Raw genomic sequence first — 114,737 nt, forward strand, 5'->3', positions numbered from 1 at the left:
ACTTGTTCAGCCTTCTGAAGGCCTGAGGCTGCCTGAGAAAAATTTTATGGACGCGAGATAAAGATGGAAGGAAGCCGGAAAGGCATGAGAGTCCATTTTCACAAAACTTACGCTAAAGCTTGTTGAAAGAGGAAATCCTAGGTTAATTAAAAACTTACAAGTGACTCCAAAACACACGATACAATTTTAAGGTAGGGCTTTATCCTAGATTTGGGATTCAGTGCAGAACACCAGGGAATTTCTGAAATAGATCTCCAATGTACATACAGAATTAGTACCATGGGGTAGAAATAAAAAATAAAAGGCTATGACAAATGCAAAGGTGTGTGACAGATTCAAGTCCAACTGGTACATGTACATTATACTGGTTCATATGTGAACAATGTTAATACATCAACAACATTGTTTTATCATGACTCTTGGATTACATTGAAGTACATACGGCCTTGAACTTTAATGTACAGCATGAGTTATCTGCATATGTACAAGTAAATCGATAATTAGAAATTATTTTATAATTAATTCAAACAAAGTTTACCTTTCTCCAGTAGTACTGTAGAGATAACTGCAGTTTACTGATAAATCAAAGCTGGCTGGAGAAAACCTCTCACTTGGGAACAAGAATCAATGGTAACTTGTTGAACTATCCATTATTACATTGCACATCCAGTTCCCTATCTGAGGCTTTCCATACTGCGGGAAAATCTTGAATTACTTCAATTCGCGGTTCAATTCCTCACAAATGGTGTCCAATGAACCAAAGCTGAGTTTAAAACAAATGTACAAAGAAACTTACTTCATCACATGTGCATGTATGGGGGAATAACTCTTGCTACCATAAACATACAAGGGATTCAGCATGTAACCTTACAGGGCCTGCATCTATTGTTAACTTTACCAATGCTTTACATGGTGCAAGGCCAAAATTTCAATAAACGGATCATGTACACTGTCCCCCTATGGCTATAAATGAATATGACCCCTAGTAGTAAACGCACTAATGATACTGGGAATATTCATACAACTTTCAAGCCACAGCAGTCTAAATATATGTACATAGCATAAAATGTGATGGTCCAAATATCGTATACTTGAGTCTGCAGAATATGTGTTTACATAATTAAGCCATTGGCCATGTCCAGTCTGATGTACATACAATATATCTAGTTATGTTATCTGGTAGAGATTTTAACACAAACAGTGTTTACTGAAGATATAAGATCAACCATATCAAAAGTTTCACACCCTGTAAACTGAACCTCAGGTTGAAATATATATCATTCTCTCAAGCATCCACACCAATGCTGCCTGATGGTTAAAATTTTTGAGGTATTTCCAGATCTCCAGACTATAACAGATAGTACAGAACCCAGGACGCTAAAACATTCAATCCAGGAAAGGAAATAACATTTCTACATTGTATCTCCTCATTGATATATACACAACCTTTATAGTTAAGGGGAGACAACTGCTTGGGGCAAACTCATAACCTTACTGAAGGAATGTACAGCTGGATTTACCCTATAACATGGTCATTGCCAGTGTTGTATGGCGCATCAGTATTATGTTATTTGTTTTCTGGAACTTTAGTCAGTTGCCCTGTGACATAAACACCTTGAAACACTGTCTCAGCCAACCTGGCACTGGCGATAATGTATTAAGTCATTTCTTAGAGAAAAGTTCTGGGTTTTCAAACTGGCAAAACAAAGTCATCATTATGCCAAAGTTCAGCCGCTATAGAACAAGATACAATCATAGCATTTCCTTGGGTTCTTCCATGGGCCGTACAGCCAGAGCATTGCTTGATTAACAGAGCAGCAGTCTGAGGATAAGAGAGATAATGATTTCACACTGCACACACTCCACCCCCTAAAAATGAGCAAGGAAAAAACACTGAGGTGGGACAGCAGCTGGGTAAAAAAGTCACGTCATATCAAGGTGAAATGTCCCACAAGTCACGACTGGAACTGCAGCTTGTCCCACCTCACACTCACAATGACACACACAAGAGTGCACATCTCACAAAGCTTTGAGACGTTCTAACAGTTTCTCAGCTTCGGACTCCGCATTGTCACCCGACGATGATGTCGAGGATGTGTTGTTTCTGCTTTTGTTTGGACCTCGCTCTCTTCTAGGGGGAGGAACTGGTGTATCTGCTGTGGAATCATTGAAATCTATCTCACGAACAGTGGAGGAATCTAGTAGATTCTGCCGCGACCGCGTCCGGGCGAGTTGAGCCCTCCGTTCAGCTGCAAAACAAAAAAGAAAAAAATATACAACCCTGTCGTATCTGCCACAATGAATCATATCTGTATGTACTAAAAAACGTGGTAGATTTCTGAGATGAAAGTGCTGTGAAGAGAGGATTTAAAATAAACATTTCCAGTGGATACAGTTAAAATAATCAAATTAGACAATGTACATTCTGAAGCTTGGAAAGCAACCAAAAACTGAACAGTGAAAGACAGAATACTCTGATATTTAATATATTACAAATGATCTGCATATGAAAAGAAACCATGAAATGTTTGATTTAAAGCAACATATATGTTACTGAGTATTCAAGGTTAAATCCAAAATTGCAGTGATGCATACATGCCTGCAAACTATAGTACATATATCTAGGGCATGCTGTTTTATGAGCATAAAGTACAAACTATCTAACAAATATATGCAGAAAAAGGTATGAAATGTCATGTCACCAAGACAAAGTACTGGTCAGGAATATTTATAACAATGAAATGGAAATGGGAACATCCATGCCAAATAAACTTTAAAAATACATGTATAGGAAAACAAGAAAAAAACAGAAAATAAATAAATAAAATTACTGACTGTGGAGTGTAACCAACCCACCAATAAAGACAAATAATTTCGCTGCTTTTGTGTCAATGTTGTAGGAAATAAAAGCAGTCATATAAAGATATTCCTTACATTTACATCATCTCAACAGAGTACAGTTCACAAATGTTAAACACCAAAAATAAATCTTGAGTGATTAGGAAAATGAGTTCATTACACTCAGATCAGGACAGCATACATGCTGGCCCAGTAATATAGCTAACATTTTATGGGTCTAATACCTTAATTCATATTTTTTGTATCTTTTCACATTTTTCATTTATTTCACATTCCAAACTGTAGGTCATTCGTCCTAAGGCAGGGACAGTAAGGTATATGGATGTATATTGTCCGTGTAGGCAATAAACTTTCAGTGAGGCCACGATTGAACCAGTGAGAGATCCATTCAAACACACCTCAAAGACCTTTTTTCAGGATGACCAAATGTACAACTTATAGGCATGTTATAACCACTAATTTGGACTACACAAGATTCAAGTGTTACACATGAATGGTCACCAGGTATTATACCCCAGCAGATCCTAAGATTTTTATAATTCCTCACTTTTAACATCACAGTTATGTCCCTTTACAGTAGGATGCTTATTTATTTGAGTTTTTACAGTCAGACGTGTGCGAGCGGTGTAAACGAAAAGTCCTCTGCTAGGCTTCTGACCATCTCCTGATTTCATGCCACAACCTATGCAGTGAGAACTGTTTGAACAAGCAGTCACAACGTGCTAGTGCTTTGACTATTTAAGCCAGTCATGGCCTGGTGAGACCTGAAATGACATTTTTATCTTTTGAGGTTTTAAATGTGGACTAGATGTAAATCTCACATTAAACATTACTATAATTAATGTTAACACTAATATTTCTACAAGTCTTCAGCAAACTATTTGTAAAACTTACTACACATATTAAAACATCCACAAATACAAATAAACTAGTAACAGAGGGGAAAAAAAGACTCCAAAGAAACGTAAAAATATTTCCAAATACCTCATCAATATGGAAAAAAAACTGTCCTTATTATATTATGTTTATTCCATCATGCAAATTTACACTGGCAAAACTGTAACAATATACCTAAATACCCCATAAAATGTAAATAAAAGACAAGACAAAAAGCGGGAAAAAAAGACAGTAATACTAAATAAATAAGGAATGATAGCACAATGGACAACATCTAACGAATAGTTGACCACGTACAAGTTTCCCACGACGTAAAGCTGTAAACAGAACAGTGAAGAGGGAGAATGCAGGGCGATAAAGAAAACATGTCAGGTGAGGAAGTCCACAAAACAAGCTTCAGGCTTCAGACAAATGTTAGACCCAAAAAATGATCACTACTGTAGGAGATTTTAAAGATTTAGAAATATTCTCCTTTCAAACTGTCAAACATGAGCATAGTCAGTAGTCAACCTTTCACGTTGGTAAATTGGTGCATGGATTGGCTTATTCTGAGAAATAACAGATTTCTGCACATCCACAAATTGTTTTAAACAATTTACAGCATTTTTATATGCAAAATGGTCAAGGAATTAACAATTCCTTAACAATGGTCAAGCTAACCACTGTCTGAAAACTAAAGCCAAGAAAAGCATATATTTTTAATGGCACATGTCTGACATAATCTGAGAGCAATCGTGTTGTGTGGACTAGCGTTGGCTGGGAAGGGTTTGGAGGTTATGTTGAGCCCAGTTTCTGTGTACAGGTATGAGAGTCACCCATGCCAGAGGTATTGGGAGGCCCTAACCACCATGAGAGCAGATCAAACCAGAATTTCTGGTTGTTACCTGATTTACCCTTACACAATCACTGTCTCTCTATGTCTGTAAGCTGGTGTGAAAACAGTCAAGGCAAAGGTTTTAGTCTGACATTGCTTTGAAGCTTAAAATAGGGGTCAAGACCTTGCGTTTTAATTGCACTAATGGCATAGCTTGCTGGATTAGTAACTGGGTGCAAACACACAGAGAAAGTACATGCCAGGCAATGTTGAAACCATAATGTTCTATAGAACAACTGGAAGAAACTGGAATAAATCTAGTTACTGAAAGAGTAAATGTGAACTGACCATAAATGTATGACAAACCATCCTAAAACTTCTTCCAAAATTGCCATAAACCAATCAGATATCATGATCCATCTACTTGAGAGGTGAATACAATATGTGCATCTGTACATGTGTTAAAATTTCAAAATCTCAACAACATTAAAGGAAAGTGGCTAGTGTACACTAAAAGATGACTTTCAATGTTGATAAGAGTTCTACTCAATACAATTCCAAACGTGGAAGATAGTGTTTTTCCAGGACCTAATAACCCTAGGTTTTCCAGCACTTTTAACGATAATTTAGTTCAAGTATCAATCTTTATGTGGAGGTTAATGCATGCTATTTAGGAGGTTCATTTTTCTGTCCATTTTTGAGCACAATGTAATGTGACCTGTAACATTAAAAACGACAAAATTGGACACTGATATCCCAAAATAAACTCTTTTTCAGGGCTGTCAAGGTCCAGACAGTGTAGAACCATTCCACTGGTTGCAGTTACATGTTCATATGAACCATGTTACCCTATTTCCTCAACCTTTTTTCAAACGAAAATGCAACTTTCACTGCAATTTATACACATTTTTAAATCGATTTTCGAGACAAAACTACATTGGTTGGATTGGCCCATTTCAGGGTTTCGCAAAAAGTACAATTTTATCAGTCAACACAGAATAATGCCCCCTAATATGCCTAAATTGATGGACAGCAGTGAAACTAATGTGTGTTTTATTGCTGTTCTTGTTGGCCCTATTGAAAGGTCAGTTTTTATTGTTGATGCATCTTGTCAATAATAATGATCTGATGCACAACTGTATACTGGTGAAGCGTGTTTCACGTCAGTTGACACTGCGGTTCAGGCGGTTAGAAAACGGCACTGATTTTATTTACTTATTTCTGATCACATCACAGATTTGCGACAATTTATGTAGAAATCATGCGTATTACTGAAATCTTCCACTTTCAAATCAAATGCATCGCATTGAGTAGAACAAAGTTCAAAATGACTGACATATGAAAAATTATGTAGATATCATGCGTGTTACTGAATCCTCCCACTTTTCAAACACAACAGTAGGACAACTCATAATAGTTCGAATCTAATCAACCATGCAATTGTATGCAACGATCTAACTCTAAATGTAGGATGACATCCACATGAGGGTGCATTCAATGCATATTAGAATACAATGCAAGGCTAAATCTAAGTGCACTCATTCTCTGGTAATGGAAGATTAAATTGCAAATGCATTGAACTGACAATGCAAAAATAAATTCTGAGATCAACAAAAGTGCAAACTGTAGGTAACCTACACTTGGTATACACAGAATACATTTCAGACTCCATGCATAAATCAAATATAAATCATCATACACAGAAAAGAAAAAAACTTTCAATTACTTCACAAAATGACTGACGGGCTATGAGTGTAATATCGACTTTATATTGATACCGCTGATCATTCATATATATTAGAACCGTTGTAAAAATATCAATAATTTGTGTGATGGCACATAGCTATTTTCAGAAAGAAAAAAAAAAATCACTGCAATATAACAGAATAAATTAGGTAATTGCTTATCAGTTGATGAGCATCAGCCTTTCATAGATGACGGAAAGTCGTTATATTTGAATTATGATTGTAGGCACTCTATCCTTCACACAGTTAATTGCTCACTAATTCACTAATCACACTAAATCACATTTAATGAGGCTACTCAGACAATTGTCTTAGCAACAGCTATCTATCTCCTGCAATAAATTCCCTGCAGATATTCTCCTTTTAAGAACATAACATTAATAGCCACTGCTATAAAGACAAAAATGGGGAAATGCACATTATACTTATTTTTATGCGAACTCCACATAAAATGATTATATTCAAGATTCAAATGACAAGGCCACATCTGTTAAAAGATGTTACACGAATTTGACCAGTGATTCAATGTAATACAAATTACATAATGTTATGTCTTTCAAGTATGCTGCACCTTGTATTTGTATGTTTAAATGCCATTAGTATTTATTTATTTATTTATTTTACTGGTGTGTTACGACATGTTCAAAAATATTTCACTTTTACGATGGAGGCCAGCATTATGGTGTAAGGAAACCAGGCAGAGGCCAGGGGAAAACCACAACCATCCGTGGGTTGCTGGAAGACATCCCTATGTACAGCTGGAGAGGAAGCCAGCATGAGCTGGAGCACATTGGTGAGGGTCACCTAGGTCAATGTGCCAACACCCTCGGTCATGGAGGCCTACTAGTATTTTCATCTATATTTACATCACCATGAATTTATTCCTATAGATGGCCTCTAGGAAGAATAATGATGACTTTGTCACTGAGACTTTAGACTTTCCATCAAAACAGTCTTTAACACCATGCAGGTCAATTCCTATGCACTATATCACAGAAAAAAATACAATACTACCATGACGGGATTTTTCAGCTGGTCATCAACATTATAACATGAAATCAACATGCCACCCCATGCCAATACCTATCATAAAAATAATCTTCGTATCACATTAATAATTAGAGTATTTGATACGTTTCTTACAGGTAACTCAAGCTTGTTATTTAAAATTGTTATTTGCTATCATTATCAGGTAATAAATAAATCTGAAATGTTTATGAATACTGAAATACAAGTAAGCCAAGACCAATGAAACTGCTGGGCTAAACTGAAACAAGCTCACAAACTATGGCTTAATGACTCATATGTGCAGCCACAGCCACATGTGCCTAACACCTATCAAGTGATACATATGGGCATGTAACATTTTATTTATTTGTTTGTTTATTTGATAGGTGTTTTACACCGTACTCAAGAATATTTCACTTATACGATGCCAGAGGAAACTCACAACAATCCGCAGGTTGCTGTCAGACCTTCCCACATACGGCTGGAGAGGAAGCCAGCATGAGCTGGACTTAAACTCACAGCGACACCATTGGTGAGACAATCTTGGGTGATGATGCTGTGCTAGCGCGCTTACCAACTGAGCCACAGAGTGTAAGATTATAGGTTAGAACCTGAGGTAGTGAGTTCCAGTCTCAAAGAAGCCAGCTCTTTCGTAAGTCATGATTTACTTTAGTTTTAAGAGGTATGTTTTTTTCATAACATTTTATAAAACATTTAAAATTATTGGGGGGGGGGGGGGGCCGCATATTTACCTGTAAGTGACATTTTCTAGTAAAAGACAACTCGAAACAACTATAACTGTTTCACGATCAGTTACAATACATTCCATCAGGCAGGTGCTAATTCTATGACAAATGCCAAAATACATCTTCAGTAAAGTTCAATCCTTAACTCTTGGGCTATCATGCACACCACTTGGTCAAGACAATCAAAGAGGTCTTTAAAAACCATTCCAAGGCAAACCTTTGATTCAGAGTCGGGAGACGGTACGAATGGCTTGACTCTATAAACACGTGAACGCCTCAAGGTGGATCGATGTTCAAACTCTGACTCTTCTAGAACAATATCACACATAATAAACTATACAGTCCCCCTTAACTACAATATCAACACTGAGCTTGGTGTAACAACCACATGGATTTACATATGAAACACTATAGCTACTGACTGGTTTATTGATTACATCCCCCATTTTCTCAAAAAACTGTGGGTGCCAGTGTTTGCTGCTGCTTCATGGAAAAGATATCCATTAAAAAAAAGAAGACGAACACAAATATTGACATGAAAGAAAGGCAGCAGCAAGTTCATCCCATCTAATTTCAAACCGGTCTCAGATACACAATCCCGTATTTCCATATGTAGTACTGAGGGAGTTGTGCTAAAACACTGATTCGTGTTACACAAACCTACAGATGTTTACAATCCAGTGTTCATGTGCAGCTGCTAATAACTACATGTACGCGTGCGTTGTACACAGCTTTCATTATCAAGCTACTTCAACATTAACATATATTACATATTAAGATTAGGTGTCAGAAACTTTATGTATTGATATACATGTAGATGTATAGTAAAAACAAACCATAGACACTTAACATCCCTGACTGCGCATAATGGGGATGCTGCTGGTGTCACACTTACCGCCCGCAGCTCTTGGAGTTCGTCTTTTCCCTTCTCTCTTCTCACGGTTCACACTGAAGGCCTGGCCTGTCTTCAAAGCTTCCAAGAGGTTGTCCATTACACCTTCCTGATCATCGTCTGTTAGAGAGAAAACCACACAAGTTTCTCATCAGTAAATGTCAATTCAAGAACAAATACCACGGCTAATCAGGGTTTAATACCACAGCTAATCAGAGTTTAACGCCACATTGGTTGTATTCCAACTGTACCATGGAAAAATAATTAAGAGTAGACAATATACTGAAAACTGGCTGAAACACTACTCCTGTCTCACTTAGGCAATTTCGATATATACGGTATTTCATGTGAAATTTGGTATGTAAAAATGCACTTTCAGAAGCACAAAAAGCCCTTAAAATGAAAGGTTTCATGCCAAGGCTTTTTCTGATGAAAAATTAACCAAACTTCACGAAAAGATCCAGCACTAAAAGGTGGATGAATTAGTCAGAATTCTGTAAGATACACAACTTCTGAAGCATTAAACTTTAGGCAAAATACAAGCTTTTCTATTATTAATCAAAGAGCATTGCTGTATTGCAGCAAGTACATTTTCACAGTACAGCCAAGTTTGAGATCAGATCAATACAATAATTGCAAATTTCATTGCAATTAAATGAACTTGCATCTAATATTGCTGACTTTGTTTAATAATAAACTTTAACCATATTTCAGAATAGACGTGTTTACTCCGCCAGAACACATCCTGTTAAAACTTCTATCTCAATGTTCACTTTTCACTCCTTTAGGTTATGCAATTTTACAAAAATTGTCGTAAAAAGTGTCTTTAATAAATCGTTGCTGTTATATTACACTTACAGGTGAATGAGGAACTCTCGCATGTACAGTTTTATCATTATGCGTAAGTGTTTCCACCTCACATGCTACAACAGTTATATACTGTCAACATCAAACTTAAGTTGTATAGCGTTACAGTGTCAACTCTCACACAAGTACACCCTACATGACTTAGCAATCAAAAAATCCATACTGCGTATTGCCGGTAAATAAGCCAGCCAGGAACAGGAAATGAGGCCATCAGACTGAATTTTATCACCCAGGACATTGACCCAATGGGTTTGGGCTTTCCTCACTACACTTCCTCTATTTCTCACTACAATGCCTATGTACCCTTTCTAAGGGAAAGGGGCAGGATATTCCGGTTCTAATCAAATGATAATGAACAGCCTTGATGTTTACCTGTAAATTGGGGCCAAGATGTGTACTATACTGTCCTTCAGCACACGTGTGGGAGTAACTACATGTACATTGCACATTTGCATGTATTTTCTTCTGGTTAACCAATGAAAGTTTGGCATGTATGGGATATGGTAAATGCCCTTATATGCTGCACATTACATATAAGTTTCACATTACATATAAGTTTCACATTACATATAAGTTTCACATTACATGTAAGTTTCACATTATATATAAGTTTCACTTTATGCCTAATTCTGACATTCTACTGATCTTAGGAAGGTCTTTCGCAGTTTGTATGGAAGCTAGGATGATACCCTACTGTTTCAACACCAAAAGTAATATTTCATAACATTTATTTGCCTCTAAAACTGCACTTTTGGGAGGGGGGGGGAGCCAAAATTTATGTCATGTCCAATTTACAAATCCAATTAAGCTTCATGTTAAACATATACACCCAAGGCTATATCACAGAAATACATGTGGCAGTCCACATTAACCCAAGATGACCTATGGTAACCTACATGTACACTGAAAATGAGTTTTTTTCTAGTTGATACACGATGTTTCACAACAATTCCCTCAAATTGATTTAGTGTTCATCATCATCAGGTCAGATTAGCGGTCACAGAGTGTGCGGGTTTGCTGGTCAGGTGTTCTGGTTGTGCAGTTGTCAAGTCGCTTGAAGTCCCAGTGGGCTAATGACTGCCGTCAAGCTTTCTTCCCTGTATGGAGTGCCACAATTATCCACCTATAATAACACTACACTCGGGTTTCTATCAACATACCGATTGTCATGTCCACCAGGGCTTTCTTCCTTTGCATTCGGTCTTTCTTTTCTCGTTCTGCCTTCTCCTTGGCTTCCTTCGCTCTTCGGATCTTTTCTTCTGTCTCACGTAATTTGGCATTCTCTTTGACGGCTTGCTGTGGAAACAGGAAACATATTTTGTTTCTCTGATATATGACTTGATCAATGGTGCTGGGGTATACTTACTGTAGATGTGACAACAACCCTAAAATATAATAACAAGGGGTTTTAAAGCTGGTGGGCAAGATAGGGCTGTTGGTGGGGAAGTCAGAACAGTTGTATGTTAGACACAGCCCAATTTAAAAGATCCTGTTTGTGGAAAGAAATAAAAGGAATAAAAGAAAAAAAAAAAGAGTTAACCAAAGGATCTGAATTGATGATAAAACATCTCACCTGGATCACTTGTGGTGTCACATGACCCAATAAAGTTGTACTAATGACATGAGTGATGTAATACGTATCAGCCAAAGCAAATCGTGCAGTATTATGTAGTAAGTTTTCTTTCCCCACAGAGTAATGATTACCAGTCACACATTTGTGTGCACAAATCTCATGTACAGCTAAAGCCTGTTAAAACCCATACCTTAGCTCAACAATGCCATTAATCTAACTGTCATGAAAAAGAAAACTGACAGGGCTAAGCCGGGCAATAGATCATGAAAACTTGCATCCAACTGACAGATTTTTAATTTCGAGTACTACTGATTACTGAATGGTTTTAGGCACCTTCTACAATCTCAGTTGCGTAGACCACTCTACATGACGAAATGGTGATGGATAGTAGTGTATATAGAGCGGAAAATAAGGCATTCGATGAAGGCAATCAATTTACCATGGTCTATGGAGCGATGTAGAAGAGTCATTTCTACAACACAACACAGCTGCTAAAGAACTTTAAGTTCAGGGTATACACAACTCGGCACCGCATAAAATTAGCCCCTGGCAACCGACAATCATGACCACTCCTTTAAAACTGACCCAATGCGCTTAATTACAATGTCACCCCGAGGTCATTCTGAGCACAAAGCCAGACTTTTTGCGTGTAGAGGACGGGCATGATGGCACATTCAATGGCACCTGCACTGTTTCAACATTTTCAGGTGAGTCTTCACGTTGGCACTATTCCACCACTGACTTTCATCCATTGCGCCTTTGTTATCTCAAGATTTATGATGCTGGAACCATGCCTATGTTTCATTTGCATCAGTAACTCCACAGAAAGGTACGGTATCACTGTGAAATTAATGGCTAGCCTTCGTGAGCATCCATAATACATATTAGCGGAAAGTTTCAAATATCATACTCAGTCAAGGAGACGCCCATGATAGATGGCATATACTGTCAGTAACTGTTAGCTTACATGAATCGTTGTAGTCCCCTCAGTTTAAACTAACCACAATTTATTTTTTTCAATCAAGGAAACACATCTATGCTACAATCAGAACAAACATAAGTTATGTTTTGGCTAAAAAATTAATGGACATAGATATGTAGGATCTTGATGAAGCAAATATTTTTCCTTCTGATTGCACCTACGTCAAAATGAGAGGAACAGACTTGAGTGTAAATCATAAACAAATTCCTGTATCTCACATAAAAAAGTTAGTGACAGGGTTACCTAACATCTTGTCATCTGCATATAACAAGGCTCGGACTATTAACATGATATCACAAGATGGACTCTCTAAATCCTCCTAATTACTCTAGAGCCATCATTCACAGGGATGACGGGAAGATGTATTGTATATACATGTATATAAGGATCCTTCATTTCTCAGGTTTTCCTGATCTTTTGATCTACGTCCACCTAGAGACAGTTTCGGCTGAACAAGGAATCAGACAAGACTAACATCAAAACAGATTCAGGTAAGGTCTTTTTTTTTCTATTGTTTGTTTGGCCACCAAAATGTGAAAGTTTTTTAAAGCACATCGACTTAAAGCAAAAGGCAACAAAAGGATTAACCTCAGCAGTATTCAAAACCCACATTCTGTTTGCTGCTTGTTGTTCCGGTTTTGCATTGCCCTGCAGCATTTAAGTTCTAAACCAGTCTGTAATAACTCACTGACATAATGCTTAATCCCAAATCTGAAATTTGGTAGTGTTTTGCTCACCTTCATTCATATTTTTTTGGAACTGAAAGCTAAAGTTTTGATTCAGGTAGACAATGTAGTTGGAACAACTATTAGCACTCCTACTTCCAAGTAAGTTTTGTGACCTGTGTTTTAGGTTGCTGTTAAATACAGAATCAATTCTGATTGGCTGGTGTGGGAGATAGTCAAGTCCAGGCTATGCCTAGCCTTAGCTGAATTTTAGGTGTGGCAGATTTATTCAAGCATGACCACGGCTGCAGGAAACATTATCTCCATGGTCAATCAGTTAGCGTCGATTCTGTATCTCGTTAAGATTACCAGAGATGTACTGCAGCTATAAGACAAATGAGTGTGTAAATCCATAAAAACTATTCCCAACACAAAACTGGAAACTCAGCCGCTAAGTTTTGGATTTGATAGATGAGCAGGATGGTACATAGCAGCTAATGACCCTCAAGAAATTCAAACTGGTAACTTCATTCATTTGTCCAACCTATCAGTTGTTCAAACAACAAACATGTAGTTCATCTCCAAATTTTTGTTATCACAAACACATACCCTTCACTCGACTTATAAATCATACAAGTGAATATCACACCAGCTAACTGGTAAGAGAAAAACTAAATTAAAGCTTGACTGTATGAGATAGATACACATGTATATACTTCATCTTAATGGTTCCTTTGCCTTTAATGTTACCTACACTGATTATGCACAGCGAATCAGTGATGGAACAACCCCATCGTGTTATTGTGCTCTACATGTGAGCAAAACCTGACCTCAATAAATGAAGTACTTTTTAAGATACCCCACCTAACATTTTGTTTCCAGTACACAAAAGTGATGAATTTTGTAATTTACACTATTCAATAGGCTCACATCGAATCAAAGCTGGAACATCCCCATCACATTATTGTGCTCAAATATGATGCGTGCAAAACCTGAGCGCAATACATGCACTACTTTTTTAAGATACCACCCCTAACATTTCCTTTAACATGGCTTTCGTTGTTATCAGACACCAACACTCTGGGTATAACATACCGTACTTAGTTCAGGTGAGATAATAACAAGTCAGGTTTTGATCAATTTTTAACTACAAGGTTAGTTTGAAGCACAGTTCTTGAGATCTGTTGCTTATCGGGTAAAGTACAAGTATTCTGTAACCATTCCATATCACCACAATCACACACAATCACATGAATAATAGATAAGACAAACAGGCACTTGCTCAACACGAAACAGGCGTGTTCTCGGCCTGAAACAAAGCGAGAGATCACAGCAGAAGAATCCAATACAATAGCACGGAAGACACGCTTCACATGTATAAACAAGAACGTGAACTGACTGAGAGTCAAGTTATCGAGATGTGATTCTGTAGAGCCAGTATATGCATATGTACAGTTCTGGCACCATGCCCTTTACCATGTTAACCAGCTTTTATAGTTCACTATGAGACATCGCCATGAGACAGGAGTATTAAAAGCACCGGTTGATACAACTGTCATGTGAAAAGAAATCTGGAGTTTGTCAAGTCTACAGGACATAATAGACAGGTCTGTGGTGTCAGTGATTTATTTTGTTTAATTACAGGAAAATCTACTAAAATTTCATAGAATTTTACACCCTGACGTAAGAGTAATTGGTTGGTCCAAAAATTATGTGAAGTAATGTTTAATCTACTGCAAATCATAATATATCACTTGAATTATCACTTAACATCATGAGAATACTTTACTAATAAGAGCGAATTTGATCTCAACCCAGAGTTGTACAAAACCGGAACCTTCACGTGTATCTACATGAACATGTAAGCTTACAAAGGCCCTCGCATTTCTCATAAATGTATAATAGTCTAAACAGAGCTGTGGACAAGTGAGCTACAATTCATGTCTTCAGGGGAATAGTATTTAGGAGTTTACCACATTAGCATTGTCAACTGTTTAAAGGAGAAGAAAACTTTAAAAAATCACACTATTGGCTGAAAAGAGCACATTTTTTTCTATCTGGTGGTGCCTGCTGCATAATTTCGCGATTTTTTCTCGCCATACATGTAAAGCCTGAAAACGGCAAAGATGGCATAAATCGCTGAGTCCATCGCATCCTCCATCTTTAACACCCTGTATTTTAAGCTGGGGTTGTGTTGATTCTCAGCCAATGAGAGTCGTTAAAACTGCAGGCTTGTTTGTGTAAACCCAGAACCTATGTCCAACATTCCGGTTTCCCGATGGTCAAGCGGAAAACGAACTGTACTGTTTGCTACCTCCTGGGAAGAAGAGTTCTACCGGAAATGTACGAACTGCACTTTGGCCGTTTCCAACGGCAATTCTCCTCCTAACACAGAAGACTTCAGGACTAGTTTTTAGGCAAAATGGAGTCGCCCACAGCAGGTTTTGGCGCTGACCTTATTTATAATTTATCAACTTGAGGTACATATTAGAATTTTTTCATGGCATACACCTGCGAGGAAATGCATACTCTTTTCAATGGTATTTGATTGGTATTTAAATTTTCTTCTCCTTTAAAAGTAATAAGTCCCTGAACCAAGTTTGACTATCTAAACAAGACCGTGTGTTAAATGCCTCTTGCTGAGAGGTATAAACATCATTAACATATTAAGAAGTTTATATTGCATTTCTGTTTTATGTCGACTTTAAACTATTTTTGTACACCTACATGTCCTCTGAAGACCTGAAATCATGTTTTAAATACATACACGTGTAGATGTATCTACATACACAGATACATCTTCTTAAAGTTTGAAGGTATAACAGACATGAATTTATATACTATTTCAGACTTCTATTCATACATTGGTTCAAGTCTAGCTCACGCTGGCTCCCTCTCCATCTGCACATAAGAAGGTCTGACAGCAAACCTGCATATGGTCACGGGTTTTCCCCAGGCTCTGCCTGATTTCCCCCCACCATAACGCTGGCCGAAATCGTAAAAGTGAAATGTTCTTGAGCACAGCATAAAACACCCATCAAATAAATAAATAAATAAAATGAACAGATTGAGGTGTAATTGATATGAAATCATATACTACTTTAGACTCGTACTGTGCAAGAGTTCAATAAAAACAATAAATGCGCGTTCTTTTAACTGTTTAAACATATAACTTTATGTGGAGACTTTTTCAATATAAAATAGACTTCATTTAAAAGAAATCATTTAATTCAAATTCTGTTTTGTTTCCAGTAACATTCAAATGGCTTCTTCACGCTTTGGGCAGATACTCATCATTTACCTTGCAAATCAACAAATGACCACTGCCATGTCCGTTAACATATCAACCAATGAAACAGGGCGTTGTAACTGCTCCACCAGTGAGACAGAAGATGACATGGAGGAGGGGAGTGATGAGCTCTCATTGGCTAGTAAGATCATCTATGGAATAATTATACCCATCATGGCTGTGGTCTGTATCATTGGGAACATCCTCACCATGGTATCGTATGCTCAAGACCGTAAACTACGCACAGTGCACAACACTTATCTTATAAGCCTGGCTGCCTCTGACCTGCTCGTTGGCTGTGTCAGTATGCCCTTTTATGCTGTCTACACACTCATGAGCTACAGCTGGCCGTTTGGGGTGACTTTCTGCAAAGTTTTCATGTCCATAGACTTTCTGGCGTGTTTGGAGTCTGTGTTTGTCATAATGCTAGTGAGTTACGATCGCTGTATGCTGCTAGTGCAAGGAGCTGCGTACTCTGCCAAACAGACAATACGGGCTGCGAAAATCCGCATCTTTATCTCGTGGATGATAGCCTTCCTGGTCTATGTGCCAGCTATTTGTTTGTGGGACGTGATACGAGGGTACAGTGCTGTGGAAGAAGGGGATTGTGATGTGGAATTCTACAACGAATTTGGTTTTACGATGGCAACGTCCATTCTCGAGTTCCTGCTACCACTCATAATCATCTCATCTCTGAACATATACCTCTACAGCCTCATTCTAAAGCGCTCCAGGGAAGCCCCCGGCAAGAAGAATTTCCACAACAAAATCAACCCAGACAACAAGAATAACAGTGTTAAGGACAAAACTGAAGGTTCTCAGGGGGCTGACGACAAATACCAAGCAATGGTCAAGCGGGAGAGGAAGGCAGCTCGTTCCCTGGCTATCCTGGTCAGTGTGTTTACTGTGTGCTGGATGCCATACACCGTCTGTACCGTCATCATAGCATTCTGTGACCGCTGTGTCCCCGATAACCTCTACGAGGCTTTCGCCTGGATCCTCTGGGGCAATTCTACTCTGAATTCATTCCTTTATGCCTTTACAAACAAGCAGTTTCGCATGAACTATATTCGCCTGCTGCGACTCGAGAAACTCTGCTACAGAAACACCAAAGTATCTCCTCATATGAGCATGTCAGCTGAGAATCAAACAATAACCTGACATTTTCTGTTCATCAATTACTGTCCAACTTGAAGAAATTTGTCAATGAGTTTGTCAATTTATCTGACTGAGGAATATCTCACAAACATAGCCTTAGCTATCCTTCCAAGTGACCAAGTCGTAAACTTGAAAATTAGTGCTATTTGGACTATTTTCAGCCCTATTAACACTGGAGTATTAGAAAAAAGCCATAATTCAAACTGAATGCCCTCAAAAAGAGCTGTTCAGACACACTCTTTCACATTTCTACCCACCCCCCACTTATATGACAGTGATCAGGCTTACAACACAGACCTATAATTTCATGGCATTTCTCACCAACTAATCACCATTCTGTACTACAGTGCCTATAAATTCATGGTATTTCTCACCAACTAATCACCTTTCAGTACTACAGCGCCTATAAATTCATGGTATTTCTCACCAACTAATCACCATTCAGTACTACAGCGCCTATAAATTCATGGTATTTCTCACCAACTAATCACCATTCAGTACTACAGCGCCTATAAATTCATGGTATTTCTCACCAACTAATCACCATTCAGTACTACAGTGCGTATAAATTCATGGTATTTCTCACCAACTAATCACGCTTCTGTACTACAGTTCCTATAATTTTATGGTCATTTCTCACCAGCTATTTAACCTTCCATATTGAAGTATGTACAGCAGGGCAATGAATTTGAGAAAAATCCCATCAAACTGTAGGTTACTTAGGAGATAAATGGGTGAAAAATGCATAATCCAGAATATTCTGCAATTTAACATTCCTCACATAGTTCATGCATTTGAAAAGTATCAAAATTAACAATTCCTTGATTTTGCTTTGTACTGTCAACTTACCACAAAGTTATCTTTGAACATCTTGATATCCCCAAACAACTCTTCAATACTGTATCTCTTTGGGTCAAAACAATAGAACTTGGCAAGATCTTTGAAAAGCCCTTCCATCTTCTTGTACATGCTGTTCAGTACATCATATTGCTCTGTGGCAGAAGTTATGAATTCGTGGAGTGGCGTCAAGGAAAACTTCAGATCAACAAAAATTTTCAAATAATTTCATAATCAAGCCTCTGAGGTGCGCTATCACAACCCCACAACATCGCACTTCTGAAATCAAATCTACACCTGCTATTATCATGTACACTTGACAGCATCATCAAGTTTTAATAATTAACTGAATCTGACAGTTACATCACATTCCTTTTTTTCAGCAAGGGATCTGATATGCATGTTTTTGCTCAAAAACAAAGGCATGATTAATTCATCATTTAATAAAGCAATTCCCCAAATTATATAATACTACATGTAGCTGATTCAAATGGACAAGAGTTGCTTTGGCCACAGCCCTGGAACAGGGGAGGTTTTAAAATGAACAAGTTTGTCAGGTACAGGTTTCCTCCTGCTGAAAACCTGACTGTCACTATTTCTGTGAAATATTCTTCAGGTGCTTAACCAACAATTAAAACAATACATAAGTTATAAGCAGCATACATATCTACAAATTCATTGCATTCTGAGTTTTTCTAAGTTTTTTAACTTGATTGGTGTTTTAAACAGAACAAAAGACTATTTCCCTTTCTAAATGATGGTCAAATCTATGGGTAGAATAGACAGAAATCTTAAAATAGATGGCTAGTTTTTTTGTTGAAGAATATGTGGCTTTTACACACTTTGAAATAAATATTATAATGATAAAAACCAGATTTTAATGACCTTAAAGACTAGTTAATTCCATATTTATGCCAGTGAAGCTCAGAATGAGCTGGCCTGAACAGATTGATTATTGAGAAAAACAAAGATTTTAGGGATCTCTCCACGTGAGACAGATGATTCAAGTGTTCATATGACGTACATTTCTAACTTCTTCCATGCTGACCAGCGGTGGACTACAGGCACTACAGGGGACTGCTGGCTCGATGAGAACCAGGCTTAGGACAACACCTACAATATGCAGTTAAATGCCCTTTTATATAACAGACAATGTTATCCTCAGCTGTAACCAAACATGTACTCAGTGCTTCTAGTGATGACTGCAATGCTGTGATGTCACCGTCTTTCCAGGTATATGTGACTTTAGCAAAAGGTAAATAAACCGCAAAAGTAGACTGCTGAAGTTATATGATTTTTACTCCAGCGGTTTACAAATCAAATGATTTTAATTATGTGGCTGAGACATATTTAACAATTGTTTGCTATGCATACAACTTATTGTAATGGTGAAAAAGGATATATTCATCACATCTCCAAAGCGGTCATTTGCATCAGAAGACTTCCCAATATTTTTCAAATCAAGCTCTAGTTGACTTATAGACTTCTCCATGTGTTTTAAGTTCTTCTGGATAATTTCATCTGACACTGGAAAAGAAAAAATGACACAATGTGGATTTAATAACCCTTAAATGTTTGTGCGTTTTTTTATCAATGCAAAACATTTTATATTGTCCTTTTCTCCTGTAATCTAAATTTAATGGCCAGAGGAACAGCCTTATCTGACCATAATAAACTGATTTTTTTTGGCCTGCTTCTACATTTGGGGCCATCACATCATAGTGTAATAAAGACACCCTCATACAGATAACTGCTCATTTTAAGTTGCTACAATACAGAGTTTAAGAGAAAATGTCTCTCTTAACATTGGTTGAAGTAGCAGGGTACACCAGCTATCAAGGGTGTAAGGCAGCAGAATCAGGGCCATCTCATGCAGGCCAGTGCATTAGTGTAGCAGACTCTGCAGTGCTTTTGACGGACACACAATATCGGAACAGGATTTACAGATATTGAGAATTCTTGATTAAATGTTAATTTGGAATCTCATACTTTTCTGTGTATGAACTAATACCACTTATTGAGAATACTTCCAATGACTAGTGGTATACTGACACAAGTGAGTATACACTTGATCATTTACCGAAAACAAGAGCTATCACTAGTGGTATACTGACACAAGAGAGTATATACTTGATCACTTACTGAAAACAAGAGCTATCACTAGTGGTATACTGACACAAGAGAGTATATACTTGATCAATTACCGAAAACAAGAGCTATCACTAGTGGTATACTGACACAAGTGAGTATATACTTGATCACTTACTGAAAACAAGAGATATGACTAGTGGTATACTGACACAAGTGAGTACACACTTGATCATTTACTGAAAACAAGAGCTATCACTAGTGGTATACTGACACAAGAGAGTATACACTTGATCACTTACTGAAAACAAGAGTAATGACTAGTGGTATACTGACACAAGAGAGTATACACTTGATCATTTACTGAAAACAAGAGCTATAACTAGTGGTATACTGACACAAGAGAGTATACACTTGATCACTTACTGAAAACAAGAGTAATGACTAGTGGCATACTGACAGAAATGAGTAGTAGATCAATGGGTGTAGAGACTTACCCCTGGCTGCCTTATCTACATGTATTAACTCATCAGGGAATGATAACAGGGATGGGTGCTTCTCCTCAACCATCTGAGCCAGGAAATGGGTCAGTGTCGATTTGTTGTCATTGGTTTTTGTATTTGATAACTACAACAAAACATAAATTTAGATTCTTTAGGAGGAGATCGCAGTTGAGTTTTAGGAGAGGCTATGCCAGAGATGTTTTGCAGAAGAAATCCATATTCACTAATCATTTCAAATTTTGTCTATTTCTGAAAAGCTCAACAGCCTTTTCTGTAACTCAGATTTGCACCAGTACTATTTATGATGTAAATATGATTCTTCAGTTGGAAGTTGGAATTTGATCCTTTATATAAATGTTTGGAACTTTACAGCCCATCTTGAGCAGTAATGATATAATCTTCTCTGAAAAAGGCAATTACCTGGGCTATTCCAAAATAATAGCAAAAATTCAATTATATCTGTGCCGCTTGATTTTTGCCAAAAAATTGTGGTATAGCCTCTTTTAAGACGTTAACTGTCAACTGTGTTTTGGTTCAATCCCAGTCTTGGACAGGGAATCACTGACTTTCTTGGGAACAGTAAAGAGCCAGTTTACATTTGCAGGTGGGGCCTCTGTGGCTAAGGGGTTAGCATGCCAGCGTGGCGCTATGACCCAAGAGCCTCTCACCAATGTGGTCGCTGTGAGTTCAGCTCACGCTGGCTTCCTCTTCATTTATACGTGGGAAGGTCTGCCAGCAACCTGCAGATGGTCGTGGGTTTCCCTGGGTTCTGCCCTGTTTCCTTTGATAATATGACATCCTAATATACGTATGTATGTCACATGTGGGAGGGCTTGTCAGTTACATGTCGGTGGTTTACCTTGGTTTCCTCCATCCATAAAACTTACCAACAAATAAACATTAAAATACAGTATTTAAGGATATCAAGTTACAGTATTAAGTATTTATTCACCATGCATTTTCATGTGCTTCGTTCATGAGTTCATGCAACAAGTAGGCCTCATCGAGCCAAGACTTACCTTAGAGAGGTAACTGATTTGAAAACCTATTGATTGAGCATTTCGAGAGCCTGCATTCATGTAGTTGCCCACAAGCAGGATAAGTTGTAGCAGCTTTGCAAACTTCTCACTTTTCTTCACTTCTTCACAGGCTTCTGTAGCTGCCACCAGATCCTAGGGAAAAACACAGACAGAAACAATTTCAAAGGTTTGATATATGACAGTAAAAACCGTAACACCTGTCACATTCACAGGCTGAATTTGAGACAACATGAAACATTAACCCTTTCATGTTAGATAATTCAGGAGTGATGTACACACAGCATTCCATAGCCAAAACATATAATAAGCTTACCTATAACAAAGGTAGCCATCATGAGGGAAATACATGCATTTCTAATATGCCCTTTCTCAAAAATTTAAAAAAAAATTTCATTAATATGTTAACAAGGGTTCCTAAAACTCATCAATACACCATCTTGCAGTTATGCATGTTTCCACTAGATTTTGTCAGTCATGCTTACAATTCAAAGTTTGCCTAAATTTAAGCAGATCTTTCTTAATCTGCATTTGAACTTAACCTAAAGTCAGCCCCTATATCTGAATTAATTAATACAGTAGCATTCCAGAACTGTTCTAAAAATATTTTTAAAATTCTACACTGCTTATCAACAAAATAAATAGCAAACAATCATCAATACCTAGCCACTCATTTGGTGACGCCATTTTTGGCAAGATATGGCTATTTAGAGTGATGTCTAAAAACTTAGGAGCTCTCCTGTACCATCAGTAGTAAACAATGTGACAATGAGAAAATACAAACAAAACAAAAATGTTTCTTTTAGTTTGGAGCTCGGTGAAGGCGTTTTTTGTGGACACAAGTGTCATGTTTTAGCAATCCTACTCATCCTTGCCCTGCATGGGTGTAAGCATTTGGTCTAGCTGGCTGTACCGGCCGACATCAGGGAATTAACCAAACATAGCAGGACCTCCGATTAATAACAGACTCTTTCATTCAGATTTTGGGAAGATATTTTCATAATAAATCTGACAAAAATAATTCAAATTTACTGTTTTCTTGCCAGCCCAACCTGACAAGTTACTGTAGTCTCCTGCCCAACATGCATGCATTGTGACACAGGGAGCAGTTCTCTGCTCATAAATGTGTGGTTCAAAATGCAGCAGTTTAACAATTAAACCAACAGCAAAATCCAATTTATTGCATCGATATCTGTTTATCCCCTATAAGAACCCACATTGACAATGGAGAGCAAAAAGGTTTTTTGACATAACAGCCAATTATCACGTGACGCTTTCAGTGCTACTGATTGGGCAAACTTCACCTTCTCAGCTTTCAAAACATTATAGAATTTTTTCACATATTTTTCTAAGATAACTGTGTCCTATATCATTTTTTTCTATGTATATATAGTGTCAGACTTTATGTTCACTTTAAACCTATTCAAAGATAACCTACTTAAGTCTTCAGTGAAGTAAAGGATTACTCAATACCCTGTTTTGTTCGCAGAAAACCACAATTTTGCCTTCTACACAACTACAATATCTTTCAGCATACTCTACACACATAGATAAACAATATTTTCACTTACTGGTTTAATATCACTGACCAACTCCGGGAAACTTCTTTTAAATAACATGGATTTTAATCTGGGAATAAGTCTTTTTATACTGGACATCTGGAGAGTAAAAGGCATCATCATTCAGATACAGTATGACCATGCACATATATGAGGAAGTAATACCATACACTACAGCTACATGAAATGTGTAATTCTCACACAAACTTATTCCAAACAATCAAATTACACACTTATGTGTTTTCTGCCATTCTATAAAACAAAATCAAAAAAACTATTGATGATTATATGGACATGACAAAATTCAAGCAGCAAAACATCAAAATGAACATTCAACATTCAATGCTGATAACTTTATATATCATGAGACGAATATTTCCTGCACACTCCACTCACCTCAATAGTGAACTGCTCTGGCTCTGCCATTTCATTATACTCATCTTTCATGGCTGCTAACTGGTTCATCTGCTCTGGCTCAGGCATGAGCTTGATTAGCTGTTCTAACAGAGCCCCTGATAGGTTCTCCTCGTCCATCTCAACTATCCTACGCTTTATCTCCTTGTAAGGAACTTTGACAGATCCTAGTAAAATGGCTGAACAACAAAATATCAAATCAGCCTTAATAAATTCTGTAAGATTATTTAATACAAATACATTTATATATTGCCTTTAATGAATTTATCTATACAATCAATAATGTTGACATGAAAACTAGTTTCATACTGAATTACAAAAACTTGGCCTTTGAAAAAATGAACAGAAATATTGCACTACTGAAATGACTGATGCTTCAAACTCACTGCACTTTACACTTACATAAATTCTGCCCAACCTTGGCATCAAGCACTTTGAATGCCTTAACTTTTTTCCCAGCCTTCTTCTCTGTAGGTTCACCTGTGTTTTCTGGTTTTGCTGGAATAAAAAAAATAAATCCAAATATGTAACCGCCACACCAGACAGTGTCATATGTTTCTAAATGCACTAAAAACTAACTAAGTAAAATGATCGGTTTTTACTGTATTATCGTAAACATTTTTCTCACAGCACTGATATGAACTGACTCAGTAATTATTACCATACAAAAAGAAGCCACTAATCCAAACCAAGAATATGATCTTGTGTAAAATGTGGTTACTGACTTTATCTCAGTCAGTCAAGTTCTTGCTTTCATTACTACTCAATGTCAAGATGAAAGCTTTTGGAAATGGTTGCTTTGGAAGCTACTCCGTTAGAAATTGTTCTTTTGGGAAAAACTCAAATCACTCACCTTTCACCTGCATTGAAAAACGCTCCTGGAGTTCCTTGAAGAGGTCCTCACTTTCGAACTGCTGCTCATTAACTTTGACCCAAAAAGATTCCTTATCAAGCACTTTAGCATTAACCTATAAGACATAAAAAAAATCAGTCCTCAGAACTTTTTACACTGAAATAATCATTAACTTGCTGTGCATTACATGTTGATGTTGAACAAACCACACAGAGAGCTGTGTAGACTGCTTTTACTTTGACATTGCTGTTGTTTCACTTTTACTTAGTTGCTAAGAATATATCATATGTATGACAGCAGTCATGTTTACATGTATGTATCTAGAGAAAACTGTTCCAAACCAAGGAGAAACTAAACATCTTCTTTGGTATTAGATGGAAATCTGCAGCCTCTTCCACGATGCACTGGATGTGAACGTGTGATTACAATGGTCACAGACCGAGATCCCTATCACACTGCCGGATGAGTGAAGGTCCAGATCAAGTGAGATTGCTGAGCCAACGCAGTGTTTACTTTCACACATTCTATTTATTTATTTATTTATTTATTTATTTGATTGATGTTTTACGCTGTACTCAAGAATATTTCACTTATACGACGGCGGCCAGCATTACGGCGGGTGGAAACCGGGCACAGCTCGGGGGAAACCCACGACCATCCGCAGGTTGCTGCCAGACCTTCCCACTTACTTCACACATTCCAAGTACAGGACACTGATACATGCACATCTTTTGAAACATGATAGCCAGCCTAGATAATGCTCCTTTCAAGTTTACAATCAAAATTTTTATGGTGAATGCAAAATTTCCTTTAAATATTCCAAAATTCTGTGGAAATAGGAAGTCAAACTTTTTTTTTTTTGGCTACCGGATAGTATCGCTTTAGCATTCTCCAAAGATGAAAGTATGACTCTAATCAACTAAATTCTCAAAAGATTTCCCATTTGCTTACCTTATCCCAATTGGCCCTCTTCATTTGAGCACTAACAGTGTATTTCTTCTTGGGCTTCATTCCAAATGGAAGCTGATCACCCATAAAAGCTGGGGGTGGGGGTGCTCCCGGGGGTGGAGGTGCTCCTGGTGGCCCAGGGGGTGGGGGAGGGCCTCCAGGGAAAGGAGGGGGAGGGGGTGGCGCCATGCCTGGTATGGGAGGAGGAGGTGGGGGTGGGGGGCCTCCTCCAGGGATAGGTGGAGGTGGAGGGGGCGGAGGGGGTGGTGGTCCACCCCCTGGTATGGGTGGAGGTGGGGGTGGGGGAGGACCGCCTGCACCACCACCTCTTTGAGCCAGCGACTCGCTGATAACACTGCCTATACCATCTTTGATCTGTAAATGCAAAAATTGGAATGATCACACATGATTTACTTAACTACAGGTATACAAACTTGTATTACACTGTACATCCCAGCACTATAAATTTGAAAAGCAAGTCCTTCTGGCTTTTACCACAATTAACAAATCATTACTGCTTACATATTATTGAAATTAATTTCGACATTGGCTTGTCTCGTGTATGGATGCTACTATCAAGAGCAGCAGATATACCGGAACACCCCAGGGAGGTTACCTCTGATGTACCTTTCAAGATCAACAGAAAAGTTGTTCTCCATGGCTTTCCAGTTTTCCACCAAACCCAAAACAATTATTTTTTTTGTATTATGGCATTTATTGCATAAATTAATTTATAATCCACAACATCAAAGTGTTATGTGTTCAACAGCTTTTCACAAGTGACGGAGAAACATCAAAGGGAGACTACTGTACATCAAGCACAACATTCAAAGGCAGCTATTTACCAACATATTCATCTACTCTGCTGATTGTGTCATGTAAGTAAGGAGACAAGACAAGAGACTACTGCTTACATTTCCTTTCAACTGAGCAATTTCTGCCTCATACAGCTTGACTTTCTCCTCCAGGCTCAGTAGTTTGGCCTCGGACTCCTGCTTGGCAGTCAAAGCAGTTTCCAGTTTCTGGTTAATCTCCACCACACTATGCTCAGCATCCTCGAACTTTGACTTCTCTGATAAATTACCTGTCAAAAACCAAATAAACACAATGTATTGGTCAAAACCCTTCCAGAATGCATCAGTTGAATATCACTATATTTGAAAACATTAAAGACTTTCAATTACTTCATCAGTTACTGTCACTGTTTACAGTCTTCTTTGATAGCCAACCACACACTGTTGTAATCAAGAGAAATGCACGTAAAGATGTAAGGCATTTTCCTACACAGGAATGCTATTCTTCGTCCATTCTATCAGCAGATTCTCATCAAACCCTAACAAATTTCAAGCCATGGCAATATCAGTCCAATGAGTCTGATGTGTATTTGATTGGTCATATTCAAGACCATTTCACGTGTTTATGTGTGGAGGCAAACAGAGTAACTATTGCCAATCACTGCCCTTCACAAAGTACATGACACGCCTTCTGATTTAAAATTCTTACCTAAAAGCTATATTTTTCATTATCCATGCTAAAATCTTATTCAAGGCTAATCTCGCCTGGGTTAAATTCGGGTTTGTTTTCACCTCCAGTACTCTAGACATGAAACTAGACATGAGTGTGTTGATGATTGGCTCAAGAGCATCTAAGACATAACTTCAAAACTATGAATATGTCAAGGTGTAAAACAAGCGTGAGTGTCAGCACTTACTTAACAAGGGATCCACATCGATTTCAAACCTCTGGGTGAGTCTGAAGTCAGGATCTACTCCACTTCTGTGTAACACTATCTGAGTGACACACTCTTCTATTAACTTGTAATACTGAGGCCTGCACAAAAGACAATGCACCTTATACCATGACACAACTGATGAAGAACAAAATGTTATAAAGACAACTACATGACATTCGGTTTGGATTATGTTATAAGATGTGAAGGTTAGTGTCACACCCAGATAGGTTTATTCCAATATTTTTTGATTTGATTGACAAAATTATTTCACTTAACTAATGTGAGGTTTACATACTGTGGACAAAGCTTGAGTCTTGATGTACACAAAATCACCGCCTGACAACTCCACACTTCAACCTTAGTAGGTGGAGATGGATTGATTTTCACATTTTCTGTTGGCCACTTTTGTGCACTTGGCCAGAAGCTGTACTTATATGTATGACTTACCTGGCAAACAAGTCATCTCTGATGGACAGGAGGTGTTGTAGTATGGATATAAAGTAAGGCTCAGCCACAGTGTTTACTACAGTCTGATATAACAACTCAAAACATTCCTTGGGATCTGTGACAACTGTTAAGGGTATGTTGACGAACAAGAATGATTGAAGGCCATCAATAATCAACATGAATTTCACACCTCTTTCATCGAGCTTTTATCGTAAGAACAGTATGGAACACATAAAAAACTAAACTTTTCAAGACTAAAATAAATTAAGCTTTCTTACCCTTAAAGTTGCAATATAACTAGAACTTTGAAAATAGGGTTTAACTGAAATACACACTATAACTTTGAGGTACCATATGTAAGTGTAAAACTTAATGGCAGAATGGACAAATTTAATTAGCCTTAATGTTTGGAAATGGCATTCATAACTGACTTACATACTGTTTGTGTATGTATACATTGTTATATATAATGGTTTTGCCATGAAGGGGCTCAGCATAAGAAGCTTTAGACTAAGCCCAGAATCAAACTGTGGCATGAATTTTTCTGATAGAATATTATCTTGTCCAGATCACCCAATCTAAAACTCACTTGACGTCATAATCATAGAATTTTCTGCTTATTTTGTGTAAATACTAAAATTACACACAAAAAGGATATTCTAATTCCATGCGAATGTTGTCATAGCGATGCGAGAACTCCTCAAAGTCCTCTTCTTTGTGTTCATGGAAAACATTTAACTGAGTTTTCAGCTCCTCGGAATCTTGTGCATCTAAACTCTGAAAAAATACAACAAAAAACAGCAATGTTTCCTTTCCCTTAGGTCTGTGTTAAAATGAAAATTGAAAACACTGAGAAGTTTCACAAAATCAACAAAAAAGTCTAAATGATGTGATCCCAAGTTTTAATCAGTAAGATTAGCAAACCAGAGCCAGAGCAACTTCTCAAACTATTTAATGTATCAAATGACCACAATTATATTGTATAAGCTAGTTTCTATCAGATGTGCTTGACTGCAACTGTCCGCTGTGACATCTTGACACATTACTTTTTAGCAGTTTAAAGAACTGTTTGCATGAGACAAAACTCATCCAGGACTACAAATGTCCACATGACAGCATGCTGTCATTGCAGTTCTTTGTGAGGCAATTTGTGTCTACCCCTCCCTACCTTCTCCAGAGGAGAATATTCAGCACTTATTGACACATATTTGCACTTTTAAATTTTCATAGATATGGGAATATTTGGAGTAGAGAAAGTGCCATCATACTCACAGGTAACAAGTCAATTAACCCTGTTCTCATGAACTCATTCCTCAAGTGTAACCTGAAGTCCAGGTCCTCAGGTGTGGAAATGAGGGAATTTATCAACTGTATACAGGCCACCTGAAGCAAACATGTTAATTATCAGTACAGGGTTAGGTCCACAACTGAAAAACTGACTCGGTTTAAACGAAGTTAAAAACTATTCTTAATGTCTTCATTACACAATACTTGGGGGTCAAACAAAAGACAAAAAAAACCCATAAAATATAAAAATAGGAGAATCTGAATGTGCACACACACTTACTCAGATTGATCTGCACTGATAGAAAGCATGAGAAAGAAGAAAGGTCCTGTTATAACACTTTCCATCGGAACAAACGATAATTAACTTCCAAGAAATTCCCACGATAGCCACACTGTTTTGTGAGAAGAGGTAACACAGATAGGAAAGGCCTGTCACTTTACATGGATAAAACTTGCTCCGTCCATCTTATTTATTTTAATGCATATTTATCTGCGTATATCAATATAATAATGTACCAGGTGCTCGGGAGACAGAGTATTCATCTCCCAATGTAAGTACTTAACTGAAACCTTGCATCAAATTGAAAAAATCCAAAGTGATAGGCCTTTTGTTGTCGCAAGATTTCTGCGCAAGTTAAATACTGCCTATAAAATAAACCACAGGGCAAGGTGTTGTTGTGAGCTACACTGGTGTGCCCTACCTGCATCAACTGGTTATCTCTCATCCCCAGTCCCATGATAATTGGGTCAAACCTATTCTGGCTGCGGATTTCACCACAAACAGTGATGCCCTCCAAAATCTTCTCATGACTGCAACAAACAAGCACTGGAATGAATCATAACTGTTAGTACAGCTTCTAATATTAATACTGCCTAAAAAGCATTTCACGGACCAAAAAAAAAAATGTCCAAGTATTAGTATGAGTATGGACAGTGAAGCTGATTTACAAATAATGAATTACTTAAAGATAAAGCCCATTATGCACTAACAAATCATCATTTTTAATGGTTTTTTCTTCTTCTCACTAGTTTCATTGATTTATAACTTTCTCTTCATGCTATACCTTTAAACTCAAAAGAAGACGGAATACAACACATGTGAGATCTAACTTTAATTGCATGTAATTCTTTCCTTCAGTAATTTGAAGTAATTAGTTGTTCTGCCCAGTGAGGCATAAAGAATACCATTATAGAATATTTTATCTCATAGGGAACAATTTGAGGTATAGGAATCCCGTGCCCCTGTAGTGTTTACCCATCTACAGGGACTGGACTATGTTAACTATCACCTACCTAGGTAAGATGTAGGATTTATCATGTATCCTATATGCCAGGAGTGCATGCTTACCCATCTGGAGGGACGAGGCAAATGGCTGCCAGCAGCCGCACCGCTTCCAGCATGGTATTTGGGTCAGATGGGTCCACCGTCCGGGCCAGGATCGTGAGAGCCTCCTCATGGTCAATGATCTGCCGCAGGCCAAACTGGAAGAAAAGGTGAGATGACAACAGTTGTCTCCAGTCACGTCTCAAGAAAGGTGGGGTATTCAGAGCTAGTTCTTGGATATAAAACCAGAGCAGGTAAATTCAGAGTTTTATATGCAGAACAATCTTGCTAATCCAGAGACATGTGCAAAATGAGGCAAAAACATGAAAATATGAAACTCTGACAAACAATACATGGAGCCTTTGTCCAACATTGTTGTTAACAGAATTTTGAGCATCAGATATTAGAGATAAAGGTAGGCCATTACTTGTTGTTGACCTGTTTCTGTTCATTAGGAACAGCAGATTCTCAACAAACTGACATCGTATCCTCAACCAGGTAACCAAAGTAGCCACTGTAAACTTTACAACTCTGCAGATCTGCACTTCCAGGTTAAAAGTACAACCAGTTGTTAAACAGTGCATGAGCTCATTACTAATTTTGGTCCAGATTAAAACGCCATTTATTTTATCCTTGAACAAGATTGGTATTAAGATTGAAGTAGTGCTTAACTTTTCATACACGTTTAAATAACTGACCCCAGGACTGTACCCTGAACAGAAAAGGTAGAAAGGTAAGCCTGACACCAGAGACAAGTCTGCAGAAAACAATTCTCAAACAACATACCTTATTGTTCATATAAGCCTTCAGACATCGCACACACTCGTTTGTGCTCCTTCGTTCAACTTTACTGCAACACACAAAAACAGGTATACAAGATGTAGGCAAGGACACAATATTTGCACAAAGACATAAGATGTGGGCAAGGACAACAGATCAACCCATGGACACAACATATAAGCAAGAACATAAGTAAACAAGGATGATCAATCAAGCCATGGACACAACATACAAGCAAGGACATAAGAAGTAAGCAAGGACACAAGAAGTAAGCAAGGATGATCAATCAAGCCATGGACACAACATATAAGCAAGGAAATAAGAAGTAAGCAAGGATATAAGAAGTAAGCAAGGACACAAGAAGTAAGCAAGGATGATCGATCAAGCCACGGACACAACATATAAGCAAGAACATAAGTAAACAAGGATGATCAATCAAGCCATGGACACAACATATAAGCAAGGACACAAGAAGTAAGCAAGGACACAAGAAGTAAGCAAGGACACAAGAAGTAAGCAAGGATGATCGATCAAGCCACGGACACAACCTATAAACAAGGACACAAGAAGTAAGCAAGGACACAAGAAGTAAGCAAGGATGATCGATCAAGCCACGAACACAACATATAAACAAGGACACAAGAAGTAAACAAGGACATAAGAAGTAAGCAAGGATGATCGATCAAGCCATGGACAGAACATATAAGCAAAGACATAAAAAGTAAGGAAGGATGGTCGATCAAGCCATGTACACAACATGTAAACAAGGACATTAGAAGTATGCAAGGATGATCGATCAAGCCATGGACACAACATATAAGCAAGGACATAAGATTTGGTTAACAACAAAAATTGTAGGCTAGGACATAAGTTGTACATGTAGGCTAGGACACACAAGATGTATATGTCGGTTAGGACATAAGATGTAGGCTTGAACACAAGATTTAGGTAACTGAGCAGGGTTTACATTGAGATGTGATCTAGAAAATCTAGCCTGGCCAGAATAAAAACACATCCATGATCACAGAATTGAGCTAACATTTATTACACTTTTGATTGAGGCCATTCACTGAACGGGTTGAAGGCTGGTGAGACTCTAACCAAGTCTCTTTATTCACGCCAAACTTCTGATAACATATTTCTATGTCTAAGATAATGAGCTTGGTTTTCTGCAGATTACTTTACTTTACTACTAGAGAAAGTATTATGTGTCCTAAAACACACCACATATGAACAATTTCCTCAATTCCTTACCTCCAGAAGTCATTACGTAGAACACACTGAGACTGAGTCCCCATGGTTTTCAGAAAGAGCACTTAAAAATGCCTAGCACTAAGATTCTTTAACAAAATAATGACTTCCAATACATAACCGTTATCCCTGAAAGTCAGCATTTAAACCTGGCAATTTCAGGTAAGGTACAAGGGTACACATGATACAAAACTGACAAACTGCCCACATGCACAGATAGTAAAATCCCATGTGCAAACCTGACAGAATATAACTCAAGTCCCCACCCTCCCAAGCTGCCACCTAACCCCCACAAGAAAAAAGCCCTTTGTTTTACTGTCCTGGAAAAAGTCATGCAATCCAGATCAAAGAATAGCAAGTCTTGACCATGGAATGTTCCAAAGCTTTTACAAGTTGACTGAAATAAATCTCTTTCATAGAATACACCAGTCCAGTCATGCTCTCTACCATCTATGCCATAACAAAATGCGGAGGACCATTTAAACTGTAAACCATTTTACACGTGTGACTTCAAGACCTCAAAGAACTAAGATCTATGTCATCTATGGCCTAGTTTTACTTCGCCAATAATATCAAGATTCACTAGTAAAGAGAGTAGATTCATATTTTAATTTGTTTTGTATTATGTTTAAAAATAAATCGATTTCAACATTACACAGAGATAATATATATGTACCAAGATTGATAGGTGAAAATGTCCCGAGTGCCAGCTGAGAAAATCAGTCAATGTCAAGCAGAAGCTCTTCTAATGTGAGAAGACTATTACTGGTCACTTACTTGTCACAACAATATGTCAAGTTTTTCAAAATGGCTTTCAGTCCATCCACTCCAAATTCTTGGACCCAGCTGGAAATAGAGACCAAATGAAAATCATGCTACACATTTCCATAACAACACATGACACCTGCAGACTGTCTTTATTTATAAACATTCATGTAGCATAAAACAATATGAGTTATAGACTATTAAGACACAATATTATCACTTTACACACAGAAATTTTTGTTCAATAATTTCACATAGCTGAAGAAGATGGGAAAGAGCGAATTTTCCAATCTCCGCTTTTGTTGGTGAGGAGTATGGTCCATTGTTTAGATGGAAGAATATAACTGTGAATTCCACAGTTTAACAAGCTGAATAATGAAGCAGGCAAAATTATCATTAAATACAATGAAATAAAATTTGAAAAAAAAAAGAAGCAAAAAACATCTCCTCTCTAAAAAATGAAAATCCAAATTAGAAAATCTGATTTTGCGTTTAATACCAATATGAAACATCTAAAACCTTTTCAAAATCAGTAAAGCCTTCTAGGATTCTTCTACAACGGTGACCTATATTAATAGTCTGTTTAGGGACCTGAGTGGATTAGAACCGCTCACCTGACGGGATTACTGGTTAATGAGACACGTAATGATTCCAGCACTTTTAATCTCTTATCTCCCTTTAAATCAGCGTTCCGAAGATTATGGATGAATGCTTGAGGTGAGTCAGAAGTGCCTTTTGGCTGAAAACGGAAAAATGCCAACAATGCAAAGCAAACAGACAGACTAATTTTTGTATTTATTTATATATTTGATCATTATGTAACACAAAGCTAAGAAATATTTCACTTATACAATGGTGCCAGCGGAAGTAAACCACCGACCTCTGGAAAGTGACAAACATTCCCACATGTGATGCAGAGATATGCCATACTGGTGGAGATAAGCGCTCTTCAATGAAAATTAGACTGCAAAAAACAGCTACACAAGTATCAACACCTAATTATCACAAAGGTCACGGGTATAGTAAGAAACTGGGAGTTCTCCTCCCTAAGGCCATTATTGCACTCGTACCATTTACATGTATCTAATTCAAAGTACTTTAGCCTAACTTCAAGCTGCATACCAAATTTGAGAATAACTTTGGACTGAAAAATGATCTTGGATAACAAAGTCCGTTAGCTGTTTTAAAGGGAAGCAACTCTTGTGATTAATTCAGCTATGCCACACCCTATATATAATCCAACATAAATATCAGTTACACTTGATGTATGTATGGTGGATCGGTAAATAACCTGACTGTATGTAGTTTGATTAACTTTTAATACCTTTCCTGCCTTTGTAACAGGTATTGTCCCAATGCAAAGACAGTATTCCTTGTCTATCTGCCACACATGTCACACACACCTAGTAGCCAGTACCTATACATGTAGATTCACATTACCTGGAAGCTGCCTTTGTACTGCATGGCTAACATCTTCCTCTTCTGGTCATAAGACTTCTTCCTCAGTGGTTCCTTCATCTGTTCAGTGAGGTTCATGTCATCCTGAGAACATGAGACATCAGAACATACCACACCTGACATAATCAACACACCTTATTCTGATTGATTTATTTGACTGGTGTTTTACGCCATACACAAGAATATTTCACTTATCCGACAGCAGCCAGTATTACGGTTAGAGAAAATCAGGCAGACACCAAGAGAAAACCACGACCATTCGCAGGTTGCTGCAGATCTTCTCTTGCACAGCCGGAGAGAAAGCTAGCATGAGCTGGACTAGAACTCACAGAGATCGCATTAGTGAGCGGCTCCTGGGGACACTTTATTTTGAGGTTATACATTTAATTACATAACAACAAGATTTTGGTTAGTTGCTGAAAGAGAATCGCTTTACTTAGAATTTGTCCTGAAAAGAATGCTGGTCAGGGCTTAGCATTTCACTAATGTTTTAAACTATACACATGTTTTGTTGTATTCATATATACATTATTAGGTTAAAACGGTGTGATAAGATAAGCCAGAAAAAATAGGTCAAGTTGGTACAAAGAACCTGTCTTTGTAAGTTTTATACACATTGTGCCAGTACCGTCTTAACGCACTTAGCTAACTTCCGTGTTTAACTCGTCAAAAGGCTCTAACATGGCTGGCATACTGATACATGTCGTAGTAAGAAAAAAAACACCAGCCTATGAGTTTAACAAATTTATCATCATGTAATAATCTAAACATTCATACTCATTAAACATTATTTTTCTTCCACCAAATACATTTGCCTTTACAATGCGTACACCCACACAATATATCTTTGGCTTCCTTACACACTGCCATGATGAACGTGGCAGATATAATTGTGATCACAATTATACAGTATATAGGCTGTAGAATGTGATTAATGAGTTCAAAGTCAAGGGCATTTTCCTCTTGTATACAATACAAATATCCGTGAACATGTGCATGCATGCAGCCTGCATCTGCACACATACATGGACAGCTGTATACATGCATGTGTACATCCATGCAGGCAAAATGACTAGCAGAATGACAATACCTGTATGTATGTATGTATGTATGTGTGTGTGTGTGTATGTATGTGTGTATAACTTTATTTTCGGAGGGTAATTATGATATAAATGTGGCATAGCTCTGTCAGTTCTCAAGAAATGTTCTTCCCAGAGGCCCTCTATATAATACATTATCTTACAATATTTACAGGAGAAAAGAGACACGTCGACTTGCATGTAACATAATATCAAAGTATGCAGTAGAACCGCATGCATGTATTACAACCACATGCTTGCAGTACAACCACTACTCATTAATTTTGCCTTACGCAGGATCATTCATGATGAAACTGGCAATGCCAGAGAACTGCCCAAGTGTTGGAATGAATCCTGGTTTCCCCGGCACAAAACAGCTCATTAATCACTGTTACACATAAATTTAAACTCCTCAATACTAACATGTACATAATATACATCTAGTTATCGTTGTAATTTATTCAATGTACTTTTAAAATGATATTCATTTTAATACCTGAGTGCCCTAACCAAGCATAACACTGGTCCTAATGCAGTGTAAATATGTAGAAGTAGCTCAGCTCACACTAAGGCAATAAGTGTCTGTTTGTATTTAGTGTATTACAGGAAATCTAGACGACCAGTACTGCTGGATCTGCTCTTATTCCCACAAGTACTTCACAAGCTGACTGCCAGAGATTGGTGTGAAGGAGCCCTAAGGTCAGGAAGTTAAGCAAGAGGTATTCTGAACAGTTACACTGCCTAACCTAAGGCACAGTCTGGGGGAGTTAACCACCCATGTCACCCAGGCAGGTTTCATGGCCCCTCATGCCCACAACACTACTGGGTCATATGAAGTGTAATCTGACATTTAAGTTATAAAGTACTTAAAAGCCTCAGACATAGTCAGCCCCATCTGACCGGACATGAGCCGTCAATACAACAGATCAAAGAACTCAGCCCCAGACTGAAGCAGTATTCCTGTACATACATCATTACACACGTCTGCACTCACACTCAGCATGGGGTTTTTCTATACAAACGTTATGTTCAATAAAATATTAAAATAGGCCAATCTGTTCAAGTCATTGTAAATCTAAAAGGCTTACACATCTATGTTTCTATCGCAGATAGCTGACCTAACCAGAAGGCACAAATCCCGTACATTTTAATGGCGATTCAGCCTCACTACACACATGTACGCAGTATTCAATGTTTACAATTACAGAACCACAACATAATCCAAATACTCCAACACAATAATATTTGTTTTTAACATGGAAATGTTTTTTTTTCTTCTTTTTTTTTGCAACTGGAAACTTCTCACCATCTCCATGTACATGCTTCCAACAGTGAAAAGTTCCATGTAAAATACACATTAACCTATTTGTGATATGAATTAAAATATTTAGTATTAAATACATGCACTAAGCACCATTCTTAACAGCAAAATACCAAAACCCTCTGTAATCTTATTGAGGAAAGCCTGGATTGGCCACTGTATAAACAGCAAACCACTGTCAGTACCGTTATCATGGTAAGGCTTTGATAGATTTAATCACAAAACAAATCAGCCAGATGGGTTAACATCAGTGTGAGTAGTGACAGCAGCTGTGCACGCTATCTGCACTGCTTTGATCTATTTCCTCCAATGAATTCAATCCGTTTTGACAAAGTAAGATCAGTCTTCCAAACACAGAGGAGCATGCATAAATTAGGCAGAAGTACATGTACAAGTATGCATGAAAATGACACATGTGCATTGTTAGTATTGATTACTCAGATATAATACCATCAAATGTAATCTTATTCTAACCCTTTAAGGAAGGTGTTACTACTGTACTTGTTACCAAAGTACATTGTACAGTACATACACATATATATTACTGTTATCCCTGTATAGGAAGAGTAGTGTTACAACTGCATAACGAGAGCATAGTGTTATAGCCATACAACCACAGTTACACGTTACAAAAGGATAGCCAAAGCACAGTGTTATAACCACAGTGTTATAACCACACATGTACAACCAGAGAATTCTGTTACAAGTGTACCACCAGAGTAATATGCACATACAACGTCATCAGAGTAAAGTGCTATAAACACGACAACCATACATGATCAAATTTCTTTCTCATTTTTCTGATCTCCATTCTGAGCTTTCATATGTGAAATGAAATGTGTATATATACATACGGTATGTTCAAGAGACTGTAGACACACAGCTATTGCTTTAAATGTTTATAAAATATAGAGAGGTTAATAACACACTGTTTAAACAGGCTTGTGCAGAGGCCTGGAAATGTCAAAATAATCTACTGCTGGGAAAATTGCCATGGAAATCATTTTTCGCCTTAAAATGAACTCCTCTAACAGTGTTATACTAACTCAATAAAATGACTACTGTGAGAGGGCAACTGTTTGCTGCACTTCATTGTACACATACACACACACACACACACATATATATGTATGCTTAATTTTTTAGCTTTATTTAAGATATAGGGAATCATCAGTGTAGGAAATGTGTGTACAGTAAAATGTGTGTGTGTGTGTCTGTGTGCACCCAGGGAAAACAGCCAACAGCATCACTAACTATTTATTTAAACAAACTGCCGTGAATATAAATAATGATTTTCTGAGCAGTGCATTTGCTACTCCTTCAATAGAAGAGAAGCTGAGCTGACTGACAGCTGATAAACACAAGCCACCATAGTACACACTGAGATATCAACCGTCAGCTTTAGTGTGGATTCAAGAAAAATACTGAACATACATTTGCTCATTCATGATATCATGCTGTACTGGAGTTCATGTTATTCCATGAAAAAAATGTATGTGTGAAGCATCACAACATACTCAGCTAGCAACAGCTGTATGAGAGCAGCCAGCCTGATTGGTCAAGGTCCAGTAATGGCTTCTTTCAGAGGCATTTAGGAATTGGGATGGTATAGATTGACAGAGGCATTACTTATGGATAACAATTCCTGAATTTATTGTGTTGGTGAATATGGTTTGATAACGATGTAAGAACCTACATCGAAACGTCACCAACACAATAAATCCAGGAATTGTTATCCAGGCATTAAGTAATGCCTCTGTCAAGGTCCAGTAATAACTAGAGGGGGTGTAGTTTTATGTAAACAACTATATGTATATGTTCATATATATACATGTATCATTGCAGATCATTATTTAAACAATGTATTGGTACCTACATTTTTAAGTGCTCTCAGCATACAAAAATGCAAAATAATTCAGCTTTGGCCTACTGGCAGTGGTCAGCAGGCACAATATGGTATTCATGTGTATGTACATGTATGTGCCCAAATACATAATCTTACTCTTATAATACATACATGTACATGTAGTACCTGGTCAATGAAGGTTGAGTTAATGACATGTACTACACACACATAAGAACTGCTGTACATGTAGCATGGAGATCAGAAATCTGTGAACAGAAGTAGAGGCTACTTGTGCGAATTTGCCTCATGTATATTCAACCAAACTCACATCCATTTGTGTGTGAGCACATTCATGAACAAGTTCATCAGAGGGTTCAACAAGCCGTAAAACTCCTAAAAGATGGTGGTAATAAAGCTCAAATCAATCATTACTCAACATAGTTTCTTTAAAGGGTATTTGAATGTATTTCTCTGCAATTCAGAAAAAATGTGTCAAGTTAGCTGCTGCCAAATTCCTCACAAACATACAGAGTACAGCACTTGGCAACATACATGTAAATTTGTACAGGTATGAATGCCACATGAAGAAAATGCTTCTTTGCTCAAACTGAAGGTATAACTTCTGTACAAAAGTCAAATACATATATATCAACAATATACATATATTGGTAAAAAATAAGCTTCTCATCCACATACACGCTTGTCTGTGTATATATGAAGGTACATGTAAGTACAAGTAATTGCATATTGCTGGCATTTCTGATGAAATATATATAAATATATACATGTATGTGCCCTATGGTTGTTTCTGTCTCCGTGGTTTTGGGGTGACAGGTTCAGTGTGTTGGTAGGTATCAGTATGCAAACATACACTGCCTGTAGGTAGGTAGGGTGACACCTGCCTGCACACAGGGCTGGTTAACTCTGATGTTATCAGGTCACACACCACATGGACATTACCAGGGAGCCTACAGAACAATGACTCCCAGTCCTCTCACAATACAAGGTTCTGTTACACATTAAACATAACATATAGAGCACTCAATGTGCTATATAAGCAAATCTATCAGTCAGATATACATGTAAGTGTGACAATCGTGCCCATAACTAATGATCTTCCAACAACCTCAGGCTATACAACACACCTACAACGGTCAACTGGGGCAAAAATCTGATTGAGGTACCTGTACATGTATGTAATGATCCTATACATGATTTTGTGGCCAATGAAGCATGCACAATTCTCCATGATAGGTGCATATACATGTACATTTTCATGTTGTCACCGTTGCCCTTAAACCCGAGCGCAAGATATGATCATCATTTCATATGTTTTTATTCCATTCTAAAACTATATTAAATTTTTAACAGGTTTACTGAAAGTATGAGGTGTTTTTTTTTTGTTTGTTTTTTTTTAAATTATTTTTTAACTTCTTCTTTCATATGTTCATCATTGGGAATGATGGGTTATTCGCATCTTTCACACAGGTCTGGGAACAGTAGGTAAACCGTGCCCACACATACATGGGACATGTATACATGCTCTACAGGCCTGGATAAATGTATATATAGCTGCCTGTGTACAGTCTGCCAGGTTAAAATGTCTTGTCAAATGAGAAGAGTGATGCAAATCAACCTATGGATAATTTAAGAACCTGCTATCTGAAATTGGATGTAACTGAAACCATGAGGTGGCCCCATGGTTGTTTATTTCTTTCTTTCATTTCCTATGCCAGTTTCATCCCATAAATACGATCCTACTTGTAAAGGACTTGGAGTTTATCAAGCATGTTGTAACCCCAGCTCAGGTCACCAGTCTGCTACTGCTGAGCTCACCTGTAACACAATACCCGGCTGCTCCAAAAACAGTTGTCAGACCCCACCCACTCCCAGGTCCAACCAGACTGAGCCCAGGCTGAGCAAAACCTCGGCCTTACATGTACTTGACATCCACTTCACATGTGGCCACTTTGGATACTGATCAACCCAATACAACACAGGCCCCGCCCTGTCACACTTACATGTACCACAAATCTTTCACCTTCTAGTACAATAAGGTCAACTTTAAGACTTAAGGGTAATTATATTCCACAATAATCTACATGTAATTTTGATGATAAACCTGCACAGCCTGTACATTTTGTACAACACATGTATCAAAAGATTTAGCCTAAAAATTTAACTTTTTTTAACTTAAAGGACTTTTTTCCAGGCAGCACAGTGTATACGCATCTGTATGGCAGGATTTATCACATGTACATGCATGAGATTATAGTATAATGAGTGGGTTGGCCACCTTTCATACCTTTATAGCCTATATGTAAAAGAGAAATGTTTTCTAAACATGCCTAAATCTATACCAACAGAAAACAAAGTGTTTAAATACCAAAAGTTCTAAATAAATGCATGTCCTGACCAAAAGTGTCTGTGAAAAAAGTCAAACAGTTTCAGTTTTACATCAGTTTTACAATGTATGACTTCCACCTAATTGTATACAGACATCACTGTCAAACAGGATTTATATTGTTTATCCTACATGAGAAAATTGACAACGCCCTCTGCTTTGTTTGTATGTACCAGTAAGTTTAAATCTGTACTACCTTTGTCAACCCCAAGGAATGAAGAGACATGCTCTTACGTGAAAACAAAATAATAACATTCCAATTCAGTCATATTTAAGTTTTAAACAATAAGCAGCACTGTTGTGCATGTTTGTACACAAGTGTGCCTTGTAGCCTACAGTTTCATAAACTACATACATGTACACGTACATTCTTAGCCACTGGCAATGATGTAGAAATGCTGCCATTCATATCAACTCTAAACAAAAGCTGACAAAACAGGGGTGGGGCCTTTAAAGGAGAGGGAAAGACAGCAAGCCCAAAGGGACACACAACTCATTATTACATTTCTGCAAATCTACAGTTTCACAGAGATAATGAATCCCGTTATTTGAGACTTTAGAACACACTGATATATATCATTTATTTAATGTGTGTTTCACCGGTGAAATGATATATGAACATACATGTATATCATGCAAATTAAAAAATATGTCCACAAGCATGACTACTTAAATCTTCTGGTGTTGTCTACAGATTAATGGTAGATCTTCCATAACAGAAAATTTTTTGAGCAATAAACAAATACATGTCCATTTAGTGGTAATAAAATTCAAATGATAATGTTAATATACAACTGTACATGTATGTATCGGTAGTTACATTAACACACATCTGATGTACATGTCGTTTACTTTTTTGGGCCTTCAAAACATGAAAATGCAGTGATGCCCAACATTTTGATTTTAATACGCTTTTGGTCAAGTATTATTATAGTACCAAGTCTTACACCAGTTATAGTCACCTTGAAAGAATATAATTTATTTGCTTGCAAATTTGCAGAGTTTGTAAGAATGAAGATGATGACCACTGCCCCTCACACTCAGTCACCCCACCAAATCTTCATGTACACTAAACCCTTAACATTACTTAAAATCCTCAGACATGGTCAGCTGACAGCTGAACCTCCATGAATAAATGATTATGCCTTGTTCCACATGTTCAACCTTTATGACAAAAGTGCTATAAGTATGGATGTGCCATGTTACCTCTACATGGATGTGCTATGTTACCCCTACATGCATTTCCAGGATTATTTATATATTTGATTGTTGCTGAGTGCCACGCTCAAGAATTTTGTACCAAGGTATGGTAGTTTTTTTGGGGTGGGGGTGGGGGTGGGGTTGGGGGGAGGAGTGAGTGAGTGCTTGGGGTTTAACATCGTACTCAACAATTTTTCAGTCATACGACGACGGGGGGTGGGGGTATAGGTAACTGAAATGCCCAACCTTTGCATAATCACTAATAAGATTTTGCACATACATGTATGACGTATAGAAATTGCACACTACTGGTGAAAAACGAGATCTTCAATGACTAGTTTACTATGCAAACACCCATACCGACACTGTCGATTGCTTTAATATTATCAAGGCAAATTTTTACGACAAACATAGTATACATGTATATGTATACAGCCCAAGACAGAGAGATAGAGTCATAGCTGTGTATAGATGTACATGTAATAAACAAACCCTCTGTTGGGCTGTGGTTATCAATAAGGTCCAGGAGGCAGGCGTGGGCCATGAAAGAAGGCCACTAATTAGGGTCATCTGCTCAGTGTTTGGGTCAGGACTAATTATCCTTCCGTGGGTAGATATCCTCCCCACCTGGCCCAGGGCTATCCACATAATACAGTACATGTAAACACACTGGAAATCTCACCAAAGTTGGACGTATGTTATGATTTCTCCATTTCCTATCCCTCACACCTGGGGTCGAATTACCAATATATTAACAAAACTGCAATCTAATCCCGAGCTAAAGTGAATAGCAATTTTAAATTAAAACTAACACACTTGTTTATTTATTTATTTATTTGATTGGTGTTTTACACCGTACTCAAGAATATTTCACTTATACGATGACGGCCAACATTATGGTTGGAGGAAACCGGGCAGAGCCTGGGGGAAACTCACGACCATTCGCAGGTTCCTGACAGATCTTCCCATGTACAGTCGAAGAGGAAGACAGCATGAGCTGGACTTGAACTCACAGTGACCGCATTGGTGATAGGCTCCTGGGTCATTACGCCGGGCTGGCGTGCTTACCCCCTCGGCCACAGGGACCCCGCGATCACACTTGCTTTGAAGAGGAAAGAACCCATTTACAAATGTGCATGTATTACTTTTGAGTCTAAAATAAGCCTGGTTTCAATGTCTGTGTTAGCCCATGTGAAATGTACATGAATAGACAGTGTACATGTTACAGACTGCCTCAGACATGCTGCTTTAATGTTGATCTTGTACATAACGGAGATTTGCACCACAATATATGTACACACACCCTACTCTATGTGACTGTCTCTTACTTCATACACACCTTTAATATGCCATACAAACAAAAAAGGACGTGCATGTACAGATGAATTTTTAATACCACAAAGACAATTGCCTCTAATCACTATTGAATCAGAGGTTGATGATGACATCCCATGCTCCATGTGAAGTTGTGTCATCAGTATGACTTGAGGTGTTATACTGCAGAATAGATATCTGACACCACTATACTTTCAACAATATTTCACTTACACATATAGTCTGGTTTATGACTGAAGGGCGCTCAAAAACCTCCTAATATCAGGGTTCGATTAAGCAGCCTGCTAATACCTAAAAGAAGCTGAAAAATTACAAACTGCTGACGTTAAAAAATTAAAAAGTCAAAAACAGCATGCCAAACATCATGTTTGTCAAATGTCTTATGCCTCAGTGTAAAAAGTAAAAAAATATTTTCAGCTGAATAGCTTTGAGTATAAGAAGCAATCATGAATTCAAAGAATCATGAAATGAGAATAAGCATTACCCTGTTACTGTGTGTCGATGAAAAAGGCAGCTGGCCAGCAGCTTTATTTAATAATGTAAAAAATAGCTGGCCCCACAATCTAAATGGTCAACATGGTCCAGGGATGACTCTCCGCAGCTAAGGAGCAAGCATTTTGTTTTCAACTGAGCCAGCCTTGTCGAGGTCCTCACAAAATTCTTAGTCTCTTTATTGGATGGCTATAACAGAATTGTCTTGTAGATAAAAACACTTTGATACGCTCACTTGTGACGAGGAGTTCAAACCCAGTCCTTGCTTTTTCTTCATTTTTTTTATAGTTGTTATTTAGCACCATACCCCTATTTCCCTTTATTCTACTGTGGCCAGCATATTATCGGTGGAGGACATCAGAAAGCTCAAGGAAAACCACTGATCTCTGGCCAGTTATCCTGGCAAACTTTTCCACATGTGAAATGTTACACTCATGGAAGGCAATTTCATATAAGGCTATGTGATGCTGCACCATCGATTTCTTATTACTGTACCAGCAAGGAGAATAATGCCGCCGGAGAACCTTGAAAATTTCTGACCTAAGAATGGCACTGAACCCATGTCTCATGTGGTCCAGTGGTTAAAATGCAAGGTTAAACCCTTAACCACTTGGAAACAACACAATCTCTGCTTGCTGATCCAGCTACAGCACATGTACTGGTTCGTCATCTTGTTGTGCATGTCAACTGATAAAACAATGCAATAACCAATACAAACGGCAATATACATGCTTATTGCAATTTGTCAAACTTTCTTAACATTGGACCCATTGGCTGAAATGACATCAAGGTTTGGGATAATGCTTAAACCTTTTCCACTACACACTAAGTACACAGTTCAAACCAGATGAATATGAATGTACATATCTGCACAATGCATATACATGTATTATACTTTAATTGCGATGAATGGCAGCTACAACTCAGAGCACATGCTGCCATTAACAAGGCACTGTAAATGTTTGTTCTGTAGTTAATGTCATATGAAAGCCTTCAAGTAAACAAAATGTATCAGGGGTTATCATACAAAGACCGGCATGTACATACATGTATAGTATCAATGTGATCGGTATGTGGGAAGGTCTTCCAGCAACCTGCAGATGGTCATGGGTTTCCCCCGGATTTGGCCTGGTTTCCACCCACCATAATGCTGGACGTCGTCGTATAAGTGAAATATTCAACCTTTTTGACCTCTAAAGCACTTTTTTCAGTGGAATTTCTGCATACCATTATTATGAAAATGATGCCTAAAATGATATGTTTGTGTCAGTAAAGATGCAAGCATAAAAAGTTAAACTGGGCAGATTATTTCTTTATACCTCAGATAACTTGAAGAATGTTTCAAACTGTTCGCCTCAGTCCTGGTTGAAAAGGTTGAAGAATTTGGGAACACAAATGCATGTGTGCAGGAAGACTCAGGGACATTACATGTACATACAAATACATGCAAGTACATATTTTACACAACTTAATATTTCATTTGCTACATGTGTCTAACCTGATGGTTTCACAGATAAGGTCTGCTCCTTCCAGTAAACCTTCTCTCACATTAAAGTGTACATTAAAAAATATCCTGGTTATTTGATTATGGAGGCAAAAGGTCAACATTACCCTTAATGGCCAGCTTCACAAAAAGCATAATTTGATCAGAATTCTTGACAGAATTCTATTATACTCCACACATACATCTGCACTATAAACACTGATAACATAAATGATTAATCACAACAGGTGAAGACAGCACTGACACAAGACCTGATTCCATAAACACCTTTTTCATTTACATGACACGTGCCTCAAAATTTTAAACTCGATTTTAACACCATTTAGCATCCCAGGAATTTAAGCTTACAAACAAGATACAAATATTATGTTAAGATATATGTACTGCAATTTGAATTTCTTGGAACATACATGTACATTGTACGCTACCTAAATATATTTTATTCATTTACTTATTTGATTGGTGTTTTATGCCGTACTCAAGGATGTTTCACTTATATGACAGTGGCCAGGATTATGGTGGGAGGAAATGTGGCTGAGCCCAGGGGAACCTACAACCATCTGCAGTTTGCTGGCAGACTTTCCCACATACAGCAGGAGTGGAAGCCAGCATGAGCTGGATTTGAACTCACAGCGACCGAATTGGTGAGAGGTTCCTGGATTATTGCGCCGCGCTGGTGTGCTAACCCCATCGGCCACAGAGGCCCCGCCTAAATATACTGAATGAAAATTAGAGATGGCTTGTGAAAATTGCCGTAGATCTTCCGTTAATGCAATTTTGAACCATTCTGTACATGTAATGTAGGATTTACATAGCATCTGCACATACAGTGCCTTCATGAAATATACAAGTACATGCATAGACCAGTATGACCTGTACATTAACAGAGCCACAGGGACATGAATTCATGTCAAAATGATTCTGTATGATATAATGTGTAATTTATCTTTTATAATTATATGAAAGTGTATCAAGCTGCCAAAGCAGGTAAATTGGGATTGAATTTCTCTGGGCTTTCCCTTTCTGGTCATGTAAACATCATCGACAGCAGGACAACACCCCCCTTGTTCTGGGAGAGTCAGCTGAGAAGAATGATACATCGGTTGGTAGATTGATACATTGGTTGGTAGATTGATACATTGGTTGGTAGATTGATACATCGGTTGGTAGATTGATACATTGGTTGGTAGATTGATACATCGGTTGGTAGATTGATACATTGGTTGGTAGATTGATACATCGGTTGGTAGATTGATACATTGGCTGCTAGATTACTTCCTAACTCTTTTCTTTTTTTAAGGTTTATCTGATTTCAGTTACAGAAATTGTTCGGAATGTAAATAATAAAACACGCGCAAGTTATTTTCTCTACATTTTATGTACACCATTGCTTGGCATTTCTGTAAAAGCGAAAAAATAATGGTAGATGCAATGTGTGTTTTTTCTGTGCAATACCCTGAATGCCAAAATAATTAAGACTTCATGTTTTTTAAGAACATGAGCAATTTTGTAAATCAAGTAAATTTATTAAATACAGTTCATCTGTGTGCAATTACTTGTAAACTTAAAATGCAATGTTTTCTATTATTTTCTTTTTTTTTAACGCCTTCAATGGACTCGCATCTACTCAGCTCTAATCTGTTTTATAGTTTTCTAACCTCTACAAAGCAGACATACACAGTAGTGGGAAAGTCTAGCAACAGTTAATGTCCTTAATGAGTCCTTAACCCAATATATATGTGTAACAGCGGGTAATTTGTCAGGCCATTCACAAACAACAATTAATACACCCCATCCTTACATGTCTTGATTTCATGCACCGTCCAGATATGTTCAGACTCTCCTGACCCCATAGTGCCATCCAGGCACTAAAAGGCCATTCACAAACAGCAATTAATACACTTCATCCTCACATATCTTGATTTCATGAACTGTGCACATATGTTCAGACTCTCCTGACCCCATACTGTTGTCCAGGCACTAACAGGTCAGATATGTCCACTCTCCTGACCCCATACTGTTGTCCAGGTACTAACAGGCCAGATATGTTCAGACTATCCTGACCCCATAGTGTTGTCCAGGCACTAACAGGCCAGATATGTTCAGACTATCCTGACCCCATAGTGTTGTCCAGGCAGTCAGGCCAACTTACATGAATATCATCAAAAGTGTTTCTATATGTAACATTTTGTAGGATAAGAGTTAATAATACAGCGCACAATACACCTGCCCTGTATTAAGTGTATCAATTACACAAGCATAGTTTTGTACAACCAGAAGAAGCAATTACAGCGTAATGCCTGTATGAGACACACTAGTGTAAAATCAATCCCCTTCATGTTAAATGTGTTCTTAGTTTATCAAAGGAAGACTCCCGTGAACCGTTGTCTCCGGTTACACATCCAAACATGTTACATACGAGCACGGGTACATGTACAGAGAGGGCAGGTGTACAGGTATGTAATGTGTACAGTGGATAACCACCACAGTACACCTGTGACTTTAATACACAGCTGATGACACAAGCACATGTAGATTCCTACAACACATTCTTAGATGACACATAAAGCAATGCTTATGCATGTGAAATGGTGGATATTAAATGAGGGAGCTTTTTCAGTATTTAAACACACTGTTACATAAAACGCATCATTTCCCCTCAAGACACAGGCTGATCTGTATCCAGTGAGCTACATGTGAGATGGACAAACCACTTGCCCATGACCAAAAGTGGTCTTTAACTCCAACACCCAGGCCATTTCTAAAAATATGTTAAGTTGGAGAAAATTGGACCAACTCTTCACAATAAAGACATTAGAATTCTGATAAATATATTATCAAATTTTTTCTCAATGTTACTTTCATTAAAATCCATATTATTTTTCAGTTGGAATAATAAAAAAAAAACAGAAAAGAATATACTCCTTATATCAACACTTAACATAGAAGTACAAATAAAAGTGATTGTATTTATCTAAAAATATTTGTCTCTGCTTCATTTTTTGGACTTCATAGGGTTCTGAAATTTAATGTAACACAGATCTCTTAAGTTTATTCAGAATATAAAATGGACATCTTGATAGTAATGTTGCATGTTAAAAATGTTCTTTAAAACTATTGGCCGAGCTCTTAATGTTTAGTTAATCAGCACCAATTCCGTAGGTGTATCAATCTTTTTTAAGTCAAACCATTTGTTCAGAACATGTGCTTTACAAAGTGTAATGGACTGTCTCAGGTTGTACCCAGTTCAATAACATGTAACTTACAAAACCAAGACAGCTTATCTGTCTTCAGTAATATAGTAACTTAAGGTGAAGAACACCAATCAAAGATAAGTATTTAAAGAACTCGATCACACAAATAAATTACACATACTAGGAAGAAGAAAGTGTTTTGTAAACCGTATTACATACATTTCACTTATAGAAAAGTTTGACCTAGCGTAACGTAAAGTATATATATGCAGGTTGAATTAAGTAGCTTAACAATAATATAGGTAAATGCCTTATTACAATCACAGAGAGAACATGATAATATGTGTAATTAAATATCTTTCCAATTAAAACCTCAGCTAATTACAGCCTGTCATGAATCCATGCTCTATGATTACCTCTCACTATGTCAGCTGAAGTCTAACATATAGATTTAACGTTTATATTGTTCATAAAACAAATACACGGCTGAACTCATTCATGCACCGAACATGTACACACATCAAGATACTTGCATGCTGTAAAAATTTATTATATACATTTCTTTGCATGACTGAACATTCCTTATACATTTTTACTGAATTAGGTCTTGTTTAAAAATTTCAAACTATGCGTTCATACGTAGACAGTATCAAATGTGACAATATATCGTACATGTACCAAACTAAAGTGCATGCATGATACGTGAACATGTATTTGTATCAATGTACTGGACTGAAAAATTTACAGCATGCAAAAACAACATGTTTAGTCTGAATCACCAAACAAAGCTTATGGTACATGTACCTATATTGATATAGGTACATAGGCATATTCAGTATGTATGTATGTATGTATGCTTTGGGTTTTTACATTGTACTTAATCAATGTTTCAGTCATACGATGACGAGGGGTCATTAAGCATTTTCAGTATGTTACGATTACATTTTAAGCAGGGCGTAGGTCGACTTACGATAATAATTAATTGGGTACAACTCGACGCAGTTGACCTACGTGTAGTTCTTACGTCAAAACCTACATCTGTGTACATAACATATGTTTGACCTACACAAAGATACAATGTAATATATGCCCTAAATTCATGAAGGTTTAGGATACTAGAAATAGAACTTATCACAGTAAAAACAACAAACACGCCCACATAGACACGTAGAAGTATATCATAGTTTGCTTAGTTCATTGCCCACATCAGAACTAGTCTTCATTTATCAATACTGTAACATCTGACTGCCCACTGTTTATTATGATAGCATACATGTACATGTAGTCCTAGTGTCAGAACAATCTATCCTAGTACAAGTGTGTAAAACAGTTTTTGGTTCCATATCCTTGCTAGAACATGTGCCATCACATTGTCTGAGCTAACAATGGGTAGAATGTACAAACATGTAGACATATACATACATGTACATGTATACACCCTTGCTGGTTATGCCCTGTGCTGAGTGTTATATAGGTTATGAACTAACACGGTCAACTTGCCCTTCACACAATAGTCTTATAAGCCCAGGTCAAAAAAGGCAGCATGAAGAGATTGTGAAGTAGATCTACATGTATGTGAGTTGACATGTGGTACATGAAAAGCGTACTCAATAACTCTGTCTAAAACCCAGACCTGGTTTTCATAGTGTTTTGGGACATGCAGCAGTTTCCGAAGTTTCTGCAAAAAGCACATTCTGAAACAATTTTTACGACAAACTCATGGATTGCATAGATAACACTGAGATGTACCTATATTTGTACAAACATTTCTCATCACTATATACTGTATACTATAGAAGAATGTAAATAGCACATGATCTGGATGCTACATTATATACATTCATCACCACAACAGTAGTACTACATACATGTACATACTTACAGTATGAAAATATGCCTTACTGAACAAGCATACAAGAATGTGTCTGTATACATGTGTTATGTTATCCACATAGTGCTCCAATAAACACTATTGGCAACTGTTTTCTAATGCTCTATAGCTGCTTCACATACATATATACATATACATCATGTACACATGTTTTACTGACATTATCAGAGAACCACGGGTGACATATACGCACAAGTGACAGGTACATAAACTCATGTACATGCAACTGAATGAACTGTCACCCAAATGAAGTAATGACACAGTAGGAACGAGCATATCTGAAGACGAACACGATGAAAAGAATCATATCAAACAGTACATTTACCACTGAACATGCATTATTATAATATTAATAAGTAATGAATATACGTGTAATCCCTAACTAAGTGAGGTAAGGACATACCAGCATCTGTTCAAATCTCTCATTGACCTCTGAGTCTGAGTATTTGTTAACGATTTCCTGGGCTGTAGGAGTGGCATCACCTCCGGCACCATTGCTGTTCTCCTCACTGATGGCACTGCCATACGATGTGACAGACTTCTGACTCTTACGGTCTTTACCTTTCATGAAGGTACCAAACTGAAAATAAACATAGTAACAATCGTATTTAATAGATCTGCACAATATCATAAAAATACCAATACATGTAAACATAATAGTAAACTCATATATAATCTAAGGCAGATTTATCAAGGGAAAGTCGAAAGCTCAAAATAGAAAGCTCTCATGCTGAAATGTACTACAAAAACTCTGCCACGCAGTACATTTTCTTCAGTAGATAAATGTTGCCAAAAACATTCAAATTTTTGCGTGTTTTGTCACAATTTCAATAATTTGTTGAAAATTTGTGACAATGGCAAGCACCAGCTGAAGCCATGGGGTGTTGCCTCCAACCTCTAACCCTAGAGAACAGATGGATGGAAACCTAAGGACTTCAAAAGCATTTACCAATCAAAAATTAAATATATTAATGTGAAGATCTTGAAACTGACCAGTGGAATTTTTTTAACCATTCTGAAGTTATACCAGGGTGAATATTAGTACAAGACTTTGTCTGGCAGTGGCTTACGCATGAATGGCATGTACACAATACTAATTCAAATGTACCGCAATTTTATTGGCAGCAACATAACCATATCCAAAACATCTGTTGGTGTGTCTGGTATTCATAATAGTGAATACAGTGTAATTGTTGGGGGGGGGGGGGGGGCAATACCCATCTATTTTGTATCTCTCTCTCTCTCTCTCTCTCTCTCTCTATGTATGCTTTCAAAAATTGCAATATTGTGACCCACTTTTACTTTTCGTCCTAATTTCCCTACTCCTCACAGTGTTTTACTCTGTCTCAGTTGCAACAACTGCAATTTTCAGCAACATTTCCATACTCCTCACAGTACTGATTACACCAACTGCAATTTCTGGACATGCCTCCATATTCCTCACAGTTAAGGTGGCAGCAGACAATGGCATCACCCACATTACTGTTTAATGGCACTTTGTACTTTGTTGACATTCTCAGTCTAATACAGTTAGACTAGATGACAATATTTTCCCATCATAACAAGAGCAGCCACTGTGTAAGTTGAACAGGATGGTGACTACGTTTCCTAAACCACATTCAGAATCAAATGTTAATGTATTCCTGCTCAGGTGCTGTGTAAACACACAGCTGATTAATCCACATTGTTTACATGTATTGGAAAGGGAAAATGTTCATACAGTAGCACATCCAGGACCCAACAGGAGATTTAGTACAGAGCCACATCAGTGAATGATACTCAAAACCAATACATGTCTGCTTGGGTTACTTGTATCTGTGTTGTTTACACAGTAAGCGAGTTTACAAGCTTGTTTACGAGTTTTCATTCTAAGGTTAAAGTGATAGTCTAATGTATGTAAACCTGAATTGTAGGTTAGTTTTACGACCTTTAATGCTGTACCTCTAATATCTGACTTATACAGTGGCAGTGAGGCTCAAAATAATGGGTGGAGGAAAGTCAACATTGAGACAGAAAATAAAATTTTAAAAAATGGTGAAGTATGATGCAGTAGTGTTTATACATCTAAACTGTTTGTTATCAAACTACATTCATCCACATGTTAGATATGGCTATAAAACTGTATCTGTTCTCTCTTCCTGCTCCACCAATCATTAGACAGTGATCCCAAAACCTAACTTTTCTGAACAGTATTACATGTACATCTATAGATGTGTGAAACAACTTGTGCTTCAGACACTCTTGTACATTATGTTCAGTACATTCCCTCATGCCATATTATCACAGGCTGTGTAGGTCAGATGATTGACAGGTCAGGTCAGAATGGGTGGTATTCAGATCAGGCCCCTCTCAGCCTGATAACTGATGTACAATGTACATGTAACATTTTAATACTTCATGTATGTTCATCATCTCAAAGGTTCCTAGTATGTAGCTATTCTATAAATGTTAAATTTTCCTTAATTGCTTTCAGTTTCAAAACATTTTATAATTTCTTGTACACCTTGTTTTTACAAAACTTGTGGTGCATGTTCCTTCTTATGTCAAGCATATTTTTGTGAAAAGCATTGTCAGGACAATAACTGCATATAATGTGACACAATGCTAATTACATTTCTTTCTTCATGACTGCTATTATGAAAAGGCTGCATTGTTACTATTCTTTGCCCTCTAGCAATACTAAGTTGTGTAATGTTTAACAGCATCATATTTCCACTTAGGCACAGCAGTTATCATACAAGCATATATGTGAACATGTATGTTCATGTAATACTTCAGCAGTTGGCTATTGGCCTCTGAGCCTATCAGAAATCCACACCACACCAATTGTGCACAGACACATATATACATGTAGGCCAAGCTCTGACTAACATTTGCACCATGTGCAGACCTGTATTAGAGGTCTTACGGTAAATTAAACAATCTGTAGATGTTCTACACGCTGAATACCTATACACTAATATTTGACTATGTACCCAGTCCGCTAATCCACAAGCTGATTTACAGTCAGCCTACGTCAGTAGATCAGGGAGTGTCAACTCTACTGTACATGTGACTACAATTCACACCATACCTATGGTCTTCTGTGTAACTCCATTCAGACCAACCTGACACAATCATTTATGCTTGTAACTTGTCATATTGAGTACCTATGTGGTGTGAACCATTCGTAAATAAATACAGAATGATGAACTATGTATTACTACAGCCATCTATAATTTACTACATGTACATACATTGTTGTTTTGAAAATTTTAAAAACCCATACTTCTCAGATATATGAAAGAGTAAATACAAACACACATTTTCCCCTAGATTTAATGCTATGCTTTTGGGGGGTTTTACACCAAGAGAGTATATTTTAGTGTAACATTATGAAACAGAGATCTACTGTCTGCATTGGTAAACTTACAGATCTCAGAATAAGTACGTCAAATTCTTCAAATTTTTTGCATGCCCACATGTTAATTAAAGCATATTTTCAGGGTATTATTCAGGGTATGTGTGTTGGCTGTTAAATGCATCTACATGTATCTGTGATGCCCTGAAATTGGTCAATACAACCACTGTCAAATTATGTAGTTTTGTCTCCAAAATCAAAAAAAGGAGGTGCATAAATGGCACTGAAAACTGATCTTTTGTATGCACAAAGGTTGAGATTTATTTATTTATTTGATAGGTGTTTTACGCCGTACTCAAGAGTATTTCACTTATATGACAGCGGCCAGCATTATGGTGGGTGGAAACCAGGCAGAGCCCGGGGGAAACACACGACCATCCGCAGGTTGCTAGCAGACCTTCCCACTTACGGCCGGAGGGGAAGTCAGCATGCAAAGGTTGAGAAATTAGGGTATTAATTATATGCTTAGACATAATAATATTCTCAAACGTTCATTAACTGAGACAGTCTGTGTACATGGAAACATGTACATCTACTAATGTGACAACTTACAAAAGTTTGACAAATTACAGAGGAAATGGCATAAGTGTAGTGACAGGGTGAATTTTACACTGAAGGTTGTACAAATTCACATACATCTTGAGTGAATTATCGAGTAATAACACGTCACTAAAAATTGAGATAAAATGCACCCATTTTAAATCACGGGACTTATAATCCGAGCACAAATCAAATTTAAACAAAAAAATATGGATTCATGGATATTTTATTTGAGGGGTTCAAGTTACAAACAGTGCTTCATGTATTTGTATGAGGCTATGATTACATGTATCACTACTTGTTCCACATGCATAGTAACTTAATGGTTCTAGATACATCTTCCTTTTCACTCTTTAGCCATAGTAAACTGACTTTATTACTTCACTGTAAAGCAATAAACAATTAAATACTGACTTAATCATCACTACCATGTGTCAGATCATTAAACAGACCGAAGGAAACTAATTTTAAAGGATTACAGTAATGTCTCCTCTGTATCTAGAATGGTTTACAGAAGTCACAGGGGCATTGTAAACTAAATAGTGTGCTTTGCTCTCAGGCGGTCAAAATATTAGTGGCGGTTGTATGCAGACCGACTCCTGTGTTTAAGCCTGTACTAGTGTGCTGCCCAGGGTACATAGGTGTACACATGGTGAATGTTTTATTAGAGGCACAAATTAGCCAGCTAAACATCTGTGATATCCTCTTGGGCTAATAGCAGAACCACAGGTAAATATACACAACCCTTAGCAGATCAGCTGTCAGGATTAGCCCTCTACATGACAGGGATATTACAGGCTTAACTTCACAGACAAACAATGGTCCTACTGTCCTGCTGGAGATAATGCTAGCTGACCACTGCAGAGGTCACTGCACATAGGTCGGGCTACTGTAAGGTCTACAGGGACATCATTATTTCCCATGATTTCATGGATGATGTGATAAATGCATATTGAGGCAATCATTAAGCTCATTGTGCACATTTGCTTTTTTAAAAAATGTCATCAAAAAAGTGAAAAGTTTGGTGTAACTCAAATATAAATCCCAACTGGCATATATTTATTATTGCTAATTTATGGATTAAATTTTGCTGTTCCTTATCAATTTAGGAAAGACAATATAATGACACATGTTGGACATGTCAGAATTATTATTGTGTATTAGAATTAATTTTGCCAGTGCCTGTGCCTTGTTTCCTGCACTGTTCATGATATCATACGATATGCTTTTACTCATGAAGATAACCACTTACCAGAATTAACAAAACCCGCATCAATCATAATGAGAAAAGTGTACATGTATTCATGATACATCTGTTCACTGCAGGCAGCAAAGGGGAAATTTTCTTAGTATAATTCAAGCCTGGAAATAAGCAGCGGGGCTTAGACAATGTCCTGCACCAAACAGAATTCTGACAGGGTTCCACTGTTTAATACAGGACAAAACTGACAAAACATTGTAACTTTTTATGGTATTAGCTTGGCAGCTGAAAGCCTGAAACATTTGCCAGTTATGACCTATACCAACTCAAAAATTACTCCCTGACTTGTAATTTAGGTTGAAGTTTAACAACTTTATGACAGGGTGTTAAATCAATCTTAATCCCAATTAATGTGAACACACCCTTCCCATAACACTGATGAATGTATACACACATATGTACATGAGGCACAATGTTACCGGAAGGGTGTGTATACATCTGAAGGCACTGTACTTCAGTAACACTATTTAGTACTTTTACCATGTGAATGTACATCTACACAGATAAATATGTGGACAGCAGTCAGCAGCCTAAAGTGCTGTCTATGTTGGGATGAATATAAGCAGCCTGAAGGGCTAAAATTACCAAAAATTTTGATGCAAACAGCATTTATCTGATATTTCCAACAAGTAGATGTTTACGGGGTACAAACAATCCAACAACATCTGTAGAACTCAAAATAGTGAACGCAACATATGATAAACAAGTGAAAAAAGTTCTCCACCCTATCAGTATGTACAACCACCTGAACACGTAGATGAACATCATGCCAACATGTTGTAAACATCACCCACATGTGAACGGAACTTCTGATGTCTTACTCTACTGTTTCTGACATTTACAGCACGCACTGTTTACAATATAATGTCTAGCTGTACAGTATACTGTGCACAATGTTTTAAGCCTGAAGATTTCTTGGAGAGCTCTAACAGCATTTAAATGTAGCATGTTACAGGTCAAAAAACTGTTTAAACTCCATAATTGTCAATGTCACGGTATGAATATTACACTGCACATCAGCATACACATTAAATATCCCTAGTAGCCAGTAGCCTTGGATGACTATATTCACCTTTTTATCTTTGAATGTGCGAGCGGCAATCCAAACATCAAAAAGAGAATATATAGCTATCCAGGGCTGAACAGGCCACATAATACAGACTGTAGACTATGTACACAGGCATTATTTGTTTAAATTTTATATCAATAATATGTGATCAAGAGCGCAATCTATTTCATGAGCAACTGCAAAAACACATTCACATTTTCAATCATGATATCTCCCATGATCAGTCATGAAAGGGTGGGCCGACTGCATGTTGTATACTGATATTAGTCAGTCATAATCAAAACCTGACTTAACCATACACTGTGCTGATAGCATGTATACGGCAATTAATAAATAGGTGTCCTAGGAGGTGTTGGTAAAACTTATAGCCACCTTTAAAGTACATGAACAGGATCATATGTCAGTCATAATATGTCATTACTCACATTATTTGATATATGTATATATATGTATGTGTGTGTGTATTTATGTATGCATATAATGCATGTATTTGAAATCAATTTACAGAACTAACAGTATATACTTGTATTAGAGGCTTGGTTATGTTTGCCATTCACATAAACTGAAACTACAATGACATATCAAAACACTATAATGAAAAGTGAAACGAATGCTATTATGGACATGTGCTTGTCAAGTCAGATGGCTTTACTGCAAGTATTTACTGTAATTATTTTACTGAAACTGAACTTCATTTTATTATCTACCAATATATGAATATTTAATTTACATGTATACTGTAGGCCTACATATTACAATTAATTTTCATCGTCATATGACTGAAAAATTGTTGAGTACGACGTTAAGCCCCAAGCACTCACTCACTCACAATTAATTTACATGTACATGTACCATTACTTAACTTCAAAGGTCACTGAGGAAAACCATTCCATTTCATGTGTCATACTTACAAAGCTTCCCTTGCCCTTTTCCTTGTCTTTTCTCTCCATGACTACTGTCTTGATGCTAATCAACCTTAGCAAATAAAATAGTTACTATGTCGTTAGAGTGACAACATCATATACAGCGCTCAACGGGACTGTAAACTGGTATATCCACACCATTGGCTTCCAGAAATTAACTGTAATAAAACGTGAAAACGAAATTCACAGCTGTCAGCATGTGCAAGTATATTCCTGGTCACATTTCTGAGGACTGTCGGATCCACCGTTTTGTCCAACGCTGGTTAACTTCGACTGGCTTACATTACATTCACTGAGGATATCTACATCCAAGAACAAAAATAGAATTCGAAATCACCGTAAAATTCCAAGTGGTCACCTGTTCCTGATCGTCCTGGAACAAATCTCAGTAAATCCAGACACCCTGTCCTCCCTCAAGTGAGGCACTGACTAACACGAGTTAAACACAGCCTGGACAATGGTAAATCGGGTATCACCCGTTGTCTGTATTAGCTTGAGTCATCGACTTCCCCACAATAATTTCAGCTTTCCGCCATTTTGAAAGTCTGCTGAAGCGGCAGCCAATGAAACAAGTTTTCACAAATACGCCACACACCTGTTTGTGATCGCTTCAGTTTTCAGTAAAGAGCTATGATTTTTGTCTCTCACGGACGAGAGATCCCTTCAGTAATTCACTTTGAAAAGGGAAAAGTTATTTGTACTGAAAGTCTGTGACAGGATGAGGAAAGTTCGTCTACATATCGGCGGCTGAAAAGTGGGCCGGTGGGCGACCAATCAAAACGACGGTAACATCGGGATGGAAACATGGCGGTCGAGGTGCTGCTACAGAAAGGATGGTAAAAATAATCTTTAATCCACGTAGTGCTGTCCACTCATGGTGTGATTTCTACGTGTCAACAGACTACAGTATCATACTGCAACATCTGGTCGATCGAGATACCTAATTATTCTCTTGAATCGACGCATATTTCTGTTTCGGCGCTACGAACTGTCACTTTCTCTTGACTAATGACGTCCCCACGCAGTTCCGACTTCTTTCTCAACGAAGTTTCTCCAGTATTGACTCGATTTTATCTTCTCCATTAAATATAAGATCGCTGTCAACATCTACCTTCGATCATATTTCATGTTTTTAGGCTTGGGTAAAGGATATCAAATGCATTGTTGTTTATACTAAGAAGTATTTGTGCGTTTATTTGAGCTTTTTGCTCCACTCTGTACTTCTGCACTCATCTACAACTTTTTCCTTCTTAAAATATTTTTCTCAAGCTTTTGCGCATCTGTCACATATATAAATCAAGTAGGCATTATGATGAAATTATGCAAGAGATTGGAAGTAATTGACAGGAGTGTAAGGAATATTGAATGGATTAGGCAACATATTGTCAGAAGGCTGATTTTCATCTTTTGATTTCTACTCTAACTATTAAAATGTAAAATGCTAACAGTGACCACCTGCTTATGAAGAATTCAGGCACAGGTTTTGCACTGTCGTAGGCCATACGACATTGTTAGAGTATTATGGGCAATTGTGGTTGATAATTTTAAAGCCTGCAGTCTGGGTTAACAGATTTTCATGCGCACGATGCATAAAATTCATGTAAGCAGCACTGAAATCTTTAATGTAGATGTCTGGGTGTTGCTCTGCACTCAGTATGTTGACCAGGATAATTGTACCTTAATAGGGGCTTACATAGAGGTCACTTTCAATTTTATCATTCAATAGTGTACAATTAGATTTGCCTGTCCAGATGAAATAATCCTGAAAATTTATGTGAAAAATTATTCTCATGCTGAAGAATAATACTTTAAATGAGTCTGACACTTACAGTGGTTTGATAAAATATGCTGAACATGTACATTGTTCAGTATAAATAAGTCGGGCACATATTGTTTTGTCTTAAATCTGATGCTGAATAATACTGACCACTGTAGATACTTTACCCTTGAATGTAGTCAGAGTGGCCTTGTGATCCATATATAAATAATGTTTATAGCTAATGTTATTTCTTGTCTTATTTTTACAAGGCACCTAACACCGGATGGGCTTGAAGAATGCAAACAGAATGGGAATAAGAGCGCCGATGCTGTAATTAAGGCAGCTCAAAATGTGAGTCAAGTGAAATCAGAAATATAGAACGTCAGTTTAGTAACATGTTTGACCAATTTTAAATTAATGTAATAAGGTCAGCACTGCATAATTTTGAACAATGTTTAATGTATGTAAGTTTTGCATGGATGACCTTGTTTTATGTGATGTAGAATAGAAATGTTATTCTGTTTGCATAGTTATTTTGTTACAAATAACTGTTTCTTTGTTAGTGATTACCAAGTAAGATTAATAGCTTCAAAAAAAAAAAAACAAGCAGTTATGGATTTGCAGACATTAATAGTACTGTAATCGACAACAGTTTTCGAAGGAAACAAATACCTTTATGGTCATGTAATCACCACCTAGTGGTGAATGTAGTGGACAGTTTTGGGAGCCACCACCTTGGATGAAAGGGACGGTATCAGCCAACAGAAATACATACTCCGGACAAACTATAGTTTTATTCTACATTAGTTTGTATACATTAGCCTTCTGAAATATATATGGGTTTACATACATATTGGTACCCCACTGGCATGTTTGTCATGTTGTTGTTGTTTCAGACAGCAGTCTACGTACTGCCTTGATATACCAGGTGCAATTGGCCCAAGAATACATATTACTTGCTCATACATGTTATTCTCTTCGTTTCGAATGTGTCATCAGTAGTCTTGTCTGTATGTATAGCTTGTGGTATGGTGATGTAACTATTTCAAATTGAACTACATCTAAACATGTGGTGACACCCTTTAGCCTGGCATCAAGTATGGAGACTATACCAGGGACTTCATAATTTGAGGCTCAAAAAGGGGTTGTCCAACTACATGAAAACGCAAACATGTAAGCAGAATGCATTGGGGGGAAATTCATGATGTAGGCCTATTTATGCATATGCGTATTGTACTGTCTTAATTTTTCTGTTCATAAATAAGTAGACTCCAGGTATGACCCTGCTTATGTCAGCATTTCCAAGTAATGGGGAGTAATTGACACAAACTTCCAAAGTGGGACCAATTCAATTAAACATCCAAGGCAAATCATGTGTGGGTAGCTGTGTAAAAATATATCAGTGCCTGTATTGTATTATAGGGGTAAAATCAAGAAGTGAAGAAAACACCAGTAGAGGTCCATCTTGAATTTTGTGTACAATTACAAATAGGTGCATGGTCCTACATGCAGAACGGAATCATGCAACCCATACCAAACGTAATGATTTTAAGTGGTGTGACCAGAAAATTAGCTCAATATTGGATGGAGCTTTATATTCTAAAACATGAAGAGATAATAAACATTTTCACTGAAGGTGATAAGTCAGGGTGAAATTCTTTATCAAAGAGTTCCATATGGTAGGTGAAAAGGTCTCCTGCTGTTCATTTATACACGCGTCTTTATCCAATAAAATTGACCTGTGAAATGTTCATGCGTTCACTTGTATATAGACATGAGCGAATCGGCGGTGGGTACGAGCAACAAACTGAATGATTACATGTGGATAACTTTGCCACATATTCATATATCTGCACTTTATCATTTTCAATTACAGTTCTTAATATCTTCCATAAATTCTTGGAGTTCTGCTGTATACAGACTACCAAAACTGTGGTTGTTACAACAACTGGTTTAGCCCACAAACAACTGTCTTCCGATATTTTAGACAACTGTGTATTTGTTGTTGTGTTAGTTCTTAAGTGCCCGTTTTCTTCCCAGCATAATGCTGACCGCCATCGTATAACTGAAATATTCTTGATATAGCGTAAAACACCAATCAAATGAATAGAAAAATTCTTAAGAATGAAATATGGCCCAGTAGCTTACCAGTATTACAAATAAAAACAGTACACTTTCTGACAAACCGGCTCCGTAAGTTACATTTCTGCATTTAGCTCTCTTTCATTCTGGCGGTTTATTTCATTGTGTTATATTTTTTGTACATCAAGAAAAACACTAAAAAGGGGTTCTTATTTAGACCAAATGACTCAGTCGGTTAGCGCGCTAGCGCAGCGTAATGACCCAGGAGCCTCTCACCAATGCGGTCGCTGTGAGTTCAAGTCCAGCTCTTGCTGGCTTCCTCTCTGGTCATAAGTGGGAAGGTCTTCCAGCAACCTGCGGATAGTTGTGGGTTTCCGGGCTGTGCCCGGTTTCCTCCCACCATAATGCTGGCCGCCGTCAGTGAAATATTCTTGAGTACAGCGTAAAACACCAATCAAATAAATAAATAAATAAATCAAACTGTGAATCGGAAGTCTGTGATCTATATATATGTAGGTGCCATACAAACATTGCCATAATCTAAACTTCCACAACATGCCCGTGTTCAACCGTTCCTCTGCTGTACGTGGATACCATGTTTATCGGACCATGCGGAATCCAGAAGAGAATGAAGGACTGAAAACTCTCTGAGATATTGGTAACACGTACGACCCATATGCCATCACGGCCCGTATGTCATTGCGACCGGTGAGACAGTGTCAGACAATCATGAGCCACTTGCCATAAGAGTTTTCCTGTATTGCCTGTCTTTTTGTCAGGTTGGAGGGGAATATTGACTGCCAGATCACCTTGACAAAGAAAAGGCTATCTGATACCGAGAAAGGGGGACAGGATATTCCTTATACAGGAAAATTAGAGGGTATGATCAACAGAGCCCTCTACAAAAACACGCAGTGGTACGACGACTGCATCGTGAATAAACAACAACGATGGCGACTGAACAGCGGCTCTCTCAGAGCCAACAATTTTTCAGAAACGGTGTTTTCTAGTCAAGCATATTTATTTACAGGCCTAAGTAGTGATACTATACTGATTTTCAAGGACTCAGCCGCCCTGTCCCAACACCCACTTCCTCCCCCCCCAACCCCAACACACACCAAATACCCCGCTGCGCCTTCCCCAGCAGGTGGTTTTATAGGTAATCACCGGGGCCAAGAAATGTGTGTAGGAGACATGTGTCTTGTTCATTTGGTGCGCACCTTCAGTCGAATTTGTCATTTGTCGAAAACTGTCATTGACTACGCTAAGTATCATTATTTGAAATTTGTGCCAAGACGCAAGTCTGTATATCTCATTGATGAGCGTTTGTTATATGTTTACAGATTGACCTGAGAGACATTGGGGAAAGGTTTCTTCCAGATGACATTAATAGGGGCAAGGTTGACTACGTAAGTGATCATAATTTTTTTTATTGTAAGACATGCCAACAGTGCAGTGATAATATGACAAAATGGTATTAATGTTGATTGACCCCTGAGTTTTCTTCGTGGGGTGTTAATTGATCTTTACAATTGGGATTTTCTCAAAACACAACAGTAATGCCTCTATAACCACCAGGAGAGGTAGCAGTCAACATAGTGAAGAGTAGTCAATCAGCATGATGAGACAGGCCAAGTCTAGACACCTGTACCTGGGCAGCTTTGAAGTTTATAAGATTCTATATTTTGAATGATTTTTTCTTACGATAAGGCATGTTTGTTTCAGTGTTAAATGTACACACATTGAGCCACAAGATTTAGACAGTTGAAAATTTGTATTAAAGGATATCATTTTAAATTGAAGTTAAAGGTGAACAGCAATGCTTTTACTTTTTTCTAAAATTAATATTGACAGACCTGTTATTGTGTAAGGCTGTGGAAGTTTTCTGTGAAAAAATAATTCATTAGCCTGGCCAAAAGTAAGCTACAAATTGCATACATGTTTACAGAATTATAGAAAAATGTGATCATTTTCAAATCAGACAGTTATCACAATGTATTTACTCTGTTGACTTTCAATTTTAGACAAAAAACCTTAGCAGATCACATTTAAGCTGCCATGCACATAGAAAAATTACAGGTGTGTTCTAGTTTTTGACGAAAAGAGCTTGTGTTGACAGGTTCAAGGACCATGTGTGCTACAAATCCAGAAATTGCGGAATGTATCTGCCCCCAAAGAGAATGAAGATTCTCAGGGGGCTCCTCGACTGCTGAAGCTCACACTAACAGATGGTCATCAAAACTGTGGGGCTGTGGAGATAGAGTCATTGGACAAGATCAGGTATCTCTAACAGTGTACACATGTGGTGTCTGTCAGCCTGATAGAAATATAGACGATAGAAATGTATCCTTGCCATTCAGTCCTTTCAGAAGTTTACTTCAGGAAGACAGCAGTGCAAACAATGCTAAATGTGGTCAGATGTCATTGTCCTGCTCCAAAGAGACATTGAAACAAACCAAATGGACTGGTACTATGACACTGAGTGAGAGTTTCCTTGACTTCACATCTAAGGAGTGTATATAAGAACTTTATTCACAGTGATACAGATGGCCTTGTCAGAACCGATTAAGTGTTGGCACACTTCCACTATTTTTCAGTTTTCATTTATGTTTTGTTACATGAAGTTATTTGATATCACTGTCTTATAAACGTAGGAAGTGTGTTGGACATTAATTTCCACTTGTGTGGAATACATATTTTGCTTACTGTACTGGTAAACGTCTGTGCATCACATTTTAGGCTTTCCAAAACCCAGTTGTAACTGATGACATTTTTTATATTTTTGAAATAGAAATATACTTGAGTCCAGTTAAAAATCAGTCAATCAGTCTCGATGTAAGACATGCTATAAATGAATGAATAAATAACGAGACAATAGGTTTCCTGTGAGTGTTATTGTTGGCTTGGAATTTTCTAAATTACCTTTTTTCCAGTCTGAATACCCCTCCAGGCAGCAAAGTTCAGCTGTTAGGAACTGTTCAGATTGAGCATGGCTTTTTACTGCTGAACAACAAGAACACGAGGTTTGTGGGAGGAACTGTGGAAAAGATGGTGGAAAGCTGGAAGCTAAAAAGGGTAAATAGTTGTAATACATTTTTGTATCTTTCCATTGCTTTGGTATCATTTACAAGTGATCTTTATAGTTTTATGAACTTTCAATGCTATGTTTACATCTTGAATTTGTAAATGTGTAGTGAAATCCTGTATTGAAAATGATATAACAGTTATTTTGGAAGAGGAGTGAAAACTGACATAAATCTCCATGGCCATATTTTTCTCACGAGGCCATGTAGACTACCTTGTGCGGATTGGATAAATTTGACAATATGGCAGCGTTTTAAACTTTCGCAGTGTGCACGATTTTTCTTATTTATCGAACTGTGATAAATCTGTTAAATCGGAATGTCACAAAAATAGAAATGAACACGAGTCTAATGAATATATGCATGAGTAAAATATCCCACATAAAGTGTAATAAGCATACCCGTAGTCTTCCTCTCGCAGAGAAATATGTTTAGCCACTGTGGCTAAAAGATCTAAAATATTTTTATCCTCAGTATGATATTGCACTTTCGTACACTCTTGACATCATTCCAGCATAACTGCCTTACTCCGTATCATATCTGCCTCACTCCGTATCATATCTGCCTTACTCCGTATCATATCTGCCTTACTCCATATCATAACTGCCTTACTCCGTATCATATCTGCCTGACTCCGTATCATATCTGCCTTACTCTGTATCATATCTGCCTTACTCTGTATCATATCTGCCTTACTCAAGGTCACAAACAGAATGTTACTATGACATCATATGAGGAAAATGTAACAGAAATTGCCGAATTGAGATAATATTACAGAAACTTCCAAACAGGGTTTTTATTGTACAGAGCTCTTCAGTTATTAAGGTGGAGCTTTGTGATTGAATCCTTTTGAACCATGCTGTTAGGTCAGTTTCGTATTCTTTGGATTTCTTTCATATTCTAATATTTCCACCTAGTTTCTCTTGGGACTGGGGTAGCACTTGAAATCCCAACTGGTAAACATGTTGAAACTAAATGACAAGCCAGGGAATAAGCAGCAAGACCAGGAGAATGTCGTGCACCCAATAGCAGTGTGACAGGGGCCAACTGTTTTTGTACAGAGTAAAGCTGCTGTATAAATAACATTGTACCTTTTTTTAAGTAATATGGGTAGTGGGATTTGTCAATCCTATCGCATACTAACTTCATAATTATTTCCAGACTTGTCATACAACAGTACAGCATACATGTATGTGCATGCCCATGGCTGAAAGAATCTTGTCCACTGAATGTTAAACAATTTATCGCTGGTCCAATTTTTCTTTTCATAACCAAGCTCATTCACATTTAAGTCAAATATTCCTTCTCACTGCTGGATTTATCACTAAACTTTGGTAAATTTACCAACTTGTAAGCTGAAGAGCCCCTGTGGTGAAGAGATGCCAATTTGCTCCCAGCACACACAAATTCTTTTCACCAAAACTAATGTGGCAAATGTCTAGCAGAAACCTAGCTTTTTTGCATAACCTAAGTATCACATTTCAAAGTAAGCAGTATTGATCACAAAGTCGCCACCATTCTATCAACGTTAATTAGGTGCCCCTCTGAAGAAAGTAAGTAAAAATATAGTAATTCTTGTCTTTTCTTATAAACTTCATGTGGGATACATTATCGATGGATATATACATTTGGTCTAGTGTTCTCTTTCCTTTTTATAACTTCAGTCTTATAAAGTCTTATGAAACCTTTTTCTATCAGTTATATTACATATGTAGCTGGCATATGGTAGTAATTGGTAGTAATGTTCCTGCTGGTTTGTTTTGATGAAGTGTAAAATTACATCTATAATTTTCTCCTATGATTAGAGCCTAGCTAAGCAGTCGAGGGTTGTAACATCAGGGGAAGGTGCACCTCCGCCATTTATACCGTTCGGACAGAGAATCACCCATGACAAGCAGCCCACCAATAGGCGAGGTTAGTTATATCAGCTCTTGCTGGATGTTCCTGTCTTATACAGGGAGCATGAGAGCTCAGTGAGAGATGGGAAGTTGGTTCTCCATGGCTTATTCATTATCATGTTTTGTGCTGTTGTGACCTTAGTAAATTAAATGGCAGGAAACACTGCTGTTTTATATATACATGACATTGCTAAGTGATCAGAAATGGGGATCTGTAAGGCTGTAAAGCCAGTATTAAAAAGATGTTAATTGCACGTGACCTGACTGACCATCATAAAAGGTCCCGTACTCTGATTTTGATAGATTTTTTTTTTTTCTCTGGGGGAATGTAGAAACGAGCAAGAAGAAAAAAAATCACTTCCAACTGACCCATTTTTCCTAATAGGATTGGGCTACATCAAACATGTAATATATGAATAGATAGTTATTCCACCTCAAACTGTCTTTTGAAGTAACTTTAAGATGATTGATGGTTAATTGCAGTATTGGAGAATTTGTAAAAAAAAAAACTGTACAGTATACTGTAGAAATATACGGTATGTACTCTGTACTATGTAAAAAAAGTGAATGTGAGTACATGTAGGGGCCTCAGTGGCCAAGGGGGTTAGCACTCCAGCATGGTGCAATGACTCAGGAGCCTCCCACCAATGCGGTCACTGTGAGTTCAAGTCCATCTCATGCTGGCTTCCTCTCTGGCAGATGTGGGAAGGCCTTTCTGCAACTTATGTATGATTGTGGGTTTCACCCGATCTGAGCCCGGGTTCTTCCCACATAATGATCACCGCCATTTCATAAGTGAAATATCCTTGAGTATGACATAAAACATCGATCAAATAAATCAATGAGCACATGTATAAATGTTCATGTGCCTTTCATGGAATCATTCGCTCTAACATATGGCTTTTTTTTTTTTTTGCAAAGAAAATTTCAAGTCGTTGGAAGTAGGTAAGGAGAAGAAGGAAGAAGATGGGGAGTTTGAGCAACAGAGACAGGCCACAATAGCAGAAGCTCTACAGAACCAGAAAGTCAAGACTTTTGGTGGCATGGGAAAACAGGTATTGGAACTGCTTTATGAACTTTGACCTCATATTGTTTGTTTGTTTGTTATAGCCTCCTACCAATAGTGCAGATTTCAGGCTAGTCTCCAACATTTCCATTCTCCAGGATTTTATGTGTTGATGATTTTGAACACCTGGGTTAGGAGTGGAAGATTTTCCATTTCCATTAGCAAAGACAAGTAATCCTTTTGTGAAATGCAGCTTTAGATATTCATTGTGTCAGAACGTGTATAATTTTTTTTCCCCATGTTTTTCAGTGGTTATATTGGCATTGTCCAGTGTGGCGAATTTATCTTTTTCTGAAGACCCCCTTGTTTGGCCACCTATTAAATTTTGGTGCATGATCTATCATAAGAATTCATACAGGAGAAATAAGATAATTTGCCAAAGAATCAGTATCTGAGATTTAATAGAGTTTGAAAGAGCTAACTTTTCATATATGTCTGCCAATGCCACTGAATACCTTGACAAGAATTTTAGAGTAGTAATTTATAAATATACAGCTCACATCCTGCTCTTGGAGCACTGATTGGTGTGCACCTCTAAACCGAACGGCTTTTCGAATATCTGATGAAAGTCTCAGATTTAGATCCTGTTTCCTCTACCATCATATGAGTGAAGTATTCATGAATAATGCATTTAAATGGAACAATAAATGAACAGTAAACCATTGGATTTTAGCTAATTCAAGACAAAGATGTTGCAAAGATTGTGGAGATGGGATTCAGCTCAGAAGAGGCCATGTGCGCTCTGAAACAGAACCAGGGAAACCCTGAACTAGCTATCAATGCTCTCCTGTCAAGAAATGTGGCCGGGGTTGGTGGCCAGAGGGGGCGGGGCTATCAGAGAGGCCCAGCCAATCAGGACAGGCAGGAGAGATCAGAGCGAGGTGACAGGTCAGACAGATCTGAGAGAAGTGATCGGTCAGACTCTAGGCAAGGTAAAACATGTTGAAATATCTGTTCTGTCACATGAAAAAGCTGCAATAATGGGTGCAAATACCAGTTTAATATACACCTAACTATCCAGCTCCAACAGTATTTTGTTGTAAATGACGTGACCTCACTGGGCAATTTGCTTATTAAAGTAAAAGAAAGCTAAAATATGAAATAGGATTCATCATACACACAACTGAAAACTATGTGTAAAACTACTTTTATTTATTTTTTCAGTTTTTTTTTTAAGAGTGTTGAAAGGCATTCAAATATTTGAACATTATGGTGGGCTTTATGAGCCATACTGATGGTGTCTAGGAACTCTGACGTAACATCACGTTCCCACCCCCCCTCCCCCTCCCACCGATGTTCACTAGAAAGGAGGAATTTTTGGGAACATTATTTCATTATTTTACTCACGGGAAATAACAGCTACTCCAACATTCAGTGTCGTGATGACAGTTGAAAAATCTTCCTGTGACGTCAGAGTTCCTAACCTCTGATGGCATGGTCTATAAAGCCCACCTCAGAATTCCAATGTTTGGGTGCCTTTAACTCTTTTCACAAAATCTAAAAAAAATAAATGAAAGTGTATTTATGTATAGTTTTAAGTGGTCTATGTAGTGTTGCCTACTTTGATTTTTAGAAGTCTTTAATAGACCACAATAGTGTCCTGACATCACCACCACTTTCACCAAGAAAATAATGGAAAATGACTTCACGAGATGCAGTTTGACATTTGACATCTTGAATTTCACGAAAATGAAGAATTCACAAACTTCTTTTGTCAACTGACTGGTGTTTGTGTCATTTTTAAAATATTTTTAATTATAATTTTTAAGTGTGTGTACAATAAATAGATTGTTGTCCTAGCTCTCCATCAAGTGGCGAGCTTGTGAGCACATATATGCTGGTGTAATGGGAAAGCCTGTACACAAACTTAATAGTAAATATCATTTAAATGTTAGGATTCTAATCTCAGAGTTCGAGGTTCCATTACGAAATAATTAGTGAAACAGCGTAATTAAACATAACATATTTACATGGGAAATTTAGTTTCATTGTTTGCTGGTAATAGTTTAAGGGCGACAGTTTGAGTTTGATTAGGTCATGTTTTATTTCATGTTAGCAGTGTTTTTGTTTAATCTAGGTGGCCGTGGAAGGAGGAATACCACAAATAAAGAGAATGAAGTGGAGGATTTGGCTCCTACTAGGCCCTCTGGACCAGCGACTTTGTTTGACTTTCTGGAAACTAAAATGACAATAAAGGATGGTGAGATATGGATCGGTATAGGAATATGTGACATGAAAGGAAATAAGAGTAAAAATCAAATAAATAAAGAAGTAAATATATTGCAATTATTGACTGCCCAGTGCAGCACCCGATAAAAGTACCTGTATGTAGACGGATTCAAATGCACATCAGCATTTACTTAAATAATAAGAGTTATGGCCTTCAATAAGTGTGTAAATTTTTTGATAAAAAGCATTTGCTTACAATACGGTTTTGTGTAGGGGTGAGTAATTCAGTTGTGGCGATCATAAAAATTTGCTTAACTTTATTCCAAATACGACTAGTTATAAGACCAGCTTATAGCTTGTATATTTGTCCATATTTTTGACTGATTTAACTGCAGAGAATGTTGTCATGTCTTAGAAATTGAAATTTCAGCATCATTGAGTTATCTGTGTGTGATTGTGTGCTCATTACAGATCCTAAAACAGACACCAAAGAATCATCAACCAAATCAGTGCCCTCCACCCGCTCTGAGGGTCAGGGTTATCAGGGAAGGGCTCAGTCAGCCTATACCAGCAAAACTCAGTCCCACACTAGCGGCAAGTTCCCCGACCACCGGCCTCAGGGTCAGGGCTTCTCCCAGAACAGACGTCAAAACCTTCCCCCACGGCTGGCTAACAAGTACAACAGGGAGGCAGACATGAGCTCAGGACGGCCCTCCCAACAGAGGGCTAGCAGCGGGTACCACGGTAAACAGACAGACGGCAGCCAGGCAGACAGAACCAGTTACACCAGCAGTCGTAACCACTACAGCAGTGGCACAGACAGAAATAGTTACTCAGACAGAAATAATTACGGCGGATCAGAGAGGAGTAACTACAGCTCAGACAGAAATAATTACGGTTCTGAGAGAAATAATTACGGATCATCAGATCGTAGTAGTGGTGGATCAGAAAGAAACAGTTACAGTGGATCAGACAGGAACAGTAACAGGGATCGCTCTGGTCGTGATCGTGGCACAAATAGCGCTGCCAGCAGCGGCAGCGATCGCTCTCAGGGCAGAACAAATTCTTACCGGAAGCCGGACTTCTCCAATCCCCCGCCTACGCTGGCCTACGAGACAGGTCAAAGTTCGCAGTACTCTAGCGGCCAGTACGGGTACCCGGCAGGGAATCCCGGTCAGTCTTACCGTCCTAACACAGTTTCCTACGGCACTAACTACAACAATGTTCCAGGGCAGAATGACTGGGGGCAAACCCAGGACTTCCAATCAGACATGTCTTCACATGGCTATGTGCAGAATAATTGTGAGGTAAGAGCTCTCCACTTCAGTACTTCTCTTTAGTTGGGCAAATGTTTTCTTTCCTCTCAACGTCAATATGTATTTCAGGTTAAATATTTTATTTTCTTGTGTAGGATGGGATATAATCCTGTACCTGTGTGTTACTTATATCCCATTACCTGTGTGGTGCACAAGACATGTATGTGTACCTGCTGGAGAATGCTGATCAAGAATGTTACAGAGACAAGTTGGCGATAAAAATGGAATCTAAAATAGCCCGTATACACATGGCTGTTGTCACACTGCTTAGCAGATATTATCATGTCAAGCCTAAAAGACCAGTGTGAAGGCACTTAATTGAGTATTATTATTATTATTATTATTATTATTTTTTTTTTTTTTTTTTTTTTTTTTTTTTTTGATTGGTGTTACGCCATACTCAAGAATATTTCACTTATACAACGGCGGCCAGCATTATGGTGGGTGGAAACCGGGCAGAGCCCTGGGGAAACCCATGACCATCCGCAGGTTGCTGACAGACGTTCCCACGTACTGCCGGAGAGGAAGCCAGCATAAGCTGGTCTTGGCAATTAATTGAAGTTATTGGTATACTTTTGCTGTATCCATTTAACTGCAATAACTGCAGAGTTAAAGCTCTTGCTTTAACTCTGTGAGAGACCCAGTTCAATACTGAACGAGGATATACATTATTAGGTGACATTATCATGATGTGACCAAAATAATGTTGAAAGCAATGTGAAACCGTGTATCAGTTAAACAGAATTTGTGGACCCACTGATTGTATAGCATTAGAACTCTGCCAACAAATAACTGAGCTGAGAGAGGTTTGGCTCGAATTTGAGAGTCATCTATTGTTTACACCTTCTTGATTGGAAAACGAAATATCTTCAGTAATACAGAAAATAAGATAAATGTGTATATTGTTAAAGTTGTGTGAAATATTATTGAACACTGTCAAAGTGCAATCACAGGTAAATAATAAATTCTGGAGAGGTAAGCAAGATTTGTGATTAAGTTGTGCTCATTATTTTGCAGAAGTACTATATCAAGAAGTCTCAGATATGTGGCTAAGAAGTAAAACACGTTGATTAGAATTTCATTGGCAAATTATTTCTATATAATGCAGTTTTTAGATTATTTGTCTTATAATACTATTACCCTTAGTGGGAAGGTCTGTAAACAACCTGCAGATGGTCGTGGGTTTCCCTCGGTTTCCTCCCACCATAATGCTGGATGCTGCCATATAAGTGAAATATACTTCAGTGCGGCGTAAAACACCAATCAAATAAATAAATAAATAAATATAACACTATTATACATTACGCCAACTTGAAGGTTAATAGATATGCTGTTTTGAGTGGTCTTCCCTTGGGTTTTCTTTTTTAGAGAGGCACACCAAAGTGGCGCAGGGGAGATAAATGTTTAGCGCAGTACAGTGGTGATGGTCAGGTAAGTCATTTAAAGGAGAAGAAAACTTAAAACAGGTGGTGCCTGTTGCATAATTTTGCGATTTTTCCTCGCCATACACGTAAAGCTTGAAAACGGCTTAGCTGGCAAAAATCGCTGACTCCATGGCGTAACTAACATCTCCCCGCTGTTTAGGACTCAAGGAACTGAGTTAGGAGTTTAACATCATTTAACTCCCATCATCAACTGATGTTCCTTGTAAGTCATGCTTTAAACAATCATCATTGGAAATTTCTCTATAGCAGAGATATTAATTTCCTCCCACCAAAATGCTGGCTGATGTTGTACACATGAAAGGACAGATGTTAATTTCCTCCCACCATAATGCTGGCTGCTGTTGTACACATGAAAGGAGAGATGTTAATTTCCTCCCTGCAAAATGCTGGCTGATGTTGTACACATGAAAGGGGAGATGTTAATTTCCTCCCACCAAAATGCTGGCTGATGTTGTACACATGAAAGGGGAGATGTTAATTTCCTCCCACCAAAACGCTGGCTGATGTTGTACACATGAAAGGAGAGATGTTAATTTCCTCCCACCAAAATGCTGGCTGATGTTGTACACATGAAAGGAGAGATGTTAATTTCCTCCCTCCAAAATGCTGGCTGATGTTGTACACATGAAAGGAGAGATGTTAATTTCCTCCCACCAAAATGCTGGCTGATGTTGTACACATGAAAGGGGAGATGTTAATTTCCTCCCACCAAAATGCTGGCTGATGTTGTACACGTGAAATTTCTTGAGTACGCTGTAAAATATCATTCAAATAAATAAATGTAGATAAAATGCCTTTGGCAGCTAGAGTTAAGTCATTTCAATGGCGGGGGTGGTAGAGGACACTGTTAGTTCTACCTTTGTCTTGCTGAAGTAGCCCTGTGATGGTAACTAGACATATGAAAGTGCACCAGTTGGTAAGAAGTATTTATTTTGATTTCGGTCAGTTACAAGGGGACCAGGGCAGAAGTTGGGTCAAGGTTTCCACTGATGTTGAAATACTAGAAATGAATTTGTTAAAACCTTAAAAAAGTTCATATAAGGATAAATGCTTCAAAGAACCTGATTTTAAATATCATCTTGTATTATGTTCTAAATGAATAAGCTTCTGAAATAGTACCCAGTAATGTTAACCTGTTTGTCCATAAAAGTGCTGGAAAACATCAGGTATCAGCTCCCAGAAGGTACTCATGCTGGAAAACATCAGGTATTAGCTCCCAGAAGGTACTCATGCTGGAAAACATCCGGTATTGGCACCCAGAAGGTACTCATCAACACAAAGCTCATTACACTCTTCCAGTAAGATGTTTGTTTCTCCCCAGGTTTACAGTGATCACTGTTTGTGTTTCAGTTTTACAATGCTGTGATAGAGGCTTTGAGCAGAGAACTGCCCACATGTGTGGTCACATTCACAGAGTATGGTAACTCTGAAGAAGTGTCCTTAGACAGTCTCAGACCAGTCCCAAAATATACACGGGTAAGTAGCATCATGTGGAATTTTTTTAGTTTGCCAGTACGAAGTACAGGCATAACTTGTGTCAATCCCAAGCATCGGCATCGAATAACAAGAAAGCAGTGTTGAACAAAATGTTTAGTGGTATCTGAAATAGTACTGCTTATATGTTCAGCTCAGTTTGTGCACTCGGGTAGAACTCAATAAGACTGGGGGATGAAGTTCAGCCATTGATTCGCATTGTGCATATTAATCACTGCAAACTACAAACTTCAGGACTTACTGCATTTTGGATTAGAATCAAAGTAAAGTAAATGTAAGGTGTGGTGTCTCAAACTGTATATACATGTATATAAAGCACAATGACGTATGGGGGATGTTCCATCACCGATTCTCTGTGTCCATATTAATTACCTTAATTTATCAAATTCATAACTTCTGTATTTAATGTATTGAACTGAGATTTTACATTCATGTGCCTCCTACAGGAGAGCTTTTTTTTTTCGCAGGCTCATTTTGCTAAACCCTTGTTCCTGCTTCAACTATCCAGCATGAATTTGCTGCTGTTGGTTTAGCTGCAGCTTTATGCAAATGTTGTGTCAGGTACACAGTGGAGAGTGGAGGTAAACACTAGCCACTCTGGATTGTGTCACCTGTAACCCTGAACAGTTTTCAGATTAAGAACAGAACTAAATGCCAAGCCAATAAATGAAGTATTTCCTTAGGGGTACAGGGGTCAGTTTCAGGGGTCAGTTTCATGAAGCATATTTAGTGTTAAGTAGCCCTTAGCTAAGTGCACTTACCTCAACAACATATGTGGTCGTGGTAGTTCAGGGTTTACTTAGCTAAGTATGCTTCTTGAAACCAGGGTCTAATCTACAGGATGAAGGTTATGAAGATTTTTTTCTTCCAATATTTGGATAAGATTTAGGTGTATGGGAAAGTTTTTGAGGAACTTGCCATGATCTGCGGTTTACCTGGGTTTTCTCTTGTTTCTCCCATAAAACTCACCGTATAAGTGAAAACGTCTTCAGTGTGGCATTAAGCAGCACTTGTTCAGTCTATGGTGGCTAAGGTCCAAGCTGGAGTGGTCATTTTCACCTACATTATGCTGCAAAAAGCAGTACATGCACTGATCAAGGGATTGCACTGCTTGGACACAACAAAAGTGTAGAATGAAAAAAGTTTTGACTTTGGTTTCCCTTTTTTTATTCTCAGCGTGGTGCATGACCCAGGAGCCTCTCACCAATACAGTCGCTGTGAGTTTGTACAGCTCACGCTGGCTTCCACGCTGGCCGTACATGGAAAGGTCTGCAGCAACCTGCAGATGGTCGTGGGTTTCCCCTAGGCTTTGTCTGGTTTCCTCCCACCATAATGTTGGCCACCAGTGTATAAGTGAAATATTATTGAGGGCAGCACAAGACACCTATCAAATAGATAAATAAAGCTTTCCTATGCGAGTGAAAAAATGTTTGTGTAGTCATGTCTTCAAGGGAATTTGACCGGCCCCGCTAGCACAGTTGGTTCTCGCTTCGGGAACGGTAGATTCAGGGTCAAACCTGGGTCAAGTCACACCTAAGACTTTAAAAGAGGAAGTTGCAGCTTCCTCGCTTGGCGTTCAGCATAAAGGAGATAGTACAACTACTGGTTGACCCGTATCAGTATAATGGCTCGGGTGGCGCGGCTTACATCCCTTCGGTAAGACGTCTCAGTGAATCAGCACTAGATGAAAGAGTGATGAAAATCCGTCCTGCAACAAGGAGGCACATTACATGCATTTTAAGGATTCCTTTGTTGACATATGACTGAAAAATTGTTAAGTACGAGGTTAAACCCCAAGCACTCACTTGGGGATTTTGTCTCCTCTTCAGACGGAGGGCAACTGGCAGAGTGGAGGAACATCCAAAGTCTACTCCAGCCATCCAATGAAGCACCATCACCACCAGTCCGGGATGGTCGTCCCACAAGGTATGGCATATGCCCCACCCATAGCTGGAGATGAATCTCTGTTTGCTGCCAATCACATCACCACCATGGAGTTCAGGCGGGGAGGGGGAGGTAACTCCTACCAGAAAAGACCAGATAGACAGGGAACAGGACGGAACCAGCCGTTCTACTCTAATGCAGGAGGGCAAAGTCAAGTTCCTACATCTCATTACTGATATATGACTATAATGAAATAGCATGCAGCAATATTTTAATGATTCTGTATCACAAGTGAAATCATGGTTATGTGATTATAGTTTGATTAAAATTATCATAATATTATTAACAAAAGTTTTTGGTCATTTTTCATGCCTTAATCTTTGAAGTGTCTCATCTGATGGAGCCTGTGTTACCTTTGGTTTGTCTTTATGCCTGTAGTGGCCTTAACATTGTTTTAATGACTGAGATATCTTATTTGTTGAGGCCAATACCAACATTTCTACTGTCGTTTGCATAGTGGGCTTTTCCAGTTTCATGAAGTTTACATTTGTTTTTCTTATAATCTACCAGTATGAGTAAAAGTTTGGCAAGGAGCATATCCTAATGTGTTAGATTCAAGAATTGTAAATACAAGGCATGAAGCAGTCAGGCTTAGTGTCAAGCAAGATCTATATTCGTGTCTTTTCAAATTGGCAGTTTTAATTTAAGTAAAGTGGAAGACACTGGTCAGCCAAGTGCTCTAGTGTGCCATAGAGTGATTTAGGGAGTCAAGGCGAGGCAGCACAGTTCTTATGAGCGCATTGCTGCCCTGGGCAACGTGAGGTATGTATTTTAATTGAACAATTGACTTAGCAGTCAATATCCAAGAAGTAGCTTGTGAAATTCCTGAGTTTATATTTCGGTTAAAGTCCAGTGGTACAGTCCGTGGAACCTGGCTTATAGCTTCAGTGTTGTTGAATGGATGTTCCTGTGTACTCAGCATTATCTTAGTAATTCATAATACTTCACATAGTTTTTTTGGACCGTCCTTGTGTTTGAGAAGAGCAGAGCATGTGATCGAAATAATGCTGAAGGCGAAAAACCGCAAAAAAAAAACTGCTTCGCCTGTGTATTAGTATGCGCTTTGGTAATGAGAAGCCTTAGTAAATCGACAAACGTTTTCTGGCACACGGTGATGCAAATATGTACATATGCATTTATAAATGCAGTATAGTATAATTATAAAGCAAGCACGATTTACAATAGCTGAGACATCCTCGTTAAGTTAACAGCCAAAAAGATTTGAAAAGAATGTTGAAAGATCGAAGGTCAAAGATTCGATTGACTGACCGGAACACATGCAGATTGAACGGCATGTGGCGCAGGTAAAAGTCTTCCGCCAGCTGCAATACCGCCAAAGTAATGACAAGGTATGCTCACTGCGACCATCAGGCCTTGACCAGTGACATAGGGTCATTCAGTGGATGCTTTAAGTCTAAAATGGTCATCAGGTACCTGAGGAAGGTCGGTGGACTATTCCGGGCACTCCGATTTCCTCTTCACGTTACTGTTGTCAGGTAAGTGCAAAATTCTTGAGCACGGAGTCATACACCAATCGATGTATCAAAAGGTAGCCGTAGCAGCATCCATATAGTCAACGTATCTTTACGCTATTAATGCCCATGTACCGGTATTATTATAAAGTAATCAGCGATAATTTACCTGTTGCAAAAGTATCAGCGCGACCAGATTCGTCGCCACCTGTACGTGGGAAGGTCTGGTTGCAACCTGCGGATGATCTTGGTGTTTCCTCCAACCAAATAAATCAATGCAATCATATTGAATTCGAGACATTTGAAGAACGCCGATTCATATTTTAAATTAGCTGGTGTAAGAATTTTCATTTAGTTTCGACATCCGGATTAAACCACTTTAAACTTTCATGATATTTTCGAGCAAAACTGAATTAACCTACAGGTATTCCGATGGTACGTGTAAGCACTGTCTAAATTTGAGCTCAGATGATTCCGTCGTGTAATTGGCCTATCTCACGTTTATGTAATTGTCTTTAAGCGTCTGAGGCCTCTGAGTTGCCTTTAATCTTATGTCCACCTCGACATGTTTAAGCAGCCTATCTTCATATCTCATGCGTGTCCCAGGATTATCTTCATTTTGGGCAGCTTTATTTAAGATCGTCTAGAACATGGACACCAGAACACGGTATTGTGGACAGCTTACCAGCTGTAATACCAGCCCCCTGTCTATAATGGCCATGGAAGTCTTGTTCATCATCCGTCGTATGTAAACTGCCAAGCCGTGCCCGTCTCATTCCATGCGTTTATCGGGGCAAAATTATGTAAATACGAAAACGAGCAAAGGAAATCATTTATAGGACATATAGCCTTACATTTCTTACACTAAAACAAAATCGGCATCTAATCAGCGTCAGACTATATACATGTAAGTCACTAATTAGACTTTGGACGAAAATCGAGCTTTTAGTGTCTGATGGATAAAATCAGCCAACAACGAAAACCAAAAATTTGGAACGAAATTCGCTACTTTATAGCATTCACATAAAAAGAATAAACCCTGACTAAGGTAAATTGACAAGAAGCCGTATTTCACCGGTTACGTCTGACCATTTGCCAATAATCACACTGTCGTCGTTGCTCTGGTTTTACTTTATATGCTGTAAATCCTTAATTATATTATTACAATATCGTCAGCAATATACCGCGATCACTATAATTTATAATATTACATTTAAAGGGTAATCGTCCTGGATAATATTTCCAGCTTGTGTGATATGGTCACGGTGCCAACTGGTGCAAATGATTTTGATCGTAGATTTTCTGGAGCACACTCCCATCGATCAGCTAACCGTATGTCAAGTAAAAAAATAAAAGAAACATTAATTTTACTGCATTGACTCTAAAATAGATTTGCCAATAGAGTGAGATTGATTTCTCAAGGCAGACTGTATATTGTTTCCCTGTGTTAGTTTTTAACTAAAACATCATCGGCTCATCAGAACTAGCGGCTTATTCATGTTTGGCACGGTTTGTACATATTAGAGCTCGTTAATAAAAAATGATATTCAATACAGGCCAATATACATGTATACATAGATGGTTGTCCATGTATTAGGGTTTGCAAGCAGTCGTTGTGTTTCGGATTAAACAGCGTTGAGAGGGTGATTGGAGTAAGGGAAGCTTCGCCATCGATTGCATTGAATACTTTTTAAAAAATGTAGAACATATGGATCCCTGTTACTAGTGGGAATCTTAGAACCGGGTGGCGAAAAAAACAGCAGTGAATAAAAATGAAGCGATGTACAAAACCATGGGATTCGTTTACTCCTTAATAGTTGTCTGTAGATAAAAGCAATTATAATACGTGTACTAAATGTGCATGTTAGTTAAACTCAAAGCTTGGTATGTAGAGGTAGTTACGATCGTGTAATCACATGTACCTGGTTGTGTATTGTTTTGTAGCTGGTGTGGAACTTCATACACCGACAAATCCTAGTGCAGTGTCATTGGAGCGCCAGAGCGCATGAGCAATCACGCCTTCAGACAGCCTGACAAATACTTCACGTATTTATTCCCTAACGCTAAGCACCAAAAGCCAAGATTATCATTTATAAGGTGTTATTGCCAGGACATTCTTAGGGCTGAACCTGGATCCCCTAGAAGGGCGCCTTGGCTGCTTGATTGTCACAGTACAAAAGACAGATGTAAGAGGAGAGGCCACGGGGCTCAGCAGGCTTTAGCAATATAAAAAGACTACTGAAAACCAGAACACTTACTGCAGTGTGATACAGTTGACACGTGGTGGCACGTACTCTCGATGAAAATCGACTTCTCAGGTAGGGTTTTATTTTTACTGTTCATGTAGATTCTTAAAAGTAGCAACGTGCACGCCCATTAGTTAGCAGAATCTAATTTAGCAGAATTGGATAAAAATGCAGTGATGTTGCTTGCAATTTTCTTTTTCGATGTCACTGGCTTAGAAATACCGTACTTAAAATGCTTTGATGGTGCTTTTAACATGCAGCTCTGCGGGTTTACCTAAGCTGCACATCTGGATAATGGGAAGAAACTGACCCCGAGTGCACTCTTTGCATTCCGTCGGCCATCAGAACATGGTACAGTTATGAACTGTTACCATCAAAGCCCTAATGAGATATCCATATTTTTTATCCGAGCTGGAAATTATTCATGAACTATTTGAAAATCGAATTTGGTGCTATGTCTGCAATATCTTCCTTGCACAATCAAAACTGTCTAACTCTTCTGTCTTATAATTTTCTAGATATAGCTACTATTTATATATGATCTATTTCATATTCCTTTGGGAACTAGCATTTTGCCTCGTGATTATCGACTTGGAACATCCGTTGACAGTTTAACAGTTTTGCATGACCGTCGGATTTGACGCTTAGATCAGAACTATACTATTTAAATGTATTTTTTCTAGCCCAATGCAGGAAGTTAAACACCAACTTAATACGCAGTTCCAGTCAGTTGTAGAAAAGTCATCGTTGGTGGTAATTTCCATTGGTTTACACGCACATAACAGTCGAATAGGTACGATTTTAACACCAAAACATTCTGGTAATGGGGAAGGCAACGCTAAAATCAAGACAATGCCGTTATATACGGAGTCATGTCATCAGTGCGTATGCAGCCCAAAACCGCTATCAGCAAGATGCTTACGCAGCTCAGAACCACCATCAGCAAGATGATTGCACAGCCCAATACGGCCATCAACAAGAAGCTTACGCTGCCCAGAACCGCCGTCAGCAAGAAGCTTACGCTGCCCAGAACCTCCATCAGCAAGGTGCTTACGCTGTCCAGAACCGCCATCAGCAAGGTGCTTACGCAGCCTAGAACCGCCATCAGCAAGGTGCTTACGCAGCCCAATACGGCCGTCAACAAGAAGCTTACGCTGCCCAGAACAGCCATCAGCAAGGTGCTTACGCTGCCCAGAACCGCCATCAGCAAGGTGCTTACGTAGCCCAGAACAGCCATCAGCAAGATGATTACGAAGGCCAATACGGCCGTCAACAAGAAGCTTACGCTGCCCAGAACCTCCATCAGCAAGGTGCTTACGCTGTCCAGAACCGCCATCAGCAAGGTGCTTACGCAGCCCAGAGCCGCCATCAGCAAGGTGCTTACGCAGCCCAATACGGCCGTCAACAAGAAGCTTACGCTGCCCAGAACAGCCATCAGCAAGGTGCTTACGCTGCCCAGAACCGCCATCAGCAAGATGCTTACGCTGTCCAGAACCGCCATCAGCAAGGTGCTTACGCAGCCCAGAACAGCCATCAACAAGAAGCTTACGCTGCCCAGAACCGCCATCAATAAAATACCTGCACAGCCAAGTACCACCATCAACCAGATACTTACGCTGCCCAAAACCGCCATCAGCAAGGTGCTTACGCTGCCCAGAACCGCCATCAGCAAGGTGCTTACGCAGCCCAGAACAGCCATCAGCAAGATGATTACGCAGCCCAATACGACCATCAACAAGAAGCTTACGCTGCCCAGAACCGCCATCAGCAAGGTGCTTACGTAGCCCAGAACCGCCATCAGCAAGATGATTACGCAGCCCAGAACTGCCATCAGCAAGATGCTTGCGGAGCACAGTACGACCATCAACGAGATGCTTACACAACCAGTACCGCCATCAACAAAATACTTACGAAACCCAGTACCGCCATCAATAAAATACCTACGCAGCCAAGTACCTCTATCAACCAGATACTTACGCAGCCTAATACCGCCATCAACCAGATGCTTACACATTCTAGTACGGCCATTAACCAGATGTTTTCACAGTCCAGTACCGCCATCAACAGAATGCTTACACAACCCAGTGCTGCCATCAACAGAATGCTTACACAACCAGTGCCGCCATCAACAAAATGCTTACGAAGCCCAGTACCGCCATCAATAAATACCGCCATCAACCAGATACATACACAGCCCAATGTAGCCATCAATCAGATACTTACACAGCCAGTACCGCCATCAATCAGATAGTGACACAGACCACTACCACCATCAACCAGATACTTACACAGCCAGTACCACCATCAACCAGATACTTACACAGCCAGTGCCACGATCAACTAGATACTTACACAGGTAGTACCGACATCAACCAGATACATACACAGCCCAGTACCGTTATCAATCAGATACTTACACAGCCCAGTAACGCCATCAAGTTACATACACAGCCCAGTACCGCTATCAATCATATACTTACCCCACCAGTACCGACATCAACCAATATACTTACGCAGCCCAGTACTGCCATCAACCAGATACTTACACGAACAGTACCGCCATCAACCAGATACATACACAACCCAGTACCGCTATCAACAGATACTTACACAGCCCAGTACCGCTATCAACAGATACACACACAGCCCAGTACCGCTATCAACAGATACTTACACAGCCCAGTACCGCAATCAACCGCATACTTACACAGCCAGTATCGCCATCAACCAGATTTACACAGTCTAGTACCGCCATCAATCACATATTTACACAGCCAGTACCCCCTCACAGTCAGCACCGCCATCAACCAGATACTTACACAGCCCAGTACCAGGTATTTACACAGCCCAATACCGCCATTAACCACATACTTACACAGCCAGCACCGCTATTAACCAGATACTTACATAGCCAGTACCGCCATCAACCAGATACTTACACAACCAGTACCGCTATCAAACAGATATTTACACATCCCTGTACCGTCATCAACCAGATACCTACACAGCCAGTACAGCCATGAACCAAATATTTACACAGCCCAGCGCCGCCATCAACCACATAATTACACAGCCAGTACCGCCATCAACTAGATACTTAAACAACCCAGTATCGCCATCAACCAAATATTTACACAGCCCAGCACCGCCATCAACCACATACTTACACAGCCAGTACCGCCATCAACCACATACTTGCACAGCCAGTACCGCCATCAACCACATACTTACACAGCCAGTACCGCCATCAACCAAATAAAAATTATACTCGGGTGAGAGAATAGATATCAATAAACACATAAGGCACCTTGCCACTTCCGGATGGATGAAGGTAATTGGACAACCACACACTAGTCTATCGTGAATAATCCTAAAGTTGTTGTTTGCTTAAGTGTAAGTGGCAGCGTCTATCATAAATGAAATATTACCCTCCCCTAGCGGCTTGGACAACTGGGACAGACAGAGACAGGTAACCATAGCTGCATAAACCCTTTTGCTTTGAGGCTATGTAAACACTAGGCAAATTTCCCACGAAACGAGAATCGGCCTTGCTACACTGACCTATTCATATCTGATGAAAATTCATTAAATGAAAACAAATGAATCACACTTGGGGTATTACTGTGTAGGAAAATGGCATGCATCAGGCGAAAACTCTTAATCTTAAGTGCCTAGTCTTATCAGTAGGCGACTGGCTATAAATTGTGTCTACGTCGAACCAGTCTTGTGGAGAGGCAAAGTGGGGAGAATGGTTTCGTTATTCATGAATTACAATTAAGCTATTATGCACTACCCGTGCGTGTTAGTAACGCAAAGTGGTACTCAGCAGCAAAGCAATGGTATACCTGTCACTTTGACAAAGGACAGCAGAGTACTCAAAGATTTACCTAACATATTCTTTCTTTCTTTTCATGTTCTTAAATACCATAGAAGCTAAGCTGTTTTGGAGTTACCCAAAAGCTCTTAATTTTGTTAATATTACTCCGTTCAATCACCAGGCAAAATACGAGAAACTGGGAAAGGAAACGTTCTCAGTGACTCTTTGTTCATTTGCCCCTCATTTTCGCATATTAGTTCTCGTAAACCGCATCATTTATCTTTGTTTACTTGTCTTATCTTATCTTGGCCGTTCCCATAAACCATACCCTTTATCTTTGTTTATTTGTCACATTTTCATACTCTCCTGTACGATCGGACGACCGAAAAAATTAATCACAGGCAGTTATTATTAATTATTAAACACGAAAGTTGTCATGGGCTCTGCCGGTTTCCTCCCACCATAATGCTTGCTGCCGTCGTATAAAGTGAGTTATTTTTGAGTACGGCATAAATCACTACACAAAAAAAAAGAAAACAGAAATCAAAAAAGGGAAGAAGAAAGGCGTTTTAAAGAGTCAACCTGCGAGTTTCTGATTTATAACGTACTTCATTTACTGATTCATTTATTGATTGATTCATTTGTACCATATGGGCGAGTTCCCGTGATATCGTTTTCGGATGAAATGTCCATTATACGGTAATAATCCACAGGGCATTTAGCTTGATAACTGCAAGTGTGTTTGGATTTTATTACACATCCAGAAACTAGAGCTAAACAGTAGTTGTGTAAGAACTTGTACTGAAGTATTTTCTGTGAGACGTAAGTACTTATATAGTGTTTAAAATCTTTACATGTACGTATAATACGTGTGGCGAATGTTGTAGAACTCAACTTTTCCCAAATCGCAATAACATACGTTTTACAAGTGGGCTTGTGTCGTTGATGTACCGGAACAAGTATACTGTACATTGTAATCAAATCAGTTTAATCAAACCAGTTTGATCTACTTTCTCAGAACAGCGCTTATGTTATATACGGAAAATCTGTCTGAATACGGCTGGCCTATAACAAGATACTAGCTAAGAACTGTCAAGTGCGTTAGTCTATCGGGTGGACGCTGTAACTACTTTCGCAGCGTGGGGACCCTGAACTACAAACATTTACATTGCTTTCTATATAAGGAAGTTTTTCAGTGTTGCAGTTTCGCAGGATTAAGATCAGTGGTTTTACTATCGTTAATATTAGCCTAAGCTTTGTCTTACATGAATAATTCTGTTTCATGGTGCATGACTGGTTGTTTATAATGGGTAAGCTCAGTCGTAAAAACATCTTTGAGAGAAATTCCTGGTCAGAGAAGAACTACAGAGTTCTAACAACAGCTTTGTCAACGTTTTCAATCTTTGATGTCAGCTTGGCTGACGAACAAATGTTCTGTTTGACCGAACATATATGGGCGTACATATTACATCGTGCTAATGGACTGTCGCTGGAGTGCTGATTGACCGAGCTTCTCTGCTGCTTCCGCCAAGTCCCGATCCCCCACAGTCCTAGGTTTACTCGCCCAATGGTTTCCTGCCAGTGGCTGTGGCACTGGCACGTTCACCCAGCGACACTGAGGGTCGGAACTGTTTGCTGTACACAGAGGCATTACTGCATACGGCTACTTAACAGGGATAGCCGGCGCCTGGAACTGAGGCTAGACGTTTGGTGTGGTTTGTTTTTAGATGTGTTGTACCGATAGAAATTTAAACGGTACGATTGGAACTGGCAACTGCGTCAAGAATAAGTCAGGTGAGATTGTAGTGAGATGAAAGTCCTCGTTCTATAGATTGAATGTTATGTTTGAGATATGGTACATAACGTGTTAATCATTTACCGATACTTTTCATTTTCGTTGAATATTTCTGTACAATATTTTGACTTTGAATGATCTACAGTAGATCTACAGTAGATCTGAAATATGTTTGTTTTGCAGGTAAATGTAATTGCCTTGTTAGTAGCATTACATTTTTGACACTTGAAAAGTGAGAACCTGGGCTAACATTTCTAGTTTTGATTTTTCTACTTTGGCATTTCGTAATCTGAGTGGTGTGGAGCTATTCATATATAGGGTCTATATAGCTGACGTTGTCTCCTTGGTTAAGTGATTAGTGTACTAGCGCAGCACAACGCCTCTCACCAATGCGATCACACTGAGTTCAAGTCCAGCTTACGCTGGCTATGGTGATTTTTTATAGTTAAAGCTGTACGTGTACGGCCTCGTTTGAACCAATAACTGCTCTATTTAGCGCTGGTATAAACTTTCACTATATTCAGAAATTAAAGAATACATGAAACGCGTGTTTCTTTTCCATACAGAGTGTATGATGTGGCTTAAGATATAAAAGTACAAAACAAACTTCTCAGCTTTTTTGTTGGGGGCGTAAAATGGCGTTTAAGTACACTTTTTGCGAAGGCCACAGCGGTCAGAACGGGAAGTAAGTATCCTGCTGTAGTGGCGTCAACGGTGATAGCTGTCAAAACAACTTTGTTGGGGAGAGAGCCCGAAATGAGGACGCTAAGCTGGTCCCGCGTTCTCAGTATTCTTGGCATCGATGACGTCATTTCCAAATATTTCCGACTATTGACATTATGCCTCATAAATATAAAAAAAAATTTCATTTTTTGCATATCTGTCTTCATTTTCCTGAAAACCACACTCTTCGTTTTGTACTAACCTTTGACGTAATGCTTAAGCTTAATTTATGGACCTGCCAGGTTGGTACCGTACCATTCTAATACGGTAAAGAAGGGAAAATGAAGAAAGTACCCGCATTCACCCTGAAAATGGGTAAGATGTGAGAAGTTTGAAATTGAAGGTCGTGTAAAAGTCATTTGGTAAAAGAAGTATTTCACTCCAGTATAGTATTTCAAGGTTGCATGGTTTGACTGAAACGGATTATAAATATCCTGCGAATGTCTTCAGACAAGCACGTGAAGTGTCCTCCTTTCGCTCTGTGTTCTTTTTTGGTCTATCTAGTTATAGGTTTTTCCTGTAAAGAATTTTATTGTAAAATACTGAACATCGTTGCAGCTGTTTTCTTTGAAACTAATCTGCACTATACATGAAATAACTATGAACTAACTATGAAATATAGACATACTTTTTTCTCTTATTAAATGTAGTGCTTTTTTCTTATCGGTGCTGATAGAAGTTCTTGTTTTATCGGAGAGATTAGGTCAGTGCGACCACCACACGTGCTCGGGATTCGCAGTCCGATGTATGGTATGATATGGTTCCGACATGTGTTTTGCTTTGAACTATACTCCCCTAATTGCTGTTCACTGGTCACGACTTCACGCTAACTGAGACGATTCTGTGTCCGATGCTTACAGGTAAATCTTAATAATCAATTGGCAGTTATTAATTATTTACCACTGTCGACCGCGGATTTATCACAAAAAGCGGATTACGTGTACCAAAGAGCCCAGTCTAGTTCGTCTGCTCAGAAGTAGAAATGGATCGCCCTCATTCACAGCGATGCACGTTTTGTGCCGGATATTACCCAACAGACTGAATAAATTACGTACATGTATAATAAGACGATTGCTGGTTACATAATTTACGTTATGAACGCTAAATACATTGCCTCCAAGGACTTCCGATGGCTCGATTGATTAAAGCATTATTGTTCTTGTCGCCGGTGAGTATAGTCTGCTGACCATCAAGGTCGCAGGCTCGAATCCAGCTCACGTGGATTTGTCTCCGCCTCCCTCCACCAAAAAAAACAACCACTCGCGATAACGACGTTGAACATTTCGATGGGAGAGGGAATAGAGGAGAAGTGGGGAGGGAGGGGGTGCAGATGCAGTATTATACAGTATCATGAGGCAACAGATCTGTGCATTGAGCAGAATCCCATTCGTGTGAAGCACGCCTGTATATGACACTTTGATACTTCAGGGTGCTAAGAAAAGATAGAAAGTACAACAAAATCTTGGAAGATCGCCAAAAAAGTAACAAAAGTATATAAAATTTACTTTCTTCGGTGAATGGTGCAGTTAGCTTTGTTGTTACCTGTATCATTAATTTCTATCATCTGCCGATTTGATACAAATTTTAACCTGTGGCCATATCATGATTAAATGTTTCTCACTAGAAGTGTCCCTAAGAACAGTCGGATTTCTAATTTACTGTCAATGAATTACATATTAATATGATAAATGGATGTTTTTACCATGCTCTGAATTACAAATACTACACAAACTGTATCCTGGAATCTTTGGCTTAAAACGTAGTTTCACCCGGCTGTTGCCCGGTTTCCACCCACCATAATGCTTGGCCGCCGTCGTATAAGTGAAATATTCTTGAGTACGGTGTAAAACACCAATCAAATAAATAAAAAAAATTAATACGTAAACATAGTTATACACCCTACCTCGTCCGACTCACTTATATGTACGTTTAATGTTAGCATTCCAAAACAATGTATTATTAATGTTTTCTGTCGTAAATAAAAACCGTCGATATGAAATATGAAACTTTCTTCAGAAAAGGCAGTAACAGTTATCTGCATATAGTCAATAGATCATTAATATTGATTGTAGAAACAAACAGTTCGTCTTAAAACCCCCCGAATAATGCATGTGTTGACACATACAGATGCTGCTAGGGCCAAAAAAAAGGTTGTTGATTAGGAAATTTCGGTAGATATTTAATATCATGCTGCTTTATCTCTCGAGGGTTTCAGGAGGACTTGTGCCTACTCAGTAATCATGTAATCATAGATCTGTAGCTCTCTCATTCACTACATGGGAAAATCTCACGAACCGTAAACATGTTACTGAATGATGCTAAATAAACCGCTTCCAACAAATAGACGTGGGGTTTTCAATCCTTTGATAAAAAAACTTTTTGCAAATGATAATGTGTTCTTAATCAAAATCTCTGGAAGCAAATTACATAAGCATTTTTTTTCATCATTTATTGGTTTTATGACATACATATAATTATGTCACATCATGAGGAAGTTGGAAGCGCAAAAGATACCTTTGAATACACGAGCTAATGGGAGACATTATACAAAGAGGGTCATATCGCCGAAAACTACAGGAAATTACACACTACGAGTACAAAGCTTTGAACCGCTTCATCTTCGGCAGGCAATTTCTACACACTCCCCTAAACATTTGTGTGAGTGGTACGCTTTACTCAAGAATATATCACTTAAACGATGGCGGCCAGCATTTTGATGGGTGAGAACCGGGTAGAGCCCGGGAGTAACTCAAGACCATCCGCAGGATGCTGGCAGACCTTCTCACGAACGGCTGGAGAGGAAGCAAGCGTGAGCTGGTCTTGAACTCAAAGAGATCGCATTGGTGAGAGGCCGCTCAGCCATTGCGTTAACCACTTGCCACGGAGGCCCCACGTAATGTTGTGGAAAAGTGCATATCTATACAGTTTTGTGTACCACAGCGCAGGCGATTTAAGAGCATCTTGTTGTTCTGGACCAGTAAAGGTTTAACTGTGTCATTATCCATGCCCGGTACGTTGAGAATTCTCTCAGTTGTTGTCAGTTGCTGAATTGATGTTTGTACATCTACCATAAACAAGCCATGCGCAACTGCAGTGTGAAAAAAACATGTATACAAAATTTGGCACACATTAAAGATGTGCAATCCAATGTAGGTATTAATGTGCCTGTGCATGTTTAAAAAAATAAGTGGCCGATTTCGTAGATATATTTGTACGTTTGACCATATTTGGTCGTATAATAATATCTGCATGCATGCAGGTAAGAACTAGGAATGATTTATTTCTACGATTTTCGGTGATTAATTAGTTTTTAATTAGTTTTTCGGAGTTTTATTTTCACTCTTCGAAATAACATATATTTGTTTATATTTAATTTCAGTTATTTTTTCTTTGGCATATATTTTAAGGGATTACTTGTTTACCATGGAATGAATATTTTAGCATAGACGTAAAGATTTTCAATTAGTTTCGTACTACACTTTTTGTGGTCTATTACGAATGACAGAAAAAAAACAAATACTACCAATTTATTCAATAATTAATATAACAACATGCACTAAAACGGAATGTTGGTTTTTTTATTTTATTTTGCAGAGTCGCATGTCCCACGCTGATGGCTGACGGGTCATTGTTGCCGTTCGGCATTTTACGGTCACAATCGTGATGTTTCGTCACTTAGTCGCACTCATCATCTTCCTCGTCCTGAAGTACTGCTCAGGTATATGCAAATGCTAGGTAATAGGATATTTGATGGTGACACACACGAACTACAAATCACATATTTGACAATATTCGCTTCAAGAGCACACAGCCCTCGTTCATCTGAAATTTTATGCAACCTTCTCGTAAAGCTCACTTAAGACCACTTGACTTCCGCCAGTTTGACACAAGTGAAAAAATTCGCCAGTGCAACTTGCCAAAGGTCGGTGGTTTACTTCGGGCACTTCTGTTTTTTCTCCACACGATACACCGGTCGCCGCCGGGTACAAGTGGAAAAAACTTGAATATGGAATTAAAGAGCAGAATATAAGAAAAAATTCAAGTGGCATTCAGTAATTAAATACATCTGAAGAGCACAGTTCAGTATTTTAAACTCAATAAGGATTATTCTTGAATTCCATTAGAATTTAAGATTTGATTCGAGTTTTTGTGACTTAATTGCAGGAAATCACGATACTTTGGCAAACAAGTTTCTAGACTTAGTTGATGTGGTAAGCCGTGTGGTATGGGATCATATCACATTTATAGCCCAATGAAGAAAGCTTTTAGCTTAATAGTATAAACCTCATAAACGCATTCCTGAAATGAATTTTAACAGGAAAGTTTAAGGAACCCCTGTAATGCATTGTGTAATTTCATTTCAATGTATACAACGATGGTGTCTCCGAGAACAATGAATTTCAAGGTCGTTGTATCTGGAACATTTTACCTTCAATCGTTGTTGGAAAAAACAACAACAGCAAAAGCTGTATTGTGATCGTTAACGATTATTTTGTCAATAAACGCGCGTAAATTTGTTTACTGAATCCTGTTTTAAACATGGATAACTATTTTTCTGGTTGTGATTGTCAGGTTATGTGTGTGACAACAAAGATCTTCAATGTAACGCGTGGGCCAAGAACTGGGAGTGCTACCATAATCCAAACTACATGGTGAACAAATGCGCTAAGTCATGTAACACGCCAGCGATTTGTGGAGGAAGTATGTTACTTACACTCTATAACGAGGAATAAGTTGTAACTCACTCACAAATTTATTTATTCATTAAACTTTATTAAAATCTATTCGTTCATTCATTAAAATTCATTAATCCGTTCATTAAAATTAACTGCTCCATTTATTTTAAAATGTATATGTTCCTTCATTTATTAGCTACTTTCGTCTAAATCTGATATTTAATCGGCGGCTTCTGTCCCGATAATGACTCGGTTATTATATGTTATATTTAATTAAACATGTTCCAACTGACGAAGTGAAGTACATGGGGCTGTGTTTCGCTGTTTAAACCTTTTAGCTGAGAACTCATTGTGATGGTGCCAACGAGTTTACTGACCAAAAGTCGATGTTCATTCACACTCATTCAGCATCAATGTATGGAAGGACAAAAGGCCTACACAGTCAGCTGAAGTTACAACGTGTCAGCTTAACAATTCGTGAATAAGACCACTCTACATGAAGTCACGATAATTCGTGATGATTTACCCCAACATTAAACTTACAACAAAAAGTAAAAGCCTGTTAAGTATTCCATTTTGCCACTAATGGAGCGAAATTGCGTCCGCCGGATACAGCAAATTACCGATGTATAAATTATAACAAGCCTTCTACATACGTAGTATGCACAACTCTTCTTTCGTCGTCATATGACTGAAAAATTGTTAAGTACGATGTTAAACCCCAAGCACTCACTCACTCACTCACAACTCCTCTACTTAGTTGGGGGAAAGAGAAAGAACCCGCGTTGTAAAGAGTCAGTAAAAAAAAATATAGCATCTCAAGTCCCTAAGTGATTACTATCATTCTTTTGAAACATTATAATGATGCGAGAAAATATTCTAAGTAAATAATACAGCACGAATCCATGAAGACAAGAAAATTATTTTTCATGTATGCAAAAAAATTTCCCAACGTTTATAAGCTGAACAGTGAAGGAATATAGCCAGTGTAATTGGCAAACGCAATCGACAAGCTTCGATTCTCTCCATTTTAAGATCTGTGATCTTTCTTCTGTTTTGTAGCTAATAAATGTCAGAGAACGTCACTCTGTGGAAGTGTGAACATAAACGAGATTAAAATGTTCATTGACATGTTTAATTAACCATGTCTGTTTCCACAACGTATCACCAAGTGTAGCCCTCATAAGTTAACTTGTCATTTCTCGGTTTTATTATTTGTCAGGCTGTAACACTCGCGATTAATCAAATCTGTCAGTCAATAAACCAATCATTGACTCACTTAACTGTTGTATGGTTTCACCAAAGATACAACTGACACTGCGGAAAATTGTTGGCATCGAGCCAGCGCTGGGTACTGTGAAAAAACAGACATCGACCCTCTGATCGAGTGTAACACCACCTGCCGAATTCGATATGGTGAGACATTTCTGTTGTTTTCTTGACCTTGAGTCATTGGCTAAAGCACAGATAAGTTTAGGATAAATATACATTCAGTGGAAGGAGTAAAGAAAATCTTCTTTGTAACTTCTTTTGTAGGATTCTGTACTTAGCTCGTCATACCTTTAAAACCAAGGTAGTTTTATAATTTGCAAGGGCAGTCACTGGCGCAGACGTACATGCGATTGTAAAGTTGACCCGTCAAGTATCTATTTCATGCAATTGTAGCTTTCGATAAATCGCCTCGTCTGAACGCGACTTATTAAATAGACTTGTTATATTTCTATGTCAATCTTCTAATTGTACAAGCTGCCCTCAACTTGCCTTCCCGACTCATAACATTTTTCTTAAATACTCCTCATATAAAATAAATGAATATTAGATAACCAGATGAGTTGTTTGGTTTTCAGAAACGACCTGTGTCACTCCCACATCTGTCAGCCACGCCTACTACACCAGAAGAGACAGCTATCGGTTCATGGATCGTGTCACGTACAGTTGTGACGAAGGCTATGAGAGGACGAGCAAAAATCATTTGGGCAAAATGATTTGTTCAGATACGGGAATATGGCTACCTCGAAAAGTCGAAGGTTGGAGAAAGCCTACATGTGTGGGTAAGTGGGGTTATTTATGAAATTATTAATATGTAATGTGCCACACCGGTGTACATGGCGCCATTGTCGAGTCGATGGAATTACACTGGCATCAGTGAGCGTTGACGCCAGTGTTTTTGTCGACCGCACATGGCACCAACGGCACTAATGCCGTCTCGATCGCACCGGCGTCATTGAGAGCTGTGCCAATACCATGTCCATCGCACATTGCACCAATGAGTACTACCGACAGTAATATGCTGACCACCCCCTTCCCATCCCCCGCCCTTTCCGTAACTGAGCTCTACAAGATCAGTCAGTATATGTACGAATAAAATACAAGAGGATAATAGTAGTAATTCATCATTTCATTCACTATTTTATGAAACTGAGTTCTAATTACTGAATAATTAAATCTTCACGACCATCTGAGTCACAAAACAGCCTATAGCTAACGGCCATGCTTGGTGGAATCACTGTAATGCAAATCTTATTATCATTTCGTGTAGTGATTTCTTGTGGCCTTCCACCCATGGTGAACCATACCTGGATGGCATACAATGGCACTACATACATGGACACTGTGATGTATGGGTGTGAAGAGGGCTATTACAGAACCGATGGCGACACTCTCCGGGTCTGTCTGGGAAACAAGCTGTGGGATGGTTCAGACCTTATTGTCAGAGTAAGTGCATCTCGATTGTCAGTAATAGATCTTATTTGTGAGGGCAAATCTAGATTAATTTGTAGAATAAATAAACTTTTTTAGAGTAAATAAAACATACGTTTGAAGTCAATGTATGTGATTTGTGTAGGTCTGAAGTAGATTTAATTTGTCTTGCCAGAGCCATAGTTCTCTGTCGAACGGATCTAGGTAACACGCTTATACTTTCATTATTGTCATATAATACAACATATCTATCAAGACTAAATCCGATTCTCCGTGTTTTCGCTTTTTCTGCAGAAAACACCTCATCAGTCGCTACTCTCGCCATTGTGACACCGACAAAGATGGTTGACAGTTCCGAGTTCGTGCCTAGCACTGCCCTCACGACTCCCATGACAACCGACTCGTCTTGGGAACTCAACTTACCCCGCATGTCTACATTGGAAGTTGGCGTATCCCGGATGTCTACATTAGTAACAGAAAAATAGGTTTATATCAGACATCCACGCTCTTTGATCCCAAACAGCATTCCTCGACATCACTGGACGTTATACAAGGCTCTGATGAGTCGGTCATGGAGGATGCTTCTATAGAAATTCTACCGACGCCTATCGCGCATTTTGTACTTACACATTCCTTAAGCATGGGTGAAAGATATTCCACAGTGTCCGACTTAATGGAGGTTGTAGACGTCTCTAGGTCCGTTCGGGAGTCAGGCGTCGTGTTTACAGCCAACGAACCCTTGCCTCAGACGTCTGGGATGGAACATTTTACAGGGTACGTCATTCATCCTACAGGTTATAATATAGACACAAGTTTTACCAGGCTCTGGTTAGATACTAGTCCTCTAATAGAACAAACCAGTGTCCTTCTCTCCTCTTTGTACACGACAGACATCTCTTCTGAAACATTACAATCAACTGTTGTCACAGCGCAATCTGGTGACATTGAGCCGTCCGATACTTCACCGGTGTATACTGAGGAAACCCCCGCCATTACGGCATCACAAGGTACAACTGCAAAACCCAAATGTAAATGCAAGACCAACTGTAATTCTTCGTCAAATCCGCTAGCCAGTGCTTTCATACATATGTCGTTCGATGAAATTATGACCATGACCCGAACGATAAAAACATTTACTCCAAAAGCCGTGGGAAGCCAAAGGAGCTGAATACTTTGGGGCATCAGCTATTGCCATTCTAGGCTGTATTTTTGGATTTATTTTTCTCTGGACATGGTCACCCTTGCCCGCCATTTTAAATTCTTCGGCATAACCTAAATTGTGTCCGGGGAGAGGAGATACTCACAGAAAACGATTTGTGGAAAACATAGCGATTACTATATTTGGGTTTCGATGGATTTGTAGTTAATAGACTATATTAATTCTGGTCCTAGTTACGTGAAACCTCAGTGACTTCGTTCGACTTTTCCTGCCTTTTCTTACATTCCATCAATAATATGTTGCTCGTGTATAGTTCTTGAAGAATGGTTGTATATCACTCGTTGACGGGAATTTGATGATTCTACAAACACTGTATAATTTTAATGCCTGCACTGTGTGCAGAACATAAGTAAATAAAACTGAATCCTTATATATGGTGCGCTGTGGTATCCTCTGTAAGATTAAGAAGTCAAACAGAAGGAAGAATGACAACGACTCATGTAGTTTAATTTCATTTTATAGTCTGATTCGTGAGAGATAATGAATGGCTCCATTAGCAAAATATCATTGCATGACTGATGCGTGAATGGTGGTAAATGCATCGATTATCAAAATGTCAATGCATGGCTGATTTGTGAATAGTTGTGGGCAGATCCACAAGCAAAATTTCAGGGAATGATTCTTGAATGGTTGTTAATGGATTCACTTACAAATTATCATTGCCTGGCCGATTCGTGAATGGTGGTGAATGGATCCATTAGCAATATGTCAATGCGTGACTGATTCATGAATGGCGGTGAATACTTCCACTAACAAAATGTCATTGCGTGACGGATTCGTGAATTTCAACTAGACAAATGTCAATGCATGACACTTAGTGCTTTACAGGACACTTGTATTAAATGTTAAGAAAGTATTAATTTTGCAGAATTACTTGAATATCATACATTCATGAGCTTGTAGAATAGTTTCGTTGATCTAATGCGGAAAACACAATTCCGTTCAGACACACTATATGAGATCTGGTATATAGCATATAGGGTGCCTCGCGAGCTTACTAAATGGTTTTCAGCTCAGGCTCTCAAATCCAGATCATATACTTCTAAGGGTGGAAGAAATGGTATTGCAAAATTTGGGCAAGAAATGTCTTCATCAAACCAAAAATATGTTCTCTTCTCTTGAAGGTACTTTACTTGCATCCCGCGTTAAAAGTCCAATACACGCGTTTTCTGTCCCTATTGTCAATCTGGCTCAGAACCCCAATAACCGATTGGTCTGGTCAACCTGCTATGTTATCACGTTGTTATGGTTACACTCTCCGCCGCTGTCCCCAACTGGGGTGCTCCTGTTTATACATTAATTAATTAATTTATTTGATTGACGTTTTATGTATGAGATACACTGTTGCCCAAAATGATGGAATAAAACATATTTAGGTTATACTTCTGGAAAATACTAGTATTTGGTCCTCCCTGCAATACACGTGGCTCTTCCTAACTATTATACGAAGGACCCTTTATGTAAGTGGAAGCCAAAAATTTAGTTACGTGGAAGGGCTTTCGGTTGAGAGCCATTTAAAGCGACACAATTTAAGTTTCGTACTTTCTCTTCGGCTGCACCCCTGTATAAACAGGCCTTCTGTTTAGGCCAGCCCTGATTTCATGGACGCAAATTGTGGCATAGAAGTTCACAGTGTCATGCCTGCTCCTACGCCACTAGCGATTCGACGGAGGATGGTTGCCCTAAGACGGGAATTGTTTAAACAGGCCGATATTGCCACTTTTGCAGGGATATCACAAAGTGCGGTCTCTAAGATTCTGAAACGCGCCAGGACAGTCAACAGGGCGCCCACGTTCGACCACAAGACGACAGGATAGGAGACTGATACACCTGTGTCGAACAAACCGCAGAATGCCAGCCAGCCGTCTCCGTCTCGTGTGGAGGCAACACTATGGGGCTCGTGTTTCACGCCAAACCGTGAGTCGACAACTTATTGATTCAGGACATCGAGCAAGACGGATGGTCACAAGTCGTGTTGTACGACTCCTTTGGGCTAGGGGCCACCGGGCGTTACAGGTCGGCCATTGGCGTCACGTCGTCTTCACTGACGAAAGCAGATACATCCTTGACCGACAGGATGGACGACAAAGGGTTCTGAGATTGCGTGGCTAGAACCTCCATGATGACTGTGTCTGGGAGTCCCGTCAAGGTGGTGGCAGTTCAGTGATGGTGTTGGGGTGGCATTCATCATGGTGGCAAAACAGAGCTTATCGTGACGGAAGGAAACGTCAACGCTGCCGCGTATCTGAATATTTTACCGCAACACTGCTTCCCACATGCCAGAGAAGTCTACAGCAACAAGTTTCGGCCTCAAGACGACAACGCCAGGCCACACAGGGCCAACGTCGTCTGACAATTTCTTTGGGATGAGGGTGTGGAGCAGCTCCCATGGCCAGGTTGTTCGCCTCACATGAACCCCATCGAGCATGCCTGGGATGTCCTTGGCCGTACGATCAAGGACCGGCACAATACACCTCAAACCCTGCAAGAATTGGGACAGGCTCTGAGGGAAGAGCCTGGGACGCTATGCACGTTGATGTCATCAACAACCTCGTTGATAGCATGCCGCGGCGTCTCATTGCCCTCATTCGTGCCAGAGGTGGTCACACACGTTACTAGAGAGTTTTAATCTGTTGCTGTTGTTGTTAATCTTATTTATGCATTCCCATTTGTCAAGTTTATCGATTCATCTGTTTTCATTCGAATCTTATGGTCACATTAAATCTCAACAATTGAAGCTATATCCTCTGGTTTGTATTCCTTTCACCATTTTGCATTCTATGAACGTTTGAACATTGCAAATGGTTCCACCTTTAACCGAAGGTGGTAAATCTGTCTAGAATTTTCTTGGTAGCCCAAAATCTTGGGGAAAATCTGGTGCAAATTTGGAAATATCTGGTGCAAATTTGGAAAAATCTGGTACAAAATATTTTATTCTATCATTTTGGGCAACAGTGTATTTCATTTCATACAGCGAGTACAGCGCAAACCATAAATGAATGAATGAATGAATTAATCAATAATTAAATTAATATGTGCCATTTAATTACGTATCATTTCAATACCACTAATGATTACAAAAAAGCAACAGCAGTAAAAACCAGCAATACGTTTAAGCCCACAGAGAATATCTCAGTAGTCAAAACACACAATGTACTGAGGATTTTTCCCTGATCTCCGCTCAAAAGTGTCACAACTGTGTTACCAAAGTTTTAGGAAAGGGAGAAAAACACATTGAAAGTTATACAAAATATTAACAGACGTGTTCACTTTAATTGCTGTACACTAAAAACGCCTAATCATACAACTGTATAACCAACCGCAGTAGACCTGAGATACTTAAAGTATATGGCAAAATACTATATCTGCCTCACTTTACTGTTACTCGCCTCGTTGGCCATGCAAAGATTACATATTTACAACAAGACAAAACATGCAAGTAAATGTGAAGTAGACTTTTCTCGTATATACATGCATAAGTATATCTTTCTTTTCTTCATACTTTTTAACTCCACGTCTGACGAAATCTTTTGCAACGCCAATCAAGCTTCTGCTCGTCAGAGTTCATTGAAATAAAACCAGTCCCCGAATTTTGTGATCAAAATTTGCGTTCATCTGTGCGTCTCTTAAAGTTATTTGGACTTTACGTACGCTGTGCACATAAGCAGTCGATTTCAATATGGCATGTCACCCACACAGTCCTGTGCCTCGACCATCGTCACCTCCCCTGTTGTGACAACGTAGGCGTTTGGACATATCACACACAAGTCCAATCACATGACTTACATAGTTACCATCAGCGTTTATCTGTCTCTAAGTCATACTGTGATATTACATTGCAAGGACATTTTTATTACATCACGCGTTGGGTGTTACATTAATTTAGATCCAATACCGCCTATGAACTGTAGGGTATTTGCAGATATCCCCGTTTAATCATGTCTTATTACTTAATACGGTGTAACCCAGTCTAAATAAGAACCTGGGGCAAAGACAAAAATGTGTTTTTTAAAAAAATGTATTTAAAATAATTTATGTATGTTATGATATTAGTGAGGGAGAAAACCAAGTATTTCAGACATGGCACCATACAATTGCCATTCACCGCTGTGCTATTTTGAATATGTCAATGGTTATTGGTCTACTGTACCGCAATAGATGGTCTACGGACACTGCGCGTCGTAGTGGGTCTTATGGTACGAGATGTAGTAGGTCTCATCAAGCTGGCCCGACTTATAGGCCGATCACCATCGTCGTCATCGATGTCGCCACGGCCCAGGAATATCTGCTTCTGCCTGAACTTGCTTGCCGGTGGTATCTCTTTGGCACCATCCGGCTGCCTGTCGAACATTTCCTGGATTATACCTTTAACCTGTAAGAAGTTGCGCATTCACATTAAAGAAGCTCTAAGTGCTACTTTTTGCATTCTTTCTATGGTGTTTTCCGATGTTGGCATTCCGTTATCTGTTCTTTCAAGTATATCAGATCAAAAGCCTTCATTCTAAGGTTCCTAAATTTTACAGTTGGTGCAGTTTTCTCATGAATAAGTATGGATGGAATGTCCAGCTTCATACTAATGTCTACTTCCTCTCCACCCTGGGTAAGGCGTGTTGTATATGACTGCCGCTTTGGATATATAAGAAAGTTGCGAAAAACACGAAACTGAGATAATATTTGTCATTAACAACGACTCATAAATTAACATGGTGCACGATTTCGATACTGATTTAATTCATTCGTTTGGAACATTCCTTGCGTTTTTCTATGATCGCTGAAAACTGTTGACTGCTTCTCTTTGCATGTATCTGTTTTAATTTCATTAGTTCTATGGTGGTCTGATTTGGTTGATTTTGGAAACTGGTCACAAGACTGAAATTATAGCAAGAAAATCGGATTATCTTGACGGGCACATGTTATCAGTCAAGAATGATAGAATGGCCACGTCTGAAATATTTCAACCATATCGTAGCGAGAACATGTTTAAACTAGAAGGTAGCGTCAAGAAGGGAACCAACGGCGGACAATTATCATAATAGTCCATTTGAACTAACGATCCCCTTGGCTGAACAGAAAGGAACGTACCCAAACATAGAATGCGGCAGCTCCGGAACTAATGAGTCTCACGTCATCGAGTTCTACTTCCGACAGGATCTGCGCAGCGCGGGCAGCGATTTCCGGGTGTAGTTGATCAACGTCGAACTCAAGGACCCGCCTCTTCAAACCATCTGGACCAGTAGGATTACAGCGTTTCTGACAGTTTTTCCATTTCTGTCCAAAATAGAATAAAATATTTAATTATAGGGCAAATTATTGCAAAGGATTACATCTATTTGTTGATTTACTTATTAGTATTTGTTTACTAAATAGGACTAAGGAACAGGTCGTAAGCTGGTGGTTAAAGATTTAGGTCCAATACCGCCTATGGACTGTAGCGAATTTGCACATATCCCCGCTTTTACTGCTTATGGGACCTCGAAGACCACCTCTCTTCCACCAATGTGGTTTACATATCTGCATGTCACACGTGGAAAAGTCCGTCAGTAGCTTGCTGAAGGTCGGTGCTTTTCTCCGGGCATTCCGGTTTATTCCACCAATTATAAAAATTTTGAGTATGTCGGTTAACATCAGTCAGATAAATCATTAAGAACATTTTACCCCTGCGTCAAATTTGTAAGCCAGGGATCTTAGAGTTTCCCCGTAATTAAATATGAAATAATGCCTACCAACATTTCAGTTGTATGACGGGGGTGAGATTTATAGATGAAGAAATCATAGAGTGTCTCGGTAAGCCATATCAACCCAGTACGTGGAGGATTAAGCACCAGCCATATAGCCAGACCTCAATTTTAACACCTGATTTAGTATGTATAAGCGGCTCAAATTGTTCCAGGTTATGACACTTATGTCAAGAGACTTTAAATTGTTTGTTATATGGTATTGTTTCTGAAACAAACACATTTTGTCAAGCGATTCTAGCTTCAAAGAGCGTTTCAGTGGCCGTTACCTTCGTGATGCCCTCGTGCTCTCCCAGGAGCAGGAAAGTAGCTATCATGACTTGATGCACCATTTCAGGAGGGTTATTATATCGTCTCAACTCAGTCATCGTGCCCGCATCCATGGACAAGATGGACGACTTGAGCTTGGACAATCTTTCCAAGATTTTAAGCTTCTCTTTCCCTTTTGTGAGGTCCTCCCCAAGGAACTCCTGAAACCCTCTGTCCTCAATGTGCCATACTGTCCTCTTCAGCGCTACCATATCCTTTGCTTCTATGGCATTCTTGAGGGCTTTAAGTAACAATAATTTCGTGTCACGGAAAAATCCTAAAGCCCATTCCACATTGACTTTAAAATTAGAAATGTTATTTAAATGCTTATCTCTGTAACGTACCCGGTATAACTAAAATTATAAACATTTAACAAGTTTTATGTTCTGCAGCCATATTATATTGGTGTTTCATATAATGATGTAAACCAACAATTGTTTTCAGGAATTGGTCCAATAACATTGATGTCTTGCGCCAGAATCAGTTATTAGTCAAATTTTGAATTGGCACACTCCTCAAATAACAATGCATTACTTTGACTTTACTATTTTCTCAGTGGGAGTTGAATGTTTCGACAAATTATTGACACAGCTGAGTTTTTATCATCTGAAAGTCACGAGGAATGAAAGAGCAGAGGCAAACATACACACTGTAAATAATTCGGTCCAACCGCATACTCCAACATAGCATGTGCATTCCAGATGTGCTAAAAGGCGTGTGTTAGACTTCAGCAAACTGGTTCTGCTAGCATATTGGAAAGCGATGTTCACACTACATCGGTAAAAGCCACTCTCGAGGAAACGTCAGTAGGGGAATTGGGATTCTTCGATTATGAGTCTAAATAAGTCCGACTGATATAGGAAACAAGAGACATAGGTCTGTTATGCAGGTGGCTTCATTGCGTGAGGATGCACATTGTATTCAATGAATCAAGAGAATCACAAACCCGCTGCTAAACATTAGCAATAAACGTATGACCCTTAATCAGGTGTACAAAACATCTCTAATATCGCAGGTCCTATTGATCTGGCACCTACAGCACAAAGTTGATAAGATGTAATAATATGTAATACAGGTCCATTTCCTCTCCTATGTTATTGCGTCAGGCAATAAATAAATCCTCGAACCATGTACTACACGTGTTTGTATCAAGCCCAAACATCTATACACACATCATCAATAGGGCAATAATCAGTTCAGCACAAATTTCCGATGTCATAAATGAGCCTGTGGTGTAGAAAGCCAGTCACTGGTCCGCCTTGTTGTTACAGCTATCGTTGGGGAAATTCAGTACTTTTACCTTCTGGTTAAATCAGTTTGGATACAATAAAAACCCCAGCAACTGTGATCATAGATATTCCTTAACATAGTGCATGGAACAAGAGCTTTCTATTTTAGCCATTGTTTTTTACAGGCTCAGTAAAATCTTGTGTTATTATTGCACTTTCAGAGAAGCTGATATAATCCAATATGTGACTTTTGTTATTTCCGTGGCAAATCTTCATCCTTCAGTTATGTATCTTGACAAGAGTACGTGTAAAGAAATTCCAAATAATAATACCGTTCAGGTCAATATTTTGCTTTACTTCAAAACCAAAATCAAAAGATCAGACAACTAATCAATGGACTTCAATCTTACAAAATTCCTCTGTAGCTCTGATGGAAGTTTTCTCTTTGTCTTCGTGTTGAATTTTAAGCTGATCAAGTGATCTTTGCGATACATCCCCGATGGTTATTATCAAACATTATCTCTTCAAAGTTTCGCATGCTCTGAAATTTAAACCTTTTTTTCAAAACTGAAATTAGGCTTGACCCCTTCTGGCACTGAACCTGAATTTACTGTCTAAGAGACATAGACCTTTCAATCTTGAAGCATCTTTTATTTTCTGAAAGTCAGTCTTTAAGTAGAGATAGAGCGATTTTATTTTCTGAAAGTCGTTTTTTTGCATTGACAAAAAGCAAAATTCACTTATACATGTATTGTCTTATAAATGAGTTAAGGAAAATTGCCAAAGCCAAACAGAAACCAGATGCAGCTGGTCAATTGCCTATACACAATAAAAAGCATACTGCCCCTAAAACAGCTGAAGACGAACTATATGGTGAGAGTAGGAATCGAACTCGTCAGGTCTTTGGTAGAAGTTGGCATGAACCACGTCAACCAGTATTGAATTGCTTACATTCTCTCAGAGCCAGTTTGTCCAGCAACCTCTGCGCATCTTCCAGCACGTTGCCTAAGGACTTGATATTCTTCTCCCGGAATCCCTTAATTGCAGCCTCTAGGAGATTTTTGTCTGCTTTCTGCATCGCCGCCTGAAGTTCTTCCTGAGCTGCCTTCGCTCTGGTGGCTAAATATATACAATCATTCATTTTAAACGATTTTAAATGATTACTTTAACTCAACAACGGCAGTCCGTTTTATGTGAGGAGGACACAGACAGGAACCAGTCCCCGCTCCCCCAAGCTCTCTTCAGCCCTCAACACCTAACCAAATACTTGATAAATATTTGTGAAGAAATCCAACGTTCTTAAGAAACATGAGAGTGCTGAATTATACTCAAATGCTAAGTAATACACACACACATTATATATATATACGAAGACGTTAAACCATAACACGGTAATAGTCCACTAAATTTCAGTTGACCTTTGTTTCCCCTAGAAATTAAAAAATACCGTTATCTGGCTTAAAAAGCCACAGGCATCTGCCATAGGATCAAAGTTTTCCATTACGCATGAATAATTTTGAATTGTGTATTGTGAGCTTAAAAGCGTGTGACTAAAAAATAATGTATCCCTAAAATGCAAAGCATAGATTATTGCCAACACCACTGCAGCATAACTACTAAAGCATATGATTTATACAGTGATTCCGTTTACTATGACTACAATAAATGGTTTTGTTCTTTGAGCCAAGCAAACCTTCCGCGATTTCTTCCTGTTTTTCCTTTTCAGCCAAGTTTCCGGCCTGTGCAATTGAAAGTTCCAACAGGGCTGCCTGTCAGGAAAATGAAAACCAATGCTCGGAAAATGAAAACCAATTGTCAGGAAATAAATAATCAATCTTGCAATGATGATAATCTCCTGTAATAACAATGAAGATTAAACTTAATGAGCTATCGACTACATTTGCGTTTTTTAATTTAAAATAGGATGTCAATTTGAAGTCTCAATCAATTAATGTTTATTATATATATATATATATATATATATATATATTAATAATAATAATAATATAATAAATATAATATTATGTATGTGCGGAAACCCACGACCATCCACATTGCATCACCTGTCGGGTGTCATGAGTAGAGCGCGCGCTGCACCTATGTGACACGCGTCAATCAAGTGTCGTCTGGAAAAATTGTCTGGCTCTAGTGGCAGAGAAACCCTTTTGCCAGACAGGCACAAGTTTTGCTGAACCACGATGGTTTTCTCTGCGGCAGACAAGGAATTGATCACCTTTTCAAGTAAAACAATGTAGAACGTCATTTTGAAATGTCCGGAACATGCGTTTTTGCCTCTATTTTGATTTTGGTCCCATGAACAGAAATCTTAAAGGATGAAATTGAAATTTGGTCTGTATACTTAAGACATAATGGCTTTTAAGTGTGTACATTTTTAGAAGCTGACATAAGATTTATTTATTTATTTATTTGATTGGTGTTTTACGCCCTACTCAAGAACATTTCACTTATACGACGGCAGTCAGCATTATGGTGGATGACAACCGGGCAGAGCCCGGGGGAAGCCCACGACCATCCGCAGGTTGCTGAGAGACCTTCCCACGTGCGACCGGAGAAGAAGCCAGCATGAGCTGGACTTGAACTCACAGCGACCGCATTGGTGACTCCTGGGTCATTACGCTGCGCTAGTGCGCTAACCAACTGAGCAACGGGGCTCCCTGACGTAAGAGGGTTTCGGAGATACTGAGTGTCAAAGTACGGCCCATTTTTTATGCCCACCCGATATATGCATTCTGCTACTTTTATTTGGATGAGACGATGTTCTTTTGGTAAAATTCTAAACATCGTGCTAGTAACCCTTTAAGAATATAGTTTCTAAAAAGACACGCTCAGTTATGTCATTGATACTGTTATAACAAAACCATTGTGTCAAAACCTAATTTCTTGAATTTGTTAACACTCTGTAAACTTTTCAAGCAGATAAAAACTTACTTGTCTCTCTGCATTTCTGACATCTTCTTCAGGCTGTTCCATCTCAACTATCTTGGCTGACTGGTCGGTTTTGACGATACCATGTGTGGCCCCGCCTATAGGTACGTCGCCATTGCCACCAGTAAACACAGGTCGTCCTAACTCATCCAGCCCAAGGGTGCAAATTTGGACTCCCCCTTTGTCGCCAACATATTGAGTGTAATTTGCTTGAGCACCTCCGACTTTTCCACCAGGAAAATTGCTGGCATTACTCTGAGCACCACCAGGTTGTATTTCAACAATCTGACCTTCAACGAATTGGGTTCCATCAGTATGTGTACCATGTAGAAATCCCGTGTCTACGACGTAACCGCCTTCTACGCGAGCACCTCCGTTGTATGCATCTCCGACACCGCCATCTCCACCTCCGATCCGGACTGCATTCATTTCGCTGAGAGCCTGGTATTCAGCAACAGCTTGCGTGTCTACCTTATTCAAATCTTCATTGGTCTTTTGTCTCTGTAGCTCTTCGGCAACTTTTTTCATTAATACGTCGTTTTTCACTTTTCTAATTTCTTCTTCGCGTTTTGATTGCATTTGCCCTCTTTCATCTTCCAGTTTCTTTCGCTGTTCAATGGTTTCTCTGCACACTCGCCCCTTCTGGAGATCCACGGCGTCTTTCTTCTCTTTCTTTAATCTCACCTTAACTTGTGAAGCCTTGTAACTTTCTTTTTGATTTTCGATCATCTGCTTCAAACTTTCGTCAGACACCACCTGTTATGAAAGGAAATTTTTTCAGGTAGTATTTATTCCTAAATTTCGCTTGTTTGTAATCATATATAGGAGGAAAGAAAAACAGTCAGTGCTCATTTCTTCTTGAGGTGTTACCATTAATTTACTGTAATTAGTCCATGCCGAAAGAATATCGTAATCACTACCTGGCCATGCTTACTACTCTGTCAGTTAGTCTCGACGTCAGCTATACTTTCTGAAAGCTGATGTATAATACGTTTATATGGTGTACAGTGTTATGCTTCACCATTCTCCCTACAAGAGCTCATCTCTCCATCTCTCCAGGGTTGAGTTGGACTGCAAGTATGTGCTGAGATATTTCTTTGGATGTTTGTTAAGACTAACCGAAAACTGGGTGAAACTACCTGCAATGTTCCCTTTAGTCAAGTGTTCTACTGCAGAGAAGTGAACTGAGTAGGACCAACGTTGTGAAAATTTGCTCCACGGTACTGAAATCAAGACAAATGCACCTAAATGTTCTACTTCATAAGTTTGCTTCTCGCCACGATATGCTTGAAATATTGCCGATGTGGCGTTAAACCATAATCATTCATTCATTCATTCATAAGTTTACTGGCAAGGAGACGGTGGTGTGAATGTGTAAATGATTTGTATGTACTAGCAGCTAAAACAAGATCTTACATAACGTGAGAGAGAGCCTAATTACTGCAGGAATTTCAGATGTGGACGATATTATGTTCTGACCTCAGAATATGCCATAAAACTATTATTATTCGGCAACAGGTTTGTTAACCTTCAAACATTAATTAATCCCATCATAATGAAAACTTACCCTGTCGATCTCGGCCCTTTCATGTAGAAGTACCTTTCTTTGCAAAGACTATTTGTCGTCATGATGGATAGACCTATGTTTATTTCAGGACAGTGTTTTACAGAAATGAATTCTATACACCATTATTCGCAGTTTTACCTTAAACATCTGGAGGCAAGAATATTTCCCAGACCCCTTCGTCAAACTTGCAGACAGCTTTAGATCACATTCCTTATCCCCTGTATCCAGAGAGCCATCCCAAAGTCCGTTTTCGTTTTGGTGTAGATGGTTCCATGTACCACCAATTACCGCCACTCCAGCTGCACCGGGAATGTCCACCAAAAACCGGATCGTGCAATTTGTGGGCAAGAATCCGGAAGTAGGTTCCAGTAAACGAAAGTTATCTTTCCAGTTAGAGAAGACTTTGGGGAAAGGGAGAGCACCAACCTTAGGAAAGTCTGCCTGGATCATACCATAATAGACCGGAGGGTATCCACTAACAGAAGACGACCTGTCTTTGCCATAAAGAATAAACTGGTATGTACCTGGTTCAGGAAATACCATGTGAACTTCTGCTTTCCCGGAGTTCGTTTTGCAAATTGCGTACTCGTCCAACTCCTTGTAACTTGACCCGTCCTGGAGGCAGAGTTTGGGAACGAGGCAGACTGATTCTGGCGTCTGAAACCTCACTACCAACTCTCCAGACTCGCTGCAAGTAAAATATCCAGAGTCACCTCCTACGGTGGCCATATTAAGTTGACGAAAGTTGCCATTAGGACCAACTCGACCGTTGTACACAGCAGGAAAAGGTGACAAATCCTCTGCAGGTTCGTCGCATACAAGAAGAAAATTGCAAACGTTCGGAAAATTTCCGTTTGCTCCAACTTCCTTTGCATACAGACAAAGCATGTATTTCCCAACTCGCGGAAGCCTCACTTTGAAAATAATATCATTACCTTCTCGACGGCTAAAGGCGAAGTTCTTGTACTTAGCTTCCGACTCACCCTTCCGGAGAAGTTTATGCAAAATTTCGACATCTTTGTGAAGACGAAAGCGAATTTCAACCTCCCCTGCTTCAGTTTCAATACGTCCAGATTTGTGGGAAGCCAGTTCGATTCCTAGGGCCTCTGTGTCGGCTCCAAGCCCCCACTCGTGTCTGGGGTTATTAGGGTTGGGCTCAAACTCGGTCAACTTTACAGCCTGGTCGCAATATATCACGTAAGAGCAAATGCTTGAAAACTCGTTACATTCATTTGTGGTATCTTTACTGAAGAGCTTAAATTTGTATTTTCCAGGAAACGGGAAATGAATGTTTGCCACCATCGTAGAACTCTCTTTCAGAATCTCAAGAAACACGAAATTTTCCAGGTAAGTTTCATTCGTTTCAGATATCACACCATTTCGTTGTAAAAGATACAATCTATAAACGAAGCGCCGCCGTCCACTTTGAGCGACCTTCAAAGTCAATGTACACTGTGTGCTTTCGAATTCCAGTATACATTTTGGATGACTATCCAGGTCAAAGGCCAAATCAAAGAAACTTGGTTTGAGGTACGCCATTTTCTGAAACTCGTCTAAAGTCAATGGCCTCGCCAACAGTTGCCATCTGTCATCATAAGGAAAATGGCTATAAATTAAGTGATGGGGATCCGTGAGAAAGTAAAACTCTTCATAGGCGTAAGACATACTCGCTGCCTTCCTGTGTTGTTTTTTCGAGGAAGCAGACGACCCCCCGGCTCCGCCTACAGATACGTGACTAGATCCCCACTGGCAGTCGACCAATCGCCAGCTGTCTCTCACAAAGACTGCGGACCAGACGCCAACATGATCTGTCACTTCTTCTCCTGGTTCATACCCTACGCCCTTGACAAATCCATGGATGAGAACGCACGCCACCTTGGCCAAACTGAAACACAAACGAAAAGTTCGGTGTACACAATCCTATTCCCATGCACATGGTAAAATAAACTACATCATGGCAGTTCTGCTATGACACGTGTACCAGGCTCTGCTTCGCAAACAAGACAAAAATCATGTATAATGTAACTTTTTCATGCAATTGCTCTGTCACCCATTGGGTAACCCATAACTCACCTACACATCTTTTGGAATAGTTCAGCATAGCCACCTTTCCCCTGTTTGATTCGCAAGAAGTAATAGCCAGCGGTACAGGGTGCTTGCACTCCAATCAGATCCATGTTGTTGATGTCCTGAGCGGCAATCCAACGAAATATAACTCTTACAGCACCTAAACTGTCCTTTGTCGGCTTCAGAAGGTCCCCCACCAAGTCTTCTAGGTTGTCAAGGCAACACTCAGCGGGCATCTGAAACCGAGATTCAATACTGTTAAAACTTGTATTACAGTGATCTGAACTGCATGTAATGGTTTAATTTACTGTGAATAGGGTCCAACGGAGTTCAACTGAGACCTCAATGAACTTAAAGTGACGTTGAACGGCCAAGTTTATAACAAATTAAGACATACACAGAGTACATTTGAACGTCTAAAATTGGTATAAAGCCTTAGTGCTCCAATCAGCATCATCCTAATTAAAACGTTTTTTTTGGCTGGTTGTAGGCTCACGTATCTGTCAATCAAGCTCATTGCCCTGTACACAAAACCCGAAGTTACCTGTGTAGCGTGTCTGTCGATCTCAACGAAGTCCTCCAGCTTAAACACATCACGTTTCCAGTTCTGGGCCGGGAAGGGTAACTTCCTAATCCCCCCCGCTGTGGAAACTTCATAACCACACTTCGAATATTCCCGTTGGGCCTCTTCCAAAAGGGATGGAGTGGGGAAGTCTTGGAAGAATTTCTGGCCAGGGCCATTTCTGAAGTCATCAACGCAGGATTCTTCCGGTAACGTCAACAAAGTTTGGCTGCTATGATGTTTCTCGTTGCCGTTTCTGAATGCACTGATGCGGCCATTTTGTTTTCTCGGCTTAACATCTTGTACCGCTCTGAAGGTCGTTACTCTGGTCAGCCGAGCCTGAGTAGTGAAGAAACCATGAGCTAAGTGCCTTGCAATCAACACACATGTTACACCATTTGCTATGGCACTCCGTAAAAATGAACACTATTAAGGTTAGGTTTGCTGTGATGCTTATTGTATCAAAACTGGCCTGTTGTTACCCGGGCACTTAAATATATACATCATCTGTGTTGATGGGAGTGGAGATGGGAGTGGGGTGATACTCCCGATGGCCTGAAAAGTTATCCCCAAGAATGTGATTTTGTTCACGGTGTTACGTTCATTTATATCAACGATCTAAATATAGGTGGTTACATATCAAGATTATTTAGCTTGATGTATAGGCCTAACATTATGGTATATGACAGGAAATGTCTTGCTTTTATTACCTGACTTTGAACATTGATCACAGAATCCCCAGCTGACACTCGGTTGCTGAGAGATATAGCACATCCCATCTTCCATACACAGCGCTATTTACAAGACATGACTGCAACACGTGATACTAGCTTTAACTGTCAGGAAGGCTGTCTGCAAAACAAAATCATACGTGTTCTGAAGCAAAGTATTGGTCAGTATAAGTTCTTAACTGAAGCCAAAACACAATATACACTAAAGCCGCACCCCAAACACCACGAGGTTGTGACTGCTATAGATCAGTTGTAGCTTTTTTCTGTATTCAGCAATATTTCTTCGGACAAAGACGCTGCATCTGTATTACAATAATAAGGATGAAACGCTATGATTCTACAATCCAGTCCGTCATACAGACCGTTATTCACAAGCAGAATTTTCAGGGAAATTATGGTGGAGAAAGAAAGACTTCTCTTGGGCAAGGAGACAGTGATTGAGCGAACACCTCGTCACTCCACTTACGGACGTTATCTTTACTTAATCTATTTCATTTAGGAAGTAAATGTGCATTATATATACATATGGGCTCTCGATTCCAACCATTATCAATTTTTTGGCCTAAAACTTCATGAAAATGACCAAACATTTAAAAAAATATTAGTATTCTTAACATATAATGTGTACTGTACCTCTGAAGATGGGCAAAAGGCAAAAATGAATGCAAATACATATTGAATTTGAACACTAAACATATTTTAGCGGCGATCAATTCACAATTAGACTTGTTCACTTAAACTCAAGTATCCTTTCAAATGCATTGTTGATGCTAAGTGCAATGTACCTACCAAAATCATCGACATGCCGTTCGTCTTGTGCCGTGGGTCTCTTAACCATACATGCCCCGAAAGGTAGATTCCAAATGGCAGATGGCGTTGAAGCCGGTACAGGTCAAAGGCATTTTCGACAGATTAGAAACTATCAATGGTTCGGTACCATGCATATTTAATGACTGTTTGGGTGTTTCTAAGTAGCCGTAAATGAACCTTACCCTACACAGCATGTGCTACTGTACAGCGGATTGGGAAGCAGCCAACAGTTCTGATCTAGAACAGATCCTTCAAAGAAAAGTCATTATACATTTAAACACTACAGGCTATCGCCAGGTCAAAATTTGAAGGTGGAATAACTGGGTATTAATAAATAGAACGTCAAAGAGATTTTACCAATGATTTTTGCGCAAACGCAATCAAATTTTTGTCACCATTTTAGAACAGCCTAAATTGCCTTACACAAACTATCAGTCTAGTATGGGCAGGCGCTACGGCTCAAAATCGGTAATAAAATTCCAACAATTTTCAAAGCGTGTCGCATTGTATCTTTTTCAAACTTTACACTTATTTGAGCACTGTTAGGTACGAATCTGACATTAACAGAAACACAATAATTTCAGCTATTCTTGGTATATACTGGAAATTTTATTTCATTAGCAAATATGGATTTTTTTAAAAACATCTCAGATATGACCTCTTGAAACAGTGTGGGTCTACTGTGGTGTAGAAAATTTTTAAAAAACCCAAACAGAACACTTGAGAAAATAATGAAGATACAGGAAAACGCTTGTGCGATTACTTTGCAGCCGATTTTGTGTGTTTAAAGAAGGAACGCAAACAAAAAGCAATTATAAAACTCCGACTGATCTGATGGTCTGCCAAACCTGTTCGTGAATTTCTTCATTGAAAGCACGAGGACAATATACGAGCGAACGATTTAAAATTGCCACGCCAGCAGTACCTCTGCCATATCATGGCGACGAAGATAATATATGATGGCCTACTTAGTACATTTATTTATTTTACTCGATTGGTGTTTTGCGCCGTACTCAACAATATTTCATACGACGGCATTGGACTCCGTCGTATAAGTGAAATATTTTTTAGCACGCAGGTTTTGATGTCGTTTTAGATTCATTTTATTTATTTATTTATTTATTTGATTGTTGTTTTATGCCGTACTCAAGAATATTTCACTTATACGACGGCGGCCAGCATTATGGTGGGAGTAAAACCGGGCAGAGCCCGGGAGAAAACCACGACCATCCGCACGTTGCAGCAAGACCTTCCAACGTACGGCCGAAGAGGAAGCCAGCATGAGCGGGACTTGAACTCACAGCGACCGCATTGGTGAGAGGCTCCTGGGCCATTACGCTGCGCTAGCGCGCTAACTAACTGAGCCACGGAGGCCCCCCCTAGTTAATACATAGTTCAGGTTAACCAATTAAGGTGTCAAGGGCAGTAGGCCTTGTGGAACCAAGAACGGCATAATTTAACCAAATCTATTCCAATCCACAGAGACATTGAAAATGCTCCAATGACCTGTTCATCGTTTTTAGACATTTCATGTAGTATATTGTCGAGAATTTACGGGTATTCATTGTTTTCTCATTTCCATTCAAGTCAGGTTTGAATGCCGTGCGATTCTTTGACATTAATCTTCTTCCACTGGCCGAGACAAGTTAAAAATTCATGAAACCTACATTCCAAAATATTTTACAAGTAGGCCTACTGTGTAGTGTAATGTAACTCGAACTGTTTTAGCCTTAGCATTACTGGCACAGAACACGTGCCTGTGATCAATTATTTACCACACCTCACATGGCAGACGGCATTTTCTTCCAAAAACCCGGGCTACAGATTATTTTAATACTAGTTTCAATCGCTTAGAGTGTAGATACGAAAACACTCTGTCCTATATTTCACCAAAGGTAACACTTTTATGTAGATGAATATATGTACGCAATTTATGTACCTTCGTCATTTTGATATCGAAGGCCATGATTTGTATCCTCATTTTGGTTCTTGCCAAAAAGTTGAGACATATCAATAGATTTTAACTCTCATGCTACACATTCCAGAATATAATACGATCAATGACCCGATAGCAAAATGTCTACATTGCGTTTTCTGTGACGTTCTGTCGCGAACAATTTTGTTACGCCAAAGAGTATCTCCGGTTGGGACGGGGTCATTACGGACGAACGGCTGTTGTTGTTGCCTTATAGATATCCTAACAATAGAAACAGAATTATAGATTGGGCGTGTTGCTGAACAACAACCGCACACAAAGCCACAAATATTTCAACAAGTACATCTAAAAAACACATAGGTTTATTAATGGACGGTAAAAGAATGGAATGTAACATGTACAAGGACACTTCGATGTTTTGTTCCTTTGATTATAAGGGCTAAAATATCTACAGAATAAATTTTTCATCTTTTCCAAATCAGTTTGCAAAAATATTTTGCAAAATTAATAAATATTTCCTGATACCAGCTGGATGAGTGAAGTTGCAATATCAGCATGCTGCTACAAAAGGCCCAGAGTGAAAAATCCAAAACTTCTTTCAACATAAAAGAATGAAGACCGAGTATATTAAATTAAACAATGGTAATATTACTAATCCGTATGGAATTACACATATAAATAAAGAAACAGAAAGACATGGAAAGCAATACTTTCGCACAAAAGTTCATAGCCCACGTGTCAATAAATGCAATGTGGGAGTAACCTACAAATCATACAAGTGACTTGATAAAAATGAGACCTACGTAACACATCAATAGATCATTCTACAACAAAACGAAAGTTGTGAACAAGTGTAATATAACCTCCAGCGGAACCAGTGAGTTCAGCATAGCTGTTAAGCAATGAAACTGAAGAAAGTCTAGTTACGTTTGGTCTGTTTATCCATAATGCAGTTTTACTATTAGACACACTAACTGATGTCAGTTTACATTACATAATACATGCACATTATGCAGTCAGTTGGTTGTAATGTGGTGCCAAAACTAGTTCTTTTTTCTGTTAACATATGGGAATACATATCCATTAAAGCTAATCAAAGCTAAATACAGAGACTTATGGTAGTTAGTCATGGTATAAATGTAGTACATGTTTATATTCCTTTATACCAACATAAAAATATTAATAAATATTCTCAATGAAATACTGACAGTATTAAATAAAATACTTGTATACGAAACCCAGTAATTACTGTTTAATGAAGCACCAAGGTAACGAGAATAATAAATGTAAGTTTATTAACTGTCAAACTTGTACCTTAATCATACAATAACCTGGGACTTTATGGAGAGCTTGGAATGAAATATGATGTGATGTAATATCTGGTAATAATGTCTGGTCAACCAGCATCAGTTTGTCCAAAAGATATTTTCAAATATGGTAACATTATTTATTATCTTAGTAAATTTTTTTATTAAATACTTGTGACGGGTATTCTCTGGTAAAAGTGTTCATACACTTAACGGCAAAATGTCATGAAGAGAGTGACAACTGCACATAAAATATAGTGTACAGATATACACATTTACATCAGGAGCATTAGTGTATCAGCTTTAAAAACATGTGACTGGCCTCCGTGGCCGAAAGGGTTAGCACGCCAGCACGGCGCAATGACCCAGATGCATCTCATCAATGTGGTCGCCGTGA

At 38.7% G+C, this 114,737-nt stretch overlaps 3 protein-coding genes across 8 annotated transcripts; 1 reads left to right on the forward strand and 2 right to left on the reverse strand.

Moving 5' to 3' along the window:
- Nucleotides 1–240: 240 nt before the first annotated feature.
- Nucleotides 241–58,836, reverse strand: LOC135472607 (protein diaphanous homolog 2-like). Of its 6 annotated transcripts, none has more exons than XM_064752189.1 (26): nucleotides 58,226–58,836; nucleotides 51,448–51,624; nucleotides 34,761–34,862; nucleotides 33,935–34,059; nucleotides 33,333–33,401; nucleotides 31,311–31,374; nucleotides 30,549–30,682; nucleotides 29,902–30,010; nucleotides 29,186–29,296; nucleotides 28,571–28,690; nucleotides 27,914–28,029; nucleotides 27,446–27,564; nucleotides 26,649–26,818; nucleotides 25,738–26,109; nucleotides 24,787–24,901; nucleotides 24,336–24,431; nucleotides 23,916–24,112; nucleotides 23,532–23,618; nucleotides 21,943–22,095; nucleotides 20,918–21,047; nucleotides 19,735–19,859; nucleotides 18,345–18,509; nucleotides 10,989–11,124; nucleotides 8,965–9,081; nucleotides 4,054–4,073; nucleotides 2,060–2,249 (listed from the first exon to the last, which is right to left on the reverse strand). In XM_064752189.1, exons 1-26 carry the CDS (start codon nucleotides 58,262–58,264, stop codon nucleotides 2,199–2,201), a joined length of 3,219 nt encoding a protein of 1,072 aa, XP_064608259.1. In that variant the 5' UTR covers nucleotides 58,265–58,836; the 3' UTR covers nucleotides 2,060–2,198. The 6 variants fall into 6 exon arrangements, with proteins under 6 accessions (XP_064608256.1, XP_064608259.1, XP_064608258.1 ...); XM_064752188.1 differs by lacking the exon at nucleotides 4,054–4,073 and adding an exon at nucleotides 8,287–8,375; XM_064752187.1 differs by lacking the exon at nucleotides 4,054–4,073 and adding an exon at nucleotides 8,287–8,378.
- Nucleotides 58,837–58,927: 91 nt separating this feature from the next.
- LOC135472609 (tudor domain-containing protein 3-like) lies at nucleotides 58,928–76,775 on the forward strand. The gene is made up of 13 exons (XM_064752192.1): nucleotides 58,928–59,073; nucleotides 60,266–60,347; nucleotides 63,422–63,487; nucleotides 64,198–64,358; nucleotides 65,012–65,153; nucleotides 66,967–67,075; nucleotides 67,981–68,114; nucleotides 68,799–69,057; nucleotides 70,203–70,325; nucleotides 70,766–71,601; nucleotides 72,979–73,041; nucleotides 74,406–74,531; nucleotides 76,379–76,775. The coding sequence occupies exons 1-13, from the start codon at nucleotides 59,042–59,044 to the stop codon at nucleotides 76,667–76,669; spliced, it is 2,424 nt and encodes an 807-aa protein (XP_064608262.1). The 5' UTR covers nucleotides 58,928–59,041; the 3' UTR covers nucleotides 76,670–76,775.
- A 21,665-nt stretch (nucleotides 76,776–98,440) lies between these two features.
- On the reverse strand, nucleotides 98,441–110,335 carry LOC135473611 (uncharacterized). The gene is made up of 10 exons (XM_064753470.1): nucleotides 110,267–110,335; nucleotides 109,539–109,895; nucleotides 109,001–109,230; nucleotides 107,066–108,812; nucleotides 105,364–106,116; nucleotides 104,108–104,183; nucleotides 103,366–103,533; nucleotides 101,146–101,426; nucleotides 100,224–100,409; nucleotides 98,441–99,513 (listed from the first exon to the last, which is right to left on the reverse strand). Exons 1-10 carry the CDS (start codon nucleotides 110,333–110,335, stop codon nucleotides 99,283–99,285), a joined length of 4,098 nt encoding a protein of 1,365 aa, XP_064609540.1. The 3' UTR covers nucleotides 98,441–99,282.
- Between the last annotated feature and the right edge of the window lie 4,402 nt (nucleotides 110,336–114,737).

Source organism: Liolophura sinensis, chromosome 8 (genome assembly GCF_032854445.1).
Source record: "Liolophura sinensis isolate JHLJ2023 chromosome 8, CUHK_Ljap_v2, whole genome shotgun sequence".
NCBI lineage: Eukaryota > Metazoa > Mollusca > Polyplacophora > Chitonida > Chitonidae > Liolophura > Liolophura sinensis.

What these genes read in the sequence shown, in the direction of transcription:
- LOC135472607 (XM_064752186.1), bottom strand. Translation starts at nt 58,264, where the DNA reads ATGGAGAGAAAAGACAAGGAAAAGGGCAAGGGAAGCTTT. An exon ending in AGTACAAAGGCAGCTTCCAG is followed by an intron (nt 34,060 to 34,760) that starts GTAATGTGAATC and finishes TTCCGTTTTCAG; the next exon opens with CCAAAAGGCACTTCTGACTC. An exon ending in TGTAGATAAGGCAGCCAGGG is followed by an intron (nt 19,860 to 20,917) that starts GTAAGTCTCTAC and finishes TTTCTTTTCCAG; the next exon opens with TGTCAGATGAAATTATCCAG.
- LOC135472609 (XM_064752192.1), top strand. Translation starts at nt 59,042, where the DNA reads ATGGCGGTCGAGGTGCTGCTACAGAAAGGATG. An exon ending in ATGTGCAGAATAATTGTGAG is followed by an intron (nt 71,602 to 72,978) that starts GTAAGAGCTCTC and finishes TTTCTTTTTTAG; the next exon opens with AGAGGCACACCAAAGTGGCG. An exon ending in CAGTCCCAAAATATACACGG is followed by an intron (nt 74,532 to 76,378) that starts GTAAGTAGCATC and finishes TCTCCTCTTCAG; the next exon opens with ACGGAGGGCAACTGGCAGAG.
- LOC135473611 (XM_064753470.1), bottom strand. Translation starts at nt 110,335, where the DNA reads ATGGGATGTGCTATATCTCTCAGCAACCGAGTGTCAGCTGGGGATTCT. An exon ending in CTATTCCAAAAGATGTGTAG is followed by an intron (nt 108,813 to 109,000) that starts GTGAGTTATGGG and finishes TTTGTGTTTCAG; the next exon opens with TTTGGCCAAGGTGGCGTGCG. An exon ending in CTTGCCTCCAGATGTTTAAG is followed by an intron (nt 106,117 to 107,065) that starts GTAAAACTGCGA and finishes CTTTCATAACAG; the next exon opens with GTGGTGTCTGACGAAAGTTT.